Consider the following 121,901-nt stretch of genomic DNA (forward strand, 5'->3'; position numbering starts at 1 on the left):
GGTCGGGTTTAATTCGTGTTTTCACGGGTTAGGGTAATTCTCGGGTTCGGTTCAAGTCAATAATTTGCGAATTAGAACAAGGTCGGGTCATTCTCGCGTTTGGTTCGGGTTCGGTTCAAGTCAATAATTTGCGGGTTATAATTAGGTCGGGTCATTTTCAAGCTGGGTCATTCTTGGGTTCAAGTCGGATTCGGTTTAAGTCAATAATTTGCGGGTTATAATCAGGTTGGGTCATTTCCAAGTCGGGTCATTCTCGAATTCAAGTCGGGTTATGTTCAAGTCAATAATTTTGCAGGTTACAATCAGATCAGGTCATTTCCAAGTCAGGTCATATTCGAGTTCAACTAACTATAAATAGACTATTATCATTTTTATCAAGCTAATTATCTCCTTTGACCATACAACAAATATATACTCGTACTATATTTAGCTCTTAAATTTGAGGATGATGCTCCTTTCTTTTGCTGGCCTGGACCGACTAGGTTTCTCTAGACAAATTGATTTGATCAACAATAATAAGGTGGTCTAAATTGCATTCAAAGTGATTTGAAATCGGGTCAGGAATAATTTGGGTTGAATTTAAGTCGGGTTAATAGCAAGTCGTGTTAATTTCGAGTGGAGTTTGTAACAGATCGGGTTGAATTTTTGGGTCGGGTAAGTAATAGGCCTGGTAAAATTCGGATCGGGTCAATAACAAGTTGGGTTTAATTTGGGTCAGGTCAATAACAAGTCGGGTTGATTTCGGGTCGGGTTTGTAGCAGGTTGGTTAAATCCGGGTCGGGTTATGAACGTGTCGGGTTGAATTCTGGTCAGGATAGTTAAGTCGGGTTAAATTAGGGTTTTGACAAGTTAAAACAGGTTTGGGACAAATTTTGGTTCAAGTCGGGTTCGGTGCAAGTTAATTAAATTGTTCGTTGTAAGCAGGAAAATAGGATCGTTCCACCCACCCAATTGGACTCCCGGAGGGTATTAGGGACCATGATAAATATTTCGGCAATTTTATTCCGAGCGAAAAAAAGTCAAAATTTTCCAAAACTGAAGGCTAATGTCCACGCTTTTTGAGAAATTTTAGAGGTTTCGGGGCCCGATGTCGCAAAATCTTGAGATTTTAGGGAATACATCGGGGGGTCATAAAACGCCATTTGAAACCATATATGATAATTATATGTTGTCATAGATGTTCGTGGTAGGCTCAAGTTAATAAAATCGGTGCAAGTTGTAAACCGGTAAATTGGTTGTTTAAAGGCAAATTGGATGTTTCACACACCCAATTGGATTCCCGGGGAGTATTAGGGAAACATCGTAAACATTTCGGCAATTTTTTTTCCCGAGCGAAAAAAATTCAAAAAATTCCAAAATTGAATGCTAATATCCACACTTTTTGAGAAATTGTGTAGGTTTCAGGGTCCGGTGTCGAAAAGACTTGAGATTTTAGGGGATACATCTCGGGGTCATATAATTCCGTTTGGAACCATATATGATCATTATATGTTGTCATAAATGTTCATGGTAGGCTTGATTATTTAATGAAATCGATGCAAGTATTAACCGGTAAATTGGTCGTTTTAAAGGCAAATTGGATTGTTACACCTACCCAATTAGACTACCGGAGGATATTAGGGACAATGGTAAACATTTCGGCAATTTTTATTTCCAGACCAAAAAAGAGTCAAAAAATTCCAAAATTGAAGGCTAATATCCACGTTTTTTGAGATATTTTGGAGGTTTCAGGGCCCGGAGTCTAAAAGCCTTGAAATTTTAGGAGATACATCTCGAAGTCATATAATGCCGTTTGGAACCATATATAATCACTATATGTTTTCATAAATGTTTGTGGTATGCTAAATTTAATGAAATCGATGCAAGTTGTAAACCGGTAAATTGGCCGTTTAAAGACGAATTGGATGGTTCTACCCATCTAATTAGACTCCCGGAGGGTATTAGTGACTATGATAAACGTTTCGGCAATTTTTATTCCAGGCGAAAATAAGTCAAAAATTCAAAAATTGAAGGCTAATATCCACGCTTTTTGAGAAATTTTGGAGGTTTCGGGTCACGGTTTTGCAAAGCCTTGAGATTTTAGGGAGTACATCTCGGGGTCATATAATGACGTTTGGAACCATATATGATCATTATATGTTGTCATAAATGTTCGTGGTAGGCCTGAGTTAATGAAATCGGTGCAAGTTGTAAACCGGTAAATTAGTCGTTTAAAGGCAAAGTGGATGGTCCCACCTAGCCAATTGGACTCCCGGAGGTTATTAGGGACCATGGTAAATATTTCGGTAATTTTTTTTCCGGGTGAAAAATTGTCAAAAAATTCCAAAATTGAAGACTAACACATCCATGCTTTTTAAGAAATTTTGAAGGTTTTGAAGCATGGTGTCGAAAAGCCAAGAGATTTTAAAAAATACATCTCCGGGAAATATAATGTTGTTTGGAACCATATATGATCATTATATGTTGTCATAAATGTTTGTGGTAGGCTTGAGTTATTATTGAAATTGGTGCAAGTTGTAAATCAGTAATTTGGCCATATGAAGAAGAATTGGATGGTTCACTCACCCAATTGGACTCCCGGAGGATATTAGGGACCATGGTAAACATTTCGATAACTTTTTATTTCCGGGTGAATAAAAGTCCAAAAATTCCAAAATTGATGGCTAATATCCTCGTTTTTTGACAAAATTTGGAGGTTTCGAGGCCTAGTGTCGAAGAGGCTTGATATTTTAGGGGATACATCTCGGGGTCATATAATATCGTTTGGAACCATATACTACCTCTGGTTCAGTTTACTCGCAACAAAGGAATATTTTATGTTTCACAAATAATACCCCTTTGTTGCGAGTAACTTGAACCGGAGGTAGTATAAGCATTATATGTTGTCATAAATGTTCGTGGTAAGCTTGAATCAATGAAGTTGGTGCAAGTTGTAAATCGGTAAATTGGCCGTTTAAATGCAAATTGGTTGGTTCCACCCACCCAATTGGACTCCCAGAGGATATTAGGGATGCATGGTAAACATTTCGGCAATTTTTATTTTCGAGCAAAAAACACTAGTAGAAAAATACAATAAGGCACCCCCATAAAGGCACCAGTTCAGGCCAAACCGGTGCCCTAAGCCGGCCCAAATTTGGGCGCCATTTTACACAAATATAAAAGGCACCGGTTCAGACCAAACCGGTGCCAAAAACTAAAACCAATTGAACCGCTCCTTAATTTAAAGAAAACCGCTTAAACTTAAAAAAAAAATAATAAAAAAAAAAAAAAATCGGCCATATTAATACTAAACCCTATTATTCTCGCCGCTTCTCCCCTCCTCTTCTTTCCTACTCTTTCTTTCTCCTCTTCTCATCTCCTCCTTCGCCCTTTCTCATCTCCTCCTTCGCCCTTTCTCATCTCCTCCTTCCCTTTCTTCATTCTCCCAAAGCTACCACGAAGACCACCACGGCGAGCACATGCAACACCTCCACAGAGAGCACCAAGAACACGTCTCCTCCTCCCTCAATTTCTGGGTTTTTGTTTTCTGATTTTGATTTTGATTTTTGATTTTTGAATTTTGTTTTTCAATCTTGATTTTCGATTTTTTCTGGGTTTTTTCGATATCAATTTCAATTTTTTTTTTCGTTTTTGTTTTATTTTAATTGATTTCAGGGTTTTTGATTTGTTCATTTTTGTTTTTATTTTAATGATTTCTAGGTTTTTTTCATTTTTTTCTGGGATTTTATTTTTATTTTTTCGATTTTTTTTTATTTTAATTTTTGTTTTTCTTTTTTTTCGATTATGATTTTTGTGTTTAGATTTTTACTTTCGTTGTCTTATTTTGATTTTGATTTTCGATTTTTTCTGGGTTTTTTCGATTTCAATTTTTTTTGTTTTTGTTTTTATTTTAATTGATTTCTGGGTTTTTTATTGTTCGATTTTTTTTTTATTTTTATGATTTCTGGTTTTTTTCATTTTTTATGGGATTTTGTTTCTGTTTTTTCGATTTTGTTTTGGTTTTTTGATTTCTGGGTTTTTTTCGATTTTGTTTTTAATTTAATCGATTTTTATTCGATTTTTTTCCTGGGTTTTTTTATTTTTTTCGCAGCTTGTTTTGATTTTTTGATTTCTGGGTTTTTTTCAATTTTTTATGTTTTAATTGGCGCAGGTATACATAATCCAAGAATCAAGAATATGGGGATTTTTAGATTGTGATGTTGTAATTTTTTTTTTTTGATTTATATTGTATTTTTTTTATTTATATGTTGTAATTTTTTTTGATTTATTAGTAATTTTTTTTATTGATCTATGTTGTAAAATTTTATTGATTATATATTAAACAGAATCGTTTATATTGATTGTGATGTTTGATTTATATTTTGTGTTTTTATTTAATTTAGTTTATTTAATTTTTAAGCAAAAAAAAAAAAAAAAAATTGATTTTTGGGGTTTTTGGCACCGGTTAACCGGTGCCAAAAACTTTGAAAAAAAATTAGTGGGCCTTTTTGGCACCGGTTAACCGGTGCCTATTCCACCCTATGGCACCGGTTTTGAACCGGTGCCAAAAACTTGGTTTTTGGCACCCCTCACATAGGCAGCGGTTCAAACCGGTGCCTTAGACCGGGTTTGAACCGCTGCCAAATGCCTTTTTTCACCTAGTGAAAAAGTTAAAAAATTCTAAAATTAAAGTCTCATATCCACGCATTTTGCGAAATTTTGGAGGTTTGGGGTCCGGGTCAAAAAGTCTTGAAATTTTAGGGGATAAATCTCAGGGTCAAATAATGCCGTTTGGAACCATATATGATCATTATATGTTGTCATAAATGTTCGTGGTAAGCTTGAGTTAATGAAATCAGTGCAAGTAGTAATCGGTAAATTGGCCGTTTAAAGGCAAATTGGATGGTTCAACCCACCTAATTGGACTCCCAGAGGGTATTAGAGACCATGGTAAACATTTTAGCAATTTTTATTTTCGGGCGAAAAAAAGTCAAAAAAACTCCAAAATTGAAGTCTAATATCCACGTTTTTTTTAGAAATTTCAAAGGTTTCGGGGCCCGGTGTTGTATAGTCTTGAAATTTTAGGGAATATTTTCTCGGGGTCATATAATGTCATTTGGAACCATATATGATCATTAATTGTTGTCATAAGTGTTCGTGGTAGGTTTGAGTTAATGAAATCGATTCAAGGTTTGAACCGGTAAATCGGTTGTTTAAAGGCAAATTGAATAGTTCAACCCATCCAATTGGACTCACGGAGGGTATTAGGGACCACGATAAACATTTTGGCAATTTTTATTTTCGGGCGAAAATAAGTCTACAAAATCCGAAATTGAAGGCTAATATCCACGCTTTTTGAGAAATTTTGGAGGTTTCGGGGCCTGGTGTCGAAAAGCTTTGAGATTTTAGGAGATATATCTCGGGTTCATATAATGTCGTTTGGAACCATATATGATCATTATATGTTGACTTAAATGTTCGTGGTAGACTTGAGTTAATGGAATCGGTGCAAGTTGCAACCAATAAATTGGCCGTTTAAAGACGAATTCGATGGTTCCATCCACCCAATTGGACTTCCGGAGGGTATTATGGACCATGGTAAACATTTCGACAATTTTTATTTCCGGGAGGAAAAAATTTAAAAATTTTCAAAATGGAAGGTTAATATCCACGCTTTTTTAGAAATTTCGAAGGTTTTGGGGCCCGGTGTCTAAAAGACTTGAGATATTAGGGAATACATCTCAGGGTCATATAATGTCGTTTATAACAATATATGATCATTATATTGTTGTCATAAATGTTCGTGGTAAGTTTGAGTTATTGAAATCGGTGCAAGTTGTAAACCGGTAAATTGGTCGTTTAAAGGCAAATTGGATGGTTCCACCCACCCAATTGGACTCCCGTGGGGTATTAGGGACCATGGTAAACATTTTGGCAATTTTTATTTCCGTGCGGAAAAAAGTCAAAAAAATTCCAAAATAGAAGGTTAATATCCATGCTTTTAAAGAAATTTCAAAGGTTTCGGGGCCCAGTGTCGAAAAGAAATGAGTAAACATGGGCACGGGCCGTGCCTGGCCGTGCCGGGGTGGGGGCCGTGCCGTGCCTGAATTTGGCATACCCCAGCCCACGGCTCGGCACGGCCCACGTGCCTTGCGGGCCATGTCGTGTCGGGCCGCGGGCCAAACCGTGCCAGCTTATTTTGTTTTTTTATTTTTTTTAATAAATGAAAAAAAAACGAATTAAACGATATATATTTTTTTTAGTACAACTTAATATATGTGATTAATTTATGTTTATGTTAAATGTTAATGTTAATATATTTTGTTTTCATTTTTTGAACAACTTTATTTTAATTTAGGTTATATAAATTATTTATCTAATTAATAATTATGTTTAAGTTTATTTAAACAAATAAAAACAATTTTATTAATTTAGCAAAAAACAACAATGCATATAATAAAAAAAAAATATGAGTGCGATAATCCGAAAACACAAAAAATTGAAGAATAACTTATTTTATTATATGACGGTAGCCGGTACGAATGTACGATAATTCAATAATACAAAATAAGTAATGATAATTAAAAATCGTACAATAGTGTATGAATATTTAATAACTTCATTTATTATACGGAATACGAAGTTCGATAATACAAAAAGAATACAATAGTGTATAATGTAAATATGTAATCATGTAATTATTATTGGTCGTCTTCGTCTTCGCCTTCGTCTTCATCTTCGTCTTCGTCTTCGTCTTCGTCTTCTAGAGGTTCAAGTTCATCCGCCAATTGAGTTGATTGAGAAGTATGAGAACTAAAAGAAGTCGACGTTCCTTCATCGTCGTCGTTTTGTGCATAAGTACGATCTTGAGAACGAGTTTCGGCATCCAACCAATCCTTGAAGCAAACACACATTTCAAGTGTTTCGGGTTTTAGTCTTGTTCTTCTATCGTCTAAAACTCGTCCCGACGCACTAAAAGCTCTTTCGGAGGCAACGGAGGAGACTTGGATTGCAAAAATATCACGAGCCATTGCCGACAAAATTGGATGTTTCACGGTTTGTGATTTCCACCAATCGAGAATATCGAGGCCAAACTTCTCTTCATCGTCCATGCCTTTCATGAAGTCGTAACTTAAGTACATTTGCAACCTCGAAACATCGCTTTGTGTTCTCTTACTTGATGATGATTCCGTACCTGAAAACTTGGACATCATGTTAGCAGCTTGTGCAAATAAACCTTTGGCCCGTTTACTTACATTTTTGGATGTTTGAGAAGGGGCAAATCGAGACACGGTTCCATATTTACTTTCATAGGTGGAGTATAAAGAAAAAAAATCATTTGTCACCTTAGTTTTAAAAGCTTCAACATCATCTTCAAAATTCATGTTACTATAATAAATATCAATTAATAAAAAGGTGCCATCATATTTTTGCCTAGGATCTAAAATAGAAGCAAAAATATAATCATAGGAATATCGGTGTAATATTTACGCCATTTTTCCTCCATGGATGGAAGATATCCACGATAAACATGTTGAGATCGGTGTTCCGCAAAAAGTTGTGCAAGTAAACATGCATTACTAAGAAAAGAATGAGAACAAGGATTATATACAGAAGAAAAACAATGTGTCATACCATATAGTAATTGTAAAAACTGCATATATTTTTCACAATTACCCAATCATCTTCTAGTAAAGCATTTTGTGGAATTTCATATTATAAAAAAGTGTTAAATGAACCTCGTACTCGATTGCCCGACTCAACATTTCATAGGTGGAGTTCCACCTAGTTGGACAATCCGGTGCTATTTTTATGGTTTTTATTCGTTGTTGCCTGCAAAAACCTTTCCATTCTTGATATCTCATGTTAGAGCTATTAATAGACATAATAGCATTCCTTATTTTGTGATAAAATGGACCAATTGCTTGTGTTCCATCCTTCACACACAAGTTAAGAACATGACAAATGCATCTAACATGAAGTGCATCTCCATCTAATATAACATCGGTCAATTGGTTTTTGACCAAATTCGCACTATATGTCATAGAAGTTGCATTATCGAAAGTCATTGACATGATTTTATCCCTAAGACTATATGCATCAATGGCTTCCATTAAATGATGTGAAATGGTAAGACCGGTATGAGGGTATTCAAGCATTTTGAAATGAATGATGCGTTTTTGTAACATCCACTCATTATCTAACCAATGACAAGTAACACATAAATAGTGGAGTCCGTAACCACCATCCCATGCATCGGCGGTTAAAGAAACTCTACTAGGAAGATTAGCTAATTCATTTACTAATTTCAATTTGTACTCTAGATAACTCTTCATGGCAGCAGATCAAACGGTTTTTCGGGAGATTTTTTTGTGTTTTGGTTGTAGTGCTCGGTTAATATAGTTGTTGAAGGCATCATTTTCGGCGAAAAGAAAAGGTTGTTCCGCATGTACAATCATTCTCCCAAGTTCATCCCTATCTCTCTCGTAATTGTAAATGAAGCCTTGTGGATGGAATTGAGAAATTTTGGGTTGGGTTGGATCACTAGATGGTCCACTACATTTTTTTGTATGTCTATTAAGGTGTCCCGTCCCTCCTTTGGTATCGGCCGAGAAAATTTTACCACAAGTCCGACACTTGACCTTTTGTCCATTTTTACTTAATTGATAATGTGACCAAACTTCACTCTTTCTTTTGGTTTGAGCAAAATCCTCTTCGGTACACCACTCTAATATGTTAGGATTTTGGGTGTTGGGCATTTGGGTGGATGGTTCACTCGACCCGCAGGCTTGTGTTTGGCTACCTTGGGAAGGAGGAGGAAAAGGAAATTCATGTTGTTGAAATTGGCTTTGTTGAAATTGGGTCCAAGGAGCCATATCATCCATTTGTTCTTGCCCTCCCGTGTTTTGGGGATGAAAGAAAGGGGTGGAAGTGTTTGGAAAGGGCATGTTAGGGGAGGGAAAGGGCATGTTAGGGGGGGCATAGGCATTGAAGTGTTTGGATTTGGTGATTCCCTACGTTTTGACTTGGCTTTTCTAGAGGAGGAGGAAGCGTTCGGGTTTGATGCCATGATTAATTAATAATAATAACAATAAAAGTAACAATAATAATAATAATACAAATAACAATAACAATAACAAAGTAACAATAACAATAATAATAACAATTCACAACAATAATAATAACAATAACAATAAGAATTAGTAAGTAGTTTTTATATAAATTAAATTTTTAAAAATAATTATAATAATAGTAGATTACTTGGATCAATGAGATCCCAGGTAGGAGAGGTTAGGAGCGACGTTGTCCAGAGCCCAAGTCCCGCCTTAGACAGATTTCAACAATCCAAATAACCCACAATTAAAATAGAAAGTAGTTTTTATATAATTAAGTAGTTCCAACTTCCAAGAATATAATAATAATAATAATAATAATAATAATAATAATAATAATAATAATAATAATAATAATAATAATAATAACAAGATTAACAACTAACAATAACAAATTAAAATAAAGTTGAGTTAGATCTTACAATGACGCTTCAATGCTTTCCCAAATTTATAATTTCCCGAATTTATAATTTCCCGAATGTAAATATAACAATTTTTTTTTTGGTAGTAGACTAATAAAGGTAATAATAGTAAAAATGTAAAATTTATAAGAGAGTAGGAATTTTTATTTTTTTTCACAAAAGAGAGCAAGATTGTAGGATTTGTAGGAATTTGAGAATTGAGAATTTGGGACTTGGGAGTAAGAAAATTAGAGAATAAGAGAGAAGAGATAAGTTGATGAATTGTGAAAATTTTGGAGGAAAATATGAGGTATTTATAGGGAATTTGGGTGGGAAAAGGGGTGGAAAACTAGCCGTTTATAGCTGTTGGAAAACGGCCATAAACGACTAGTTTTCCAACGGTAATTTGGCACGGGCCGTGCCGGGCCACCGTGTCGTGCCGCCCGCGTGCCGGCACGGCCCGTGCCCATGTTTAGAAATGAGATTTTAGGGGATACATCTCGGGGTCATACAATGCCGTTTGGAGCCATAGATGATCATTATATGTTGTCATAAATGTTCGTGGTAGGCTTGAGTTAATGAAATCGGTGCAAGTTGTAAACCGGTAAATTGGTCGTTTTAAGGCAAATTGGATGGTTCCACCCAACCAATTGGATTCTCGGAGGGTATCAGGGACCATGGTAAACATTTCGGCAATTTTTATTTCCGGGAGAAAAAAAATTCAAAAAATTCCAAAATAGAAGGCTAATATCCACATTTTTTGAGAAATTTTAGAGATTTTGGCCCGATAAATATTGAAATAATTATAATAAGATCCCATATGAACAACATGACTATGTTATTTCCTACAAAGTAAGGAGCATAAATTAATGATAATCTGAATTTGTGGTCAAAATACTTAAAGTTTAGCCCAAGTTTTTTGTTTTTAATGTATTTATAATTGGGCAGTTTTTAAGAGATAAAGGGGATAGACAGGTTGTGAGATATTCACTATTATATTGGTGGGTTTTATAAATCAGTTTGAGTCAACTTGATTGATTGGGATGCTAATGAGTTGGGTTAAGCAATATGTAATCCTTCTTAATGACGAGTGGTACAAAATGAAAAAATAAAAAACAATCAAAATATATTTTATTCGGTCTTTCAACTTGAGCTTGAGGATTCAGGTTCATTAGTTTTTTAATCATCAATGTTCATAATTTTTGGAGTTTGAGCTTAACCTAGTTCATCTGATCACAAGAAATCTCTCGTGTATCAATCAATTTATTAAGAAGCTAAGCTAAACATGTTAATCTTCTTAGGGCCTATTCTGATTTACTGAACTGAATTGAGCCGAATTAAACTGAACTGAATTGTTTATGAGAGAAGAAAATTAAGAAATGAACTGAATTAGAGATATCGGAAAATATATGTGTGATATATTTTCCGTAGATATCATTTAAGAGAATAATATATTTAATTAGGATATTTATGTTAAGATATTATTTTTAGAATATATCTTTAGGGTTTATGGTTAGACGTATATCTTTTAGGAAGATTGTTTCATATCTTATGAGCTTAGGTTTTGTATAAATACTCAACCTATTGATGAATAATAATCAAACCATTCTATTCTATTTCTCTCTAATTTGTCATGGTATCAAGAGCAGGTTAAATCTTGGGACCGCTCACAAAAATTCCCCCCCCCCTGCCGGTGGGTTAGAAAGTTAAACTCATCGGTGGGATTCAAAATTTTGCTTCCGTTATGCAATATTAATATTTTTTAAATTTTTATTTTTTTGGGTTGGTACACGTATCATATATGTGTATGTGATTTTTTTTTTTGGGAGATTTTTTTTTTTGTGAGTATGTGAGTGGACTTCCTCCACTATAACACATCTTTGGAGATGAAGAAATTAAAAAACGACTCTCTTGTGTCGTGAGACAAGATATATTTGGTTCTCCTTGTGCCGTGAGACAAGGTTTGTGAGTTGATTTGAGCATGATTTTTCTCTTTTGAATTTGAGTTTGGTTTTACTCTGAAAAACTAATAAAAAATTTGAGTGTGGTTTACTCTGAAAGACCAAGAGATTTGAGTGTGGTTTACTCTGAAAGACCAATAAAAGATTTGAGTGTGGTTTACTCTGAAAGACCAATAAAAGATTTGAGTGTGGTTTACTCTGAAAAACCAATATTTGATTGGAGCTCGGTTTTGCTCTAGAAAAACCAAAATTATTATATTTGCAGGTTCGAAAAGAATGACGTTCCTGCTTGATTGATTGATGACTGATGAGTTCGAAAAGATGAACGTTCTCATCATTGAAAAAGAAGAAAAAAAATTGAAGGCGACATCACAAGAGTGTGCATCTCGGTTTCAACAAAGTGAAGAATTTCCAATCGCAACGTTCGTGTTACTGCCGTTACGATTGCGGGAGGGTGTTAGAGATATCGGAAAATATATGTGTGATATATTTTCCGTAGATATCATTTAAGAGAATAATATATTTAATTAGGATATTTATGTTAAAGATATTATTTTGAGAATATATCTTTAGAGTTTATGGTTAGACGTATATCTTTTAAAAAGATTGTTTCCTATCTTATGAGTTTAGGTTTTGTATAAATACTCAACCTATTGATGAATAATAATCAAGCCATTCTATTCTATTTCTCTCTAATTTGTCAACTGAACTAAATTGAACAGATTTGAGCTGAACTGAACTAAATTGAATTGTTTATGAGGGAAAGAAATTAAAAACTAAACTGAACTTAACATAAATTAAGTTGAAGAGAACAACCCCTAAAATAACAAATTAAAATAGTAAATCATATCATTTTCTTGTTTGATTATAGAAAAAAAGAATTTATACTCAAATTACATTTTAACTAGTGGTAAATGTATTAAGTTTAGAACCTTATTTTTTTGGAAAAAAAAAGTGCCGACACAAATACACAATTAAGCAAACAAATAAGTGCCGACACAAATACACATTTAAGCAAACAAATAAGTTAAATGAATGAATAAGTGACGCTAAAAATTATGTGTTTAAAAAGCAGACTCCATAGGTATGCGATTATGTCAACCTAACATATCAAATTATCAATGCAACATTCATTGATCATTAAATCAGTACAGTCATCACTTTGATATATAATGATATGTTATGCATTTAAAAATTAAAAATTAAAAAATTGTCTTAGCCCGTGTTCGAACCGGGGACCTCTAGTGTGTGAGACTAGCGTGATAACCGACTACACCACCCAGACTGACTTGCTAAATACTGTGAAAATTTTATCAGTATAAAAACAAAAGTGAGTTTATACTTTATTAAAATGCCAGAATTTTGTTTGGCAGAGTGGCATTGTGTAATTGTGTTACAGGTCGTTTTACATAAATTAATTAAGTAACAATGGGGAAAATTTGTGTTAGTTATGACCACAATAAAACAATTTGTAAAATAATGAAGATAAGCTGAGGTTGCTTCTGTCCATTTGTCAAATGCATGCAATTTTCCATATTATTAAAGTTTTTTTTTATTATTCTACCAACTACAGAACACCTAGGCTAGATTCTAACAGCTTGATGACAAGCTAATATAAACTACGAGTATAAATAATGAACAAATAATTGGGAGTAATTTATTCATATTTTTCCATTTAAATCAAATCTCATCTATATTAATATCTTGTTTCGGGTTCTTTCTCCATGACTAGTCCACCAAAAACATGGGTCATATGATTCATGTGCATGGTAGCAAATCATCATTGTTCTCGTACGTTGAAGCACAATAGTACGGACATACGAAAGAAAAATGTCATAATTCCACTGTTAAATTAGACCGATTATTTGAAGACCTACTAGAGGCGCCGCGCGTGACATGATACACTATCATCACATAGCAAAAAGTCAACGATGAATACTAATCAATTACGTGCTAAATCAACATAATATAACATTCCTATTTATATATATATACTTCATGAATTGATATTCCTCCTACCACCTTATTCATTTTTTCTCCACTAAAAAAATATGGACATTCTTAGTCCTACACTATTACTCTCCTTTCTCTTCCTCTTCCTTCAACCACCAATCACGGCGGCCAACTCCGCCGTGTACACATCTAAAACCACTTTTTTTTCCGACTACGAAAAAATGATGACTAACCTTAAAATCTTCATTTACCCAACACCTAACCACCAGCAATACGACTCAACTCCTTTCTCTCTTCTTCATAACTCTCTTTTAGCATCTAACTTCCTTACTCACAACCCTAACCAAGCTACTCTCTTCTTCCTACCTTTCCCTCCTTTATCCACGCGCTCCCTCGACCGCCACATCCAGCTCATCCGAACGTCATTCCCTTACTGGAACCGTTCTCTTGGGGCTGACCATTTTTACTTTTCTTGCCAAGGGGTTGGTCCTAGCTCTAGTCGAAACGTGGTTGAGTTAAAGAAGAATGCTATTCAGATCGCGTGTTTTCCTGTACCCGCGCGTGAGTTTATCCCTCACAAAGATGTCACCCTCCCTTCATTCTCCCTTCTACCACGCGCGGTACAAAATGAGGGTGTTCCCACGCGCTTATTAGGGTATTGGAGCTTTGCTGAGGTTCAATCAAGTGTAGAGTTGATCAATGGGTTCAGAAACGATGGTGAGTTTTTGATCGAATTTGAGCCGTCGGATGAAGGGATGTATGTGGAAAGGGTTCAAAATAGTAAGTTTTGTTTGTTTGTTTATGATGTTGAAGGGTTGGAACGATTGAGTGTGGCATTAGCACAAGGATGTGTTCCCGTGGTAATTACAAACCGTCCAATGCAAGATCTACCGTTAATAGATGTTATTAAATGGTCAGAAATTGCAGTGTTTGTGAGTTCGAATATGGGGTCAATTGAATTAAAAAAGGCGTTGATTCACACGTGCGAAGATGGGACGTATGAGAAGATGAGGCAATTGGGTGTAGCGGTGACACAACATTTTGCATGGAATGAGTCGTCACCAAAGCCATACGATGCGTTTCATATGGTGATGTATCAACTATGGGTTAGAAGACATAGCATTAGATATTCTAAGTGGAAGATAATGTGAGTAAACGGCGACTGTATGATGTGACCATGAATCATGAATTCATGATCATATATTTTACCAAACCCCTTAATTAATTGTTATTAATTATAATTAATTAGTTTGGTGGAGTATTGTTTGATTTGTTGTTGGTTGTGGAATATTCTAGGGTAGAAGAATAATGGGGTGGAGAAATAGCTTAGGCATGTGGTGATGGTATAGATTGGCTATAAAGGTTACCTTTGCATTTGAATTTTCTTTTGAATGGCCTAATCTATACTTCTTTAAAAGCAATTGGTACGCTAAACACGTCTCACCAAGTCAATTTAAATTAAAATGTTTTAGTTGCACTATCCACCATATATACATTTTAGTTTTTGTTTGATGATCTATTGGTTACTAGCTATAGCCTATATATGTGTATTTTCAAATATTTCCCTCACATTTTGTTATTATATAAAAAAGGGCATGCCTTTTTTTTTTTTTTTTTTTTTTTAGAAATAAAAAAGGGCATGACTTATCACCTATGTATGGTTGTGAATTGTGATATTTGAGTTATGTGAATTTATTTATTTTTTGGGTGTTAGAGAGCTACAATAGCGGATGATGAGAATCGATTCAAAGATCTCTTGGAATTGGGAGGAGAGTTCTAACCACTTGAGCTATCTATCGCTCTCAATTATATATAAACTAGATGAAGCCCGTGCGATGCACGGGTCGATCTATTTTTTTCTAAAAAATATTTGTTATATTTATGTGATTATATTTGTTATTTTATTAGTTGTACGTAATATATCATTTTCTCCGTATTTGTTTTAAAATAATAGATAAAATTCCTAATCTCAAAAGATAATATTTCGTATTTAATTAATGTAACCATTAAAATCTCATTGGTCAATTATGCTTATGTGGCACTTGAATTATTTATTGGATATAACTATAATTTATAATCTTACGTGACACGTTAACTAATTTTAGGTGGCATAATCCTATTGCAGCGTTTTAAAAATATTAATCATATGTGGCGCTCTAATAATTTTTTAAAAATAAATATCCTACATGGCGCTCTAAAATCTCGGGAAAAAACTCCCCTTTATATATATATATATATATATATATTAGATTATAAGATTTATTTATGATAAATTTATCATATGAAGTGCACGTGAAGATCATCTTATAGGCAAAAATCACTTCCACTTAACACACCAACCATTAGTCCATATTGTCCACCACTAATCTATATAAAAATTTCACGCTCAAATTATTATTAATAATATTAACCTAAATTGATCACATGAGAAATTCCCAACAATAATACGGCACTCAACTCCAACTCCTCCATCAACCATCGTATTAACATCTAGATATTATCATGGTCTTTGCCACACCACAAATCACACACCAACAAAGCGGTTGTAGATCATAACCAATTTGCTTATAGTGATGAATCAAAGGATTGATCCGGTTACTACCTTATTGTCTTACCGCTTTGTCTTAGCCAATATCAATTTTTTCAACTCCTTCCAACTCTCAAACCTTGTATTCCAAAATAAACTCATCTTCTTCAAAAATCTTCCGCTGGCTTGGGCCTTCTTGGAGGAAGAAAAGTCAAATCACGCTTGAATAGATCTAGAGGCAATATATACCACTTGTATTTTCTATCAACTTTTCTAAAATAAAATTGTACTTCATATACAGATCTTAGACTTGACTTATGATCATATTTCACTCGTACTTGTGTCCAAACATCGAATAGACGAATATGCCAAGAAAATGCCATGACATGCTTCAAATGGCAAACTATCAACAAATTACCCTAAAGACGAACTACAACCTCCCATTGCTCCACTTCTTATAACGAGTACGATCTAAGTGGAGTTAAATTCACAAATCATGATTGTCATAAAAACTAGCACGACATCTCTGAATTGTGCCCACCTCAAATAGAATATAGGACATCAATTCAAAGCCACTTTTAACTTTTGTCGTTTAATCAAAAGCAAATCTACGGTTAAAGAACGAAACTTTGTGTTGGGTTGCGGCAGCAGCCACTCTTGTTGCTCACTCCTTTATCTAATTTCATCTCTTTCTCTCTCCTCACCAACCTTCATTCACTCAAATCCTAAAGCTTTCATTCATCATGTCAGCAGGTAACAATTTATAATTTTGATGTAATTTTCATATCATACAAGTTTATTTCTATAATGGGTAATGATATTTCTGCATAACTATGCATTACAATGAAGAATTACATTAAATTTCATCTGGGTTTCTCTAAAAATGCAGTCTTTGATTTAATATGTTCAACTTCAATGAAACTTCCCCTGTTTTTTTTTTTTTTTTTTTTTTTTTTTTTTTTTTTTTTTTTTAATTTCTGGGTTTTTTCAATAAATCGTAGAGGGTGGTGATGGATTGGCGGATCCTAAGCCGTCGCCATATGAGGAGGCAATGAGTGCGCTGTCATCTTTGATTACTACTCGAACTCGTGCTGAGAAGAGCAATAGTGGTGATCGCTTTGAGTTGCTGTTTGATTATATTAAGGTTATATTTCTGTTATTATGCTAATTTTCATATCATTTTATCTTAAATTAGTTGATTATATGATTATATTAAGGTTACATTGTTTTGTTATCATGCCTGATTTACAATTCATTTTTGTCTCAAAATTGATTTTTTTTGGGATTATTAGGGTAATGATGTATATTGGGTTTGGGTGGGATTTCGCAGATATTGGAGTTGGAAGAACCAATTTCTAAGTTGAAGGTTATACATGTGGCTGGCACCAAAGGAAAGGTATTTGTCTTCAATCCTTTTATGTTAATTAGACAATGAATTTGTTAAAAGAACATGTACTTGTCATACACTCATACAGAAACATATCTCCGTGACATATGGAAATGTTGCAATTAATTTGAAACTGAGGGAGTATTTCTGAAGTGATTTCGTATTTGTGGTTTGTTGGGTTACTGAATTGTATAACAAAATGTCATTAAGCAGGCTGCATTGTAGTCTCTCACAAGTCAGCTGTAGGATTATTGATCTTTCTTGTCATTAAGAGAGAAACGATTAACTTGTGTTATAGACAATAAATAATGGTTATTTTATATGTCCATTTGCATAGGGTTCGACTTGTGCTTTTACTGAGTCCATATTACGCAATTATGGCTTCCATACCGGGCTTTTTACATCCCCACACTTAATGGATGTCCGCGAAAGATTTCTATTAGATGGGTAAGTTATAACGTAATTTTTCTTTTCATACACATTAACTGTTCTAAAATTGTATGAAGTTGAGTCATGCTGCACATGTTTATGTTACCTTGTAAATTGACAAGCATAATACCAGCCATTGCCTTATAATTTATAAAATAAGAATTTATTTTTCATTACAAAACTCATCATGTTTTGAGTTCTTTTATATCTTTCATGGCTAATTATATTCTTGTTTGTATGCCATGTTGATTGAGTGCTATCTCTTATTCAATCACTGATTAGCCAAACATGCCTTATTTTGTAGCTTTGTCAATTGTCATCATGAGTGTGGATGAGTATGGATTACAGTGTGAAGTCGCGGGGTGGGGGAGGAATTTATATATGTATCATGGTTTCCTGGAAGAAATGAACTTTTATGAGGATAAGCTGGTACAAAAGGTTCCTTACAAATTCAAGGGCCAAAAAAGTGAGTGACAGTGAGAGCTGTTTTGGGAAAATAAAATACATTAGAGGAGCATATTCTTCATAGAGAAGGCTTTCTATGGAAATAAATATGCTACTGATGTGATTGGTCCAATCAAAAGGCTTACCATAGGGAGGTTTGACAGTTGGAAGGAGTAAATAATCATTCTAAGTTGCTTAAAAGGTTTTTTTTTTCCCCTTTTAATTGTACATTAGGGACATATAGTTCATGGGTTAAGCACTTACTATTGGTTAACATTGGGAATGGTTAAGGAGAATTTTGTGAGGAACTGGTTTTAATCTTTGATATGTTGCAGGACAAATCTCTTTTTCTTGACGGGAGTTTTTGTGATTTTTTATGGATTCTTGATAGACCGGTTGAGTTGATCTTATGTTTCATTTATAGTGCTTTAGCTGTTAATGTCACAATATAAATAGGTAAGAAGATGAGAAATTTTTCATCGATAGTCTTATTACAGTGTTCATAAGAACGCAAGTGGGGTTCTCAGCATTTCAGTAGCCTGGGTTGTTTATATCTTAGCTGTACTTTTTAATGGTGGGTTGACTGCTTTTTGATATGATCTTAGTGACTAAAGTGGTGGAAGAGATTCAAATATTGAAGTTGATTAGGATTTTCATTAATGGTGTTGTTTGGTATGCCATTGATAAGTTAGTTGGGAGAAAAGGTTTTGGAGGTGATAAAGTTGGTGTACTGGGGATTTCTTCATTGGTATTTCATTTATTTCATGTTCATGTGAATTGGGGGGAGGGGAGGGGGGTGGGGGGACACTGGGATTTTGGGTCTGGTCATCAATGTAAGTTTGAGTTAAGAGAAGCCATCCTACGACCTACGGTGATTTTGAAGATTAATGTAATTTAAGTTTAGTTATGGAGGCCTGATTGTTTTAAGGTAAGTAGATCAGGATTCTTAGATCTAGTTTCCTTTCCAAGGCTTTACCTCAAGATAATCATGGATGCTTTCATCTTTATCTGAATTATGATTTTTTTGGCTTATGCTCTTCAAGTAAGTTAAGCTACAAAATTAAGCCAATTCAGATGGTAAGTCGTTTAATGGAAGTTAGTCTCTCCCTTATTTAGGTGTACTTTTTAATATTGGAGAGGTGAGGGGTTTGTCATCCAAGTGTCTTCTACTTTAAGGTCTTTTTGGAATCATGTAGTGCCTAATTCGAAAGATAAGTAACGAACTGACAATTGAAAGTGTAATAGGTTTTAACTTGGAAGAGAAACATCTGCTTTGCCTATAGATTTTCCTTAAAATTTGTACCATTCCTATTCCCCATTTTTTGTGGATGAGTTGGTAAATTTTCCTGCCTTTTTTTCTTACACCATTCCGATGTCCCTGTCCTTGTCTAACTTCCCTTGGACGCCTATAGCCTCCATCTTTGGAGTCTAAGCCTTATGTACCTGAACTTGAATTAATTAGTCATTTGATGGAGAATGTGTTAATTTGGGTTGGATTAGCAAAAAATAAATTAATATCGGCGCTATGCTCTTTCAGCCTATATTTGCTAAAAGAGAATAACATCATTTTGTCTGCTATCACAATCAGAATTATGGAATAGTGTTGCTACTAACTGATTGTTTATATGGCTTCCTGTAGGCATATGTTACTAAGAAAGTAGCCTTTATAGAAGGGCCTCTATAATAGGATGAACTATGAAATGTGTGATTCTTTGTTGATGTGGACAACTCCCTTCTTCTACTCATATTTTCCTCTTTATATTTATGTGAAAGAAACAGGTTCTATTAGCTTAGTAAATGGAGGGTTTTTTTTTTTTTTTTTGGTGTGTGTGCGTGTGTTATTTCACTTGTTATTTAAGCAGTACTCATTCACATTTCCTTCATGAGGCATTGATCTCTTTTGTAGTGCTGAAATATGTCAAGAAAAGTTTTTGGCGTACTTCTGGTGGTGTTATGACAGGCTAAAGGTATCTTTTGAATCTTCTATGGACTGAGTTTGTCATGCCCCTTCTTACATTGTATTCCTCCTTTTCAGTATGTAAAATGGTCTTTAGTTTCATTTATCAGTTTATCAGTTATCTCTTATATAAATTTCTTAGTACTTATTACCATGTCACACTTAGGCGTAAGCTCACTAAGATGATACATGGCTCACTTGATACAATTTCCTTTATATTGATTAGGTGAGTTTATAAAACCTTTTTTAGGTTTTAGCTCAACTTTTCCTTAGCTTGTCATGTTCACCAATTTGCCCTTGCGTTATGTAAAGCTTTTGTTCTGTATTTGTCTTGAATGTTTCTCACCTTGAGCAACCTAGAACATCAGACAAGCTTTAGGACATATACTATTATACAAGTTTTGATTTTTCAATTTTCGATGTAATATTTTACATATGATGTTACTGTGAAGGTTAGGGTGATCAAACTCAAACTCATGTTATGTAAAGGAAAAGTATTCTTGTCACCAAAAAAAAAAAAAAAAAAAAAAAGGAAAAGTATTCATCTCTGAGCAATCATAACAATCATGATATTAGAAGCTGATATCTATCTTTTGGACAAAATGTAATTAACCAAAAATATGCTTCCATTTGCAAATTGTGCTACAGCAATCAGACGGTTTCAGAGAGATATATGTAGACCCACCATTCCCCTAGGTTAACTAATCGCGTGTCTTTTGTGCAAACTTAAGAAAGCAACTTATCTGAGATCATCCTTTCTAACTCCTTGCCTTTTTATACCTGGACTCTTCTGTTAATAGATAACTGGCTGAATGCAATTTTCTCTATTTCTTTTTCTTTTTATTTTTGGGGGTGGGGGAGGAGAGAGGGGAAGTTAACAGATTTCTTAGTCCTCGCAATAATTAACATTGCATATGTTGCACTGCTTCATACACAAAGTGCTTTGTTGTTTGCAAACTTGCAACGGATGACATCTTGAATTCTTGACTATCCTGCAATGCTTTTATAAATCTGATCTCTTCATTCTTCTGTGTCCTCTTTCATATAGGATCTTTGGAGTTAAGGCTGTTTACATTTGACTCTCCTTGCCTTTCTGAGGGTGGGAGTGTCTTTGGATGCATTGGGGTCATGTTGTGTTTTCTCTTCACATTGAAGCAATTTATGTGGTTGTTTTGTGCAGGAAAAAGCTACCGATGACATACCAATGCCTACATATTTCCGCTTCTTAGCTCTTCTTGCCTTCAAGATATTTTCTGCAGTGCAGGTAGATTATGAAACATTATCTAATGTTTATCTCTCTCTTTCTTTTGCTAGTAATATCATCTTAATTTGATAGATAGAATAATATTGCTTAAAGCCTTAAATAACGAGCTAAAATTTGCAGGTTGATGTAGCTATCATGGAGGTTGGGCTGGGTGGAAAGTTTGATGCAACAAATGTGGTGCGATTTATGCTTCATACATCGCATTTAGTGTGTTTATGCTGCTACCACCAATGTTGATCATACATGCTATCATTTTTCAGGTACAGGCACCAATAGTTTGTGGTATATCCTCCCTTGGATTTGATCACATGGAAATACTAGGTCAGTGATTTTGTTCAAGTTTGTAAACATTTGATTCTGTAGATGACACTTATTTAAAATATCCCCAAACTGCTCATGCTAAAGGGTAAAACTTGAATAACAGCTGTTGATAAAATTTTTAGTTTAAGGACTCTGATTTATTCTCATCATGTCTGGTTGGGCTTGAATTTTGCTGGCTAATCACTCAAGGCATCTGCCCAAATGCTTTTGAATGTTCCCCTTGTTGACTGTACATGTCAGATGCTATGTTTGAATCTATTGAAGTGACATTCACAGATGTGCTCTTTTTCAAATTTAATTCCTCCCACTTTTAGCAAGATATCAGTGTTAGCCTCTTGTGGCCTCCAAACATGTATTCCCCCATCTCTTAAAACAATAAAGTAAAGAGATTTGTTCTAAGAGTTCCTCATCTGCATTATTCTCAGTTTCTAACTACCTAATGATTAAAGTATAGTAGTATATTATCTTTATATATATATATATATGCGAACTACTGTTGGTCATATATCTCTATTGAAAAATATAAGAAGTTTTATTGCTGCTGTTCACCCACATTTACGCTACGTAATCTGTTACTATTGGAATTTGAGTCTTTCTGGTTCAGCTTGGATAAATGATAGATCTTTAGGTAAATTATGGCAAAAAAGGAATTATTTTATCATTATTTTAAAACCCATTCAACGGATTCTACTAAGCTGAGTACGGAGATTTTTATGGTAGAATAAGTCAATTGGTCTTTCAAAGTAAAATGATAGAAGATGCAATGATGCATGACATATGTACAAGGTACAACCATAACCTGTTGGGACTTTTGCTGAAGCAGGGCTGAGAATGGTAGGATCCATTCAACTTTTCCCGGAAATAGAGTGAGAAAATTATACTAAATTCACCTCCTAACTACTCTTAGTTTTGTTTAATTTGAGATGGTACTAGTAAAATATCTAGTATAGTAAAATTTGTTTTATTTGATATTACAACGCCTTGCTCTTGGTGGGATCAATATGTACCTACAGCTGTTTTAACAAACTTGCATGATACAACTGTGTGATTGATCATCTTCCTTCCTACTGTTGTTCTTTGGTCTATATGCTCTCCCTTTCCCTTTTCTTATAAAGTCTTTTTTGTTTGACATTGGTGTAGGAAACACTCTTGGACTGATTGCTGGAGAAAAAGCTGGCATTTTCAAGGTGTTCATATGTTTCTTCTCTTTATGAAAGTAGTCATGATTATTTTACTTTTTAGGTGACTTGAGCTGCGAGGAGAATTTCTAAAGCTCTTAACTCCCATTTAATATTCACATATTTCATGTCTAATAAGTTCTATTATTAAGTTTAATGTTAGATAAAATAAGTTACGGATTATTCCCAAAAAAAAAGGGAAGTGAAGGACTAATAAGTTCATGATTAATGAGTTCAGGGATCTATTCTCCCCACCTTATTTCCTCTTATTTTAGGTCTAATAAGTGTAGATGAGATATGTTCATAAAACAAAGTTAAGATTAGTGAAACTCAGATGATCTCTCTCTCTCTCTCTTTCTCTCTCTCTCTCAACAACTTTGAGGTTTTGTTGCAGCAAGGTATTCCTGCTTTTACTGTGCCGCAGCCTGAGGAAGCAATGTCTGTACTTGAAGAAAATGCCTCAAAATTGAATGTGAGTTGAATTGTAATTATTGTTCAAGGAAATTATATTCTTATGTTTATTTCTTGTATATTTTCTTACTATCCTAAAAGGCTTGTCATATTGTTAGAGCAGATTGCAATTTAGAACACTTGTGTTGATACTATGTACCTAGGGGAAAGAAATCTGCAAATTTTATCTTTTTTGTCCTTTTTATTTGAGTCATTATTTAGTGTTATGAAATTAGGCGAAGTCCACTAGTTCTAAGGATTTCTTGCATTTCAACAGAACAGCCAACCTTTATTCTCTCTGTGGTTGCATGTTCCTAGGATCTACATCTTTTTGTAATTTGGCTACGAGTTCAATATACCTGTAAATTTACTAAACCACTTACAATCTTAAGGTATGAAATCGTTTAAGTAGTTCTGCAAATGTGGGTGATTAATCAGCAAAATCTTATTGCAGGTAAATCTTCAAGTAGCCTCTCCATTAGACCCTAACTTGCTAAATGGCTTGCAACTTGGTCTACATGGTGAGCACCAATTTGTAAATGCTGGTCTTGCTGTGTCCTTGTGCTCTACTTGGCTTCAAAGGACTGGACATGTTGAAGTCCCCTACCTTCTAAACACTGTATGTCTGCTTTAATCATGAAATTTGTTAAGTGGCTCAATTTAATTTTGATTCATTAATCAAATTATCTATCTATTTTGGTGTGGATCAGAGCTCCTTGCCTCAGCAATTCATCAAAGGGTTGACAACTGCTAGTCTACAAGGAAGAGCCCAAATTGTCCCTGATCAATATATCAGCACTGAAGGTCATGGAGATTTGGTATTCTATATGGATGGAGCCCATAGTCCAGAAAGCATGGATGTTTGTGGAAAATGGTTTTCGAATGTCATCAAAGAAGATGAGAAACAAGTTAGCTATGTAGAGCATCCACTTTCTGACAATTCAAGCATATCTTTTGAAATGGCACATAGTTTTCACAATTCTGCTTCAAGGAAAAGCTCAACTCAGGTAATGGTATAGAGTTTACAAATCTTCAGTTGTGCAGTTCATTTGAAAATGACTTATGGAAGTTGTGTTGCTACCTGCAAGACATACTGTAGTTTAGGCAGCCTATTCTATTTTTAATTTTGTTTTGGCAGTCGGTAGCCAATGCTACGATTCTGATATTTTATTATTTTCTGCCTGTAGTTTTCTGCTGCATGAAATCATTTCGTGCTTTATGATTAATCAAGTTACATTATTGCTTTGCTTGTTCTAATGGTGTAATAAAAGTCAAACTAGAACTGATCTCCTTATTTATCTAAAAAAAGGGAAGAATATTTAATTAATATGAATTGAGACAAGAAATTTCAGAACATTATTGATACTTTTTGGTGTGTATTATACCTGCCAATGAAAACATGGAAAACTAATTTGCTATTTTCAAACTTGCAGATATTGCTCTTTAATTGTATGTCTGTACGGGATCCCCAGTTGCTTCTACCACGTTTAGTGAAAGCTTGCGCAAGTCATGGTAATAGGTTGATCAAGTCAGTTATCTATTTAATTGCTTATTTACCCTAGCCTATGTGGTATGCGAAATTGCATAATCTGTCTTAACATGCTGAGAGTTCATTTGCCTGCTAGACTGCCTGCATTATTATTTAGGCTTTCTACATTGCTATGACTTGATGGAAGAAACCCCTTTGTATATGTTATTATCTTGTCTAGTAATTGTTGGTATTTTTTTTTTTTTTTTGACATTTTGCTGAGATTAAAGATATTGTAATAGTTAGCTTAATGCTTTGAAATAATAAAAGCATCACTATATTCAGTAATTTAGCTTCTTAATAGATTGTTATAAATTGTCTCCCGTTAATTTTGGAGTAGATTTTTTTTCCTGGTTAAATCACTAAAGCTTATTTTGATGATGATCAGGAGTGCAATTTAAACAGGCGTTCTTCGTTCCAAATATATCAGTATACAACAAGGTCACTACTAATGTGCCACAAACAGCTACACGAGCTGATTTGTCATGGCAGTTAACTCTCCAGAGAGTATGGGAAAGTCTTGTTAATGCGGATAAAGGTGGGATCACCCCTCACATCCACCATCAATTGTCTGATTTTGGCCCTTGTGCTTTATTTTTGTAGACTTGAAACATAATTTGCAAGATATTGTGAGCAAGATAATCAGACAAATAATGAAAAATAAATAATCATTTTCGATTTGGTTGTATTGGACCTATCTGAGTTTTATGAGTTCTTGTATGTGAATTAATGAATCTTTTCAACTGTAGGTGGGTCTGCAAAGGATTCAGAACTCAGTCCTGATGAAGCACAGGATGAAAAGGAGAAGGGTATAATCAGTGGTACAAGCAGCAAAGTCTTTCCGACACTTCCCTTGGCCATCAAATGGCTGAGAGACAATGCCCGACAAAATCAGTCTGTCCGTGTTCAGGTAGAGCAAGTTTTTCTTCTGATAGCATCTTACACTACCTGCTCGAGCATAACTTTTAACTAGTATGAGTTTGTTAATATTTCAGGTTCTAGTAACGGGCTCCCTGCATTTGATTGGGGATGTTTTGAGATTAATAAGGAAATGAAACACAGATGATTAATCTTGGTCCCTTGCATTTGTATTGATTGGAGTCAAAAGGATTTTTAATGGACTCAATAACCAGCTTGAGAAAGCCATCTGAGATACTGCAAAAGCTCACATTTTTAAGAGCAGCCTACTTAACAGTTTCTGGCCAGTCTTTAAAAATTTGCACACTTGACTGTTGACGGGCAAAGATAGCCGTAGCAAGAGACGACTTCTGATGCCCACAAATTTGCTTGCCACAGGGTAATTCTGACCAGGCTAACAATTTCTGGAGCTTTTATATCAGTTAGTATCATTATTTTCTGAATCACCAGAGAAAAAGGAAAGAAAAGGCTGAAGACTTCTCAGTTATCTTTCAATTTTTATGTGTTTGTTTATGTTGTATTTCTGGTGTTGTAATTTTAGTGTTTCATTGATTATGAATCTATATAAGCATGAACATACACACCCAATCTCATCATATTTTATTCGAATCAGTTATCTACTATGCAACTTTGACAAGCTTCCTAGTTTTTCAGCAACATTATTCATTGAACCATGATATGGTTTCAAAAATATGTTTAGTCTTTGGTTCAGAAATCGGCTATACCATGGCAATTAGAGGTCTGAGTATTATCTTTGATTCTTTGGTACAGATTGCCAAGAATGGATGTTTGGTAGATTTACTACTCTATTATGATTGGACCTCAAATAGTAAATCTAATTTTTTCGGGCCAAGCCAAGTTTGGTTGGGTCTACTTGTACTTCGTAATTCTTAATACCGGTAACAATTAGACTTTTACATTTGCTAAATGCACTACTTTGACGGTCCTTATAGTGTGTTATGATGAATAATAAAAAGTTAATATTTTTAATATGCACTTGAATGGAACCAAAAGAATATGCACTTGAATGGAACCAAAAGAATATGCACTTGAAACTAATTTAACATTGACATAATTATGATTATTTTCCTGTATCTCAAGTAAAATTATGTTTAAAGTTAATACATGAATAGGGTAAATCAAAGTATCGCAATTCGCAAATTAACAAATGTAGAAAGTATATCCTTAAGTATAAAGGCTATCCAGCACCATATATCTTGGGAAAGTAGATGAGGAATAGCTGAGGATCGGAGTTACACCCATGACACTTTGAGAGTAAAGTCATTCCCAGTATCAGGAATAACTAATCGAATCTCAGAAAGGTCACACAAGTATGGAACACCTTTTCATTAGGTTTGTTTGGTGGTTTTACCAACTTAACTCCAGCAGTCCAGCACTGATGCTATCTTTGGTCTCTAGATGGACAGGATCATCAGCGGCCATGAGTGCCCGGGAAGCTTTTCATAGTTCTTTGTAGACCTTACATTATGGCCCAAATCACAGCTGATATTTATTTACATCAGTCTCAAACAACCAACACTGATATATTTTGAAATTTCACACATTAGAATAATTCAACTAAACTCATTGCACGAGGTGAAATTGCGAATTCACAGGGGCTTTGATTTATCAAGCCAACTCACATTACACAAGTTCTCTAATGGGTCTATCTTTAATGAAATAATGACCCACAAATGAAGCTAAGAGCTGCCACTACACATATACAAGAAACTGAATTATGGTATTAGCACCATCAGGCATTGGCGAGAAGAAGAGCCTACGTGAGGATTTCATTATTTTGATGACTGCATCCTTCTAACCCAAAACCTCAGTCACTGGTCACCAAAGTTGCAGGAGCCATAGCAACTTCCATGTACTCAATAACCAGCAAGTCTATTACTTGTGCCTTCATGTAAGTTCTTCCATCAACTAGAATGCAGAGAAAGGCAATAAGTACTGGCAACATAAAATACTGATAGAATATATGTTGAGATATTCTTGTCATAGGTTTATAGGTTGGATATATTTTGAGAATATTGTATATTTATCTATTGAGTTTTCCTAAGTAAAATAGGACTCACTCTTATTACCCTATTTATATCAATCAATGGAATCAACTCCAATTTGAGGAGTTTCACATAATCTAACAAACACCAGCTGAGTAGCTGTGGGCATGCAGTTAAAAATTATGCGAATAATAACACCTACATCAATCATAAAAAATGAAATAAAGACGAGGAAGGGGCAAAATTAATTCGTAATTTTCACACATATAACATCAATTCTCAGAATTCATTCTATCCTCTAGCTTCATAAATCAATCAGATGAAAATCCTTTCATACACAACTTATTCATGAAGAGAATAGGTTGTATAGGCTAAATGATAGAAACATAGTGTTCATACCTCAAACCTAAAATCTCAACTCTTACAGATTACAGAAAGAGAAGAAAAATAAACATAGAATACTACTGTATAACACAGAAACAATCATGGTTCTAGCACGGAGATTACTCTTCAAATTTCAATAAAAAAAGAAAGTTAAGGACTAGCACGGAAATTACTCTCCAAGTCTCCATAGTTCAGAAAAATAAGCAATTATACTCTTCATAGTTAAAGACTAGCACAGAAATTACTTTCTCTTCCTCTTGGTACCTTTTCCAAATTAAGATATAAAAAAAATTATAATGACTACTCAACTATCACACTAAAAAATGCATTGCTGTTATTAAGAGCTCAATTAACTATAAGCCTGAATTCTCAACCATAAGAATTCAGGAACCTAATCCAAAAACTTTGAATTTAGCTTGCTCAAGATCCTCCATTAAAATGCAAATGAAAAGTACAATGTTGTTATTTGCAATCCAAACAGAATAAAAAATAAAAATAACAAAACACCACCAACAGCTGTCTAAAGAATTCTCAACTATGCATAATTATGAAGTATAAAATCACATATTCCTCATGATCAATCAACCATTTGCCATGGAAAAAGTTCCCAACGACCATAGTAGATGCTTTCAGCTTTTAGTGAACAGTTACAGGTGCATTACACACTACAGTACAGACTATTTTTAAAGCACAAAGAATGCAATATGATGACATTAAATGCATATTTATAAGAAACTTCAGCTACATGCATGCGTTAGTCAAAAAATAAAAGAAGTTGTAATTTGAATTTGCAAGAGCACAGAGACCAGGAGAATGAATAAATTTCAAATTTTAATAGAAAAAGAAAGTTAACGAGCACATACGGAATTAAAACAGTAGAGATGACAGTGGCCTTAGACTTCTATATTTCTGATACATCTTCTAAGGTCCAAACTTTCTTCCAGCAAATTTTAACAATGACAAGCTGGTGCAGCTTTCCTCCATGAGAAGAGAATAGCAGTTCCCAAATGTCAATAACTTGTTTAACTTCTAATTTGGTCCATGTTTTGCAACTCCCAGATGTCAATAACTTGTTTAACTCACTATTAAGGAACAAAGGGAGTAAAGTTGGAAAACCATACATTTGGTTAAAAGAGTTCAGAATTCTCAGTTGGTAGTATAGATGACTTTCAAGTTTAAACATAGATTGGCGATAAGCATCTCACGAAACTACAGAAAAACAATTAAGAGAAAGCATGGTCATGACTCATAAGGCCAACAGTGAGGACTTCAAGACCATCACATGTTAGGTACCAGACTACCAGCACCCAAATATTAAAACAAACAGTAGCAGGGTAATAGAGTAAAAAGGAAATGCCACTACATAAAACCCAGGTATGATACCAAATATACATTTTCAGTATAAAAAGTATGGAAATGAGACTTAAGACCACCTAATTCAAGGTACAGAAAGACGTACCCTATCAGACCAAAGGTACCATAAGTCCATAATTATGCAGGAATCACATTTTTGTCGACATCAAAAATTTATTCTTCTTCTCTGCTGGCTTGAGAATTTGAAAAGAGCACATCAGATTCTCATCAACACTCATCATCGCTCCAGCATTATCAAATTCACCACAATAATTTGGGGCTGAGAATATAGTAACCAGCTGCCTATCTGCAAAGAATTCATATCCATCTTCTACCACCTAAAACCAGCAAAACCTTTGAGCAAGACAGCATTTTGACTATCAGGAAAAAAAAAACGGACTATCCAAAAAGAAAAGGCGAAAAACCTGATGTGCGCGGCAGACTAGATCCAAATCATGCTTTGTCAAGAATTCCGACACCTTATCAGCACCGAAGGTGTAGGAAACCCCTCTATCATTCATTGCCCATCCCTTAGCATCGTGACCAGGATCTGCCCAGAGCAAATCACAAAGCAGACCAGTATCAGGTACAGCAGTAGGGCGAGGTAAGCTTCTAATTTGGTCCATGTTTTGCAGGTCTGGAGAAAGTCCACCGTGCATGCACAATATTTTATCATCTATTAACGCAGCAACTGGGAGACAATTGAAGCAATCTGTGAATGTCTTCCAAAGTCTCACATTAAACCGTCTCTTGCATTCATCATAAAATCCGTATATCCGATTAATGGAAGCACACTCGTGATTTCCTCTAAGAAGGAAAAAGTTCTCAGGATACTTGATTTTGTAGGCAAGCAGAAGACAAATCGTCTCAAGACTTTGCCTGCCACGATCAACATAATCCCCCAGAAATAGATAATTTGCTTGGGGAGGCAAACCACCATACTCAAAAAGCCTTAACAAATCACTGTACTGCCCATGAATATCACCTAATATGAAATACCAAAAGTTAGGCATGCAAAAAAAAAAAAAAAGTACTTTTCAAAGTTAATGAAGATAAATTTCAAAATAAACCAGACAAGAAGTGCTTTCCCAAACAATTTCCCAAAAATCCAGGGCCCAAAGATAAATAAAGGTACACAGGAAAATAGCACATATACAAGGAAGTATAGTACTCCCTCCGTTTCGCATTAACGGTAGCTTGGCTCATAATTTAAGAAAATTATAGACTAGGCTTATAATAGAAAGTATTGGGGTTGGTAGGATAGAGAAATAATAAAATATTTGTGAAAATGGGGTTAGTAGGAGAGAGAAATTATAAAATAATGGTAGGTTCTTTCCAAATATAGTAGTGTTGCAACTACTATGAAACAGTCGAAAATGGAAAGTGTTGCAACTAATGCGAAACGGAGGGAGTAAAGAAATACAAAGCAATCCTACAATGCTAAACACTACAACATGCTACTTTGTGACATGAACTGCCCAAACAACCTTCTTAATCTCTCACCATATTCCAACAGTTTCAAATGACCATCCCTCTAGAATTGATTTGTCCAATTCGAGTGTTTTCTTAGTTAATAAATACATATTAAATCAACTTTCCTTTTGTCTGATCCACAATGCCACAACACGGTGAAATCCGGCCCGATATTAAAGTCCTTAACTACTCCGTATCGTGAAAATCTAACAGTATGCAACCCTTATGATCCATATCATTTTTAGAAAACTTAAACAATCTAATTCATAAATACATTATACAAAGCTGCAACTATCCACATGAAAAAAAATTTAAAAAAAAAAAAAAAACTTTCTTGCATTTTCAATAAAAGGTAATGCATTCCATATGATCCTTAGGGAAAAACAAAATTCCAATAAAAATCACTTTTTCCTCCACCATTGGACATCTCACTGCCTTACCCTTAAAACCGTGAAAACAAAGTGACCCTAACTCTTTTGAAAAATTACAGCAGATATTGTATTAGTACCGTTCTCAGGTAGGAACTAATATCAGCAAAGCTCCGTCAAATTAAATGCTCCTTTTCTAGATCTAACCATCTTTACACACAAACCCCTCCACCTAGAAGTCTAGAACCCCAATTTTCTCAGTAAACCTTGCACATCATTTTACATTATCAAAATGCCACAAACCCAAATATCCAATGCAGTCTCTCTCCCAAATTAACTCAACAAAACAACATTTCAGACACAAATAAACAAATCAACACTTCATCATTTCAGCATAAACAAGTAAAACAACCCAGAAAACCTCCTTCAAATTGATAAATACTTAAAATAAAAAATCAAATGTAGATTAAACAAACCACCAAAACCTAAAATTAAACCCTAAAATTACACCAAATTAACCAAAAACATCAATTGCAAAGATTAAAAAAAAAAGGGGGGGGGGGGAAATACCGCAAATCTTGATGGGGGCTTGAAGTTCGAGAAGATTAGGTTGATTAATGAAGATTTCACGAGCAGCAACGCAAAGCTGACGGATCTCAGTCTCCGACAATTGGACCTGTTTTCCAGGACGAGCAAGACGAACCTCCAAAAGGCGTCTGATAATGTCGTCTAATACAGTAGGGTCCATACTTCCTTGACCTTGATTGCCTACTTGCGTCGCCATTTTTATCAAAGAAGAGAAGAATTTGAGCTTTTTTGATTGAAATCGATTGTGAAAACTGAAACCCTAGAAATTTGAAAGGGGGAAAAGGGTGAAAGAGGAGATAGAGAGAGAGCGCACTTGCACTTTCTCCCTCGCGCTGAGAGAGAAAGACGAAAGAGAGAAAAGTATTTGATTGATTAATAAAAAAAAAAAAAAAAATTGATATTTTTATTTTTATTAGTTGTAATTATTGTTGTTGTTATTTATCTGAAATTCTTAACTCTCATGTGTTGTGATTTGTGTGGGATTATGAGTGGGTCCTTTTGGCCTTTTATCATTTATTGGAATATTTTCAAATCTTAAATGTGGGAAGGTACTTTTGATTTTGATGGATAATAGTATTTTTGCAAATTTTAATGATTTAGTATGAGACGTGTTGATGTAAAATTTTAGTGACAAGTTCCTATAAATTGATGTTACAATCACATGCATGTATGATGTATGATATATATATATAAGTTCTCATGAAAATGTAATTATATGATGATACGACCATCATATCCCAGATTCCCAGCACATTGCATGGCTATCGAAATGCCTACAAAAACCGTGTGATCGCATGTGCATGCTACGTACTTGTCTTTGGCCCATCCATTAGTTTACATGTTTGGGAATTAATCTTAAAAACAATTCACAAACTTCATATCTGGTACTTTCTTTTTTTTTTTTTTTTTTTTTTTAAATATCTATATTTTGTGTGTGGCAAAGATCATCTTATAGTTATAAAACAATGCCATGTTATAGCTACAAAATATTCGATCAATCATAATCTCAATCTTAATTGAGCTTCAAACCACATAAAGTCCTATTGAGCAATTGTCAACTAATAGTCATGATTTGGCCTTTAAATAGTACGTAGAAAAAAAGTGAGAAAATAAATATTAGTAATATTAATAAGAAAAACCCACCTTGTTGCAAGAAAACATTATATAGAGTGTACAATGTTTATTAATTTTATTTTAAAAAAAAAATTAAAGGGCCGGTTGCAACAAAAAAAAAATGAATTGAAGGGGTTTTTTTTTTGGATAGAAAAATAAAGGTGGTGTATTACAAAGAAAATACTGCATGGAATGTCCACTAATTTTTTACCCTTATGCATTTATTGTTTTATTAGGTAATTTTCCTTAGGATCTATTCACATTTAATGAACTGAGCTAAAATAAACTGAACTCGGCTGAAATGAATATTTTATGAGAGAGAGAACTTAAAAGCTGAACTGAACTGATTGGAGCTGAACTGAAGTGAAGTGATTGGAACTGAACTGAATTGAAATGAACATAATTGAAATTAAGTAAATGTGAACAGACCCTTAGATTTAACGTGTTTTAGTAAAATAGTTGAGTATGTACTACATAATAATGTTTGCACACCCAAATATACATCATATATAAGCCGGTTTAACTACTTGTCTTTCCTTTAAAAGAAAAAGTTATCCTTGTACTATGTAGAAGTAGGACTCACAAAAACGCGGAACATTTTTATTAGAGTGCCCACTAATTATACTATCTAGATATTTGTTTGATGGCTTATGGTTGTGAATTTGTAAAGCAAGTGCATGTCTAAAAACATGTTATTGATTTCTAAATCCATAAACATGCAACATAGCCTACATAGTACATAGGAGAATTAATTTTGTACAACGTTAGTTGACCTAATAAAAAGATCCTAAATCAACGGTTACAACACATGAAAGAACAATACACCTAAAATAGATAGTTGTAACATCAAAGAGACAACGTCAAAGGTACAAAACTCACCACTCATGTAATCATAGAGTTTATGCAACTGGAAATTTAAATCTTTAAATTCAGATATCCAACGAATATAATCCCAAGAAGCATCATAATATACCTGAATTGTGTTAATAAAGCTAGACATTTTTATAAAGTTGATAAAATAAAGTTAAAGCTTGTACACTAGCTGTAACAATTGATCTAATTACTACGTCTATATTACGTATACAATCAAGTTTAATATATGATAAAAGAAAAAGAAGAAAAAAAAAGATGCAAAACTGTAAAATTTAAAAGTCCTGCCAAAAGTACTGCAAATTTAAAGAAGAAGAAGGTGATATGTATAAATAATTAGAAGGCAAAATTCTGTTTGATTGTTATAGATTAAAAATAACGATTTAGGAAACTTTCTTACGCCAAAGAATAATTATCTTATAGTAGTGATTAAATTACTACTGTAAATCTGTAATAATATATAAGTACAATTTGATTTTATTGGTTTGTCAGAGGCTCAAATCAAAAGTAAAAGTAGATTTTGGAAATTTAATGTTTGTATAAACAATTTGTAACGATCAGTTGGATGATGCATAAAGTCACATAATGTACATGTTTATGCCTCTTATCTTTTTATCGCTCTTTTTTTTATCGTTTCTTTGATTGTAGAATTTTTTATGCTAGTATGATTATGAATGTTGTTTGAAAGATTGATTTTATCTTGTACTTTGCATTTCCCTATAGTAGCACGCACCACGCAAATTAAGCTAATTATTGAGAGGATTTTCGGAAAATATTGTCACTTCATTAATGTTAGATTATATGTTGATTAAAATGCTATTGGGGCCTGTTTTCTTTGGCTTAATTTCAATTCAGTTCAATTTAGCTCTAATCAGTTTAGTTTAGTAAATCAGAACAGACCCTTGGTATGATATTAGAGTAAGCGGGTGTGAAATATTCGAGACGAGATCATCATTGTATTTCATATACAAGTAGTTTATAGTTTGGATAAGTTGTTATCATTTGTGCCCTTTGAATGTTTAGTCAATGAAAGCCCTTATTTTCTACCAAACTATAATTTGTACATCATTTTTCTTTGATCTTTCCTCTGTTTTCTTGCAATTTCATTCCTTGAGATCCTTCAAATGCACTTTTTTTCTTCTTAAAATAGCAATGAATTAATAATATCTCTATTATCCCATAGTCACTTAAGTTGTGTTTTGTTGACTTGGATTAATCTAAAATTAAATTTAGACTTGATTAGATCTGATTAATTTAACTTTGATTTTTTTATGTAATATGTATATCGAATTGGACCTGATTAACCAAACCCGCTTACATCAAGCTTTTATTTTAAAAGGCAAACAAAACACGCCATCAACCTATTGAAATTGTACTCATGTCAGTGTCTGCTAAAAGTCTGTCTTACTAAAGCCATATTATTTTGGACTTATTCATTTCAGTTCAATTAAACTCAACATCGGTTCAATTTCGCGTAACATCATCCATATCACCACTTGCCCATCCGGACCCAACCCCCTCCCAAAAGGACGGTTCAAAATAAAAAGGCACCATCATGAGTCATGACACTTTAGCCGTCCCCAGCTGAGTCAAAACACTAATACTCCGTATTTTTTTGCCCGCCTTAAAATTCAAATCAAATGATAGATAGAAAGAAGAAGATATTCATATTCCTCCATTAAAACACACACAACACAAAATAATAATGATTCCATATTTCCAAATAATTCCTAAACCCAGTTCCACAGAAATCGAATTTCCCCTCAAATTCTTTCAGCCGTTTAAACCACCTTTTTCAACGATCATCCTCCTCAATTAGATTCCCTTCTCTTTGATCAATCCTTTTCTTTCTCTCTCTTCTCTTCTTCATTCCTTTTTCCAAGCCAAGAATCTCTTCTCTGTATTTCTCCTTTTTTATTTTTATTTTTCTGGGTTTTCCCTTTTTTTTACGATGCCCACTTTCTTCAATCTGTACTACTCTTTATTTTCCCACCCTTTACTTCTTCTTCTTTCCTTTTTTTCTCTCTCTTCAATTTTGGGGTCCTTTTCATTCCATAAAATCTCCCTTTCTCGCTTTTCAACTCCCCCTCCAAACTTCAGCGGTTTATTAGCTTCACAATTCCATTTTCATGGCTGATTCTACTGAAATTCAACACTTTTCTCAGCCTTGTATTTATGGTAAGCTTCTTCTTTATGCCGTTTTTTTAACTTTTTTATTTGGGTATGCAGCTCATGTGTTCGATAAAATGCGTCAATGAACTCTTAAGCTTCGCGCTTGATCATGTTCTGTTTAATAAATGGGACTTAGTAATATTATTATTATTTTTTTTTTTTAAAAAAAAAAAAATTGACTGAAATTTAGATGATGATATAGTTATGAAGTTCTGAAGTGGTTTGTAATAATGATAAGCAGGCCTTTCGGCTAATCCGAATACAGAGAAGAAATCGCGGTTTATGAAATGGTTGAGTAAGATTTTTAAAGGCGGCAATGGTGGCGGTGGTGGTGGAGGTGGTGGGGGGTCTAGTCGTGGCTCATCAGCTGGTGGTCGACACCCACAGTTTCTCGAGGATGAAAATATGGTTTGGCGGGCACCTTCTAGATCATTGGTAATACATGTAACACAACTTGATCTTTTACAAGTATTCATAATTCTAACTAGCAAATCATGTTGAGTAACAAATAAGTTCTTTCTAACATGTCATGTAGAATAATTGAAGCTGGTTATTGCCTACATCATATCTTCCAAAGTTCAATCTTGTTAGGTAGGCACTAAATGGTGCTATTGCACTTTAGTCTTTTGCCCCATTTTTTATAATTGATGAAACGTGAAAATGTGCTCCATAAGAAAGTGGTAATGGCATATTTACTACAGTAGAAGAATTGGACCCAAAAGCTGAATTTTTTAAACAGGGAAAAAACATGTAATTTCTGTAAAGTTTCCTTTTACATTGTATTTTGCAAGGATTTCATTTTTTAACATTTTTACTATTCTATAAGATATTTAAGGGTGACCAAGAAAAAGATCATACAGGGATTCCTTTTCTTTTTTGTTCTCCTTTTCTGCTTTTCCTTTTTTGGGTTAGGAGGAGGGGAATGGGTTGCTTGAAGTCCAGGCATCCCAAATTCTTTGTGAGCCTGCTACAAGCAATACATATCTCAGATCATGAATCCATATTCTGAGAAAAATGATATCTTATTAACTTATTTTATAGCTGTAATCCTACTTATAGTGAATTGTATCAAAGTAACGAGAACCCTGTTTTTATTCCTTAAAAAAAAGAAGTTTTTTGAGTTTAGATGTGCTCCGTAGTTCCTTATTTCTAGTAATGCTCTACTATATAAAAGTATCATTTCCCCTCCTTCCATATTACGAAGTAGTTCATAGATCATGATAATTGTATACGTAGTATAATCTTAATTCGCAAATTCAGCCAACAGTCTCAACACAAATTACTATGAATTTATGAAGAGATGCATCACTTTATTGTGTAAGCGCCATTGTGGCACAGAACAGAGTTTCAAACACGTGAACTTGAAAGGAGATACTAATTTTCTTGTCACATCACACAATTTTGTTATTTTGGATTTATTAATTGTGTACCAACTCTTTGCATTGGGGAACATCAACTAAACTAAGCTTTCATAATCTGATGAAGAATGTTCAAACATGTTGTTTAGATCAACAGATGGTGCTCCTTACAAAATTTCCCTTTTTGTGTTAGTCTTTGCTAGCCCAAAGTATTGAGCGGTTAGAAGACAAAAAGTCTACAACCTGATTGGTAAGTGGTGATAAATAGTGGTAATGAGAATGAGTTTGTGTTTGCTATGTAAGAAAAATCAATGTCCAATCCCATGGTAATGCTAATTCACCCTCAAACTATCTCTTGTCCTTCACAAATTTTCATTACCATCCGTTAACTACTTGGGGGAGTGGTATTGGGTGGTAATGGATATTTATGAAAAAACACACAAGTTTTGGGATGAGATTGCATAACTATGGACATTAGGATGTTACTCTGTTTGCCAAATTACAGTTAAATTTCTTTCCATTACCACTATTTATAGCTGACTACCAAACAGGCTGTGAAAGATAGAATTCACTTTCATGTGTATTCCAGACTGATTCTTATATACGAATAATGGTGGATGCAGAATTTTTACCTTTACTTATATGCTGTTAGAAACAGGTCTATTCTGCGTCGCTTGAACTTTCAAACATTTAACAAGTTTGCATATTTAGCTACCAGGAACAAGCATTGGCCCCAACATAGAACATATATAATTTTCAGTATAACCATTTTTCTTGTACAGTCTATTGGAATTGATTTCATCTGCTGTTTTGATTTCACTTTTGTACAAGTTAGCTCATAATATATAATGTAAAAACTTAACCTGCATTTACAATGGCGTCAGGATGATCGACCTAGAGCAAGTAAAGACCAGGATGAGTTAGACCATGCGCTTGCTCTCTCTTTGTCAGATGACTTCAAAAGACCAGGTGGTAGGTATTGTTAAATAAGAATTGAGCCTAATGGCTGTGCTTTTCATTCTATAATATTTCTTTCTAACCCACATTTTCCAAGCTACACTACATCACCTTTTTCTCCTTGATCCTGTTACTGAATCAGTATCCGCACTTTCAGGCTATAAACGGCGCACAGATAATGATGACGATACTGCAAGAGGTCTACAAGATAGTCTGCATAGACCTTCCTATACCCCCTATATGCCCACTTATCCTGATTATCCTCCTTATGATCCAGTCCCATTCTTTCCTAGAAGCTATAGGTACAGAATCTCTCTCTCTCTCTCTCTTTCCATCCCATTTTTGAGTTGCAATGCCCTTGTATTTCCTGCTAGATTTATATTTGACTTTTTTGGAATCATTTTCAATTTTTTTGGGGTTTATCAGAAATCACTATGCCGAATTCCTTATCTAGTAACTATATTAAAATCTGAATTGAAGGAGGAAAACTGAAACAATTACAATGATCTTTGTATTCCCTTTTATTCAGCACACAAGTCTTCTGAAGTTTGCTGTGAATCATTGAATGTTATCAGTTGCTCATAAATAGAAATTTGGAAAAAAGGTCTCCATTGGCTTTATGCCTTTATGACCTTAATGTTAATAAAATCTTAGATTTAAAATTTCAGTTCTGGTATTTCTACTTTATGACATCTCCAACCTTGAAATGCATATGCTGACTTATGGTTAATGCTCTGGATTGCAGATTATGCAGTGGGTGCAACGGTGAAATTGGGTATGGCAATTATCTTGGATGCATGGGAACATTTTTCCATCCAGAATGCTTTTGCTGTCGCTCTTGCCGTCAACCCATCACTGAGCATGAGGTAGTCCAACATGTCCTATCTAATAATATATTGTATCTGTTTACAATTTTTCATGCTAGTATAATGTTCCCCCCTGTTATACCAATGTATTACCTCTGTTCAAAATATTAACAAATTTTTCCTTATGTTGAAACAAGTCTTACTTTTTTCTGTTGATTCAAGTTTTCTTTGTCAGGGAAAGATCCATACCATAAAACCTGTTTCAAGGAGTTAACTCATCCGAAGTGTGAAGTTTGTCACCAATTTGTAAGGAAATGCCAACTTTTGTCCTCTGATCTGTGGCCCTTTCCCGTTCTATTCTTATTTGTTATATGAAGTATTTCCTAGTGATAGTGAATGTTGGAATTAAATATTAATAGTTTTTCCTATCAGAATGAGGTTTTATCATCGAGTAGACTATGAAGTATATCTTATCCTTCATTTTCAGATTCCAACAAATGCAGCTGGTTTAATTGAGTATCGATGCCACCCATTCTGGACACAGAAATATTGTCCCTCACATGAGCATGATCACACAGCTCGTTGCTGCAGTTGTGAACGTTTAGAGGTACATTACAGCAATATATCTTGTTCATTTACCTAATTTCAGAAACAGATTAATAGAATACTGCATTGTGGATTGCAATCCCTCTTTTTCTGATATACGTGACTTCTGCTTTCTCTTGGCTTATGTTTCCTAATTTTTCCATTTTAAAGTCTTGGAATACAAGGTACATTGCCTTGGGGGATGGAAGGAGTTTATGCTTAGAGTGCATGGAATCTGCCATCATGGATACTGGAGATTGTCAACCTCTCTATCATGCTATCAGGGATTATTATGAAGGGATGAACATGAGGATTGATCAACAAATTCCCATGCTTTTGGTTGAAAGACAAGCCCTAAATGAAGCTATTGTAGGGGAGAAAAATGTAATTAGCAGTTTCTCTATTTTTTTTAATAATTTTTTTGTGAACAATCTCTAAACCCGGTGAATGATTGTATTCAAGGGCTTTCATCACATGCCAGAGACCAGAGGTTTATGTCTTTCTGAAGAGCAGACTGTGACCAGTGTATGTCCTTATGATCCTCATTCCCCTTTTATATATAGATTTATTATCTATCTATGTCAACCATTTATTCTTTTCCAAATCAACCAGATACTTAGAAGGCCAAAAATTGGAGGACATAGACTGGTAGGAATGAGAACACAACCCCAGAAGCTAACCCGAAAATGTGAAGTTACAGCAATTCTTGTTCTCTATGGTTTGCCTAGGTAAGCTTCACTACTAATGATTGTTACAATATTGAACCTAGCTCACACTGGAGGCTGCTGTCTACAATTCATTATAAGAATTTCAATCAGATCTATTAATGTTCTTCAATATGCTAATCGATGATAATTTTTGCTTTGTTTACGTACAGGTTGTTGACGGGTGCTATACTTGCTCATGAGTTGATGCATGGATGGTTACGTCTTAAAGGTATTGTTTATATTGTAGAAATACACTAGCTATCCTCAAAGTTGGTGATGCTTTCAAAATGAGAAACATATTAGAGTAATTACTTTGTAATACTTTTTCTTATTCAGCAAGAACATTAATTATTCACCTACACCTGAATTTGATTTTAAAAAATTGTGCAGGCTACCGTAATCTTAGTCCTGAGGTTGAGGAGGGTATTTGTCAAGTGCTTTCGTATATGTGGCTTGAGTCGGAGGTGATGCCAGGTTTTCGAAATATGCCATCCACATCTACAGCTTCTACATCTACATCTTCATATTCATCTTCGAAAAAAGGCAGGACTTCTGAGGTTGAGAAGAAGTTGGGTGAGTTTTTCCTGCACCAGATTGCCCATGATGCTTCTCCAGCTTATGGTGGAGGATTTAGAGCAGCCAATGCAGCTGTCAATACATATGGTTTACGTCGTACCTTAAATCATATACATCTCACTGGAAGTTTTCCAATATAAAGAAACCAAGCTCCCTCCTTTCACCCCTTCCTCTTTCTATTACATTCACTCTGACAGATACAGCATACAGGATAGTTCCTCTCTTCTTCGGTCTCAACTCTCTGAGTTTCAACATCAGCTGACCATGGAAATCTTAAATTGAGTTTCCACCCTTGGTTTTTATGGGGTCATTTACACATCACATTATTAGATTCTACACGATTACATAATAAACTGTCCAAGTACTGCCCGTATATTTGTTGAGAAATCACTTGTATTTTATTTACTGTTATTGTTATTAGTTGAATTACCATGATTGATACAATTAAGGAATTCTGAACTTGAATTATTCTTTTGGAAGGAAGTTCTTCCAGCCTTTCATCCTTGCTTGCTTAGTCTCTTGTTCTTTTTGATACAAAACCGAAGCCAATTGTATAAAATAATAGCCCTATATTACTTTTTGCACACTCCATTACTCCAACTACATACTTATAATTAGTTATAAGAGAGGACATAGGATCCCTCCATCAACCCCTCCCCCCCCCCCCCCCCAAGTAGTTGGGGGTTTGATCCTCATCCCTCACATTCTTGTGATAGGGTGGGAGACCCCTGTATCTTACCTTTTTTTTTAAAAAAAAAAAAAAACTACATTTTTATAAGAATAAATATTAGCGATTAAATTTATAAAAAGTTAGCTTTTGACACAAATTAAACAAAATTTCAAATTTATTCTATTACTTCTAGGGTTAAACAGAAATTCTAGAATATAAAAATATGGAATGTGCTGCATTACTACATACCAACTTTGATGTGTTTATCATTGTAAGAGTTGTAACATACAGATTATCAATTAAAACTTAACTAAATACATATGGTAAGAAAATAAAGACATATTCAATACAAACCTATGATAAACGTATCAATATGGAAGTTCATTAAATTTATAATTATACATAAAAAAAGACATAAAAGCAATAAAACTAAAATTAGTGATATCATGAACTCGTTGTAACTATAGCTATCAATTCGGGTAAATGGGTCGGGTCAACTCGGCTCGGGTCAATTCGGATTAATTCCATAACCTATGCGGGTCAGGTTTGGGTTGGGTCATGCTTGAGTCGGGTCACTTCGGGTCATACTTCTTATCGGGTTTGGATCGGGATTAGGTCGGGCTAATAACAGGCCGGGTTACATTTGGGTCGTGTGAATAATAGGTCGGGTTTTCACGGGTTAAAACGGTTTAGGGAAATTCTCGAGTTCGAGTCGGGTTCAGTTCAAGTCAATAATTTGCGGGTTAGGATCAGGTCGGGTCATTCTCGGGTTTGAGTCGTGTTCGGTTCAAGTCAATAATTTGCGGGTTATAATCAAGTTGGGTCATTTCCAAGTCGGGTCATTCTCGGATTCAAGTCGAGTTATGTTCAAGTCGATAATTTGCAGGTTACAATCAGGTCGGGTCATGTCCAAGTCAAGTCATATTCGGGTTCAACATAGATAATTATCATTTTTATCAAGCTAATTATTTCCTTTGAGTCTTTGACTATAATATATATGGCAATATACTAGGGAACTATAGTCTATAATTTAGGAAGATAATTATCTCCTTTAACCATACAACAAATATATACTATATTTAACTCTTAAATTTGAGGATGATGCTCCTTTCTTTTGCTGGCCTAGACCGACTTGGTCTCCGTGGATAAAATGCTTTGATCAACAATAATAAGGTGGTTTAAATTGCATTTAAGGTGATTTGAAATCGGGTCAGCAATAATTTGGGTTGAATTTAGGTCGGGTCAATAACAAGTTGTGTTAATTTCGAGTCGAGTTAATAACAGATCGGGTTGAATTTTTGGGTCGGGTAAATAATAGGTCTGGTAAAATTCGGATCGGGTCAATAACAAGTCGGGTTGAATTGGGTCAGATCAATAACATGTCGGGTTGATTTTGGGTTGGGTTTGTAACAGGTTAGGTTAATTACGGTCGGGTTAGGAACGGGGCGAGTTGAATTCAGGTCAGGATAGTAACAAGTCGGGTTAAATTCGGGTTTTGACGGATTAAAACAAGTTTGGGTCAATTTCGGTTCAAGTCGGGTTCGGTGCAAGTTAATTAAATTGGTCGTTGTACACCGGTAAATCGGTGCAAGTTGTAAACCGGTAAATTGGCTGTTTAAATGGAAATTGGATGGTTCCACCCACCCAATTGGACTCTCGGAGAGTATTAGGGACCATGGTAAACATTTCGCCAATTTTTATTTCCAGGCGAAAAAAAGCCAAAAAAATTCCAAAATTGAAGGCTAATATCCACGCTTTTTGAGAAATTTCGAAGGTTTCGGGGCCCGGTGTCGAAAAGTAATGATATTTAAGGGGATACATCTCGGGTTCACATAATTCCGTTTGAAACCATAAATAACCATTATATGTTGCCATAAATGTTCGTGGTAGGTTTGAGTTAATGAAATCAGCACAAGTTGTAAACCGATAAATTGGTCGTTTAAATGCAAATTGGATGGTTTCACCCAACCAATTGGACTCACGAAGGGTATTAAGGACCATGGTAGAAATTTCGACAAATTATAATTTTTGGGCGAAAAAAAGTCAAAAAATACCAAAATTGAAGGTTAATATCCACGTTTTTTAAGAAATTTTGGAGGTTTCGGGACTCGGTGTCGAAAAGACTTGAGATTTAAGGGAATAAATCTTGGGTTCATATAACGTCGTTTGGAACCATATATGATAATTATTTGTTGTCATAAATGTTTGTGGTAGGCTTGAGTTAATGAAATCGGTGCTAATTGTAAACCGGTAAATTGGTTGGTTAAAGGCAAATTGGATGGTTCCACCTACCCAATTGGATTACCGGAGGATATTAGGGACCATGGTAAACATTTCGGCAATTTTTATTTCCGGACGAAATAAAGTAAAAAAATTCCAAAATTGAAGGCTTATATCCACGTTTTTTGAGAAATTTTTGAGGTTTTGGAGCCCGGTGTAGAAAAGCCTTTAGATTTTAGGAGACACATCTCGGGTTCATATAATGCCGTTTGGAACCATATATGATCATTATATGTTGTCATAAATGTTTGTGGTAGGCTTGAGTTAATGAAATTGGCACAAGTTGTAAACCGGTAAATTATCTCCTTTGACCAAACAACAAATATATACGATATTTAATTCTTTAATTTGATGATGATGCTACTTTCTTTTGCTCGCCTGGATTGACTTGGTCTCCCTAGACAAAATGTTTTAATCAACAATAAAAAGGTGGTCTAAATTGCATTTAAGGTGATTTGAAATCGGGTCAGGAACAATTTGGGTTGAATTTTGGTCGGGTCAATAATAAGTCGTGTTCATTTCGAGTCGGGTTACTAACAGATCGGGTTGAATTTTTTGGTCAGGTTAGTAATAGGTCTGGTAAAATTCTGGTCTGGTCAATAACAAGTCGGGTTTAATTTGGGTCAGGTTAGTAACAAGTTGGGTTGATTTCGGGTCAGGTTTGTAACAGGTTGGGTTAAATTCGGGTCGAGTTAGGAACGGGTCGGGTTGAATTCAGATCAGGTTAGTACCAAGTCGGGTTAAATTCGGGTTTTGACAGGTTAAAACGGGTTTGGGTCAATTTCGGTTTAAGTTGGGTTAGTTTAGGTCAATAACTTACGAGTTACATTCGAGTCGAGTCATCTCCAGGTCAATTAATGTTCGGGTTTGGGTCTCACATACTCGGGTCAACTTGGGTCTAAGGTTGGTTTCAGGTCGGGTTTGGGTCACTATTTTTTCGAGTTTTGATGGTTCGGTTAATAATCGGGTTTGAGTTGGTATTTCGAGTCGGGTCAACTTTTGACAGCTCTAGTTGTAACCCTTTTATTTGACGTTTTTTGTACTGAAATAAATAAGTCATAGAATAGCAAACGGATTGGAATATAAAACTACTGTTGTCCTAGAAATAGGTCTGTGCTTGAAAAGCGAGACGAGAGGAAGGTAAGAGAATCTCTCTACTTCCCGTGGTGGGGCTTGAACTTGTAACAGTGAGTTCCCCACCATCTCACATTCTCACCAAGCAAGCTTATTTTGTACTCGTATATAGCAGAACATATTGCTTTACGAATTCCTTTCCATTATGATTCTAATTTATTCTCATACAAGGGCTTCAAAATGAGAGAAATATCTGAGAAAGGAGATGAGCACATTCTCCACACGACTTAACATTGATAAAAACATTTTTCAATGATGTATACAAGTAAATTTTCTAAGGGTGACAGGAGCAAAATTTGCCACCAAACTAGCGGTCTAGACAAAGTAAAAAGAGGTTGCAAAGACATCAATGGAGCAGCATATCGAAAAACTTCTCTGTCAATCTGAATACATCCTTACTGGAACATTTGTTTCCAACAGGAAGCTACTGATCTACAGCATTATCCGACAAAAACTTCTTCATTGTCTCGTACGTCATGAAAACAATGCCTACACTGGGGACAACCTTATAGAATTCAGGGAGAATCCCTCTGTACAGTCCTTTCAATCCTTCTGTCCGGATGATATGCTTAAATGTACCAAAAATACCAGTGTTGTATACACGTGCACGACCACCAGCTCCTTCCAATTGCATCCTTCGTCTTACCAAATCAATGGGAAATATTGCTGCAGTTACAGGAGAGTAACATCAGTGAAGTACAAAATGTAGCTCATTTAGGTTTTCAAAACAAGATATGTAACAGAATCAAATTACCAACAAAATGAAATGAATAGGTGGCAGTGATCACCATTACTTGCCACAATTATACAGTAGAAATTGCTAGCTAATGCCCAACATTGGAAGAGGACTAATCATATTCTCAACACACAAATCAAAGCTTCATGGAAATAAAAAAGATGAGCAAAGCAATAGTGTAATAGATGAACTCAAAAGACTTGGCCTTTAATGTTCACATCCACCACAAAGGAAGCCTAAGTGAGAAGCATACCTCACAAGAGGAAGCCTCTCACATTTGGCATAGGAGAACAGGTTTCAAATCATCTGAGACTGGTGCTTCCCTAGAAAAGAGACCAACTGCAATGCTTGATAGACTTTGAAGATGAAATTAATCCAAGCAAGACCCTTTTGAATCAAAAGAGTCAATAAAATTCAAGTATTAGGATTTAGGAATTTAAGATAAATTCTAATTTAATTCCCTGCAAAATCATTTGCAAAAATTAAACAACTTCCTGGTTCCTGGCTCTAGTGTCAGTCTTGTTAGACATTTAGTGCAGAGCCAGCACCTCAGCCTGTTTCTCTGCATCAAAAGCATATAACTAGAAGTATTAACTTCTCCACAATACTCATGAGTATCTAAACAACGAAGTTAAAAATATCTAACTAGTCATCCAGAAATTTCTCTTCCATGCTGGCCTTCTCTACGATAAATTCAGTACAGTTTTCAGCATAAAAAAAAAATAATAAATAAAAAATAAATAAAAAAAAAGGAGAGAATAATAGTTAATGTCAAACATTGGCAGCCATACATGTCATTGGAAAATAATTCAAGTACGGTCAAATATCATTCCAGATTGACGATCAAGTAACAAGTGCGAACACCTAAACGTGTCAAAGTGACAGGTGCTCTGAATCGTTCAGATAACACGTAAGATGAGTAGATGGCTATAAACAAAAAATGTGAAAGCTTCCACAAAACTACTAGTTTCTTAAAGTAAATTTAGATTCGCTCACCAGTGGATGACGCAACACCAGATATACTTCCACAAGCAAGACTCACAAGCACAGTGGAATCTTGGGGCCTGTGATCCAAAAATATGGAAATAAATCAGTTATACATGGATAGTTGAAAGACCAGTATATTGACATCATCATATAGTAAAGTTAATGCATTAAGCACCTCTGCAACTGCCAATAAGACCTCAAAGTCTCGTATACAGAGAAGCTGATCGCTATATTTGGCCCCACACTCTACAAAGAAAAGTTAGATAAATCAATTGTTTAGAGGAACATTCTTCAATAGCATAGCATAAATGTTGGTCAAATAAGAATGAAGGATTACCAAAAGTGTTGCCCCAATCCCTTTATAAAGACCAAAAACGCCTTCTTCTTTACTAATGGTATGTAGTGCATGCCATATACCTTTGTAATATGTCACATTTGTCTGCAAGAATGTTGAACAAAGTTATAAGACATAGGTAGAGTTTCTAAGATGGAAAACTGATAAATACAAAAAAGAGAATCGAGAGTGATTAAACATTTGATCAAAATCGATTGACTACACTGGTTTCCAAGCCAACTGATTGATATAAGCAACAGCCATGCAGAGACAAAAGGCAAAACCACGATATTTTAATGCAACCACTACTTTTAACTTTTAAGGAAACACTTCATCGAGAGTTCAAATAATTGCATATTAATATTACAAATCAGAGAAACAAACAGATCACTTTTTTTTTTTCCCAATTTTTCAGATCAGGCGCTCTGATTTGTCTTGTGTACTTCCTTTTCAAACCAAGAACTAGTAAAAGCTCATACAAAAGGATAACTCAAATACAGCACAAAACAGGTAGAAGCGGGTCATTTGGAAATGATGAACCCAACACGAAATTAAGCGTGTTAAATATAGACTAAATATCTCAAACCGAAACTAGAACATTTAAAATGCTCTTTTAAACAGGTTGTATATGAAACTCTGCACAAACCCACCACACCTGAAAAGTGGTAGCCTTTTAAAAAATCCTCCATAAATTAAAGAATTTGGCAGGAAAAAAGGCAAAAATTATGTGCTCATATAAATAATTGACATTTTAATTCAAAAAACAATTAATTTTCTGTTCTTTGTTTTCTACTTACAAACTCAAAAGTATTTTAATCTGACTTGGTGTTTTGATCCTGAGGGGTAAAAGAACCTTTCTACTTTGAACCTTGGAAGTATCTTGTATCTGATGGAGTGTTGGTTGGCAAGAAGTTTTGGAGTAATTGTTGGTCCCCAGAGATAAGGCTAAAGGTATTGGTGTATTACACTATATTGAGTACTAATATCCATATCAACAAATACATACAGCATAAAAGCAGTCTAACAGTCCAGATGAGAAATGAAATGAAAAAAAAAAAAAAAAGCAAAAACAGAAATGGATGATTGAAGAAATGAACAACAATATCTTCACACAACAAACAAGATAATGACCCAAATAATAGAGTTTGGCTGAGAAAACTTACTTGTGCAGCAAGCCGTGTCCTCACCAAATCTAGAGGATAAGTAGCAGCTGCAGAAGTTACTCCAGCTAAAAAGCCACCTGTCAGCCGCACAAAGATATGTGCGCCTATATTTTCACTACTACTTTCTAATCCAGGAAATGACTGCAGAAGCTGCGAGAAATATTAAAAGAAAATGTCAGATAACAAGTTTAGTAGTGTGGGAATGTGTGGTAAGCTTATGAAACGCGGATACCAACATTCTTGTATCGTTCGTATGAGTAGAAACTGACGGAGGAATAAGGAAGGCGATGAGCTATTGTAACCAAGTTTCCTTTCCAGAAGGCTCTTAATCCTTCCTCGTGCATAATTCGTGAAGCCTCCTTCCAGATGCAAGCTTTCTTCAATGTTGCTACATCTGAGTGCATGCCTTGCACCTAAAAGCAGTACAATGTTAAAATAATTGAGAACTTGACAAGTTTCTGAGCAGCCAACTTAAAACAGCTAACCTATTAATCTTTAGCTGAAACAAAGTACAATCATAGAAGTTTGAATAAACACCTTAAAAAGGACTAAAGACAAACAGTAAATACCTCTTGTGAACTCTAATTAGAGACAATAATAATAAGAACATCACCAAGTAATAAAATCCATATTGATGACACATTAGGAAACGAAAATTCACATAGCACCACTAACTGCTGTCAAACCGTACACAATAATAAGAAAAAAAAAAGTAATCATCACTTTACTCTGATTAAAAACTCTGAATTTAAATAATCCATTGAATCTTTAATCAATAATCACAAATCAAAATCACATTCCAGAAACAACTAGCTACATTGGACAGCAACATGGCTCATTCGGTGTTCACTGGTCAGATAGCATTAAGGCAATGTTCTCCTCAATTTACTTGGAATTACTTCAGCCAAAATAAGTATCTTATCCTCAGATACAACAAATTCCATACGTTCAAAACATACCCTCACAAGTTCGAACAAAATACGTTCCAATGTCAAAAATAACTTGGAGAGAAGACAACCTAAAGTCTAAACTCCCGCCAAACGTTCCGGCCAACGTTGTACTCAACCTCCAGCTGACTACAACACTTACCTCCATCATATAATTTATTATCAAATAAAATTCAACAATCTACATCATGTTCAACTCTATCAATTATCAATCAACAGAAAAAAAATACCCTTCAAGAAAGAAAAAATAATGAATTCAACATTCACACATACTCAACAATAACAGGGCAAAACCATATCTTCCCAAATTGTACAGAAAATCAACAAAACCCCCAAATTACTTACTTTTTCTAAAAATAAAATAAAAATAAAACAATTTCATCCTTAAACCTTCAAATTACATAAAACTAAATCAACCCATTACAAAAATCAACAATTCCCACATTCCTGAACCAAACCCAACAAAAGGTTACTCAAGAACAATGTAAAATCAAATTCTCTGACCTAAAATATGAAAAACTTTGAGATTTTCTCACCTGAAAAAGAATAGTGAGACGAGCAAGCGGTGCGGTGCAAGTTTTACTAACGGCGCCGGCAATTCCGCCGGCAAGAAGCTGAGAAACCGTCCCAATTTGGGCTTTCTGTTGTTGATTCACCTGTACATATTTACGCGCACATCCATCTCTTTGTCCTCCATCAACGACTACCCCAACCCTTGCTTCCGTCTGCATTACGAATCACTTTCTCTCTCCTCTGTTTCTCTCTCCAAATTCAACAAAATTTGTGGGTTTTTTTTTCAGATTATTCAAAATTTAAAGGAAACCCTAGTATGAATTCATAAGAATCTAGAAAAATTTAAAGTTTTGAAGAGATTTTTTATTGGTGAATTAAATTTGGAATTGAAGAGTATAAACCCTAGAAATTGAAAATTGGCTGGTATATTTCTGCGTGGTTTGAACGAAAGGTGAAAATCAGGTGATTTGGGATTATATTTGAGGGAGTAAAACGACGTCGTAACTAACTCTAAACCGACTAAACCACGGTTTTTTTACTGCTCAGGTTTCTAGTAAACTAAGGTTAAGTGAGAGAATATCTTAAATAAGGGTTAAGCTTAAAAGTCGAATATTCTTCAATCACTATTAAACTTTTTTGTGAAGGTTTAACATTAATGTGATACCATAATAATTCAATATAAGTCGGTGGTGAGGAGGAGTTGAGTACAAGGTGGGCAAACTATATCCACATGCTCCCGTTCATACTTAGGCCTTGTTTGGCAAATGGCTGTTGGCTGGTTCATTTGACTTGTTTGACCAGCTGGAATGTTTGGCTGTTTATAATGGCTTTTGAAATTGGTTGTTTAGGGCGTGTTCGGCGTGAGCTTTTGAGTAGCTTTTAGTGGTTTGACCAAGTCAAACCACTCCTCAACAAAAAATGTGAGTGTTTGGCAAAGTAGTGGTTAGGGTAGCTTTTAGTGGTGGAGGTAGCTTTTGTGAAAAGTTAGAAACATTAGCTTTTGAAATTAGAGGTAGCTTTTCAAGTAGCTGTTGAAAATTTAATCTATAGTTTTAAAAATAAAAATTGATTTTTATATGTAACAACTAGTCAAACACTACTTTACCGAACACTCATATCTAAATTATTTATCTTCACAGCTAACAACTTGTTGACAGCTAACAGCTACCTACACAGCTAACAGCTACCTCCATAGCTACAACTATCTTCACAGCTATATTTTGCCGAACACGCCCTTAAGCTGGCTGTTTATAAAAGTGTTTGGTAAATTAATTGTTAGTTGTTGGCTGTTTATTAGATAATTTGTGGGCCAACAAGCCAACAAGCCAACAATAAAGCTACTCAAAGCAGCTTTTTCATTTTGGCTTAAAAGCCAGCTTTTTCGCTGACTAAAAAGCCAATTACCAAACAAATTTTTTAGCTGTTTGACCACCTAAAAAAGCCAAAAACTAACCAAAAAAACCATTAAAAAGTCAATTACCAAACATGGCCTTAAACTCCAAGCATATAAGACATAACAAAACTCATGATTTCGTTAGAGTTTTCACCCTATATTTTGTATATTAATATCTTTAATTAATTTTTAAAAATTATAAAAAATCATTAGTGTAAAATCACATATCGAAATAATCAGCTATACCAACAACAAAGAAATGTAAAAAAATTTAAGTTATTAAACGATTGGATTATAAAAATATACTCCGTACTTTGTTAGGAAGTAGATAGGTTTAAAATTCATTTATCATCTAAATCAACAAGTATCTTATCATTCTAAAATTTACTTATCTTTAATATACTTGTTCCGTTTTCTCTTTGGTAATCTTCTCCTATAAGGTAAAATCTAGAATAGACCCAATACACAATAATTTATAGTGTATCCAACCATCTTATGTACTTTGTATCATATATCATCCAGAAACTGATTATGTAAACGTATCATTCAAAAAGTGTATTATTTATCATTAAAAAAAAGTATCTAACAGTTATTATATGAATTTGAAAGATAATTACATAAGCTGACTAATTTGTTTAAACTACACTATATCATGCAAAATATGTCTTAAAAAAATATTATATCATCTAAAAAAAGGGAATAATCATCCAGTACAGGACCATATATTTTCTTTTGCAAAAGCTCTAGCAATTAAAATCAGACCAAATAATTAAAGAATCCATGAAAATAATTATAGATATAACAAGTTTTGTGTAAGGTGGATGTTACATTAATTTTATTTATTTTACAGAGTATTTTTTTTTTTTTTATAAAAAATGTGTTATTAGAAAAATATTAATCTTTATAGTATAAAGGGTATATCTTTAAATATGTTTAAGATAGCTTTAACCCACCGTCTTATAATAAATTAACATATACACGTCATTTTAAAAAATTTGTGTCATATATTTATTAATCAGGATATGAGATGATTCTGGATTACATATGAGTTGAGTACTGAGTAGGACCTAGCAAACAAATTAAGGTACACATAAATTCCTTGATTAGACTGCTTGTGAAGGGTGGATGACCCGAACCCCATAAGTTCTTGGAGCCGATGATATCCTCTCATTCCAATTATTATATGAGATAAAGTTGTGAATCACATGAATTAAGGATAGGCACCAACTTGGAACTTAATCCAATCATCTCACAATTTTATTCTCACGTTGTACAACATATGCAGTGTAATGAACTTAAAATTAATGGTATTTATCTAGAGCTGTCAGTTTTTGACCCGAACCTTTAAATCCGACTGTTTCGAACCGATCCGAAAAGGAACTGAACTGTTTAAAACCCGTTTTTTGGAAATCGAAAACTGACCCGACCCAATTTTTTCCAAACCGAAACTGAACTAAACCGAATTTGTGCAAACCGTTACTAACCCGACCCGTTATCAAGCCAAACCGTTACAACCCGAAACTGAAAGAAACCCAAACCGATTACGTTTAAACCCGATAGTAACCCGACCCGTTTTAAACCGAAAACCGTTAAAACCCGATAAAAATCCAATAAACCTAAATCGTTCCAACCCGTAACCCGTTGTGACCGAACCGGTTATAATCCGTAACCCGTTGTGACCGAACCGTTTACGACCCGTAGCCCGTTATGACCAAACCGTTTAAAACCCGTAACCCGTTATGACTGAGTCATTACAACCTGTTACCCAATATGTTTATGATCTAATTTGTTTCAACCCACTACTCGATAAACCCAACTTATTTATGACTTGACTTGATTATAACATGACTCGTTCCTACCCATTATCTGACTAATTCGACTCGATAATCATCCGACTCAATTTTAACCCGATATGATTTTGATTAGAAACCCGTTTCAAATTGGGTAAACTCGTTTTCAAACCAACCAAGTTCAATCTAAACCGATTATAACCGAAACAATAATGGTTGGACCCGATTTCACCCGATCTATTTTGAACCGAAACCCATTTTCGAACCGACCCAGTTAAACCCAAACTGATTATGACCCGAACCAATTACGACCCGTCCTGATTAAGACCCGAACTGTTTTTAACCGAAACCCACATTAAATGGGCTAAACCCGTTTTCAAACCGACCCAGTTCAACCCAAATTGATTATGACCCGAACCGACTAGAACCCGACCCGATAAGGACCCGAACCGAATAGAAACTGCAATTAAAAAAACCAAACCGAACTGGCCCGATAATTTTCAAAACCGACCCAAACCGACCCGCTTATTATTTCAATCCGTTATAAACCGACCCGTTATAACTCGAAACTGATAAACCCAACCCAAACCCGAACTGTTTAACCGAATTGACACCCCTATATTTATCACATATTGAGAACTACTAATAACTCTAATAATTATTCCGTGTTTTTGTATCAACTCTAATTATAAGTATTTTTAACAAATTACCAAAAGGTATTAGAGACACTAGAAGCAAAATCCAAGGGATGAGCTAAGTTTACCGTTTAGGATGAGTGGATTACATTTTACAATCAAGAAATATTAAGTTGTGGGCACCATTTCTATAATTTGTGAATGTTTATCCATTATCACGTTTTACAGCTAATTGACAAACGACTGATTGTATATTTGTCTACAACATTTATTAGTCATTTAGTCAAATATTAAACTTTACGATAGCTACCAATTCTCAACCAACATTATGAACCTCATGTTTCACGTTGATTCATTGCTTGTACTAGAATGTACTATACTCGTTTTATGCTGTGAATCTGTGATACTGCCTAACAAGTTCCTCACCCGCGCGTAGTTGTAATTTGTAAATGGTTCAGTAGGAAGCACCTGCTGGCTGCTGTTACTATGCTGAGTCTTGGCCTGAGTTAGGTGCCTGAGATAGAGCATGTTTGTATGTTTACCTATAATAAGAATGAAAACAATTCTAACCGCGAGTAATTTAAATTTGATCTTCTATGAGCTCCTGCTGTTGGAGTTGGACTTCTTTATACCAAGCCAGACGGTAATTTCACAATATCTATCATACATGATGTTAATCGATCACAAGATTTTTCGAGCAAAGGAAGTTGGACTTGCAACTATGGAAGTCAATGATTATATTCTACAATGCTAAACATGAAGTCGTCTAATTAAACACAAACTACATACACATGCTCAAACTTTCGAGCAATTTGAATTCTGATGAATCTAGTAGAATTTCAAGCACTCTCAAGATCGAGCATAGCAGTTGCATCAGTTTTCCTAGACAAATTTGGCCAAATAATTCTGGAGTAGTCCATATGAGATTCCATTATGCACTTTCAAGAGCCGAGATCAATTTCCTAGAACCATGAAAATTATTGTTTGGCAAGCCAAAATGGTACGATTTGCCCATGATTAGACCACGACAAACCAGTTGTATTATCTTGATTGCTGCCTATAGCAGAAGAATGGCTTACATGTGCTCCACTATGACTTCCTCCAACATCGAGAACCTGGTTGTTTGGAAGACGGTTGCAAAGCATGCTAAACTGTTCCTTTCCCTGCTCTGCTCTAGGGAATGCTTCAATCTTACTGCGCTTACAATGACTACTATCCTGATCTCTATGTGAGTACGCAATCTGGAAATCCTTCTCGGATAGCTGGGAATGTAACGAATTTTGCTGGTCAGTCACCAAACTGAAGAATTTTGGCATATCTTCTGCCTTGGAGCATTGAGTTTTCCTCTCAAGTGCGTGCATTTCTTCTACCATCGGCTTCCACAACCTCACTCTTGCATTGGTGAACCAATTAGATACCTGTACAAAGGATATATGAAGCTCTCTTCATAAAATTACACTACTATGAACGTCGTAAATATGTTAAGAATGTTGTTTCTTTTATTTTCAATGGGGATTTCGATGTTCAAGGGAAGTATTGTAAGTTTAAAGTGCTAACCTGACTTCTTGATAATCCGGTCTTCTGCGCCAACATGTGCTTGTCAGAATCGCTAGGATAACTGAAATAATGAATTCAGTGCATACTAGAGCATCAGTAAACAAGATCCATGAATATAATCGATGATAGAAACTTGGAGCTTCTTGTTTCATAAGGTAATTGTGATACTGAGGGAAAAAAAAAAGCAATTTCTTACGGGTGTAGAAAGTGTTCAAATAGCCAATTTCTCAGAACAGCAACAGCTTTATCAGGAAATCCTCTTTGGGATCGCCAAACAGGATGTTGGAGAAAGTTAGGAGATGGACCTTTGTCTTCTGAGCAGGACCCTGGAGTACGATCACTCCTGGTATCTACGCTACTTGAGAAAGCTTTACTAGTAACGCGAATTTGATCTAGAATGGCATTCTTTAAGCACTGGAAGTGCCTAAGCATGGCTCTAACAGCAAAGCATAAGAATGGGGCAGCATTTCCAAGACCCGCGACAGATTCAAATGATGAAACAGCTGATTGCATTTGTTGGCAGTAGAGTTTATATCTCTTGTAAACCTAACACACAAAATAAAGATCAACATTAAAAGAGAAACGATGTTAAAATGACTGAACCATGCTGCATGCCGTAGTTTGGTACACAAAACAAACATCAAATTGATGCAAAGCAAGCAAATCATATCTTCAAACTGATGTTTTGTTTATGAACTGCAAATTTTGGTCTTTTGTCACAAATTTCACAACTTCATATTACATATTTCCATCAGAATTTACCTGAGACAGAAAGCCCGTCTAGCTCAGTTGGTAGAGCGCAAGGCTCTTAACCTTGTGGTCGTGGGTTCGAGCCCCACGGTGGGCGCTCCTTTTTTATAAACGGATCTTTGAACAACTAATATTTACATCGCAAATTCATAGCTACAACTAATATTTACATCGCAAATTCATAGCTACTAGCCTACTACTACAGGGAAAAGGCAAGAAGCATGAGAGATCATCACCCCATTCACTGAAGGTCAGCTCAACTTTAGTAATCCTAGCAATTACTTACAGACTTAAACTTAGACCTTACCAATTCAAACTAGCAAAAAAAAAGGCTACATAAGAGATGAGTAATTAACATCCTCTAAGAAACTCCTGGAAAACGTGAATCATCTATCTGATGTAAAAAAAGGCTCAAACGACTCACTATCCTCTTTAATAAAGTTCTTAGTAACTTGAACGAATAGTATAATTTGAATTAATATTGTCACTAGTGATTACAGATGTAGGATATGGATAGACCTTAATAGGTGTCGTCGTATCATAAAGATCCAGCCTTCTAAAAGCAAAAGATACCATAAAGATTAGTTCATCCGCTAAAAATACAACAAGTCACCCTTAAAATACAAAAGAGTCACAATGGACTCATTATTGGCACATGGCTCCATACAATATTTTTTTTATACTAACACACAAATGACCAATGCATTACATCTTTAACAGATGGTAGGAAAATTCATTAATAAGCTTCCTTTTTTGAAGTACTACTTACTTTCTTAATCAAAATCTAGGGGAGTAGGGTTATGGCACTTTACATTTTGCATATTTAGTTCCCCTAGTCTATCTTTAGGTTCTAAGCTCTAAAGTATGTATTGTGTCATGCAAATATAGAAAATCTTACCTGGCTGACGAACCTTACTATAAATAGAAAAAATAAAGCTTATTACATTCTCTTAACTACAGTATAATTAATGCAAAGTAGACGGGGTAAATAATAATTAACCCCTTAACAATCATATAGAGGTAAAAAGAAGAAGTATACATTTTTTAATCGTAGTTTTTTTTAAAAAAAATGGTGGAAAAGGGTAGAGAAAATACATAAAAAAATGAATATTAAAAAAGATAGGAGGAAATGATTTGATTAATAAGTTTTGACAAGACTAGACATCTTTATGTCTCACTGCCAGTGCAGCAGAGAGAAAAAGAGAGAGATATGATTAATAATAATAATTTTTACCACAAGAAAACCCAAACTACTGCCCTTTTACAGTGACAGCAACTATCAGATCATCAACTCATCACTCTCATACATATCAACATCCACATATGCGTACACTGTACATCACCAGATAACTCCAATTCCCCTTGCCCTTTTTACCTATAATCTCATTATTTAACCTACTAGCCCGGATCAGGTGATAGATTTTGAACCCGTATATCAGTTATTCTAACTTCAAGTACTCGTATTATTTTTAGGTTGATAAGGAGAAGACGTCTTATATGAAGTCTCTCACAAGTCAAACAATTTCCCTCTATCCCTTAATACAAAGCCTTTTTCTAGCATTTATTACTCACATAAGATAAAAGATGCTTTAGGGACGGAGGGAGTACCATTTAACAATAACTATCTTTATAAAATTAAGCACAACTGCACAAGGATTATAGCGAATATACTCCGATCTCTTGTAGGTCACCCTATTATGCTTTTAAAGATTTTTACAACAAATTAAACCATTAATATCTTTAATTTCATACCAATAATAAAAGTCATAAAAGTTGAAATGCTACATTGAAACAATATCTAACAAAATCTAATGTGAATATTATTGATATTTTTTACACCGAGTCAGGAAAAGTCACGGTCAAAGTTAAATAATTTGACCCAAAAATAATGAAATGGGGACAAGCAATCTTGTACAAGTACAAAGTAATAATCCTAATGAAATAACACAGTAATGCATGCATAAATACAAATTTATATTATACCCATAATATTTTTCTCCAACTTTAGTTATCACAACTCACAAAACTAACTCAAAGTAACCTCTATAAATAATCACAACTTTTTAAGGTTTTTTCAACGTCATACACGGAGCATATCACTAGTTCAACTTTCACTATCTTGTGCTAAATATTCCTTGAAACTCAAAAACATCCAATGTTTATATTCTCACTTTCACTTTTCACCTAAAACATTAACATTCTCACTTTTTACTCAATAATAACATAACATTAACACAGATTAATAATATACCTAATTAAATCATGTCAATTTTACATTGCTATATGATTACAATTGTACATAATAACAAGGACAGTAAACAACTACCAAACAAAATGCATGAATAATAATTAAACACAATGCATGAATAATAATTAAAAACAGATTAAAGAAAAAGCACACTAATAATAATGTAGTTGTATTAAAATAGCAGATAATAAACGTAATTGTACGGATGAGAACATGAGTAATAGTAGTGTAGTACGCAGTAGTAGTAACAGACCTCATGAAGCATAGATACGAGGTTAGGATTACTACATCGGAGTGACAAATCATCATCAGTATCATTAAACAAGGTTCCAGAATCTTCTAGAATCTTATAAGGACCTTGTTTCTGGAAGGAAACTCCACTGGCACGGGAGAATTCTTCGAGAAGTTCTTGGGCAGGCCGGAGGAACCTAGATCGGCCCAATATAGAAGCGTAGCCCGTAAATGGGCCCACTGGAGAAGGAAGGTACGCGCGCGCGTGGGCAGAGGAGGAAGAAAGTGATAGATTAGTTGATGCCGCCGCCATTGTCGGCGGATGATGATCAGCTGATGAAGAAGTTGGGTGGAGTACTTGGAGAGGGGAGAGAAAAGGGTGTTGGTGATGGTGTTGCGGAACAATGATATCGATGTCGATATCGTTGTTCCGATGGTTGTGGTTGTGGTTGTGGGGGTGGTAGCGGAGTTTGTGACGTCGGCTTTGTTGAGGGACGTGGTAAGGATCGTCGTCCATGGAGGAGGAGGAGGAGGAGAGAGAAAAAAAAAAGGAAATGGAAAAGAGTGGAAGAAAATGGAAAGAGTTAAGAGGGAGGGAAAGGGGTGATTACTAAAGTTTTTGAGTGGTTATATGGAAAAGAAGGTAGGAGAGGGAATTGATGATTTGATGGGGAGGTAGGCAGATGTAAAGGAGTAAAGGAGTAAAGGGGAGGGAACTGTTCTTTGCTATACAAATCGACACTCATTCAATCATTTTATCTACCTATTGGGGCCTAATCTGATTTACTGAACTCAACAAAACTGAACTGAAATGAATTGTTTATGAGAGAAGGAAATTAGGAACTTAACTGAGCGGAGCTAAATTGAACTGAAATTAAATCGAAGAGAATAAGTCCTCAATTCCTCAATTGGTAGGACTCTTATCTCATATTTCAGAGGTTTAGGGTTTGAATACTATCAAGTGAGAGATATTTGGGGTAGGGATGCAAACGGGTCGGACTCGGAGGTTCGGAGTGGATTATGCTAAATCCAACTTTGATCCTACAAGAAGTCGGCAGCTAAATCCGACTCTGACATTCGACTCTAAGACTCCGTCCACGATTTGACTTCAATATTTGACCTCCGACTCCAAGTTTATTTCGTTTATTCAATATACTTTGAGAAATTGGGCTATTTGGACCTTTGCACCCCACACCCACTGCCACCAAGACCCACACCCAATTTCACGATTCATCGAAGTTAGAGTCGGACATTTGCTAGGTCAGTTTTTTTGTAGGATCCGACTCGAAATTGGATTATTTTAACGGAGTCAGAGTCGGATTACTTTTTTATTGGACTTGGGGCGGATTTTTTTTCCTCGGATCGGGGGGAAGTACGGTAGGATTCGAACTGAATTTTCATCCCTACTTGGGGGGTAGGGATTTCCTTACCCTTCCCTCTATTCCTAAGTGTTTGGCTCGTAAATACTGGTTAAAAAAAATATAAGGGTTAAAGTTTGATCAGTCAGAAAAATTAAAATCAAATCAAATAGGAGAATGGAACATAATTAACCCTAAATTGCCCCAGTCCCCTAGCTAAAGACTTCAAGGTTCAAAAACCACTCCAAACCTCACAATGGATTAAAAATGGTATATTGTTCTACACTGCTCGTAATTGATTACTTATGGTTGTAAATAAAAATTGTAAAAACACCTCCAACATATCTTTGCATGTACTAAAAAAAACATATACTAGTCTTGTATTAGTTGTTCAATTTTTTATTATGAAGAATAGAATTTACAGTAAGGTGTTTCAATTCCAAACTTGGTTTTAAAATTGTATTCGAATTAATTTTACATTAAGTGCAACTCCAGTATATAAGTGGAAGATGCACGTAATGATAAAAAGGACAATAGAGAAAGATTATGTCACATGATACATGTAGGTAGATGTTATAAAGAGAAAACTAGTCGTAGGTAGGAGAGAGAGAAAGGCATTAAGTTGACTGACGGACAGATGAGTGATGGGACTAATCAGCAAAAAATGAGATAGGTGGGTAAATTAACTTACATACCCAACTCACCCGAGCATTAACCCTTTTTTGAATTCATTCACGTAACTTATTTTTTATCCAGTATCCTCTCCCCCATGTGTTTGAGTAGTGACATCCAATTCAATTTTATTTTGTACTTTACTGTATTACGCTTGTTTTTTCTACGTACTTTCTTTATTTCTTCACCCCTGATTTTACGAGGGGCTTTAATTATCACAAATCCACCCCAAAACAAAATAAACAAACAGGATTTTCACAACAACAACAACAAAAAAGTTTAAAAAAAAATAAAAAAAAATCAAAGGATACATTTTTGTCAACTATTATTTAAATCAATAATTAGAGACTCATTGACTCATTGTTGTTATTATTTTTATCAGGTACATACTACATTACCTCTAATAATCCATTTTAAAAAGGGGAGATTGATGAGATATGAGCTAGTTACCTTGTTCTTTTGTAAAACACTATATATTTTTCACGTTGAGAACTGAAATCTAGCGAAGTGGCACGTAAGGTTGCCTCAAATCCATGAAGGGTAAGGTTCACGGTCTGTTTCAATTTATTGAAAATAAAATAAACTAAACTAAACTGATTTTGGCTTAATTGAACTGAATAGAGCTTAAATGAATTGTTTATGAAAGAAGGAAATTAAAAACTGAACTGAACTAAAATTAAATTGAACAAAACAAGCCCTCAATTCTCATTAATGACAAATTTCCTCTATTTACTCTTTCTAGGAATAGAGATTCGATTCTCATTAGTGACGAATCTCCTCCCCTTACCCCTATTTGCGGAACAACATAATAATTCATGCCAACTATAAAAACATTATAGGAATAAGACAAGTGATATATTTATAAAAACAAAGGGAGTATAAAGATATACATAAAATAAGTATTTGAGATTCTGTACGGGATGGTACCGCCACCGATATAAGTAGATAAATTCGAATCGGATCTTGTCTTTTGGATCACTTTCTACATCGACCTATTACCAATATCAGCCTTCAACGTTGACCGTGGGGACAACTGCTTCCGTTCACGTGGTTTCGTGGATACCCACCGCCCACTTGAAAAACTAGATGCGTGGATCAACACGTGGCACCAATTTGGGGATTTCTATATATATCTAAGCATAATTCACTTTTAAGGTACGATTTTCTTTATCTAAACCCTTCTCTCTACAATATTCTCAAATGTCATGTCTTACTCATATAGTCATATTATTATATTACTGGTTTTATCATTGGAACGATTATCTTCGGACAAATTCCTCAAACTAGCTAATTCACGTTGACCATGTAAGTACCTAGTTGGACAATAAATTTTTACTAACACAAAATAAAGTGCAAGTTACCGGAGCTCACTCAAAACATATTCCTTTTGTGTTTTGTATTTTCAAATTTGATATTACTACCAAATAAAGTATCGAGACCAATTTCGTAAGTAGTAAGTACTCCTAGTGTCCTATATATTTTCTATGAGACATGTATACCCCACGTCTCCACTTTTGTTATAAAATTAACAAAGAAGACAAATTTTTTTGTAAAATTATCAGGTTAAAATCAAGAGCCCGTCTAGCTCAGTTGGTAGAGCGCAAGGCTCTTAACCTTGTGGTCGTGGGTTCGAGCCCCACGGTGGGCGTAACTTTTCTTTTATATGGAACAAAATTTCAACAAAAGAGTTTAAAGCTGCTATCTATCAGTAAAATTGTAAAAATCTACTCCATCCGTAACTTTCTTGTTCGGGTGGTTTCATAGACAATAAGCCCGTCTAGCTCAGTTGGTAGAGCGCAAGGCTCTTAACCTTGTGGTCGTGGGTTCGAGCCCCACGGTGGGCGCAACCGATTGACCTTTTTTGACTCGTATCCAAGACGTAAAATTTACTTGCACAACACCAAGATCGTATATTAGTATGAGCGTACATTAGTATGAGTACAATCCAGTTACACACTATCGAAATGCAACGATGAACAAATAAAATTATTTGATTTTATCGTTTGATGATTTCTCATTAACGTCACCACAAACTTTGTCTACAATGATAGCCCTTATCTCAGGCACTAGCCAACTCCACTCTCTTCTCATCATCATAAGTATCACCAATTTTAACATTTTTGTACCTATAATTCTTAGCCAACATCACAAAAACACACAAGTTTAACACAAAAACAACCACAAAGAGCCAGTAAAAATACTCAAGACGACTGTTCCTTGCCAATCCATTTTTTCCCACCATTCATCCCCGTCATATAATCCACAATAGTTATAACAAAACTCATAAGAAAGCTCCCAATGCCGTTAACACTAAGGTAAAACGCCATCCCTAAGCTCCTCATCGAATCAGGAACTTGTTCATAGTAATACTCTTGTAGTCCTACTAGGGAAAACCCGTCCCCTATACCACTCATCAAGATTTGAGGAACGAGCCAATACACATGAATTGTATTCCCTTGTAAAATCGCGTTAAGCCTTACTCTTTCTACCAAGGCCGAGACTACCATTGTTGCAATTAAGATGACCATGCCAATACCTATTCTTGTAAGGATGTTGATACCTCTTTCATTGCCCGTGACTCTCCTTAAGTACGGAAGTAAGACCTTGTCGTACACGACTAATGAAGCAGTCATAGAAGCTGCTGGAATTTCAAAGTGGTTGAACATTTTTCTATTCATTACACTGCCTTGCTTGATGAAGAATGTCGGGCCGAGGGCATTGCCTATGCCAAACACTAACGATGTTAGCCATATCGGAAACATGGCTATTATTAGTTTTAATTCCTCTACTTGTGTCACGGTTGCTAGCCTCCACGGACTTTGCTTCTTCTTTAGTACTACTTCATTACTTTTATATTTTTCGACTATTGCAGCTTTGTCAAGAAATCTGTAATACATATACATCAAGTTGTTCACAAGCTTATATTATTTTTAGTCACGTAAAAATTAAAATGGACAACACAAAGCATGCACAAACTTAATTTTGTATACTAGATTTCATGAACATTGTATTCAATTACCTTAGTCTATTAGTATGTCCCAAAAGTCGTGGTTGGAGCTCATCTGAATTGATAGCCTCATACAACAAAGAGGGATTAGAAGGGTACGGTAGATTTCTCTTAGCAATGGCGGCAACCAAGACTTGTACCAACGGGGTTAAGGGGCTTCCAAGGGCGTTCCTAGACTGATAAAATGGTCTTCCAAGAAAAAATACTAAGACAGTAACACCCATTGTTATGGTTAATGTTATAAATCCAATGCCCCAACTTACATTTTCTTGGATATACACTATCAAAGTTACTCCAACAAATAGGCCACTACATACCGCGATGTTCCACCAGTTGAAAAATGACATCTTTTGCTTCCTTTCTTTAGGATTGTTGTCGTCGAATTGATCCCCTCCGAAACTCTCAAGGCATGGCTTGTAACCCCCAGTTGCTAGAGCCATAAGGTAGGCTGCTACGAAGAAGACCGTCCCGTGGACCTTGCTAGCATGTTGGCATGGACTCGAGGTTGTTGTACCACAAGGTTTGAGGCTTGGAATGTATTGTGTCATGGTGAATATACCTAGACTCTGAATATAAAATAATGGAAGAAATGTACATCTTTGTTAGATTTTAATGAAACTGTGCTAAGATTTTGTATAATTGAAGGAATGTTATCTATTGACCCACTACAATCTTATAGCTTCAAATGTCAACACAATCTATAAACATGTGAACTAAAAATGTCAATAAAGGGTAAGTTAGATAATTATAATGGGCCGGGTTGTTTTGATTGGGCCTAGTGTCGTGGGTGAAAATAATTGAGTCAAGGCCCGAACAGCTACAAATTCTTAACCCAAGACTACGGTTAAAACCTCTAGTTGATAGCTCGTTTTGCCAAAATCTATCATGAGTCATTAGTCTCATTACAATCAAAGACCTATTGATTCCCGGAGATTGTTTTTTCTCCGCGTTTCTTTCTATTTATTACATATTATTATTATTTTTAAGTATTATTACGTGGTCTTATGTTAAACGTGTTAGAAATGTTGTTGCTCATTAGTCCTTACTTACTTAGATCAGTGTTTGTTGAGCTAATGAGAAAATCCAAATGTGAATATAAGTAATATACCACATTAATTGATTGTATAAGTGAGAGTTTGTATTGAGTTGTTTATCCCATATTGAAGATAGTAAAATATTGCTCCCACTGTATAAGGTTAAGAGGCTAACCAGCTAATCCTCATTGTTCTATGATTTTGGGGTGCCACCTTATCGGTACTCGTAGTATAAAGTGGATATTGTGCCGGGTATGAACTTGGCCAATTAAATGTGTTTCTTGATTTTAAATATTACGTACTCCGTATTACATTTGCCAATTTGCCCGACAAGGCAACACTTAATAGGCACTAACCTTTCCTTTTAAAAATAATTCATTGTACACTTCTAATATTATGAAAAGAGTCAAAATTAACCAACTACTTTATTAAATTAGTCTATATTCAATAATTAAGCGGATGGGACAACAATTAATGGCAAATCTTTATGATTAGCATAACTTTACCGATTATTAGGTGTAAAGTAAACTTATGATATTAAGGGTGTGCAAAGGATATAGAGATGAAGAGGACAAGATGTTGGAATAAAGATATGATATTGGTGAGTGAAATAAAAATAAAATATACAAAATTTTGTTTTTGTGGAAAATAAATATTTAATTATATATGAGAAATATACATTAAGGTATTTTGTTATAAGGAAATACAAATTAAAGTAGGTAATCGAGTTCTTAATACTTCGTATTTTTGTTAAATGATCGATCTTCCTTATCATTTTTTTTGCCATAAATTTTACATATTCGGGTATCTAATACTAAATTTCCAAGATTTGGGAATTGGAACTATGTGTATAGTACTATAAAACATATACCTAGAACTCAATCATCAGCCGTTTTTAATTTGGTTGAGTTGGTTTTCGATCTAAGACTATGAAAACCCATAGTATTACATTTGTTTCATATTGGATGTAATTTTTTTATGTTTTGTAAATAATATCCTAAAGTTGCATTTAATATGAAATGGAAAATTGGAAATAGTATGAAATATTAACCTTGTTTGGACTTATTTCATACCACATACAACACAATTACGTCAAACTTGTACACACCACCAAAATTTGATTCAAAGGAAGATGCATAATATAGAGATTAGAGGGGGTTGGACTTGCCAAGACATAAAGGATTGCGGAGAAGAGAATCATGAAGTAGCGACCAGTATATGCATCAGCTAGAAATCCACCAAGAAGAGGCATCACCGTGCTTACTCCGGACCATATATTCACGCTGTTCGCCGCCGTTTTCAGGTCTTGGTGCATCACCTTCGTCATGTATATTATCATATTTGATGATATACCAAAGTATGTCATTATCTCACTGAATTCAATTGCTGCATATATAGTACAATTAAGTTAAACCACACACTACAACTAGCATTATTAGGTGTTATTCCTATGTACGTATGTGGATCGGATTGGATCGAATCCTCTCTAGTCCTTTCAAAGATATCAATAAATGTACTTTCTCCGTTTTTATGAAATTATACAAATTAGAGTAACAATAAAACTCAATAAGATAGGATCTGGACTCGTCGTAAAGGTAACAATTATATAAACTTGTTACGTACTTGAATTGCTAGTGTATATAAGTAGAGAAGAAATGTTACCTAAGATGAAGAAAGAGGCTTTCCTCGAGCCAGTGGAAGCTCGAAGAGGAATCCTTCCTTTGTAATCAAATGATGAATCAAGAACTTGTGATTCCGCAACATTATGATTATTTTCATTGGCATTTGTTGTCTTTGAGATTTTCGACTCATCACTTTCACTGTGTTTCATGCATTTTTCTCACTTTCACTATATCAATAAATTTGTTGGAGTGGTTTAAATGATAGTTTGTTTAAGGTAGCACTCCCCCCCCCCCCCTATTATATACTCTATCTAGCCACTTAAGAATCGACTATGTGCATGTCATGTACCCATATCATATTGTCGTGGTAATAGTGCATGGCATTATATGACATATTCTGTATCTCTTCCGTTTCAAATTAATTGACATATTTATCATGTATAAATTTTATTGTAAATAGTTTATGCGCTAAAGTCCCGCTTACTTCACCTTAATTTTACAGAACTGAAATAATTTATTAAATTGAAATTATATTAGCTGAACTAAAATTATTTTTACCTGTTTTAATTTTTACTTGTTTCAAAAAATTATTTTTTTACTGATTTTCTGTTGTAATTCATTTTTAAAGTTACCGATTTTTATTGAATTAAAATTATTTTTACTAAACTGAAATTAGTTAAACTGAACTAAACTTATTTTTACTAAATTGAAATTATTTTTACTGAATATTTTTAATAAGATGAAGTGAACGAGGTCTAAGAGAATGAATCTAATAAGATTATACCTGATTATTTTTTTTCAATTTACTAATATTCAGTATAAACCACAAAAATTAGTCAGAGTAGAGATTGTATAGTTTCAAGATCAGAGTAAACGTGTTGGCTGATTTGAATTGAAAAGTGAAATAGGGAAAGTATCATACTAACACGTACAAGTTCACAGTCAACTAGACCCTTTCATTGAATCCCTTACATCTGAATTGATTCAACACATAATAATTACTAGCTTAGTTATTATTCATTCAATCAGTGAAATTAGGGATAGTAGCTTCAGGAAGATTAGCCTTAGCAGCAGCAGAGGGCTCAACACCAGGGTGAGGTTCAACAGTCTTACCTAGAAGCACCTTTGGCAAATCACCCTTTATTCCCTTCAAATAAAATGTGTATAATATCGTGAATGGGTAAACAATTTGTTGCAATTTCACTTGTCCATAGGCTCCCTCGAAGATGCCCGAACCGCCCGTGATTGATAAATAACATGTCTCATAGGTTAAGTATGGTCCTTGGATTGAAATGTGACCAAGATCTCCAAAGTACATGCTGTATACTGCTTCAAATCTCACTCCATTTTTTTCTGGCTTGTTTTGGATAACGATGCACATTCCTGCTGTTATTCCTAGCCTTGTTTCTAAGTCTCCTGTGTATAACTGTTGTCATCACAAATTGTGAGCAGCATTTTTTGTCAATCTATTCATTAATTAACCGTTTTTTGTAATTCATGTGTAAAGAGATCGGTACAATTCAAGTCAAAGAGATCGGTACAATTTAAGTCAAAGAGATCGGATATTTAGAACAGTTGTTCTCTTTTTCTTCTTAGTTCTTACTAGATGACAAGAAACACAAGTACACAAGCACACAAGAAAATATATTCACTCTGACTTTTTAAGGAGAAATTAAATAATTAATATTGCCTCCGTTTTCTTTTTTTTGCAACACTTCCCTAAAAAAGAAATGTCACAATACTTGCAACACACTATAAAAAGAAAGTTACTTTATGGAAAAACTATATTATTTCCTTTATTTAAAGCACATGGCCCACTAAATTACACTCCTAACAACCACTCATTCCATTTTAAAGTGTATTATATCATGTGAACCTCACATTTCTTAAATACCGTTAAAAAGTATGTGTTGCATCTAAAAGAAAACAGAGGAAGTACAAGTTTTATCTTCATGATAAAAAAAATAAAATAAAATTAATAGCATTTTTGTAAATAAATCAAAAACTTTTGTTAAATGTAGATCCCATTTATGTTATTTATGAAATGTCATATTGAGATTTGATGTTGATTTATTTACAAAATTGCCATTTGATAACGTTTTTTTTTGGGTTTATTATGAAGATGAATTGAGACTCCCTCGAAAATGCATGAAGAAAAAGTCACAATTACCTTGTTGATGAAAGGAACCAAGTCACCAAGAGCAAAAACAGGTTTCTTGCTAAGTTTAAGAACAACAGGGCTTTCACGATCTCCATCATCAATCTGATAAGCACTGAATTCATGAATCTTAACATCTGATGATTCATCAACCTTAACCTCTGAAAATTAATTACCCACAAAAATGATTCATTAGTAACATTATTCCAATATCAATAATTTTCAAAATTACAGTAACTTAAAATTCAAGTTTAATTTATGCATACTTTCTGCAACAGCAGAAGAGTTTCTGCAAGTAAAAGATCTAGCAGACAGCTGATTTGCAGAGTTATATTTCAGGGGTTTGTTAGTGACAGAAAATCCAGAAGATTTAAACCCAATTTCACCAAATTTAGCAGGAGAAAATGCAAAAGATTTTGATTTTTGGCAAGTTTGAATTGAAGAACAAATGTTGTTTGATAAAAAGGAAGATGATGCAGCCATTTTAATCAGTAAAAGATTGACACTTTGTAAAAGTTTGAATTAAAAAGAGAGAAAACAGAGGATATATTTGATGATTTTGTGAAGAAAAAGGAGCAGAAATTGTTTGGTATAAATAGAGGAAAGTACGTGAAAAAAATGTAAAAATGATCGGGAAATGATGGAATTTAAGCACAGAACAATATTTTTTTTTTTTGAAAACAAGCACTGAACAATATATTTTTTTTTTTGAAAACAAGCACAGACCAATATAAATAAACACAAAAGTGATAGACTTTAAGTTTGTAAAAAAAAACATGGTTAATTTGAATTTATATAAATTCAAGTTGCTTTTCACACATCGGCAATATAAACCAATCTTAAAACATGCATGTAATCTTGAGAAATATGCACTCTAATAATAACACATGCATACATGCACTCGATTGAAAATTATGCACTCTAATACAGTAATACGGCTAAGTCATGCACTCTATTGATTCTGAAGCTCGCAAATTGTAGTGTTGTTTTTTGGCGAATAAAGACTTGCAACTAGTTTAGAATTCACTTAGCAATCTCAGCTCGAAGTCCCAAAGTCAAATCTTAATTATTGTGTGTGGACCTGGTTCACAATAAATTATTGTGGACTCGAAGTTTATAAATGTTTAACTGATACTCGTATTATATTGAATATAGTGATCCTAATTTTAACCATAGTAACCTTAATTTTAACATTTAATTTTGGGTTCCTTTTTTAGTATTAAATTGGGAATTTATCGACAATTTACGAGTAAATCGGTGTAATAAATGGTTATTTATTGTCTTTCCTTTCCATTTTTAGCTTCTTTTTCCTTTAATTTTAACATAGTAACCTTTGTTAAAATTTGTGTAACCTTTAATATTATACGAACCCAAAGTACTATGTTATATTGAACATAGAGACTCATTTTAACATAATGACTTTATTATTCATGTTGATTAGTACATTATATAATTTGTCATAAAAAAAACATTTTATGACCTTTATAATAATACAATGACTTTTTATTTTAACATGATAACCTTTTATTTTAATATAGTGACTTTTTTTTATTGATAAAAAGATCATAGTGTCCTAATATTAGTGGTTCACAATAAATTAATGTGAATTGGGTCTATTTAAGAGTTTGTACTTTTTTACAACTATTGCTGCTGAATTAGGGCATGTTCACATTTACTTAATTTCAGTTCAGTTCAGTTCAACTCCAATCAGTTCAGTTCAGTTCAGCTCCAATTAATTCAGTTCAGTTCAGCTCTTAATTTCCCTCTCTCATAAAATATTCATTTCAGCTCAATTCAGTTCAGTTCAGTTCAGTTCCAATCAGTTCAGTTCAGCTCCAATCAGTTCAGTTCAGCTCAGTTCAGTAAAATGTGAACAGACCCTTAGACAAAAAAAATTAGAAAAAAAAAAGCATAAAAGATGAGGCTTCACAGTCTTACAAAGAAGCTCTTTAGGCAAATTTCCCTTAATTCCCTTAAGTAGTTTGTGTAGAAAAGCTTTAGGGCCTGTTCTCATACATTTATTTTCAGTTCAGTTCAGTTCAGTTCAGTTCAATTCAGCTTCTAATTTCCTTCTCTTATAAAATATTCATTTCATTTCAGTTCACTTCAGTTTTAGCTGAGTTCAGTTTATGAGAGGAGGCCCTTAGGGCCTCAGTGGTACAAAATATTCTGCAATTTAATTGATGGCCAAGTATGTTACATCATATAGGTTAAGTATGGTCCTTGTAGTGTCACTTTGATGGATATAAATCGATCTTGATATATATTGTGGAAGGAATTAACCATGATGTAATTTTATCGCGGTAGATGTTTCTACATTAAGTGATTGACATTTTATGTATATATAAATTCTGTAAATTGTGTTTAATAAGTATTGATATATAGTTGTGTTTTTCATTAAATGAAATAAGGTGAACATAACTGAAAATGGCTGATGAGTATCGTTTATAAATGTCACTAGGACCTGTTCTCATACGTTGAAATTCAATCCAGTTCAGTTCAGTCCAGTTCAATTCAGTTCAGTTTAGCTGAGTTCAGTCAATGAGAACAGACCCTAACAAATGGTCTATAGCTAGTTTTTCGTATGTTGAGAAAATATACACAAACTTTCATAGTGGTTGGCCACACAATGTGACCAGCCACAGTTTTTTTTGGAAAGAATGATTGGGGTTACTTGGTTAAAAGTTACTCGGTTGGTCAGAGTTAGTCAGAGGTTATTTACTCAGGAGTTACTCAATCAGTCAGGGGTTACTCGTGTACGTGTTAGTTGGCCACACACCAAAATTGCTGGAAAATACGACGACCCTATTAATGTAACATATTGTATGTAATTACTTTAGTATTACTTGTTGAATCTCAAACCAAGCTTTAGATTACAAAAAATTGAAAGGTTGTAGTCAAATAGTATCCTTATAGTCCATAAAAATAGTTTAACGAATTTATGCAATAGAAACAAGTCAAACACTCAAACATGTAAAGGAACCACAAGTTCATAACCAACCAGACCCTCCCTTACATGTGAAGGAACTAAACACAGACATATGCCCAAGTCATTGATTCAACCCGTAATATTTACTAGTAATAATCAGTCGGTAAAATTAGGAATAACAGCTTCAGGAAGAGTAGCCTTAGCAGAAGCAGAGGGCTTAACACCAGGATGAGGTTCAACAGGCTTACACAGAAGCACCTTTGGCAAATCACCCTTAATTCCCTCCAAATAAAATGTGTAGAATACCTTGTATGGGTACAAATAGTGTATCATTTTCACCTTTCCATAGGCTCCCTCGAAGATACCCGAACCGCCTGTGATGGATAAATAAGATTCATCATAGGTTAAGAACGGTCCTTGGATTGAAATGTGACCATAATCTCCAAAGTACATGCTGAATGCTGCTTCACATCTATCTCCATTTATTTCAGGCTTGTTTTGGATTACGATGCGTATTCCTGCTGTTATCCCTAGCCTTGTTTCTAAGTCTCCTGTGTACAACTGATGCCTTCAAAAATTATTATGAGTAATGAAAATTGTAGTCATACTCTGTATTAGATTAATTTTAGATTAGTCTTTTGTGATTCATGCGTAAAGAAAATTATAGTCATACTCCGTTTTTATTTTTATTTTTTAGATTATTAGTCTTTCACAGAAAATCATAAAATTATGAAATTACCAAAATGAAATACACTTCTTTTCCTTAACGTGAAGAATTTTTTATTTATTTTGCAAGTACAATTCATATAGAGTATATACTCTACTTTGTAAGTTGTTGGATTACTCTTTGAGTCGTAAGTGTTCATTTTCATAGTATAATTTTGTTTAAATTTCTCAATTTTTAATTATACTAATAGTTAAAGAGGGCGCTAATTAGTATAAAAGTGTAAAGGTACGTAGCCTATGGTAGAAGTCAAAATGTAACATACATTATCGAGAAATAAACAGACTATATTGGTGACAATTCTAGACCAATTTACACAAAAAGTTCATAAGATCAAAGCTTACAAATGTCATCATGCACAAAATCATTACATATATATTAAAAATAGAGTAAAGATTGATACCTTGTTGGTGAAAGGAATCAAGTCACCTAGAGCCAAAACAGGCTTCTTGCTAAGTTTGAGAACAGCAGGGCTTTCACGGTCTCGCTCATTAATCTCATAAACACTGAATTTATGAACCTTAACATCTGGTAATTACCCATAAAAATTATAAATTAGCAACATAATTCCAAAATCAATACAAAAAAATTAGAGTAGAACATGGAAGTTAATGCATACTTTCTGAAAGATCAGAAGAGTTTCTGCAAGTAAAAGATCTGACAGGGAGTTGATTTGCTGAGTTAAATTTCAGGGATTTGTAAGTGACAGAAAAGCCAGAAGGTTTAAATCCAAGTTCATCAAATTTAACAGGAGATAATGCAAAAGGTTTTGATTTTTGGCAAGTTTTAGTAGAAAAAATGGTGTTTGATAAAAGAGAAGATGATGCAGCCATTTTTACTAAAGATTGAAACTTTGCAAAAAGTTTGGATTTTAGAGAGAAAACAGAGGATTTGGTGAAGAAAAAGGATTGGAATTTGGTTGGTATAAATAGAAGCCAGAGAAAAATGTAAAGATGATATGGGAAAGTTGCAAAATGTCACAGACCAATGATGCAGCCAATTTTATCAGTAAACACCAAGGTAGACTGGCAGACTGTGGTCTTGGATTTATAAAATAAAAACCTTATTTTTAGTTTGCAATAAAAAAAACATGGTTGAATTTAATTTGTATAATTAGAGTGGTCAAGTGCATCAATTTTTTCGGGGTTGTTTTCACACCAGCCAAATACCCAATAATAACACATGCACTCTATTGATTCTGGATCTTGCAAATCGTACAATGTTTATTTAGGCAAGTAACAAAGAACAGACGTTGGTGTAACTGGCTAGAGATTCACCTTGTGATTTTAGGCATAAGATTGAATCCTTCTAATTGTAAGCACTTGGACTCTTGGAGTGAAAATCCTTTACCCTTTACCTCAGTTTCAAGAGCCGAACCCATAAAGCCAATTTTAAGATGATACTATCCCGTTCTTTGTTATCTTCTCAGTCGCATTTTGCACGGTTTTCAATATACAACTTTGGAGGCTATGTATATCAAAGAGATCGAGGTTTCCAATTGAATCTAATATGTTCCCATAAATGTTCCCATAAGCTATATCAATGCATGGACTTTCCTTGAAGTCCTCTCTTATAATGATTCTTGATGAGGGAGCATGATCAAGTCTTCAAATTATCAAGAAGGCGTCTTTCCTTGAACTATTAAGAGCATTAGTGTAAGAGTCACTTGAATAAAGACATTATTGACAGGAAGTATCAGATCCGTATACCTGTGAAAACTCAACATCCTTGTACACTTGTACCATATAATCTCCTCCAAAATGTTAAGAGGCGATTATCATAACCCGAAGGAGGCGCAATTGGTGGTTGTTGAGCCTTTTGGTTTTGATGGACAAATTGACAAACTCGACTAATGAATGTTTTGAGTCTTTGGTGAATAAAGGGTTCAAGCAAAGTTCGTTCCGGAGTAGGAACTTAGATACGGAGTAGCATTCTCTAAAAAGCCTCGTGCAAATCTCACGTTCTAGTTTTAATTGTGAGCACTCAATAATATAAAGTCGGAAAGGAACTCAATGACTTATGTTATTAAAAAGACTACTGGAATAAAATTAGTTTTAAAAGATAATTTCTTAAGGAAAAAGATAATTTATAAAAGTTTTATCTAGTCATCTATTTTCGAATAAAGATAATTATCTAAGATAATTATCTAGTGGTTTTAATATAAATAATTAATTTATCTTTTCAAATAAAATCCTTTTTAAAATAAAATCTTTTTAAAACAAACTTTTGATAAAGTTAACAAGCAGTTTTCTTTGTTGTGAAATTCTCTGATTATACGGTTTTATCAAAGCTAATGTTTATCAAGTTGTTGAGATAGTGGATTAGTGAGATAAGGCTAGGAAACCTCCTTCATGATCACCATCTGTCAAGATAACTCCACAAGTTGTTAGTGGGGTGTTGGCATGTGGACGTGATTATAGTGGAGGTTAATGACTAAGCCTTCTCTATAAATACTCATGCAAACTATCTCAGTTAAACACAACTCTTGAGCATAAAAATTCCAGTAGCAACCTAATAATATAAAGAGAGTTATTTTCCTTCATATATTCTTGAGTGTAATAGGTATTTGTAATTACAGATTGTATTGAAGCACATTGGGGTTTGGGATTGTGAGTTTGTGTAAGGTGAGGTCAAGGAAGCTTCGCTGCTGAAGGCTTCTGTGAGAGTTGGGAACAAGTTCCTAATTTGTGGAACTTGTTAACGGGTTTGAATCTTCACTTGTAAAGAGTTTGATTACATAGTGGAAATTTAGAAAAGCCTATATCTTCTCTCGTCATTATTTCATTTAGTTAAATTCCGCAAAAGTTTTTAGATTTCATCTCAAATACAATTCATCCCCCCTCTTGTATTAGCCAGTTAAACTTTCAGTTGGTATCAGAGCAGGAACTCAGAGCACGCAGGCAACCCTGTTGAGTAAGTTCCTGGGAAAATGGCTTACACAGAGGAAAAGGAATTCAGGAGTACATCCATTCAAAGGCCTCCATACTTCAACGGCAAATATTATCCTTATTGGAAGGATAAGATGGAAATCTTTATCCAAGCAGAGAACTATCATGTATGGCTTATTATACAAGTAGGAGATTACGAAATTACGAAAATGAATGCTAACAATGAGGTAATCCCTAAACCTATGGATGAATATGAAAAAACTGATTTTGAAAAACTAGAAATGAATGCTACTGCCAAAAAGTTTTTAATTTGGGGACTTGGACCCGATGAACATACTCGTGTCAAAGGGTGCAAGTCCGCAAAGGAAATTTGGGATCTTCTGGAAGTTACACATGAAGGAACGTCAGATGTTAAACGTTCCAAAATAGACATTCTTTTGTCTCAGTATGAGCGCTTTGAAATGGGAAACAAAGAATCCATTAAAGACATGTTTACTCGATTTAAAAGTATTGTTAACGAACTAACGTGTCTTGGTAAGATAATTCCTATAGATGAGCAGGTCAGAAAGGTCTTAAGAAGTCTTCCAGACAATGACAGATGGAGAGCAAAGGTTGCAGCTGTGCAGGAATCAAAAGACTTCACCAAGTTCAATCTAGAACAGCTTGCGGGTTCCCTCATTACCCACGAGATCCAGTTGAACAACCGGACTCAGGAGACTGTCAAAAGTCAAGGGCTAGCACTAAAAGCTAATGAAGAATCCGAAGAGAAGTCTGACATTGATGAAGAAGAAGCTGCAATGTTGGTGAGAAGGCTGAAAAAATTCTATCGTAATAACAAGTTTTTAAAAAAGAAGAAAGGATACAGTAAAAGAAATCAGGAATCCAAAGCCAAGTCTTCTTGTCACAAATGTGGAAGCACCAACCACTTCATCAAAGAGTGTCCATTATGGGAATCTGAGAAAGGCAAAGGAAAAGAAGCTGATCAAAACAGAAACTCCAAACCTAACTTTTCTAAAACAAATTTCAGGTTAGCAATGATTTCCACGTGGGGAGAATCAAGTTCCGAAGAAGAGGAACAGGAACACACAGACGATGAAGTAGCCAATCTCTGACTAATGGCAAAGCATGATGATAAGGTAGTCATTCAACCTAGTTATTTGAAATCTCTCTCAAAGGATAAGTTAATCTCTTTATTGTTAGAAACCTTAGATGAATATAAAGAATTATGTGCAAAACTAAGGCAAGCCGAAAAGACAACTGGAATTTGTAGAGATCATGTTAAGTATCTGAATAGCTTAAGAAATGATGTTCAAGGCAGATTCTTTGAATTGTTAGATAAAAATATTATGCTAAAAGAATCCCTTGAAAGAGTCAAGAGTGAGAATATCATGCTGAATATTGAATTGACTCAATATAAAATGATGTGTACTAACATTGATTCTTGCAGGTCTACTGAAGTTCCTTTAATCATGTTTAATGAACTAGAGCATGTTAAGAAAGAGATAAAGGATACTAATGATAAAAATGAGAAACTAGAAAAGGACCTAGAAATTGCAAGAAAAAGTAAAAATACAGCAAGCACGGGTGTTCCCAAGTGGGTAAAGGAAGCTCAGACAAAAAGAACAGAAGGTCTAGGCTATGTCCATAAGAAGAAGTCTACTGGAAAGAAAAAGAAGTATGTGGATTTGCCTAGTGAGACTGTTTGTTCATTTTGTGGTAAACAAGAACATCGCAGTGAAGAATGTACTAAGAAAGCAAAATAGTACAATAAGAATGTGAACTATGTTTGGCAGAAGAAATCTGATTCAAATGTGTCAACACAGGAACCCATGAATGAAAGGGTTCCTGCTACTAACCCTTAATTTCTTTTGCAGGTCGCAGTGAGGGGGAACAACCAGTGGTACCTCGATAGCGGTTGTTCTAAGCACATGACAGGAGATGAATCCAGATTTCTCTCACTGACGGCCTATACAGGGGGAACAGTGACCTTTGGAGACAATAAGAAAGGCAACATTGTTGTTGTTGGCAAAGTAGGAAGGTCATGTTCCCATGCAATTGACAATGTATTTTTAGTCGAGGGTTTGAAGCATAATCTACTCAGTATTTCTCAGTTTTGTGATAAAGGAAACCCTGTAAGCTTTTCTTCTGAAAAATGCAAAATCATCAACAATAACACTGGAAAAATCGTTTTGGAAGGAACTCGTAAAGGGAACACGTATACCGTGGACCTTAACAAAGTTCCAAAATACAATCTATCTTGTTTAAGTGTTATTGAGGATGATCCACTTCTATGGCATAAACGTTTTGGCCATGCTAGTCTTTCATTGCTTGACAAATTAAGGTCAAAGGACTTGGTAATCGGATTACCTTCTATCAAGTTCCTAAATGACAAAATTTGTGAAGCCTGCATCAAAGGAAAGCATATTCGATCATCATTTAAATCAAATAAAATGGTAAGCACCACAAAACCATTGGAACTCATTCATATGGATTTGTGTGGCCCCGTTAGAATTCAAAGTAGAAGTGGAAAAAGATATGTCTTAGTTCTTGTGGATGATTATTCTAGATTTACATGGGTCATATTCTTACATAGTAAAGATGAAACTTTTGATATGTTTATGACTTTCTTGAAAAAGACACAAAAATCAATAGGTAATCAACTTATTCATATGAGAACTGACCATGGTACGGAATTCGAAAATTCCAAGTTTGATGAATTTTGCAGGGAACAGGGAATAAGTCACAATTTCTCAGCGCCAAGAACACCACAACAAAATGGTGTGGTTGAGAGGAAGAACCGAACATTGGAAGGCATGGCTAGAACATTGCTAATAGCAAGTGGGCTTCCAAGGAATTTTTGGGCAGAAGCCGTTTACACAGCATGCTATATTATCAACCGAGCCATGCTCAGACCAATGTTGGACAAGACACCTTATGAACTGTTAAAAGGGAGAAAACCTAATATTGCTCATTTAAGAGCCTTTGGATGCAAATGCTTTGTTCACAATAATGATAAAAGAAATCTTGGAAAATTTGATGAAAGGAGTGATGAAGCAGTCTTTTTAGGATATGCATCTAATAGTAAAGCTTATAGAGTTTACAATAAGAGGACTATGTGTGTAGAAGAAAGTATACATGTGATTTTTGATGAAACTAATAATTATGATTGTATACAGGAATATGAAGATGGAGATTTTGAAATTGGTCTCACTCATTCAACAGACCAAGATGAAGAATTAATTCCCAGAAAGCAGCCTGTTCGAATTACTGAAAATACTGATAAGGAACCTACTGAAGTTCCAAATAATACTGAAGCCTCTGTTCAAAATACAGAAGAAACAGAAAACACAGAAGGCGAAGCAAATGCAGAAGCAGAACACCATGAAGAAATGGAAGAAAGAGCAACTCAAAATAACACTTTTATACCAGCTCAATCATTCCAACCAAAGCCATGGAAACATCAAAGGTCACACCCCCTGGATAAAATTATAAGTGACCTAAGCAAGGGAACTCAGACGAGATCCCAACTGAGAAACTTTTGTGCATTCAACGCCTTCCTATCAACACTAGAACCTCGAAATCACAAAGAAGCCTTGGAAGATGCTGATTGGATTGTTGCCATGCAAGAGGAATTAAATGAACTCGAAAGAAACAAAGTGTGGCACCTTGAACCTAAACCAAAGAATCAAAAGGTTATTGGTCTCAAATGGGTATACAGGAATAAGCTAGATGAACATGGCACAATTGTAAGGAACAAGGCAAGATTGGTTGTTAAAGGCTACAATCAGCAGGAAGGTATCGATTTTGAGGAGACTTTCGCTCTTGTAGCTAGATTAGAAGCAATTCGTATTTTTATTGCATTTGCTGCATTTATGGGTTTCAAACTTTATCAAATGGACGTCAAATGTGCTTTTTTAAATGGTTTTTTAAAGGAAGACGTCTATGTTGAACAACCACCTGGATTTGAGGATCCAAACTTTCCTAACCATGTTTTTAAGCTTGATAAAGCACTGTATGGATTAAAACAAGCTCCAAGAGCCTGGTATGAAAGACTTTCTAAATTCCTTTTACAAAATGATTTCAAAAGAGGAAAAGTTGATAAAACTTTGTTCTTAAAATCAAAAGGAACTCATTTATTAATTGTACAAATTTATGTTGATGATATTATTTTCGGTGCAACTAATGAATCCTTGTGCAAGTACTTTGCCGATTTAATGAGCAGTGAGTTTGAGATGAGCATGATGGGGGAACTCAACTTCTTCCTTGGGCTCCAAATTAAGCAAACTAACGAAGGAATAATGATCCATCAGCAGAAATATGTGAAGGAGTTATTGAAAAAATACAGTATAGAAAGCACAAAGATAAACCACACTCCCATGGGAACAACCACAAGGTTGGACCAAGACCCCAAGGGAACTCGTGTGGACCAAACAAAATACAGAGGTATGATTGGTTCCTTGTTATATTTAACTGCTAGCAGACCTGGCATTTCGTTTAGTGTAGGTCTTTGTGCAAGATTTCAATCAGATCCAAAGGAATCGCATCTAACAGCCGTCAAAAGGATTCTACGATACTTAAAAGGGGTGGAAGACTTGTGTCTGTTCTATCCAAAAAGTGACTCATTTGACCTAAGAGGATATGCTGATGCTGACTATGCAGGAGATTTAGTAAATCGTAAAAGCACGTCAGGTATGGTCCAATTCTTAGGCTCTTGCATGGTTTCTTGGAGTTCCAAGAAACAAAACACTGTTGCTCTATCCACCGCCGAAGCAGAATATGTGGCTGCTGCTGCATGTTGCTCTCAATTGCTATGGATAAAACAACAGTTGCGTGACTATGGCATTATTTTAGAGTGCGTTCCTATTCATTGTGATAACACAAGTGCAATTTGCATCTCTAAAGATCCAGTACAACACTCTAAAGTTAAGCATATACATGTAAGGCATCACTTTTTGAAAGATAATGTTGAAAAGGGCTTAATTAAGCTAGATTTTATTTCTACTGAATGTCAAATTGCTGATATATTAACTAAGCCTTTAAGCAGAGACAAGTTTGAAAAGATGCGTGTGGAATTGGGGATGCTACGGCTAAAGTGATTTTTGTTTGGAACCCCTAAGGTAAAATCGGATGTAACTAACAATGCTATGCTTAATCTTATGTGCATAACACAGTTGAAATTACCTAGGGGAAAGATTTGTGAAGTATTGAAAAGTCACTTATACATACTTTTAATATGTTAAAAATATTGAGCCATGTTGTTTCAAGTTCCCTTTTCATCATTCTTTATTCTCTGTATCATGATCACGTAAATTATCATCATAATTTACGATCAATTTGCACTTATCTATCTTTTTAAATTTTTTTTTTCTATCTATTTTCCTTCTTGTTATTATTTTTTTTTCCTTATTTTTTATTCTTATCTTTTTCCTTATTTTTTTTATGTTCAATTCTTTTTCTATTCCTCATATAATTCAAAAATACAAAATGATTTTTTTCGTAAGATAAGGAGCTAGTATATTCACTACTCCTTACTTTCCGTATATTTCTTATCTTTTAAAAGTTTATCTTTTATTGTATTAAGTTTGACTATTGCAATTAATCCACCCTATTAAAATCCTACTACCTCTAAAACTACTCTACTACCTCACCATATAAACCGTCACTTTTTCTCACCCTTCCCAATTAAACTCTTTTTCTTTAACACTCCACCCTCACCAATCACATCAAATTAACTTCTCCATACACCCTCATAAAAACCGGCCTCACTCTCTCTCATTCCTATTCACACTATTCATCTTCTCCTTCCTTTCAACTCACCTTCATAACCATGAAAACCAACCTAAACTCAACACCGAAACCACCAAAAACCCGAATACCTCCTCCCAAACCTTCCTCTGCTGGCGGCTCCCCTGAACCAGTCCCACTTGCCGTCGTTCACCCACAAGCTCCAACAAAGAGAAAGGCTACAACCGTGAAAGGAGGCGACAGAAAGAGGCGAAGCTCTCAAAAGTTTCCATCTTGGAACTACACTCACGGCTATCACATCAATTATGACTGGTGTACGGCAAGTAAGTTCTCCGAATTCATCTCCTTAATTGATTATCAAGAATGGGTGCATTTGTTCCAGAATTGTTCTCACTATCCAATTTACCCTAAGTTTCTGTTTGAATTTAAAAATACTTTCAAACACAACAATGGTGTATGCACGGCTACAGTCAAAGATACTCACATTCATTTTGATGTTGCATATTTAGGGAACTTGTTTCAAGTCCCCACCTCTGGCTATAGTTCGTACCTAAAACACAAACAAATTGTGCAAATTGGGCATTATGATGAGAATAGAATAATCAAATTTATAGGTGGAAACCCGAAAAGCAAGACTTCACATCATAACATACTCACTCCCCTTCACAAATTACTGTTCAATTTCACATGGAGAGGCATTGTTCCCCGTTTGCAAAAACGAAGCACAGTATCCTTACTAGATGCAACCATCATCTTTTGTCTTGCTCGGAAAATAAAAATAAACTTTCCAAAACTGATGATTGAACATTTGGTTTTCTATGCTGCTAAAACTACTATTCCATATGGATCTCTCCTTACTGTGTTGTTTAAGTCTTTTGGGATTGATGTTGAAAGTGAGTCACCCACTTATATTAAACCTGAGAACATTCTTTCGGAGCAATCTTTGCTTCGCCTGAGCCTTAAACTTGAGAGTGGGATAATTACTTTCTTGACTAGAGGAGGAGAGGAGAAAAATAGTGGAAAAGGGAAAACACAGGTTGTAGAGGGAGATACAAGTGAGTCAGAAGAGGAGGAAAGTGAATCTGAAAAAGAAGAAAGTAAAGAAAAAGGAGAGGAAGACAAAGAGGAGGAAGAAATTTCTGAAGGGGAACCACAGGAGGCAGAATTTGAGAAAGAAGAGGAGACTCAGAGTGAGGGGGAATCTAGTTCAGAAAGTGAGAGTCTTGACCTCCCTTTTAAAGGGGAACTTAGGAGGAGTAAGAGGAAAATTGTCAAACCTACTGTTTCTACTCTAAAGCCTGTGATTATTGAAGACATTAGTTCTTCAGATCACTCTGACCCTGATTTTACCCCTACACAAGTTCCTTTTGCTTCCGAGCCATCTTCTGTTCATGACTCCCCCCCAAAACAAGCTCAACCCTCTTCCACTCCTGTTTCACCTCCAAAACAGACTTCTCCCTCTCCCTCCCCAGCTTTTCCTACATCACAGCCTACATGCTTTGTTGCTTTCTCTGGAACAAATGCTTCTATTTTTGATATTCAACAGGTGAAAGAAGATATGGAGCAGCTGATAAAGATAGTGAGCACAAAGCTGGAGGAAATGGCAAAGCAGCTGACTTCTCTTCAACGCCAAGTGCAGGCTGTGGCAGACACTCAGGCAACTAGTTTTACTGGGATGAAGAACAAGGTTGATGCTGCTGAGAAGAACATACTGCACATCACTCAGGGGATATTGGAGACGATTAACAGGGTGGCTTTTGAAGAAGTGGAGGAAGCTTCTAATGACCCAATAAACCCAGCTGATGAACCTACCTATTCCCCATAATTGCAATTTCGAACTTGTTACTTTTAATTTCTTTTGCTTTTGCTTGTTTCATTTGGATTTCAGTTTGTAATGCTTAACTTTTGCTACTCTCTCCTGCTTTTGATTTTCGTCTATGGGAACTTGGCTCGTATTTTTCATATGATTGTGTGTGTTTGCTGATAATTTAGTACCTAACTTATTTTTGTCTTGCATTATTTGAGCTCACTATTCCCTACGTAGTCTAGTGGGAGTATAGCAAAATGTTTTTTTTCAATCTTTTGATAATGCCAAAAGGGGGAAAAGACAAACTTCATGGCGGCTAAGGTGTTTACCAAGGAACTCACACATCGAAGGTACAAACTTTTGCTAAGTTCAGTTAACTCAATAAAGTCCTAGTAATCTAAGTTTTTAAAGTCTTTGTTAATTTTTCTTTTGCTCAGTCTTTTTAAAATAAATACTTTTTAGTATTTTTCTAAGTTCTTTAATTACTCTGTTTGTTTTTTTTGTTTTCATGTCTTGCTTTAAATTTTTGTTGCATGCCTGGATGATTTTATTTACCTAAGTTTGTCATCATCAAAAAGGGGGAATTTGTTGAGCCTTTTGGTTTTGATGGACAAATTGACAAACTCGACTAATGAATGTTTTGAGTCTTTGGTGAATAAAGGGTTCAAGCAAAGTTCGTTCCGGAGTAGGAACTTGGATGCGGAGTAGCATTCTCTAAAAAGCCTCGTGCAAATCTCACGTTCTAGTTTTAATTGTGAGCACTCAATAATATAAAGTCGGAAAGGAACTCAATGACTTATGTTATTAAAAAGACTACTGGAATAAAAGTTAGTTTTAAAAGATAATTTCTTAAGGAAAAAGATAATTTATAAAAGTTTTATCTAGTCATCTATTTTCGAATAAAGATAATTATCTAAGATAATTATCTAGTGGTTTTAATATAAATAATTAATTTATCTTTTCAAATAAAATCCTTTTTAAAATAAAATCTTTTTAAAACAAACTTTTGATAAAGTTAACAAGCAGTTTTCTTTGTTGTGAAATTCTCTGATTATACGGTTTTATCAAAGCTAATGTTTATCAAGTTGTTGAGATAGTGGATTAGTGAGATAAGGCTAGGAAACCTCCTTCATGATCACCATCTGTCAAGATAACTCCACAAGTTGTTAGTGGGGTGTTGGCATGTGGACGTGATTATAGTGGAGGTTAATGACTAAGCCTTCTCTATAAATACTCATGCAAACTATCTCAGTTAAACACAACTCTTGAGCATAAAAATTCCAGTAGCAACCTAATAATATAAAGAGAGTTATTTTCCTTCATATATTCTTGAGTGTAATAGGTATTTGTAATTACAGATTGTATTGAAGCACATTGGGGTTTGGGATTGTGAGTTTGTGTAAGGTGAGGTCAAGGAAGCTTCGCTGCTGAAGGCTTCTGTGAGAGTTGGGAACAAGTTCCTAATTTGTGGAACTTGTTAACGGGTTTGAATCTTCACTTGTAAAGAGTTTGATTACATAGTGGAAATTTAGAAAAGCCTATATCTTCTCTCGTCATTATTTCATTTAGTTAAATTCCGCAAAAGTTTTTAGATTTCATCTCAAATACAATTCACCCCCCCTCTTGTATTAGCCAGTTAAACTTTCAGTGGTCTTCTTCCATTAGTTATGCCCTGACTATGTGACTAGCATCCATTTCCTCGATGATACTGAACCACAATCCGTCGGAAATAGAAACCTTTGTTTTCCTCTTAACTTTTTTGTTTTTGTTTTTTGATTGAGAAAATGTTTTTAGGTGATGGGTGTGTGTGGTCGGAAATTAGATTCTTAAACATGGGTGTGTGTGGTCTATAAGTGATGGGTGCCATGCAAAAATTCACCATCCTTGGATAAATGGACTACCTCCTGTCTGGAAAAATCAAGATACTCTCTCAACTGATAAGAGTTAACAGTCTTAAGGAAGGGTCAGGAAGTTGGGACTTAGCTAAGTGTACCCTGCGTTTCTCTCTGATGAGACTGTTAAAAATATTCAAAGCCTTCCTTTAATGGACCCTGGTTGTGAAGACATAATCGTTTGGAAAGGAAACAAGAGTGGCAACTACACAGTCAAGAGTGGTTATAAGATGCTTTTTGACTCAAAGAGCACTCAAATCTCGAGTCAGCACTTAGGGAATTCGAACAAACCACATTGGAAACAATTCTAGAGGCATATGGGCACTCTAAAACAGAAAACGTTCATGTGGAAATTTTTTAAAAATGCCTAACCTGTGGGAAGTGAAAGGAAAAAGAGAGGTTTGGGTGATAAACACCATTGTCTGTTGTGTTATGATAGTGGAGATTAGAAATCTTTGAAGACTGAAACTCTTCAGCATTTGTTTAGGGACTGTTCTTTTGCCAGTCATGTTTGGAAAGGCTGCCAACTAGGGATTAATGTAGCCTTCCAGCAGAATATCCCAATTGCTGAATGGATACAAAATTGGCAAAGAATTCTTAGTAGGAAGAATGAGGGCATGGAGAGAAGCTACTTACTTTTCTTAGCAGGTTTGGAAAGTATTTGGGAAGCTAGAAATCAGAGAATTTTCAAGAACACGAAGCCCAATCCATGGTCTGTCATCAAGAGAATGGAGAGTAGAGTAGTCATGCCCCCCAAGAAGCTAGATGCCAGTGAGGATTGCAATGTCACCTCAGTTTCTCAACATAATGATGGCCCCCCGGGTTTTAACTCTTTATACAGGAACACTCAGCAGAATATTCAAGGTGAGCGTAAACATAGTGACATTCTGATTGCTGGAACAGGTATTTGCAAAACAGTCAGCCTAGAAGTGCATAAAAGAGGACGGAAAGGGAAGCAAAGAGAATGGTACTAGATCTTGAAGTCGGGTAGCAGCTGCCAGGGTAATGACTCTTATCAGGGATATGGTTTTAGCAATCTGCTTGCAGCTATCAACAGTGGTCTTTTGGCCGCTCTGAAGGACAAGCTATGGCATCTTCATATCTGCTGCCAGGAGAAGCAGATTACTAAGTGGCTGCAAGGCCAATTTTCAGGTTGCCAAGAAGATAGAGTGATACTTCACAAAATCAATTCTCTTTTACCCAATTTTCATTGTTTGTCTGTAGGTACTCTTGCTTTTGGGGTCTAGTGTTACCCTTTGTAATAGCTGTAAAAAAAAAAATGTTTTTCCTAACTTAAAAAATATTGCATTATTGCATTTTTTTTACTGCAAAACTTGTAGTACTTCTATAGTTTACCAAATTTGTTACTCGTCTTTTTTTTTGTTGGGTGTTCCACCCGATTCACCCTTTCGGATTTGGGAATTACTTTTGGGTGGTTATGTTCCAATTCCCTCCGATTATTGTTGTGGGGGGATCGAACACGAGCTAAGTCCTCTCTATCTAGTGTAATCTCAATCACCACGTCACCAAAATTCAATTGGTGTTGCTCGTATTTGTTTATCATTGAAATAAACTTGATCGGGAGAAGAGAGGGGAAAGAAGAGGGAAATTGAAAGGGAGGTGGTTGACGTTTTGACGTCATCTAGATAGTTGTGGTAAAGTGGTGGTATTTGAGGTGATATTATACAAAATAATAACACCAGATGGTGATATTTTTAAAAATTTTCTTAATACTAAGGGCCTGTTCATATTTATTGAACTGGACTAAACTGAACTAAAATGAATATTTTATTAGAAGGAAATTAGGAGCTGAATTGAACTAAACTGATTGGAGCTGAACTGAATTGAAATTAAGCTGAAGTGCACATGCCGTAATAGTATAACAACTAAATTTGTGTCAGAGCACTCTCACCAATGGGGAGAAAAATGCCCATGGGGAGTTTTTGGGTTTTAATCCAAAAATAAAAGTCCCCATCAATGGGCTAAATAAAAAAATGCCCATGGGCAAAACATTTTTTGATCAAAGTTTGGGCAAAATTAAAATTAGACCAAGAATGAGTGGGCCCCACGTGCGACGCTGGCAATAGCGTTTTTTTTGCTCTCCACGCCTCAAAACGCAGCGTTTTGAGGAAGTGTGTGCTGCGCTTCAACTCAAAACGCAGCGTTTTGAGGAAAGGAAAAGCAAAAAAAATACTAAATGCACCCATGATAGGCGCGTCAGCACGCCCAATCAGGCGCTGACACGTGTCCTGTCAGGGAGCTTGGACCAATCAGGAAATTCCTGATTATTGCAATGGTTATATTTTTGTAACCGTTATTTTGTGCTTTTAAAATAAATAAAAAAAAATTACCAACGGCTAGAAAAAAAAAATTCCCTACAAATAGAGACCCATTTTGCCTATATTTTCATATTTCCAAAATTCACATAAATTTGTTGTATTTACATTTTCTCTCAATTTCTCCCTCATAATTAGTCATCCTTTTAATATTATTATTATTATTATTATTAATATTATTATTATTATTATTATAATAATTATTATTAAAATAAATATTATTATTATTATTATTATTATTGGAAGTATAATTATTATTGTTATTATTTTAGTAGTATTGTTATTAATATTATTATTGTTGTTATTATTATTTTTTTTATTAATATTATTATTATTATTTTTATTTGTGTTATTATTATTATTATTGTTATTATTGTGTTAGTTTTTGAAATTAATAAAAAAAATAGATATGGATCCCAATAACCCCTTTTACTCACTACTTTCTCAAAATTGTAATGATTTAGATGAGAATTTCATGAATCAACCTCAATTTCAACTTTTCCTACAAAGAATGAGCAACACCTCTCTGCAAAATCCTCCACAACAACAAATACCTCCACAAGAGCAGATACCTCCACAAATTCCAACTGAAAACACTGATTACGAGCAATAACCTCCTGTCTACCAAGGAAGTAACTCTCAGTACGATGATAGCCTAGAAGAAAATGTGCCTGAGACATCTCAATACCCTCCGTCGACTCAAAGAATGCCGATGGGTTCCAACCAACGAGTCGCTAAAGCTAGTCATAAGGTGATACAATCAATACAAAATTTTGTTAACAATAAAATTAAAAAATACTAAATTACAAATTTAATGATGTGTAGGAGAGATAAATATTGGTGGGGTATAGGGTTAAAAATAGGAGAGAGAATGGTGGGGATTATAATTTTTGACCATTGGTGTAGAAAAAAAATGACCAAGAAAATGCCCATAGAGAGGAGGAGTGAGAAAGTGGTTAGAGAGAGATTGGGCAACCAAAAAAATGCCCATTAGTGGCAATGCTCTCATAAGGTCATATAATCAAATTGAAAGAGCTTCCAAACATGACCAAATATAACATGCGCGTTAGCCGCCCTAGGTTACAAATATTACAATCTTACCAAAAAAAAAAAAAAAAAAAAAAAAACTTTTCTTGAATAGTTACTCCGTTTCAAAAATGCAATACAAGAAGGTAAATAATCAAATTTCCTCCTGTTAAGAAAAACACTAATTAAAGTATTAAACTTTTTTACCATATCATTAACTCATTCTCGTCGTCAGAAAACCCGCCGACGTAACCCTCCGGCAATGGTGGTTCTCCGAACGCCGCCGTTTCACTTTGAAACTCCTCCCTCCGCGGCGCGGTGGTGGTGCTCTTATTAGCCGGATAATTAATTGTTAAGGCTTCCATGGATTGTTTAGGTTAGTTTCATTTCCACTCAATTTTTGTCTTTTTTCTTAATTTTCATTGTAATTGTTTGCTTAAATTTCATTCTAATGTTTATTATCATTTGATTGATATTGGGTTTGCCTTTTTGAAAGTTAATATTCATATGTTGTGTTATGCATTGATTAACCCTGATTTCTTTTTAGTTATATAAAATTTGATTATGTAATTTACAAATTGTAATTCGTAATTGTTAAATGATTGATATTGTCTAGCTATTACAATTGATAGATATCGCGATTAAAGTTGTGAAATTTACAACATTAATGTTAGTTTATGCCCTTGGTGTGTTACAAGTACATAAACTTAAACCATGTTTTGTGCTGATTACTCAAGTAACAAATTCATAGAAGAAATTTAGGATGTTGGAATTGATAATTTAGATTATTCTAAGCAAAGATGTTCGAGTTAGGATAGTAATCCTGTTTGTGGAGAGTTAGCAGGGAATGATAAACATAAAGGTAGACAGCTACCACATCTCAACATCATTCTTGAAAGGCTTAGAAAACCTCAATGAGACATCTTAATGTTTCTAAGTGGGTTGTGTTAAGGGCAGCTAAGACTGCTTATATCACTTGGTGCAGATATTTGTAGTAGAAACGCGGGAAATGGGTAGGATCAAAAGATTTGTAGTAGTTTGTTTGGATGACGGTGGTTGAGAAGCCTTTTGAATGGAGAATATTTGCTAGGTGGAACATTGGTGTTTTATGGCCTTGATTGGTAGTACGATTAGGAATACCCTTACCCTTATCTTACTTTGCTGCTTCTTTCCTTCAGAATATTGGTTGATATTTAAGACATAAGTGAAAGGCTTCTCTAGTTTTTTGTAGTGAGTATTGTAAATAGGATCATGCCTATCTTTCTTACCAGGGCCAAATCAGGGTAACATGAAACCTTGGCAGCCCTGTCATTTTTGTGTTGTTACAGCATAAGGTATGTATCGTACTGCCTCGAAACTATGTCTATCTGAATTTATTGGAAAACAACCTTATGAAGGACTGAAGGATTCATGCATGTCTGCGGTGAGCATCATGCCATCATGCATTGCTGAACTTCACACAACACGGGATTTTGGGGCAACTACTCCATTGGTCTTTTGATCTGTTACCAAGAGTTTTCTGTATCTCAGCTTTCAACTTAACATGATCCTGTATTGGAGATTCCAAAGGGTAAGACAACTGAAAACTAGTCAACTCAAATTCTTGTTTAGAGATCAAGAGCTTAGCAGCGTGTCTAATGACCTTTTTGGAGAAAAGAGGGTGGCAGAAGATGCAAGTAGTCGTTTTAAAAGAGGAAGGAAAATGGATTTTTCAATTCCTTTCTATTTCTACCTTGATATCATATCATATCATAACAAGAATATATCTTTCATTCTTCAACTCCGTGTGAAGCACATTGTTTGTCTTAGAGATCAGATTTCTGAGTTTGAAAGATATTTTATTCATGCCTGAAGTAAACTTGACTGATGAAATCCCCCCCCCCCCTCTTTTTCCGGGATCAAGAGCTAAAAAGGCAAAATACAAGCAATGTTCATCATCAGTTTGAAGTTCGGACTGACTCTAGGACCTGAACAGACAAATTTTTGGGGTAATTTTTATTTAAAGTTTTCTTCTCAGACTATTTGGTTAATGACAATATTTAATGCTACAAACCAAGTGAATCAAAATGATAGTAAAAGTTTGGTAAGCTTCTCTAAAGATGTGTATGAAGAACCACCTTCCTTGACACAGAAAGTTGCCTTCTCCTTTAAAGTTGTGATTCTGCTCTTCATCTCTCCACCATCTTCCAGCATTAGTTTTCTTATTGACCTTACTATTTCTTCTCTTTTTACCTTCTTTTCCACCTTCAATCCTATCTTCCAGCCGTCACTCACCAGCTTTGCATTCGTGTACTGGTCAGTATTGATAGGCTGGCAAAGCATTGGCACTCCTTCACAAATGCTCTCCAAAGTTGAGTTCCATCCATTGTGAGTCCAAAAACCTCCAACAGCTGGGTGGGATAAAACCTCTAATTGAGGTGCCCATGTGACAATATGTCCTCTTTCACCCACCATTTCAAGGTAGCCTTCTGGCAATGAGTCATAAGCTTTTGTGCCTTGGATCATTCCAGGGCGGACCACCCACAGGAAAGGCACCATGCTGTCGAGCAATCCCCAGGCTAGCTCAAGAAATTCAGTTCTGCTTATAGCTTCAACACTCCCAAAACTCACATACAGTACAGACTTGGGTGCTTGATTATTCAGCCAAGTGATGGAGGTTTGGTCTTGTGCCCAATAGTTGGTATCAGAAGTTGGTGTGTGTTTGTGTAAAGGACCTATAGGAAAGATGGGGATGGGAAGGATTTGGTGAACTTGAGCTATTGAAGAATCTTCAAGTTCCTCAAAGCTATTACATATAACACCTTGGGAAGTCTTAAATTCATGGACTACAGTTTCCAGTAGCTCATGTAGCAATGGTAAAGGAAGGTCCCTGACTTTTAAAGGAGGAAGCTCTGGCAGTGGTTCGTCTAATTTATGATCTGAAATGTAGGAGAAAATAAGAGAGAGGTCAAGAATTTTACGGAACAATAATAGCCGGAAGTTTTTATAACGTCAAGTAAAACAACTTCAACACATACACTTTCTTAACGAGTCATAAAGCAGCTATGCTATTACTTATCTATAAACGATATGGTTGTTTTTGTAAACACTGTTTTTTCATGTTTTTGATATGCATTGGAGTTAATTGCATTTATGCGTTGGGAATTAGGGTTTGTTCTTGCATTTATGTAGACATTGCATATGTATACCAAATCCGAACATCATCTGCTTACTATGCTTTTGAACAATGAGTCTGACCCTAAGAAATTAATGAAATCTGGAGCTATTAGTGATTTTGTATATGTAGTGTGTCGATTACGTGTATATAAAATGGGAAAGCCATGTGTTTCTTCCTGGGACTTTGGTCTCAATCAGTAAATAATTTTACACTATAATAGACTGTGTGTGTACTGTTACACAGGTGGCGCGGTGTGTGCTGTACACATGCCTCACATATCTGAGTGTATATGATATGATGCATGATATGTGTAGAGGCACATAACATGCACACGGCGCCTGAAAATCCAATGGATGTACAGTAGATATTTAGGCTTTTGGACAAAAGCTCTTTTAACTTTCTATCCCAGTAAAATACCACCAGTTCGCCCTTATGGCTAGACATTTGCTCGTGAAGTAAAAGATATAAGGCAGAAGTTACCTTGGGGTGGGAGATAGCCTTTTTCTCGTAAAGAAGGCATGGAAAGATAAACCAGTAAAGACAACACACCACCAGTCCTCAGCGCCATCCTAGGAAGGTTAAAGCTAGCAGCGATAGACCCTGCAAATTTCCATATAGGATCTGCTATCAAGGCAGCAATAGGCTCATTGTCCGCAGCAGCAGTAGCATCACACAAAATTTGAGACAAACAATCCCGGAATGGTTCCGAGCAATTGTTCATAGCAGATGTGAATGCTAAAGGATCGGATGGAGGGGACTTAGAATATAACTCAAGCAAGCTACTGTAAAAGGAGTGGAAGGTGAAGTGTGGGAAATGGGTAGGATTTATAGGATTATGAACAGTCTGGATAATGGTGATGGAGAAGCCTTTGGAGTATAGGAGTGTTGCTAGATGTAGCATTGGATTTATATGGCCATGAAATGGTGCAGGAAACAGTAGCAATCTACGACCCAGCTTGCTCTGCTTCATTTCCCCTTCCATTGGAGTTTTTGTTTGATTTCTCTAGGTTTAAGCTCATGCATGTAAATGTGGTGGCTTTTGGTTTGAGTTATATGTGTGAATATTAAGGTGGAGTTATGTTGTTTTTTTTTTTTGGCAATTTTGCAATGAGTGGATGACGAGCTACGCATGACAATTCCATTTACTACATTGTTTTATTTCGTTTTTGGAATGAGTTGAAAACTTGAAATACTCTGTATTGGAATATTTCCCTTTTCTATTTATTTTTAGAATGAGTTGGAAAATTGAAATACTCTCTATTGGAATACTTCCCTTTTTAATTTATTTTTAGAATGAGTTAGAAACTTAAAACACTCTATTGGAATAACACCCCTGTTTTATTATTGTTTGTTGTCAAAAAAAAAAAAAAAACACCCCTGTGAAAATATGAATAATGCAAAATTCCAACTGTTACAATTAAAAAAAGCAGGAATTATGTGTTACCGAATCAAAACCATAATTCACATCTATCAATTAACATTATAAAATGTAATAATAAAAAAATTATTTTGCTTTTTATTTTTTTTAATTACCAAACATATATCGATATATCATATATGTGACTGAGCATGTCAACTTACATAAATTCAATTTAAGCACCACCCAATCTCAATTTCTTCTCGCCATCACAAGAATCAAAATCATCTACAATAACTTCTTTGCTTCTTTGAACAGATTTGTATCTATAATTCTTAGCCAACAACACAAAAATACACATATTCAATACAAAAATGACCATCAATAACCAGTAAAAATAATCAAGACGACTATGCTTTAAATCCTTCCCTATCCATTTACTTCCTCCATGCATAGTAGTCACACGATTCACAATAGTAATCAAAAAGCTTGTCATAAAGCTCCCAACACCGATAACACTTAGGTAAAGCGCCATTCCTAAACTCCTCATTGAGTCAGGAACTTGATCATAGAAGTATTCTTGCATTCCTACTAGGGAAAACCCATCCCCTATACCGAGGATCAAGAATTGGGGCACTAGCCAACACACGCTCATGATTTTCCCTTCTAGCGACGCTTTTAATCGTTCCCTCTCAACCAAGGCTGATGTCAACATTGCAACAATTAAGAAAGCCATACCAATACCAATTCTTGTAAGGATGTTGATGCCTCTCTCGTTGCCTGTGGCTCTCCTTAAGTATGGGAGTAGGACTTTGTCGTAAAAGGCAATTGTTGTAATCATTCCTATGGCTATTAGGGTGGCCATAGAAGCTGCTGGGATTTCAAAGTGTTTGGAAATTTTCCTATCCATTGCACTTCCTTGTTTAATGAAGAATGTGGTGCCTTGTGCAACGCCGATGCCAAACACCAAGGAAGTTAACCATATGGGAACCATGGTTATTACGAGTTTTAATTCCTCCACTTGTGTCACGGTTGCTAGCCTCCATGGACTTCGTTTCTTCCATTGTACTTCATTACTTTCATGATTGTCTATTATAGCAGCTTTGTCAAAAAATCTGCATGTATACAAGTACCTTTTAAAATTCATTCCTAGTGAGGTTTCATCTCAAAATCAATTGGCAACGGTAAGAAACTTAGCAACTCCACGATCATACAAAATTAGTAAGATGTTTAGTAACATTTTACGTACCTGAGTCTGTTTGTATGACCTAAACGCTCGCTTTTGAGGTCCCCCGAATTGGGAGCTTCATCATACAACAAGGACGGATTTGATGGACAAACTAGATTTCTTTTGGCCACGGCAGCAACCAAGACTTGCAACAATGGGGTTAAGGGGCTACCAACCACGGCCTTATATCGATAAAAAGGCCTTCCAAGAACAAAAACCAAGACACTGGCTACCATAGTTATGGCTAGGATTAAAAACCCAAGACCCCAACTAACGTAGTCTTGTACATAAACAATCAAAGTCACCCCAGTGAAGAGGCCACTACAAAGAGCAATGTTCCACCAGTTGAAAAACGACATCTTTTGCTTCCTTTCTTCCATATGGTTGTCATCGAATTGGTCCGCCCCAAAGCTCTCTAAGCATGGCTTGTAACCTCCTGTTGCTAGGGCCACGAGGTAGGCTGCTATAAAGTAGACCACCTCGTGGACCTTGTTAACATGCTCGCATGTAGTCGAGGTCGCACCACAAGGTTTAAAGCTTGGGACGTATTGGGACATGGTCCATACACCTAAACCCTGAATTTATAATTAATACATTAATTTGGTGCACCACAAAATCCAATACTCCACTTTATAGTGGTAAGGTATGATATGTTCTTTTTATTTATCAATTGTTTGCCTTTTAAATTAATCTTAGACCGCGATTTCTTCTCCTACTAAACATTCAGGTAGAAATTGACATTATTTTTAATGCTTTAATTCGTTCCATTGCAATCAAATTGATTTTTTAGTAACTATTTAGCGAAATTATTGACCATTAGGTGATGATTTCTGCTTGATGAGATTGCTGATTTACTACATACTAATACTCCCTGACAAAGTATGTGGAAAACTTGCAGAGAAAAGGAAGAAAATGACCAACAAAAAGATAGAACTAGAGAAAGATCTCATTACATACCAGTGCGTAGAGGATGGCAGAGAAAAGAATCATGAAATACCGACCAGTATACGCATCTGCTAGAAACCCACCCAGCAATGGCATAACTGTGGCAACTCCTGACCATATATTCACACTGTTGGCTGCTGTTTCCAGGTCTTGGTGCATCACTTTTGTCATGTAAGTTATCATATTTGGTGCTATTCCGAAGTAACTGAGCCTCTCACTGAACTCGATTGCTGCATACATACATACATACATCATCAATTGTTACATCCAAGTGCATTTTTGCCAATTCATAATTTTAAAAATTGACAAAACTGATTACATGAGGATAAATATAACACCCTCCTAGGTTGGTGTAAGATAGATGTTCTTGGACTTTATATATTATGAAGTAGTACTGACTTACAATTAAGCTTTTAAAATTTTTACCTATGATGAAGAAGGCTGCTTTCCATGAGCCAGTTGAAGCTCGACGAGGAATCCTTCCTTTGTAATCATATGATGAATCAAGAACTTGTGATTCGTCCAAATTTTCATTTGGGAATTCAAACTCACCTCTTTTTCTCTCATGTGTTTCATCGTCTATTTCTGCTCTTATTCCCACCATCTTTTAATGCACAATTAAGGTACTTATATTGGGTTTGAATTGATTGTTACTAAGAGTAGAAGATAACCCAATACATAAGCTAGATATTAATAAGCAGACTGCACGTTTTCTAATACAAGGAGTGTATTATATACTTCATACATCAATATCAGCAAGCATTACAGCAATACCACCTTTGTTTCCCAATTGTTGTAATTTTGACACTGTCCGTATAGTTTTAATCTTACAGCCCGTACTACTCATATATTAAACTTTGACACTCCGTCTTTAAAATCTTAAGGGTCTGTTCTCTTCAGCTTAATTTCAGTTTAGTTCAGCTCAGTTTAGCTCAGCTCGAATAAGATAAGATAAGTTCAGTTCAGTTCAGCTCGGTCAATTAGATTAGACCCTAACTTCACTGCTAGTTCTATTATAAAATCATTAAATTATAAGTAGAGTAGTCCACGACCTAACCACCAATAATAATACATTTCGTATATTAGTCTCCGTCTAAGTTTTCAACATGGGACCAATGGTCTCAATCAGTTACGTTCGAGGTATTTTTCTTATAAAATTGAATATTACTTGGTATCAAAATGAACCCGAGGAGGCATAAAATAATACAAAATGTGTTATATAATACAGGGTAGTTGTCTAGCTGAGTAGTTGCGTATTGATTGAGAAGGAGGTTGAAGTGCAATTGTGATTACTATATTTGTAGGATAAGCCAAGCTTGGTTGTTTGGTCAATAATCTTCACGTAAACAAAGGTTTAATACAATTAATATCGTTTTTTATAATATGTCATAAGCTTAATAAACGTACGTTGAGCATATTATATGTACAATCATGTGGTAGCGTTTACTTTTCAGGTAGACGAAGAAAATCAGCAATTCAGCATTTAATCTGCCGAGCATTATTATAAGTTTGTTGCACATGATTTCCTGGAATTTATGCTTCGAATTGAGAAACACCAAATTAAATTTAGATATTCTTCCAATGAACAGGTTAAGTCAATTCAAGTCAATTATATCTACAATCCCACTTGTCTCAATTATCTGGTTGGTTGATTTGTTTTTGGCTCATTAGGAGTAATACGATTTGTTTTTGTTGATGAGCTTGGTAAGATTGACAAAGTAAGCATATAAATAGTGTAAAAGTCAAAGTGTTGCGATTATTACGAAACAGAGGGAGTATACGTCATTAATGCATTGTAAATATTTGAAGGTTGATCATGCACGTACAGGCTCAAAAACACTAGACATTTTACAACAGCTCGTAATTCTACCGTGATTTTCTTTTATAATTCAATGTTATTGTCTGGTTTAATTTTATTTGACTTGTGAGCTTATGCAAAAATGATCAAATGGATATGGTTTTGTTGATGGAAGACAAAAGAAAGTACATAATTATTACTGCAAATACACATCAATTCCTTAAAAATATTTAAAAAAAAAAAAAAAATCTCCATTTTGGTACTTCTATGTATGAAAAAATAAACTAGTACGTAATCCTCTCCCAAAAAGAAAGGGGGAAAAAAACCATCCTAGTAAGTACCATAACATGCCACTTTAGTACCAAGTTTATCATGAGCAATCATTTTCGATGTCAGCATTATTTAACTCTTTTTAAACCGTACTCAGCTCCAACTTTTTCTCACCATCTACGACCACACTTTTTTGAATACTTTTGTACCTATAGTTCCTAGACAACAACATAAATAAACACATATTTAATACAATAATGATCATCAATAACCAGTGTTTCGGCAAAAAATGAGCTAACCGGGCCTTGGAGGGGTGTCTGAGAACCTCAAATTTGGGCCTTGAATGGACCTGCAAAATGAACCCCGAGCCCCGGGGGTTGAACCCGGGGCGGAGCCTCCGACGCCCAAGTTAGTTGCCAAACAATGCATATTTTGAGAGGAGTTTAGGGGAGAGAGTGGAGGAGTATGGTCATCTTAGATGATAAGAGTGACCTCCTTTTACCTTATGCCCTTTGAGGGGTATTTATATGAGTACATAAGTGGGTTTATGAGCCCTAAAATTACATATGTGGGCCGTTGAAGGCCATATTGATGTATTTGACTTATTTGGGGCCTTTTATACCTTTTTTATGCCCTTTGGGCTTATATGGGTAGAGTTACCCAAGACTAAAATGGGTATGACCATTTTAGTACCCAAACAATTAGCCCCCGAGACCCAATTCTATTTGAAAAAATGAGTTGGGTTTTGTTTCAATTTCCCAAATAATTCGTTCATAGAAATTGAGTCGAAGGACTTTATTTGTTCAGGTTTATGCAAGGCAACACTCTTGATCCGAGGACTGAAAGAGTTCATCCGAGGCAACACACTCTTGATCCAAGGGTTGAAAGAGTTAATTACTCTTGATCCGAGGACTGAAAGAGTTCATCTGAGGCAACACTCTTGATCCAAGGATTGAAAGAGTTAATTACTCTTGATCCGAGGACTGAAAGAGTTCATCCGAGGCAACACTCTTGATCCAAGGTTTGATCCGAGGACTGAAAGAGTTCATCCGAGGCAACACTCTTGATCCAAGGATTGAAAGAGTTAATTACTCTTGATCCGAGGACTGAAAGAGTTTATCTGAGGCAACACTCTTGATCCAAGGATTGAAAGAGCTAATTACTCTTGATCCGAGGAATGAAAGAGTTTATCTGAGGCAACACTCTTGATCCAAGGATTGAAAGAACTAATTACTCTTGATCCGAGGAATGAAAGAGTTCATACGAGGCAACACTCTTGATCCGAGGATTGTAAGAGTTTATTCTGAGGCAACACTCTTGATCCAAGGATTGAAAGAGCTAATTACTCTTGATCCGAGGAATGAAAGAGTTTATCTGAGGCAACACTCTTGATCCAAGGATTGAAAGAGCTAATTACTCTTGATCCGAGGAATGAAAGAGTTCATACGAGGCAACACTCTTGATCCGAGGATTGTAAGAGTTTATTTTGAGGCAACACTCTTGATCCAAGGTTTGATCCGAGGACTGAAAGAGTTCATCCGAGGCAACACTCTTGATCCAAGGATTGAAAGTGTTAATTACTCTTGATCCGAGGACTGAAAGAGTTTATCTGAGGCAACACTCTTGATCCAAGGATTGTAAGAGTTAATTACTCTTGATCCAAGGATAGAAAGAGTTTATCTGAGGCAACACTCTTGATCTGAGGATTGTAAGAGTTAATTACTCTTGATCCGAGGATAGAAAGAGTTTAATACTCTTGATCCGAGGATAGAAAGAGTTTATTACTCTTGATCCGAGGATAGAAAGAGTTTATTACTGTTGATCCGGGGATAGAAAGAGGTTACTCTTGATCCGAGGATAGAAAGAGTTTATTACTCTTGATCCGAGGATAGAAAGAGTTTACCCTTAATCCGAGGATAGAAAGAGTTTATTACTCTTGATCCGGGGATAGAAAGAGTTTACTCTTGATCCTAGGATAAAAAGAGTTTATTACTCTTGATCCGTAGATAGAAAGAGTTTACCCTTAATCCGAGGATAGAAAGAGTTTACTCTTGATCCGAGGATAGAAAGAGTTTATTACTCTTGATCCGAAGATAGAAAGAGTTGTTTTTTTTTTTTTTTTTTTTTTAATCATCATCATCGTGAGGAAGATTGATGATTAATTTTATCATCGTCATCGTGAGGATAGTTGATGATATTTTTTTTTTTTGAGGAAAATATTGACTCGAAAAATTAAGAGCCATTTTTCTTTGCTGAAGCAATTTGATAGATGGGCTTTGATGAAAGTGGGCCCGAAGCCATTTACTTGATAAAAGTAGTAGCCGCAGGTAAGAAAGCTTCTGGCCATCTACCCTGACAAAGGTAGTTTTTTTTTATGGCTTATAGCTCTTTGAAAATGGTCAAAAGGTAAATTTTTCTTCTGACTTGTTATCATCAGATTTGATGTAGGTTGAGGTCGGGTACAATTTGAGCCAATTGCACTTGACTGCCGAAGCTAATTGCTTTGGTTGCTCTAGCATTAGCTCGTATGAGCTTCGGCTTGGATGAACCTTCTTCGGTTCAGACAAACCATCTTCGGCAGCACCCTCGGCTCATATGGTTGTGAGCTTCGGCTGGGAGCTCGAATCTCGGCGAAGGTAAACCTCGGCTGGGCTCGGCTTCGGCTATGGCTAGCCTCGGCCAGGAGATAAGAGGTGAGCTTCGGCTCGGCAATGGTTACCGACCTTAACTTGGGAGCGGTAAACTGTACCACCCTTGGTTTCTGCTGAATCACCTTCGACTCGCCCAGAACGCCTTCGGCTTGGGCTGAAACTCCTTCGGTCTCGGCTTAAAAGCCTTAGGCTTGGCTGAAACACCGGTCTCGGCTCGGCTGGCTTGCCCAGAACACCTTCGGCTTGGGCTGAAACACCTTCGGATAGCCTCGGCTCGATGAGCTTCGGATTCCTTTTGCTTATCCGAGCTATTTGCTTCGGATTTTTAGATTGGTGATAGTTTGAGCTTTTTAAGCTTCAACAATGGTAGACAACCTCGGATCTTCTTCGGCTGCTACTTTAGATGTGATGTGAAGAGATTTGGCTCACTTCACAATACTAGCCTTGACCCCCATTGACCTCGGCATGTGTTGCCTAGGATGAAATGGTGAGTCGTTCTAGTGGTGGAGTTGTGAGCCTTGAAACTTGTGATGAAGACAATGGCAATTTCCTTCGGCAAGCATTGAATTTACATAAACTTGATTGATTTTTTATGTATGTTTCATGCCACCTGCTGCCTCTTCAACTTGGTGGTGTGAATGAAAGGCTTGCTTTTGTGAGCTTTCCATTAGAGCCACGTAGATCTAGCTTTTATTCTTCTTCAAGAATAATTAAGGTTTGACCATATTCATGGAATATTTCCCAATTTTTTTGTAAAGGCACGAAGTACCTTGTTAGTAGTGGTTAGATTGGCGACAAATCAAAATGTTTATCTATCATCTCCACCATTTGCAAGAATGATTACTCCTTTTGACAGGAGTAATAATTTTGGGTTAAATTTGCTAGAAATTTTGACCCTTTTTCGTGATAGAACACAGTAGCCATGAATTAGTGGATTTTCATGGGTAGTAGTACTCGTCTCCCCACAGACGGCGCCAAATTGTTTCGGCAAAAAATGAGCTAACCGGGCCTTGGAGGGGTGTCTGAGAACCTCGAATTTGGGCCTTGAATTGACCTGCAAAATGAACCCCGAGCCCCGGGGTTGAACCCGGGGCGGAGCCTCCGACGCCCAAGTTAGTTGCCAAACAATGCATATTTTGAGAGGAGTTTAGGGGAGAGAGTGGAGGAGTATGGTCATCTTAGATGATAAGAGTGACCTCCTTTTACCTTATGCCCTTTGAGGGGTATTTATATGAGTACATAAGTGGGTTTATGAGCCCTAAAATTACATATGTGGGCCGTTGAAGGCCATATTGATGTATTTGACTTATTTGGGGCCTTTTATACCTTTTTTATACCCTTTGGGCTTATATGGGTAGAGTTACCCAAGACTAAAATGGGTATGACCATTTTAGTACCCAAACAACCAGTAATAATAATCAGGACGACTATGGCTTAAGTCTTTGCCAATCCACTTCTTTCTTCCATGCATCTTAGTAACATGATTCACAATAATAATCAAGAAACTATTAAGAAAGCTCCCAATACCGATAACACTAAGGTAAAATGCCATTCCTATGCTCCTCATCGAGTTAGGAACTTGTTCATAGAAGTATTCTTGCATTCCTACTAGGGATAGTCCATCCCCTATTCCAAGGATAAAAAATTGAGGCGTTAGCCAAAATATGTTCATTATTTTCCCTTCTAGTGACGCCTTTAGCCTTTTCTTCTCAACCAAGGCCGATATCATTATTGATATGGTTAAGGCGATCATGCCAATGCTGATTCTTGTAAGGATGTTAATACCTCTCTCGTTGCCTGTGACTCTCCTCAAGTATGGGACTAGGACCTTGTCGTATAAGGCAGCTGTAATAATCGTTCCTAGGCCTATAAAGGCGGTCATGGAAGCTGCTGGGATTTCGAATTCTTTGTAAATTTTTCTATTCATTGCACTTCCTTGCTTGACAAAGAATGAAAGGCCTTGGGCAACACCTATGCCGAACACCAAGGATGTTAGCCATATGGGAATCATGGTTAGTATTAACTTTAGTTCCTCTACTCGTGTCACGGTTGCTAGCCTCCATGGACTTTGTTTCTTCACTGCTGCTCCATTACTTTCATGATTTTCGATTATCGCAGCTTTGTCAAGAAATCTGCATTACATACATACATACAATTAGATAGATTGATGAATTGCATTATAATGATATGAGGAGTCAAGTAACTTCTCGATTTATCTTGTTTTCTTCCACTATTCTATATTAATTGCTAGCTAGCTATATACTTCGTATGATATATCTCAATTGGAAAATTTTATATTAATTGTTACATATCCATTTTTGGTAAGGTACTTTATTTGTCTCCTTGTCGCATGATCCCTCTAACGTGTTATTTCTCTGTATTTCTCTACTTTTAACATGATCTCTTAAATTTGTGTCATTCTTTATGTAAAAAAAAGTCGTGTCACTCTAACAATGCAATTAGCAACTAGTATAGAACAGAGGATTATAAAAAGGCGGTATGGCTTAATCGCCTTAATGGCCTAAGGTTCTACAACATTTACCTGAGTCGATTAGTATGATCCAAACACCACCCTTGGTGCTTCCCTAAATTAGGATCCTCGTACAACAAGGACAGATTCGAAGGACAAACTAGATTTCTCTTGGCTACAGCCGCGACCAGGACTTGCAACAATGGGGTCAAGGGACTTCCAAGAGCACTCTTGTATCGATAGTAAGGCCTTCCAAGAAAAAACACTAAGACACTCACTCCCATAACTATGGCTAGGATTAAAAATCCAAGGGCCCAACTTACATTGTCCTGCACATACACAATCACGGTCACTCCTATGAAATAACCACCACAAATGGAGATGTTCCACCAGTTAAAAAACGATATCTTTTGTATCCTCTCTTCTGTATGACTGCTATCGAATTGATCCGCCCCAAAGCTCTCTGTGCACGGCTTGTGACCCCCTGTTGCTAAGGCCACGAGGTAGATACCTAAGTAGAAGACTAACTCGTGTGCCTTGCTAACACGGTCACATGTTGTCGAGGTTGTGCCACAAGGTTTTAGGCTTGGAATGTATTGAGACATGGTCAAAACACCTAAACCCTGAATAAAAATAGAATAGTGTTATCTCCATAGTAATAAATATTTTTCTTATTTTTGGTGTTTAAAAGTCACAAGAGTGGATGATGAGGATCTTCTGAAACTGGGAGGGAAGCTTTAACCACTTGAGTTATCCCTCACTCTCAGATCACATATATTTTCTTGTTAGTGGCTGGTAATTAGGACTTGGGACGATATGGTTAAATATACGTCTAACCAAAATATTACAACAAAAAAAAAAGAAAGGAAGTAAGAGATCGAGAAACTAAGAAAGAAGTCTTGCCAGAGCGTAGAGGATGGCGGCGAAAAGAATCATGAAGTAGCCACCAATATATGCATCCGCAAGAAAGCCACCAAGCATAGGCGTCACAGTGACTACTCCACCCCAAATATTCACATTGTTAGCCGCTGTTTCGAGGTCTTGGTGCATCACATCGGTCATATAAGTTATCATATTTGTTAATATTGTAAAGTGACTCATCCTCTCGCTGAACTCAATTCCTGCATATACAAATTTTTTTTCAACCAAAATATCGTACAAAATGTTACATACTTTGTTCGGAATCAATAGTCACATATACAAAAGAATAACGGAAGGAGAATTAACTTGAAACTACAAGTTTTCGCAAAAGGAAGCAAATACCTATCATGAAGTAGGATGCCTTCCAAGAACCGGTAGAAGCTCGAAAAGGAAGCTTTCCTTTGTAATCCAAAGTCGAGTCATGAACATGTAATTCCATGCCATTTTCATTGATTTTTTCTTTTGAGATTCTAAAGTTGTCACCTTTTTTACTCTGTGTTTCATCATGTAGTATATCTGCTCTTCCCTCCATTTTCAGTGAAAATTTATGAAAATAAATGGTTTTAATTGATATTAGAGCAGTATAAAATAACCTAACTGTTAAGTCAGGTTACTATATATGGCTTTTCTAGCTAATTATATAGTGCATAGAAGGTATCATACTATTTAAAATGTACCAGTACCGTTACTATAAATGTTAAAAATATAATTTCTTACAAAAAAATGTTAAAAAATATAATTATGCTGCGAACATGTCTGCCTTCGATTTTTTTTTTTTTAAATTTTTTTTTTATTGTGTTATGCTGGTTTTGACATGAAAAATTGTATGATATTGTCTGTTTTGGGTTCTTGCATAGATTTATTTTTAGTTAACTTTCTAAAAAAACCACAAGCTAATGGGAGTATACTTTCACTTATAAGAAAGTCAAAGTGCATGTTCACTTCAGCTTAATTTTAGTTCAGTTCAGCTCAGATCTAATCAGTTCAGTTCAAATCCTAATTTCCTTCTCTTATAAAATATTTATTTCATCTCAATTCAGTTCAGTTCAGCTCCAATCAGTTCAGTTTAATTCAGCTACAATCAACAAAGGGTATTCTTGGTTTTCCTTTAATGTAATTAAGCAAATATAGAAAGATTTAAGTTTTTTCAAAATATTTAATACCTATATAAAGTATATATTGTTGACAAAAATAATTGTTACATACTCCTTATTATTATTGATCGATTGAGATGGAGGTCGGTCTGATCAATAAATTATAATTTAGACAGGGCTTATTACTAATTAATCTTGGTCGCGTCTAAACAAAGACTTCAAGTATTCTTATAATAATATTCGTATAGTTTTCTCATATAATGAGCTTCACGATCAGAAAATGTATATTCATTTGATGTCGTTTACTTATGAAGGTTGATATATATATATATATATATATATATATATATATATATATATATATAATCTGCCATTATTATTATATAATAGTTTGATTATTACTTAATTAGGGTATACGTGTCGGGTTTGGGTTGGGTCAACTCAGGTCGGGTCGATTAAGAGTAATTCCATGACCTATGCAGGTCGGGTTTGGGTTGGGTCATGATTGAGTCGGGTCACGTCGGGTCATACTTCTTATCGGGTTTGGGTCGGGTTTAGGTCGGGTTAATAACAGGTCGGGTTATATTCGGGTCGGGTGAACAATAGGTCGGGTTTGATTCGGGTTTCAAGGGTTAAAACGGGTAAGGGTAGTTCTCAGGTTCGAGTCGGGTTCGGTTCAACTCAATAATTTACGGGTCAGAATCAGGTCGGGTCATTCTCGGGTTTGAGTCGGGTTCGGTTTAAGTCAATGAAATCAGTGCAAGTTGTAAATCGGTAAATTTGCCGTTTAAAGGCAAATTGGATGGTTCCACCCACCCAATTGGACTCCCAGAGGATATTAGGGACCATGGTAAACATTTTGGCAATTTTTATTTCCGAGCGAAAAAAAGTGAAAAAATTCCAAAATTAAAGGCTAATAATATCTACGCTTTTTGAGAAATTTTGGAGGTTTCGAAGCCCAGTGTAGAAAAGTCTTTATATTTTAGGAGATAAATCTCGAGGGTCATATAATGCCGTTTGGAACCATATATGATCATTATATGTTGTCATAAATGTTCGTAGTAGGCTTAAGTACGAGTTAATGATATTCGTGCAAGTTGTAAACCGGCAAATTGGTCGTTTAAAGGCAAATTGGTAGGTTCCACCAACCCAATTGGACTCCCGGAGAGTATTAGGGATCATGGTAAATATTTCGGCAATTTTTATTTCCAGGTGAAAAAAGTTAAAAAAAAAAAAAAAAAAAAAAAAAAAAAAAAAAACTCCAAAATTGAAGACTAATATCCACGCTTTTTGAGAAATTTTATAGGTTTCGGTGCCCGGTGTCGAAAAGTCTTGAAATTCTAGGAAAAACGTCTTGGGGTCATTATTTTGGAACCATATATGATCATTATTTGTTGTCATAAATGTTCGTGGTAGGCTTGAGTTAATGAAATCGGTGCAAGTTATAAACCGGTAATAAATAGGCCGTTAAAGGCAAATTGGACGGTTCCACTCACCTAATTGGGCTCCCAAAGGGTATTAGGGACCATGTTAAACAATTCGGAAATTATTATTTTCGAGCGAAAAAAAGTCTAAAAATTCCAAAATTAAAGGCTAATATTCAGGCTTTTTGAGAAATTTGTGAGCTTTCGGAGCCCGATATCGAAAAGCCTTGACATTCTAGGTAATACATCTCGGGTTCATATAATGTAGTTTGGAACCATATATAATCATTATTTGTTGTCATTAATGTTCGTGGTAAGCTTAGTTAATGAAATAGGTGCAAGTTGTAAACCGGTAATTAAATTGACCGTTTAAAGGCAAATTGGATTGTTTTAATTTACCCACCCAATAAGACTACCGGAGGATATTAGGGACCATAGTAAACATTCGACAATATTTATTTTTAGGAGAAAAAAAAGTAAAAAATTTCCAAAATTGGAGGCTAATGTCCACGCTTTTTGAGAACTTTGGAGGTTTCGGGGCATGATGTCGCAAAGTATTGAGATTTTAGGGAATAAATCTGGGGGTCATATAATTCCATTTGAAAACATATATGATCATTATATGTTGTCATAAATGTTCGGGCCTGGTAGACTTAAGTTAATAAAATCGGTGCAAGTTGTAAACCGGTAAATTGGTCATTTAAAGGCAAATTGAATTGATACACCCACCCAATTGGAATCCCGGAGAGTAATAGGGACCTTGGTAAAAATTTCAACAATTTTTATTTTCGGGCGAAAAAAGTAAAAAAAATTCCAAAATTGAATGCTTATATCCACGCTTTTTGAGAAATTTAGGAGGTTTCGAGACAGGGTGTCGAAAAGCCTTGAGATTTTTAGGAATATATATCGGGATCATATAATATCGTTTGGAACCATATATGATCATTATATGTTGTCATAAATGTTTGTGATAGACTTGAGTTAATGAAATCGGTGCAAATTGTAAATCGTTAAATTGGTTGTTTAAAAACAAATTGGATGGTTCTACCAACCCAATTGCACTCCTAGAGTGTATTAGGAACCATGGTAAAAATTTTTGCAATTTTTATTTCTTGTCGAAAAAAAAGTCAAAACATTCCAAAATTAAAGGCTAAAATCCACACTTTTAGAAAAATTTTGGAGGTTCCAGGTCTCGGTGTCGAAAAGTCTTGAAATTCTAGGGAATATATCTCTGGTCATATAATGCCGTTTGTAAGCATATATGATCATTATTTGTTGTGATAAATGTTCGTGGAAGGCTTGAGTTAATAAAATCGGTGCAATATATAAACCGGTAAATTGGTTGTTTAAAGGCAAATTGGAAGGTTCCATCCACCGAATTAGACTCCCGAAGGATATTAGGGATCATGGTAAACATTTCGGCAATTTTTATTTTCGGGCGAAAAAAGTAAAATAAATTCCAAAATTGAAGGTTAATATCCACGCTTTTTGAGAAATTTTGGAGGTTTAAGGGCCTGGTTTCGAAAAGACTTGAAATTTTAGGGGATACATCTCGGGGTCATATAATACAGTTTGGAACCATATATGATCATTATACGTTGTCAAAAATGTTCGTGGTAGGCTTGAATTAATGAAATCGGTGTAAGTTGTAAATCTGTAAATTGATCGTTTAAAGGCAATTGGATGGTTCCACCAACCCAATTGGACTCCCGAAGGATATTAGGGAACATGGTAAACATTTCGGCAATTTTTATTTCCGGGCAAAAAAAAGTCAAAAAATTCTAAAATTGAAGACTAATATCCACGCTTTTTGAGAAATTTTTGAGGTTAAGGGGCCCGGTGTCGGAAAGTTTTGACATTCTAGGGGACACATCTCAGGGTCATATGATGCCATTTGGAACCATATATGATCATTATTTGTTGTCATAAATGTTCTTGGTAGGCTTGAGTTAATGAAATCGGTGCAAATTATAAACCGGTAATAAATAGGTCGTTTAAAGGCAAATTGGATGGTTCCACCCACCCAATTGGACAACCAGAGGGTATTAAAGACTATGGTAAAATTTTCAGATATTTTTATAACCTGGAAAAAAAAAGTAGAAAAAATCAAAAATTGAAGGCTAATATCCACCCTTTTTGAGAAATTTTGGAGGTTTTAGGGCCCGGTGTCCAAAAGTCTTGAAATTCTAGGGGATAAATCTCTAGGTCATATGATGTCGTTTGGAACCATATACGATTGTTACTTGTGTTAAATGTTCATAGTATGCTTGATTTAATAAAATCGAGGCAAGTTATAAACCGGTAATAAATAGGCCATTTAAAGGAAAATTAGATGGTTCTACACACCCAATTGGCCTCCCAGAGGGTATTAGAGACCATGGTAAACATTTCGGCAATTTTTATTTTCGGACGAAAAAAAGTCCAAAAAATCCCAAGCAAGCCGATGCGAGATTTTTTGGTGTTGAATTTCCCAAAAAGGATCCTCACATGGAGCGGGAAAGGAAAGTCTTCCTGAATTGGGAAAGAATAAGTCTTTCTTCATTTCTCGAGAGAGCGGAGCAGTCAAAGAATGAAAATACAAATGATTGTTCGAGAATGGCTATTCTTCACAATTGCTCCATTACATCTGGATTGAAACTTGAGAACCTCGAGAACCAAAGATATAAACTGACCACACTTTTTGAGAAATATTAGAGGTTTCAGGGCCGGTGTCGAAAAGTCTTGAAATTCTAGGGGATATATCTCTGGGTCATATAATGCCGTTTGAAACCATATATGATCATTATTTGTTGTGATAAATGTTCGTGGAAGGCTTGAGTTAATAAAATCGGTGCAAAATGTAAACCGGTAAATTGGTCGTTTAAAGGGAAATTGGACGGTTCCAACCATCCAATTGGACTCCCGAAGGTTATTAGGGACCATGGTAAACATTTCGGCAATTTTTATTTCCAGGCGAAAAAAATAAATAAATTCCAAAATTGAAGGTTAATATCCACGCTTTTTGAGAAATTTTGGAAGTTTCAGGGTCTGGTGTCGAAAAGACTTGAAATTTTAGGGGATACATCTCGGGGTCATATAATGAAGTTTGGAACCATATATTATCATTATGCGTTGTCAAAAATGTTCGTGGTAGGCTTGAATTAATGAAATCGGTGCAAGTTGTAAATCTGTAAATTGGCTGTTTAAAAGCAAATTGGATGGTTCCACCAACCCAATTGGACTCCCGGAGGATATTAGGAACAATGGTAAACATTTCGACAATTTTTATTTCCGGGCAAAAAAAGTCAAAAAACTCTAAATTGAAGACTAATATCCACGCGTTTTGAGAAATTTTTTGAGATTAAGGGGCACGGTGTCGAAAGTCTTGAAATTTTAAGGGATACATCTCAAGGTCATATGATGTCATTTGGAACCATATATGATTATTATTTGTTGTCATAAATGTTCGTGGTAGGCTTGAGTTAATGAGATCGGTGCAAGTTATAAACCGGTAATAAATAGGTCGTTTAAAGGCAAATTGGATGGTTCCAACCACCCAATTGGACAACCGGACGGCATTAAAGACCATGGTAAACATTTCAGAAATTTTTATTTACTGACAAAAAAAGTCGAAAAAATAAAATATTGAAGGCTAATATCCACATTTTTTTGAGAAATTTTGGAGGTTTCAGGGCCCGGTGTCTAAAAGTCTTGAAATTCTAGAGAATATATCTCTAGGTCATATGACGTCGTTTAGAACCATATACGATTGTTACTTGTGTTAAATGTTCATGGTAGGCTTGGTTTAATAAAATCGGGGCAAGTTATAAACCGGTAATAAATAGGCCATTTAAAGGAAAATTAGAGGGTTCTACCCACCCAATTGGACTCCCAGAGGGTATTAGAGACCGTGGTAAACATTTCAGTAATTTTTATTTTCGGACGAAAAAAAAAGTCCAAAAAATCCCAAAATTAAAGACTAATATCCACATTTTGTGAGAAAAATAGAAGGTTTCAGGGCCAGTGTCGAAAAGTCTTGAAATTCTAGGGGATATATCTCTGAGTCATGTAATGCCGTTTGGAACCATATATGAGCATTATTTGTTGTGATAAATGTTCGTGGAAGGCTTGAGTTAATAAAATCGGTGCAAAATGTAAACCGGTAAATTGGCCGTTTAAAGGCAAATTGGATGGTTCTACCCACCCAATTAGACTCCCTGAGGGTATTAGGGACCATGGTAAACATTTCGGCGATTTTTATTTCCGAGCGAAAAAAGTAAAAAAAAATCCAAAATTGAAGGTTAATATCTACGCTTTTTGAGAAATTTTGGAGGTTTCAGGGTATGGTGTCGAAAAGACTTGAAATTTTAGGGATATATCTCGGGGTCATGTAATGCAGTTTGGAACCATATATGATCATTATGTGTTGTCAAAAATGTTCGTGGTAGGCTTGAATTAATGAAATCGGTGCAAGTTGTAAATCTGTAAGTTGGCCGTTTAAAAGCAAATTGGATGGTTCCACCAACCCAATTGGACTCCCGGAGGATATTAGGAACAATGGTAAACATTTTGACAATTTTTATTTCCGGGAAAAAAAAAGTCAAAAAGCTCTAAATTGAAGACTTAATATCCACGTTTTTTGAGAAATTTTTGAGGTTAAGGGGCACGGTGTCGAAAAGTCTTGAAATTCTAGTGGATACATCTCAGGGTCATATGATGCCATTTGGAACCATATATGATCATTATTTGTTGTCATAAATGTTCGTGGTAGGCTTAAGTTAATGAAATCGGTGCAAGTTATAAACCGGTAATAAATAGGCCGTTTAAAGGCAAATTGGATGGTTCCACCCACCCAAATGGACAACCGGAGGGTATTAAAGACCATGGTAAACATTTCGGAAATTTTTATTTACTAGTAAAAAAAAGTCGAAAAAATAAAAAATTGAAGGCTAATATCCAAATTTTTTTGAGAATTTTTGGAGGTTTCAGGGCCCGGTGTCGAAAAGTCTTGAAATTCTAGGGGATATATCTCTAGGTCATATGACGTCGTTTGGAACCATATAAGATTGTTACTTGTGTTAAATGTTCATGGTAGGCTTAGTTTAATAAAATCGGGGCAAGTTATAAACCAGTAATAAATAGGCCATTTAAAGGAAAATTAGATGGTTCTACCCACCCAATTGGAATCCTGGAGGGTATTAGAGACCGTGGTAAACATTTCGGCAATTTTTATTTTCGGACGAAAAAAAGTCAAAAAAATCCCAAAGTAAAGACTAATATCCACATTTTGTGAGAAAAATTGGAGGTTTCAGGGCCGGTGTCGAAAAGTCTTGAAATTCTAGGGGATATATCTCTGGGTCATATAATGCCGTTTTAAACCATATATGATCATTATTTGTTGTGATAAATGTTTGTGAAAGGCATGAGTTAATAAAATCGGTGCAAAATGTAAACCGGTAAATTGGTCGTTTAAAGGGAAATTGGATGGTTCCACCCACCCAATTGGACTCCCAGAGGGTATTAGGGACCATGCTAAACATTTCAGCGATTTTTATTTCCGAGCGAAAAAAGTAAAAAAAATTCCAAAATTGAAGGATCCACGCTTTTTGAGAAATTTTGGAGGTTTCAGGATCTGGTGTCGAAAAGACTTGAAATTTTAGGGATACATCTCGGGGTCATATAATGCAGTTTGGAACCATATATGATCATTATGTGTTGTCAAAAATGTTCGTGTTAGGCTTGAATTAATGAAATCGGTGCAAGTTGTAAATCTGTAAATTGGCCGTTTAAAAGCAAATTGGATGGTTCCACCAACCCAATTGGACTCCCGGAGGATATTAGGGACAATGGTAAAAATTTCGACAATTTTTATTTTCGGGCAAAAAAAGTCAAAAAAACTCTAAATTGAAGACTAATTATCCACGATTTTTAAGAAATTTTTGAGGTTAAAGGGCACGGTGTCGAAAAGTCTTGAAATTCTAGGGGATACATCTCAGGGTCATATGATGCCATTTGGAACCATATATGATCATTATTTGTTGTCATAAATGTTCGTGGTAGGCTTAAGTTAATGAAATCGGTGCAAGTTATAAACCGGTAATAAATAGGTCGTTTAAAGGAAAATTGGATGGTTCCACCCACCCAAATGGACAATCGGAGGGTATTAAAGACCATGGTAAACATTTCGGAAATTTTTATTTCCGGGCAAAAAAAAGTCGAAAAATGAAAAATTGAAGGCTAATATCCACACTTTTTGAGAAATTTTAGAGGTTTCAGGGCACGGTGTCGAAAAGTTTTGAAATTTTAGGGGATATATCTTTAGGTCATATGATGCCGTTGGAACCATATACGATTGTTATTTATTGTGTTAAATGTTCATGGTAGGCTTGATTTAATAAAATCGGGGCAAGTTATAAACCGGTAATAAATATGCCATTTAAAGGAAAATTAGATGGTTCTACCCACCCAATTGGACCCCCGGAGGGTATTAGAGACCGTGGTAAACATTTCGGCAATTTTTATTTTTGGACGAAAAAAAAGTCAAAAAAATCCAAAATTAAAGACTAATATCCACACTTTTTGAGAAATATTGGAGTTTCCACGGTCGGTGTCGAAAAGTCTTGAAATTATAGGAGAAATATCTCTGGGTCATATAATGCCGTTTGGAACCATATATGATCATTATTTGTTGTGATAAATGTTCGTGAAGGCTTGAGTTAATAAAATCGATGCAAAATGTAAAACGGTAAATTGATCGTTTAAAGACAAATTGAATGGTTCCACCCACCCAATTGGACTCCCGGAGGGTATTAGGGACCATGGTAAACATTTCGGCAATTTTTATTTTCAGGAGAAAAAAGTAGAAAAAAATTCCAAAATTGAAGACGGTTAATATCCACGCTTTTTGATAAATTTTAGAAGTTTCAGGGCCCGATGTCTAAAAATATTGAAATTCTAGGAGATACATCTTGGGGACATATAATGCCGTTTGGAACCATATATGATCATTATATGTTGTCAAAAATGTTCGTGGTAGGCTTGAATTAATGAAATCGGTGCAAGTTGCAAATTTGTAAATTGGTCGTTTAAAGGCAAATTAGATGGTTCCACCAACCCAATTGGACTCCCGGAGGATATTAGGGATCATGGTAAACATTTCCGCAATTTTTATTTCCGGGCAAAAAAAAAGTCAAAAAACTCTAAAATTGAAGACTAATATCAGAAATTTTTGAGGTTAAGGGGCTCGGTGTCGAAAAGTCTTGAAATTGTAGGGGATATATTTCTAGATCATATGATTCTGTTTAGAACCATATACGATTGTTACTTGTTGTGTTAAATGTTCGTGGTAGGCTAGATTTAATAAAATCGGGGCAAGTTATAAACCGGTAATAAATAGGCCATTTAAAGGAAAATTAGATGATTCTACTCAAACAATTTGACTTCAGGAGGGTATTAGAGTCCGTGGTAAAAATTTCGGCAATTTTATTTTTGGACGAAAAAAAGTCAAAAAAAATCAAAAATTAAAGACTAATATCCACACTTTTTGAGAAATTTTTGAGGTTTCAAAACCGGTGTCGAAAAGTCTTGAAATTCTTAGGGGATATATCTCTGGGTCATATAATGCCGTTTGGAACCATATATGATCATTATTTGTTGTGATAAATGTTCGTGGAAGGCTTGAGTTATAAAATCGGTGCAAAATGTAAACCGGTAAATTGGTCGTTTAAAGGCAAATTGGATGGTTCCACCCACCCAATTGGACTTCCGGAGGGTATTAGAGACCATGGTAAATATTTCGCAATTTTTATTACTGGGAAAAAAAAGTAAAAAAAAATTCCAAAATTGAAGGTTAATATCCACGCTTTTTGAGAAATTTTGGAGGTTTAGGGCCTGGTGTCGAAAAGACTTGAAATTTTAGGGGATACATCTCGGGGTCATATAATGCAGTTTAGAACCATATATGACCATTATATGTTGTCAAAAATGTTCGTGGTAGGCTTGAATTAATGAAATCGGTGCAAGTTGTAAATCTGTAAATTGACCGTTTAAAGGCAAATTGGATGGTTCCACCCACCCAATTGGAATACCGGAGGGTATTATGGATCATGGTAAAAATTTTGGCAATTTTATTCCCGGGCGCAAAAAAGTCAAAAAATTCCAAAATTGAAGACTAATATCCACATTTTTTGAGAAATTTTGGAGATTTCGGGGCCCGGTTTCGAAAAAGCTTTTAGATTTTAGGGGATACATCTCGAGGCCATACAATATCATATGTAGTCATATATGATCATTATACGGTGTCATAAATGTTTGTGGTAGGCTTGAGTTAATGAAATTGACGAACTTGTAAACCGGTAAATTGGTCGTTTAATGGCAAATTGGATGGTTTCACCTAGGGCTGAGCAAAAACTACCCAAAAAACCCGAAAAATAGATCTGTAACCGTTCCGAAAATTAGGGTATCTGATCCGATAACCATAATGATTCGAGTACCCATTCCAATAATTTGTTATCGGGTATGGTTATTGGGTATCATTTTAAAAATTAACGGTTACCCGATCCGTTCTGATAAGCATTTTTTTTTTTTTGCTTTTTTCCCTACTTAAATCTACCTTTTAAAAATCTAAACTCTTACTTTACTTTATAATTACCTTATAATATCAATGATTAGTAATATTATTATTAATTTGGTCAAATCATATGATATCGTTTTTAATTAGTGGTAAATTATATCAAAATAACTACATAGTTAAGTTTAATTATCATTATTAGATATCTTATTGGGTACCCGATAACCGATCCGAAAATCCGGGTACCCGAACTTATCAGTTCGGGTTATGGATATCACTTTTAGGAATTTTTGTTATCGGGTACCCGAACCGTTAGTACGGGTACCCAAAACGTTAGTATGGGTACCCGTCCTATGATTACCCCTAGTTCTACCCACCCAATTAGACTCCCGGAGGGTATTAGAGACCATGGTAAACCTTTCGTTAATTTTTATTTTCGGGCGAAAAAAAAGTAGTCAAAATATTCAAATATTGAAGGCTATATCCATGCTTTTTGAGAATTTTTAGAGTCTTCAGGGCCTGGTGTCGAAAAGTCTTGAAATTCTAGGAAATACATTTCGGGGTCATATAAAGTCGTTTGGAACCATATATGATCATTATTTGTTGTCATAAATGTTCGTGGTAGGCTTTAATTAATGAAATCGGTGCAAGTTATAAACCGGTAAATTGGTCGTTTAAAGGCAAATTGGATAGTTCCACCCACCCAATTGGACGCTCGGAGGGTATTAGGGATTATGGTAAAAAGTTTGACAATTTTTATTTCCGGGTGAAAAAAAAGTCAAAAAAATTCCGAGATTGAAGGCTAATATCCACGCTGTTTGAGAAATTTTGGAGGTTTCGTGTAGAGTTGTCAATTCGGGTAAACGGGTCAAGTTTGGGTCGGCAAGAGTGGGTCGGGTCAACTCGGGTCAGTTTAATTCGGATTAATTTCATAAATTATGCAGGTCGGGTTTGGGTTGGGTCATGTTTTAGTTGGGTCACGTCGGGTCATACTTATTATCAGGTTTGGGTTGAGTTTAGGTCGGGTTAATAACAGGTCGGGTTACATTCAAGTCGGGTGAACAATAGGTCGGGTTTAATTCGGGTTAGGGTAATTCTGGGGTTCGAGTTGGTTTCGATTTTGGTCAATAATTTGCGGGTTAGAATCAGAATGGGTCATTCTCGGGTTTGAGTCGGGTTTGGTTCAACTCAATAATTTGCAGGTTATAATTAGGTCAAGTCATTTTCAAGTCGAGTTTTTCTTGAGTTCAAGTCGGGTTCAGTTCAAGTTAATAATTTGCAGGTTATAATCAGGTTGGGTTATTTCCAAGTCGAGTCATTCTCGGATTCAAGTCGGGTTATGTTCAAGTCAATAATTTGCAGGTCACAATCAGGTCGGATCATTTCCAAGTCAAGTCATATTCGGGTTCAACTAAGTATAAATAGATTATAATCATTTTTATCAAGCTAATTATTTCCTTTGACTATAATATATATATGGCAATATAATAGGGAACTATAGTCTATTTAGGAAGATAATTATCTTCTTTGACCATACAACAAATATATACTATATTTAACTCTTAAATTTGAGGATGATGCTCCTTTCTTTTGCTGGCCTGGACGACCGACTTGGTCTCCCTAGACAAAATGCTTTATCAACAATAATAAGGTGGTCTAAATTGCATTTAAGGTGATTTTTAAATCGGGTCAGGAACAATTTGGGTTGAATTTAGGTCGGGTCAATAACAAGTCGTGTTGATTCCGAGTCGGGTTAGTAACAGATCGGGTTGAATTTTTGGGTCAGGTTAGGTCTGGTAAAATTCTAGTCGGGTCAATAACAAGTCAGGTTGAATTTGGGTCAGGTCAATAACAAGTTGGGTTGATTTCGGGTCGGGTTTGTAACATGTTGGGTTAAATTCGGGTCGGGTTAGGAACAGGTCGGGTTAAATTCAGGTCATGTTAGTAACAAGTCGCGTTAAATTCAGGTTTTGACGGGTTAAAACGGGTTTGGGTCAATTTTGGTTCAAGTCGGGTTCGGTTCAGGTCAATAATTTATCGGTTACATTCGGGTCAGGTCATCTCCAGGTCAGTTCATGTTCTGGTTCGGGACTCACATACTCGGGTTAACTCGGGTCTACGGTTAGTTTAGGTCAGGTTTGGGTCACCATTTTTTCGGAATCCGATAGGTCAATTAATAATCGGGTTTGAGTCGGTATTTCGTGTTGGGTCAACTTTTGACAGCTCTAGAAATAATTTAACTAGAATTAGTGACAATAAGCTAAGGTTAAGCAAGGAGCAATTACTACATTTGTATAGCAATATGGAGAGCATAAAATTCTATTTCATACTTCTTATACTTAAATTAGTTACTACATTATATTTTTTATGATTCTAATTATAAGAGTACAAGAATTTCACTGTAAGCAATATAGTTTACAAATCTTTTTAAACACTAGCCATATGCATCTCCCCTGTCTTCTCACCATTACAAGAATCACTTACAGCCGTACTTCTGTGAACATTTTTGTACTTATAATTCTTGGCCAAAAAACACGAAAACACACATGTTCAACACAACCATGATCATCAATAGCCAGTAAAAATAATCAAGACGACTATGGTTCAAATCCTTGCCTATCCATCCCTTACCGCCTTTCAACTCTGTCACGTAGTCCACAATGTTTATTAAAAATGTACTAAGAAAGCTCCCTACACCGATAACACTAAGGTAAAACGCCAACCCTAAGCTCCTCATCGAGTCAGGAACTTGGTCATAGAAATACTCTTGCATTCCTACTAGGGAAAATCCGTCCCCTATACCAATTAGCAAGAATTGTGGAGCTAGCCAAAATACGTTCATCATTTTCCCTTGCAATGCTATCGTTAGCCTTTTCCTTTCCACTAAGGCCGAAATCATCATTGATATGATTAAAATGACCATACCAATACCGATTCTTGTAAGTATGTTGATGCCTCTCTCATTGCCCGTGGCTCTCCTTAAGTATGGTAGGAGGACCTTGTCGTAGAAGAAAACTGAGGCAATCATTCCTAGAGCCGTTAGGGTGTACACTGAAGCCGGTGGGATTTCAAAGTGTTTGAAGACTCTCCTATCCATCGCGCTTCCTTGCTTGATGAAGAATGTAGACCCTTGTGCAATGCCTATGCCAAACACCAAACAATTTAGCCAAATAGGAATTATGTTTATTATGAGCTTTAGTTCCTCTACTTGTGTCACGGTTGCTAGCCTCCACGGACTTTGGTTTTTCCTCGTTGCTCCATTATATTCACCATCTTCTATTATAGCAGCTTTGTCAAGAAATCTGCAATACAAACATATTATCAATCCTTTGGAATGTTTACAAAAATTAATCAAATCAAATGAGTATAGTACACACAACTAGCGCGAATAATTCCCCTGAATCATGTATTTACCTGAGCCTATTTGTGTGACTTAAATGTCGTCCTTGGAGTTTCTCTGTATTGTAAACCTCATATAACATGGAAGAATCCGAAGGACAATGAAGATTTCGCTTTGCAATAGCAGCGACAAAGACGTGCAACAACGGGGTTAAGGGGCTACCACGGGCACTCCTGTAACGATAAAATGGCCTTCCAAGAACAAATATCAAGACAGAAACTCCCATAGTTATTGTTTGTATAAAAAATCCAACACCCCAACCAAAATTGTCTTGCAAGTACACAATCAAAGTTACACCAAAGAAGAGGCCACTACAAAGTGCAACGTTCCACCAGTTGAAAAATGACATCTTTTGCTTCCGTTCTTCTGAATGATTGTCATCGAATTGGTCTGCCCCGAAACTCTCCAAGCACGGTTTATGACCACCCGTTGCTAGCGCCACGAGGTAGGCCGCTATGAAGAAGACTACCTCATGAACCTTGCTAGCATGATCACATGTATTTGGGGTTTTTGCCACAAGGTTTAAGACTTGGAACATATTGTGTCATGGTAAAAAGACCTAAGCCCTGAACAAAAGAGGGTAAGAAGTTAGTTTAAATTGTCAATGAAAAATGGTGCACAATCTAACCAATCTAAGTTACAAATTAAATTAACCATATAGTTTTTCCAACTATCCAATGGTATATTGGTGGGCCAAAAAGCCCAATTATATTGGTTCGATCACCCTTTTGGGGTCTGAATAATGTCAATGCTACTTTTTGCATTTGATCAAAATGTAGGCCCAAAGACAATGTTTGAAGACTTTGAACGAAAAGGCTCTTTCACTCAAACCTTGATTTACAAATACAAAGAAATTAAATTTTACTCCGTACTTGATTTTTCTAAACTTTATGTAATATGGAGTACATAGTTTTTAACATGGATTATTAATTTATAAAGTTGACTAAATGCATACTTTTTACCAATAATTTATTAAAAATTAGTAGTATTAAACTAACAAGATTATATTTTTAAAAAGTTAAACCTCTTAGATAAGATTAATAATTGAATGAAACAAACATTCCTTTGCTCAACAATTTAAATTAATTTACTTTTTACTTAAAATTTGTACTTCATATGAGATATAAGAAAAAAGATAATACCTTCATTTTTTATTAGTTGATACGTTTTGACTTTAGCACTATTCACACACCTCCTTTTGGCTATGTTTTGTGATTTTTATGTGAAGAAAAATATAGTCATGTAAGATCTTTTTAGATTCGTCACAATGTATATTTTTTAAAATATCAAACTTTTTATAATTTTTGGTTTATCGGTAATTAAAGATATCAACGATTGACTTTGTGCACTGACAAACGTGACTAAATAAACGTGTCAATTAAAAAGAACGGGTGAAGTATTAGTTTTAACTTTTTAAAAGAAAAATTCTTCTAGAAAATGTAAGGCACTACAACTTGCTTGCCTAGGTAAATTCCAAAATAACCAATAGTGGTGAATTTGCAAAAAAAAATTGACATTATTTTGTGAGTAATACTCTTCAAGATAGGAGTTTTGTGACTTGCATACAAACATGTAATCATATTCATAGTTGTTGCATGTCTCTTTCTCTAAGGTTGTTATAAAGTATGACTTCATCACTTTTACTTTAATTTCCTTATTGATTGACATGTTAAACGAAAAGTCTAATTTATTGCGTAAATTTATGAATAACCTACCAGCAAAAAAAGTATAGAAAATTCAACTATAACACTTATTTCTCAAAAAGTGATGTACTTATATTTTTTGGTGAAAAAAGTATGTACTTGGTAAAGAAAGTATTAGTCTATTTATTACATATAATTGGGGCTAATATCCATTGGCTATGCTCTAAAGAGCCAATCGGATGTCTTGTCTTAAAATTTGGTTATGCATTACATATAGGGTTGTATATAACCATTATATTAAATAAATTTTCTATAAATAATAATTCCTTTGTTTTTGTCGTTCTAATTTGAATATTTGATTGTGTAATGTTTGTCAATGCATTTATATTTTTGACTAATACTGTAATGTCTTTAATTGTGTAATAGCAAAATTTATAAACACTACGTAGTACTTGATATTCTTATAGCATTTATTGAAATGAATACGACAAGTTTCCGAAGTATTATATATATTGAGAGTCATTTTTACAAGATTTTTTTTTCAAACAAGTGAATAGTGTCAAGATTCTAAATTTGAACAAAAATACATAAATATTTGAGAATATATGACAAAATTATCCATTGATCAACATTATGCAATAACTCTGAACTATTTCCTTTCTAATCTTCGCTTATGTAATATGTCGTCAGTTGCATTTATCATTTTGCTTTAAAATTAAAAATCCAAATATAAAGCAAAAGCAATTAAAAATTTATTATTATTAAAGAGTTAGGGAGGAGAGAGAAAAGACTTGCCAAGACATAGATAATGGCAGAGAAGAGAATCATGAAGTAGCGGCCAGTGTAAGCATCCCGCAAGAAACCCACCAAGAAGAGGCATCACTGTTGTTACTCTGACCATAAATTCACACTACTCGCCGCCGTTTTCAAGTCTTGGTGCATCACTTTTGTCATGTATGTTATCAAATTTGTTGCTATTCCAAAGTAGCTCAATCTCTCACTAAACTCAATGGCTACATACATAAATATATATATATGTAATCATGTCAACCGATATCAAAATTTTGTTGAGCTATATATATATCAGCAAATAATCTTAAATGAGTCAAACTTACAATAACTTCAATTTTTATTATAGGAAGCTGATGAGACGTCATCTAGTCTAGTCATAAGTTATTAAAAGAAGTTCGCCTCATATAAGATTTTGCTGATAATATAAAATTAAAAAAACTAGCCTAGTATAATAATGTATAACAACAAAAAAGTTAAGAGATTACCTATGATGAAGAAGGAGGCTTTCCATGAGCCAGTGGAAGCTCGACGAGGAATCCTTCTTTGTAATCATACGACGAATCAAGAACTTGTGATTTCGTGACATCTTCATCTTCTTCTTCTACTTGGAATTTCTTTAATGGGATTTCAGGAGTACTTAATTCACCCATTTCTTTTTGTATTTTTTGCATTATCGTTATAAAATGATCGCAAATAATATTGGAAGGACGTTATTAAATCTAGGAGGGTAAGAGTGACTATGGCATGGTATTTATTGTATGAAAAAAGACGTAATCCTAAGGTCTAAATTGTCACTTATAGTGGTGTTTAATTTTTTTTTGACCAAGTTAACAAAGATAGTGCACGGTGCAATCAATTGATGAATACTGTACAGTGTGTATGTATAGTACCCTCCACTCATCTTTGCGCAAATTGGAAGTTGGGAGGATGCAAAGAGTTTAAAGAGACATGTAATATGCTCTCAAAAAGACGTAACAATTTATGCTATTCTCCAACTACTTTAGAAAACAGCCAGCCATATACACCGATTTATTACTCGTTTCTTAAATAATAATCCGTATGTATTTCATTCAACAAAATAACATGACACCGTACCCTTGATGGATGAGATGTCGTTTGGGACAAGCTCAAGGGCACAACATGGCCACCGAGGGGGGTTTTGGGGCAATACTCCCAGAATTTATTACGGTATCTGTTATGTGGGCTATAATTTTTTGTGTTAGGGTCTATTTAGGTCTTTTTTTTTTTTTTTTTGGGGGGGGGGGGGGACTATATAAACTCCTTTAGGGTTAACCTACCAAATCTGGAAAACTCTCCCCTCACCTGTCCATTGATATATAACTAATTCATTGTTTTTAGAGAAAACGTTAAATCATTATTCTTGTTTATTGATTTCTTTAATCTTTAATTACTTGCATCTATTTACTTTTTTTTTTTTTAAAAAAAAAAAAATATGTTCCACGTATCCGGCTCTCCCTGTGGGCTAATCCGAATTTGGAGATCAGTTCTGAGTGGTTAGGTTCCAGTCCCCTTCCAATTGTTGTTGAGTGAGATCGAATACGAATTCTCCCTACCAAGTCCAATCTCAATCACCACTACACCAATAACCAATTGATATTTCTTGCATCTAATATAACAATATTATACCTCATATATAAGTTGACTCATCACACCCGCAAGGCCGCAATTGGTAGATAAGCAAGTATTATATAACGTGACTATATTCAATGGATCGATCGGAGTGTACCATAGTCATAAACTCATAGTGAGAGCATTAGTTACCTTTAAAATTATTAATAATATAATAAATTTAAAATAAAAAACACATTTTAATTTTAAAAAATTGAATTGGTTCTTAAGGTGGAGCCGTAGAGGTTGGGCCTTGGGGTGGTGCGCAGCAAATTGCAAATGTGAGGTCAAACTTGGTTGCTTGATAACATGATAAGTAAACGTCAACGAGGATTTGATATATATATTGACCATTAACAAGTTTTAGTGGAAATTTTATACATGATTGCAACCACAAAATCCACAATATTAAGTGTAGGTCTTGAAATTAGGAGTGAATAATATATATAACATGTTTCATGACCCCTTATTGGCCTTATTATATTACATAAATAAGTTGACTTTTAAGTGGCCAAGTACATTCACACATCTATTATGAAGTGGCTAAAAGTTTCCTCCAAAAAAAAAAAAAAAAAAAAATAATTGGCTAAATAGTAAATATGTTATATATGAAGTACATGTATGCACTTTAATTTCCTGATTTAGAATGTAATATATATACTTTATATCTTGCCATTTTAAGAGATTTTTCAATGATAATTCAATTCCAAAATTGCAAGTGAAAATATACTTTGTATTAAACTAAAAAAAAGGAGGAAGTATGAAGTACAAAGTATAACTTTGCCCTCTTAATAAAAGAGTGTTGTTTTGAATGTACATTTTTCTTTGATACATATGGGTGTAGGTGTACGGTATGTATATGTAGAAATAATTGCATCTAGC

General features: G+C 35.1%; 10 protein-coding genes, 4 non-coding genes and 2 pseudogenes across 18 annotated transcripts; 6 read left to right on the forward strand and 10 right to left on the reverse strand.

The window, feature by feature from the left end:
- Positions 1-12,665: 12,665 nt before the first annotated feature.
- Positions 12,666-12,739, reverse strand: TRNAV-CAC. Its single transcript has one exon. It is a non-coding gene; the product is annotated as a tRNA-Val (tRNA).
- Positions 12,740-13,443: 704 nt separating this feature from the next.
- LOC110733342 (probable glycosyltransferase At5g03795) lies at positions 13,444-14,978 on the forward strand. The gene has a single exon (XM_021913371.1). It carries the CDS (start codon positions 13,506-13,508, stop codon positions 14,556-14,558), a length of 1,053 nt encoding a protein of 350 aa, XP_021769063.1. The 5' UTR covers positions 13,444-13,505; the 3' UTR covers positions 14,559-14,978.
- Positions 14,979-16,521: 1,543 nt separating this feature from the next.
- LOC110733344 (folylpolyglutamate synthase-like) lies at positions 16,522-26,501 on the forward strand. Its single transcript, XM_021913372.1, has 16 exons — positions 16,522-16,687; positions 16,936-17,078; positions 17,265-17,330; positions 17,659-17,768; positions 20,101-20,161; positions 21,332-21,415; positions 21,536-21,592; positions 21,676-21,736; positions 22,877-22,923; positions 23,309-23,386; positions 23,819-23,983; positions 24,075-24,371; positions 24,798-24,876; positions 25,281-25,430; positions 25,642-25,802; positions 25,888-26,501. Exons 1-16 carry the CDS (start codon positions 16,678-16,680, stop codon positions 25,945-25,947), a joined length of 1,629 nt encoding a protein of 542 aa, XP_021769064.1. The 5' UTR covers positions 16,522-16,677; the 3' UTR covers positions 25,948-26,501.
- A 781-nt stretch (positions 26,502-27,282) lies between these two features.
- Positions 27,283-32,178, reverse strand: LOC110733345 (serine/threonine-protein phosphatase PP1-like). The gene is made up of 4 exons (XM_021913373.1): positions 31,965-32,178; positions 29,979-30,538; positions 29,660-29,891; positions 27,283-27,739 (listed from the first exon to the last, which is right to left on the reverse strand). Exons 1-3 carry the CDS (start codon positions 32,176-32,178, stop codon positions 29,703-29,705), a joined length of 963 nt encoding a protein of 320 aa, XP_021769065.1. The 3' UTR covers positions 27,283-27,739; positions 29,660-29,702.
- Positions 32,179-35,601: 3,423 nt separating this feature from the next.
- Positions 35,602-41,626, forward strand: LOC110733346 (protein DA1-related 2-like). Of its 4 annotated transcripts, none has more exons than XM_021913374.1 (12): positions 35,602-36,143; positions 36,376-36,572; positions 38,380-38,467; positions 38,610-38,754; positions 39,198-39,318; positions 39,481-39,564; positions 39,746-39,865; positions 40,015-40,227; positions 40,306-40,368; positions 40,456-40,571; positions 40,721-40,779; positions 40,941-41,626. In XM_021913374.1, exons 1-12 carry the CDS (start codon positions 36,095-36,097, stop codon positions 41,264-41,266), a joined length of 1,581 nt encoding a protein of 526 aa, XP_021769066.1. In that variant the 5' UTR covers positions 35,602-36,094; the 3' UTR covers positions 41,267-41,626. The 4 variants fall into 4 exon arrangements, with proteins under 4 accessions (XP_021769066.1, XP_021769067.1, XP_021769069.1 ...); XM_021913375.1 differs by having other exon boundaries at positions 36,379-36,572; XM_021913378.1 differs by lacking the exon at positions 35,602-36,143 and adding an exon at positions 37,689-37,745 and having other exon boundaries at positions 36,496-36,572; positions 38,380-38,471.
- A 3,705-nt stretch (positions 41,627-45,331) lies between these two features.
- LOC110733347 (mitochondrial substrate carrier family protein B-like) lies at positions 45,332-50,471 on the reverse strand. 2 transcript variants are annotated; one of them, XM_021913379.1, is made up of 7 exons: positions 49,914-50,461; positions 48,667-48,843; positions 48,431-48,580; positions 47,271-47,372; positions 47,109-47,179; positions 46,943-47,010; positions 45,332-45,876 (listed from the first exon to the last, which is right to left on the reverse strand). In XM_021913379.1, exons 1-7 carry the CDS (start codon positions 50,106-50,108, stop codon positions 45,635-45,637), a joined length of 1,005 nt encoding a protein of 334 aa, XP_021769071.1. In that variant the 5' UTR covers positions 50,109-50,461; the 3' UTR covers positions 45,332-45,634. The 2 variants fall into 2 exon arrangements, with proteins under 2 accessions (XP_021769071.1, XP_021769072.1); XM_021913380.1 differs by lacking the exon at positions 45,332-45,876 and adding an exon at positions 46,200-46,508 and having other exon boundaries at positions 49,914-50,471.
- Positions 50,472-54,347: 3,876 nt separating this feature from the next.
- LOC110733348 (BEL1-like homeodomain protein 9) lies at positions 54,348-59,202 on the reverse strand. The gene is made up of 4 exons (XM_021913382.1): positions 58,517-59,202; positions 55,462-55,811; positions 55,266-55,326; positions 54,348-55,126 (listed from the first exon to the last, which is right to left on the reverse strand). Exons 1-4 carry the CDS (start codon positions 59,009-59,011, stop codon positions 54,686-54,688), a joined length of 1,347 nt encoding a protein of 448 aa, XP_021769074.1. The 5' UTR covers positions 59,012-59,202; the 3' UTR covers positions 54,348-54,685.
- Positions 56,040-56,112, forward strand: TRNAK-CUU. The gene has a single exon. It is a non-coding gene; the product is annotated as a tRNA-Lys (tRNA).
- A 2,897-nt stretch (positions 59,203-62,099) lies between the features above and the next one.
- Positions 62,100-62,172, forward strand: TRNAK-CUU. Its single transcript has one exon. It is a non-coding gene; the product is annotated as a tRNA-Lys (tRNA).
- A 123-nt stretch (positions 62,173-62,295) lies between these two features.
- On the forward strand, positions 62,296-62,368 carry TRNAK-CUU. Its single transcript has one exon. It is a non-coding gene; the product is annotated as a tRNA-Lys (tRNA).
- Positions 62,369-62,422: 54 nt separating this feature from the next.
- On the reverse strand, positions 62,423-66,440 carry LOC110733356 (annotated as a pseudogene).
- A 661-nt stretch (positions 66,441-67,101) lies between these two features.
- On the reverse strand, positions 67,102-68,828 carry LOC110733354 (allene oxide cyclase 4, chloroplastic-like). Its single transcript, XM_021913386.1, has 3 exons — positions 68,625-68,828; positions 68,358-68,498; positions 67,102-67,613 (listed from the first exon to the last, which is right to left on the reverse strand). Exons 1-3 carry the CDS (start codon positions 68,826-68,828, stop codon positions 67,209-67,211), a joined length of 750 nt encoding a protein of 249 aa, XP_021769078.1. The 3' UTR covers positions 67,102-67,208.
- Positions 68,829-71,430: 2,602 nt separating this feature from the next.
- Positions 71,431-72,831, reverse strand: LOC110733355 (allene oxide cyclase, chloroplastic-like). Its single transcript, XM_021913387.1, has 3 exons — positions 72,618-72,831; positions 72,402-72,529; positions 71,431-71,835 (listed from the first exon to the last, which is right to left on the reverse strand). The coding sequence occupies exons 1-3, from the start codon at positions 72,829-72,831 to the stop codon at positions 71,431-71,433; spliced, it is 747 nt and encodes a 248-aa protein (XP_021769079.1).
- A 15,202-nt stretch (positions 72,832-88,033) lies between these two features.
- LOC110733353 (UDP-glycosyltransferase 76F1-like) lies at positions 88,034-92,222 on the reverse strand. Its single transcript, XM_021913385.1, has 2 exons — positions 91,330-92,222; positions 88,034-90,610 (listed from the first exon to the last, which is right to left on the reverse strand). Exons 1-2 carry the CDS (start codon positions 91,829-91,831, stop codon positions 89,754-89,756), a joined length of 1,359 nt encoding a protein of 452 aa, XP_021769077.1. The 5' UTR covers positions 91,832-92,222; the 3' UTR covers positions 88,034-89,753.
- A 108-nt stretch (positions 92,223-92,330) lies between these two features.
- LOC110733351 (protein NRT1/ PTR FAMILY 5.6-like) lies at positions 92,331-95,822 on the reverse strand. The gene is made up of 4 exons (XM_021913384.1): positions 94,806-95,822; positions 94,392-94,609; positions 93,456-94,009; positions 92,331-93,321 (listed from the first exon to the last, which is right to left on the reverse strand). The coding sequence occupies exons 1-4, from the start codon at positions 94,981-94,983 to the stop codon at positions 92,442-92,444; spliced, it is 1,830 nt and encodes a 609-aa protein (XP_021769076.1). The 5' UTR covers positions 94,984-95,822; the 3' UTR covers positions 92,331-92,441.
- Positions 95,823-99,992: 4,170 nt separating this feature from the next.
- LOC110733349 lies at positions 99,993-120,725 on the reverse strand (annotated as a pseudogene).
- Between the last annotated feature and the right edge of the window lie 1,176 nt (positions 120,726-121,901).

Source organism: Chenopodium quinoa, unplaced genomic scaffold (genome assembly GCF_001683475.1).
Source record: "Chenopodium quinoa cultivar QQ74 unplaced genomic scaffold, ASM168347v1, whole genome shotgun sequence".
NCBI classification, from domain to species: domain Eukaryota; kingdom Viridiplantae; phylum Streptophyta; class Magnoliopsida; order Caryophyllales; family Amaranthaceae; genus Chenopodium; species Chenopodium quinoa.

Excerpts from the sequence above, each read along its gene's own strand:
- LOC110733342 (XM_021913371.1), top strand. The coding sequence starts at position 13,506 with ATGGACATTCTTAGTCCTACACTATTACTCTCCTTTCTCTTCCTCTTC.
- LOC110733344 (XM_021913372.1), top strand. Across the intron at positions 17,769-20,100 it reads GAAAGATTTCTATTAGATGG|TGCTGAAATATGTCAAGAAA; the intron begins GTAAGTTATAAC and ends TCTCTTTTGTAG. Across the intron at positions 24,877-25,280 it reads GAAAGCTTGCGCAAGTCATG|GAGTGCAATTTAAACAGGCG; the intron begins GTAATAGGTTGA and ends GATGATGATCAG.
- LOC110733345 (XM_021913373.1), bottom strand. The coding sequence starts at position 32,178 with ATGGCGACGCAAGTAGGCAATCAAGGTCAAGGAAGTATGGACCCTACT. Across the intron at positions 30,539-31,964 it reads AGCCCCCATCAAGATTTGCG|GTGATATTCATGGGCAGTAC; the intron begins GTATTTCCCCCC and ends ATTTCATATTAG. Across the intron at positions 29,892-29,978 it reads TAGTCTGCCGCGCACATCAG|GTGGTAGAAGATGGATATGA; the intron begins GTTTTTCGCCTT and ends TGCTGGTTTTAG.
- LOC110733346 (XM_021913374.1), top strand. The coding sequence starts at position 36,095 with ATGGCTGATTCTACTGAAATTCAACACTTTTCTCAGCCTTGTATTTAT. Across the intron at positions 38,468-38,609 it reads TGACTTCAAAAGACCAGGTG|GCTATAAACGGCGCACAGAT; the intron begins GTAGGTATTGTT and ends CCGCACTTTCAG. Across the intron at positions 39,319-39,480 it reads AACCCATCACTGAGCATGAG|TTTTCTTTGTCAGGGAAAGA; the intron begins GTAGTCCAACAT and ends TGTTGATTCAAG.
- LOC110733347 (XM_021913379.1), bottom strand. The coding sequence starts at position 50,108 with ATGCAGACGGAAGCAAGGGTTGGGGTAGTCGTTGATGGAGGACAAAGA. Across the intron at positions 48,581-48,666 it reads CATACGAACGATACAAGAAT|CTTCTGCAGTCATTTCCTGG; the intron begins GTTGGTATCCGC and ends TATTTCTCGCAG. Across the intron at positions 45,877-46,942 it reads TGGTGTTGCGTCATCCACTG|CAATATTTCCCATTGATTTG; the intron begins GTGAGCGAATCT and ends CTGTAACTGCAG.
- LOC110733348 (XM_021913382.1), bottom strand. The coding sequence starts at position 59,011 with ATGGACGACGATCCTTACCACGTCCCTCAACAAAGCCGACGTCACAAA. Across the intron at positions 55,812-58,516 it reads TCGTATCTATGCTTCATGAG|GTTTACAAGAGATATAAACT; the intron begins GTCTGTTACTAC and ends TTTGTGTGTTAG. Across the intron at positions 55,127-55,265 it reads CCGGATTATCAAGAAGTCAG|GTATCTAATTGGTTCACCAA; the intron begins GTTAGCACTTTA and ends TCCTTTGTACAG.
- LOC110733354 (XM_021913386.1), bottom strand. The coding sequence starts at position 68,828 with ATGGCTGCATCATCTTCCTTTTTATCAAACAACATTTGTTCTTCAATT. Across the intron at positions 68,499-68,624 it reads TTACTTGCAGAAACTCTTCT|GTTGATGAATCATCAGATGT; the intron begins GCTGTTGCAGAA and ends TCAGAGGTTAAG. Across the intron at positions 67,614-68,357 it reads TGGTTCCTTTCATCAACAAG|TTATACACAGGAGACTTAGA; the intron begins GTAATTGTGACT and ends TGATGACAACAG.
- LOC110733355 (XM_021913387.1), bottom strand. The coding sequence starts at position 72,831 with ATGGCTGCATCATCTTCTCTTTTATCAAACACCATTTTTTCTACTAAA. Across the intron at positions 72,530-72,617 it reads CTCTTCTGATCTTTCAGAAA|CAGATGTTAAGGTTCATAAA; the intron begins GTATGCATTAAC and ends ATGGGTAATTAC. Across the intron at positions 71,836-72,401 it reads TGATTCCTTTCACCAACAAG|TTGTACACAGGAGACTTAGA; the intron begins GTATCAATCTTT and ends TGAAGGCATCAG.
- LOC110733353 (XM_021913385.1), bottom strand. The coding sequence starts at position 91,831 with ATGGAAGGGGAAATGAAGCAGAGCAAGCTGGGTCGTAGATTGCTACTG. Across the intron at positions 90,611-91,329 it reads AGGCTATCTCCCACCCCAAG|ATCATAAATTAGACGAACCA; the intron begins GTAACTTCTGCC and ends CCTACATTTCAG.
- LOC110733351 (XM_021913384.1), bottom strand. The coding sequence starts at position 94,983 with ATGGTGGGAATAAGAGCAGAAATAGACGATGAAACACATGAGAGAAAA. Across the intron at positions 94,610-94,805 it reads AGCAGCCTTCTTCATCATAG|CAATCGAGTTCAGTGAGAGG; the intron begins GTAAAAATTTTA and ends GTATGTATGCAG. Across the intron at positions 93,322-93,455 it reads GGTCATACAAACAGACTCAG|ATTTTTTGACAAAGCTGCTA; the intron begins GTACGTAAAATG and ends GTATACATGCAG.